This window comes from Hyla sarda, chromosome 7 (genome assembly GCF_029499605.1).
Source record: "Hyla sarda isolate aHylSar1 chromosome 7, aHylSar1.hap1, whole genome shotgun sequence".
NCBI classification, from domain to species: domain Eukaryota; kingdom Metazoa; phylum Chordata; class Amphibia; order Anura; family Hylidae; genus Hyla; species Hyla sarda.
In genome coordinates, this window is record NC_079195.1 from 167,070,168 (window position 1) to 167,214,346 (window position 144,179).

Genomic DNA, 144,179 nt, shown 5'->3' on the forward strand with positions numbered 1-144,179 from the left:
ACCTGATATAGGGGTACGATTTAACCAAGTTTCTCTATTGGTAGTAATCGGTGATAAATGGCTGTTGGTCAGCACATCCGAGAGGTTGCGCTGCGATAGGTAATTGAAGGGGCACTAGTAGGAATTTCATCCAAGTCTGGATCGAGTTTCAAAATATGCCATTGCTGTTCTATTATCTAGTACCACCTCCTTAGCGGTAGGGCAAATATGGAATATCAGGAGGTAGCCTGTCCACGCTCCCATCCTTTTAAGGATGTCACTGCTGCTTAGGTTATAGGGCCCCATATTAGGTGCACATTTAGGGCCAGATAGATCCAGAGGTCCCTGTTCAATACTCCTCCCCCTGTACCCAATAGGGATCCCACGATCACCTATTTTAAATGTGCGGGACTTACTTGGTGGTTTATTTCCCTACAACCATTTTCTCTTCTTTATATGTAGATTCCTATCATCAATGATTGTTTCACACCTCATATGTGTTCCTCCATAGCAATTAGGTCCCCTATCTAAATTACCCCAATAATTTTTATTATTGTGCCCTTTTGTATTTTGCAATTTCTGAGTGTTGCTGTGTAAGAGGGGGCTTGAAAGAGAAGTTTAAAAAAAATAAACAGTGAATATCTGTTGTGCGGAGTGAATCTGTGGAGTGGGTGTGACTGCCTATAGTCCACATTCATATTTTGGGTAAGTCTTTTTCTCTTGCACATAGTGAGATAACTGTAAGAGTTTAACCCCTTAAGGACCAGGCCATTTTACACCTTAAGGACCGGAGCGTTTTTTGCAATTCTGACCACTGTCACTTTAAACATTAATGACTCTGGAATGCTTTTAGTTATCATTCTGATTCCGAGATTGTTTTTTCGTGACATATTCTACTTTAACTTAGTGGTAAAATTTTGTGGTAACTTGCATCCTTTCTTGGTGAAAAATCCCAAAATTTGATGAAAAAAATGAAAATTTTGCATTTTTCTAACTTTGAAGCTCTCTGCTTGTAAGGAAAATGGATATTCAAAATATATTTTTTTTGGGTTCACATATACAATATGTCTACTTTATGTTTGCATCATAAAATGTATGAGTTTTTACTTTTGGAAGACATCAGAGGGCTTCAAAGTTCAGCAGCAATTTTGAAATTTTTCACAAAATTTTCAAACTCACTATTTTTCAGGGACCAGTTCAGTTTTGAAGTGGATTTGAAGGGTCTTCATATTAGAAATACCCCATAAAAGACCCCATTATAAAAACTACACCCCCCAAAGTATTCAAAATGACATTCAATAAGTGTATTAACCCTTTAGGTGTTTCACAGGAATAGCAGCAAAGTGAAGGAGAAAATTCAAAATCTTCATTTTTTACACTCCCATGTTCTTGTAGACCCAATTTTTGAATTTTTGCAAGGGATAAAAAGGAGAAAATTTTTACTTGTATTTGAAACCCAATTTCTCTCGAGTAAGGACATACCTCATATGTCTATGTTAATTGTTCGGCGGGCGCAGTAGAGGGCTCAGAAGGGAAGGAGCGACAAATGGTTTTTGGGGGGCATGCCGCATTTAGGAAGCCCCTATGGTGCCAGGACAGCAAAAAAAAAAAAACATGGCATAACATTTTGGAAACTAGAGCCCTTGGGGAACGTAACAAGGGGTAATTTGAACCTTAATACCCTACAGGTGTTTCACGACTTTTGCATATGTAAAAAAATATATATTTTTTTTTACCTAAAATGCTTGGTTTCCCCAAATTTTTACAATTTTAAAAAGGGTAATAGCAGAAAATACCCCCAAAAATTTGAAGCGCAATTTCTCCCGATTCAGAAAACACCCCATATGGGGGTGAAAAGTGTTCTGCTGGCGCACTACAGGTCTCAGAAGAGAAGGAGTCACATTTGGCTTTTTGAAAGCGAATTTTGCTCTGGGGGCATGCCGCATTTAGGAAGCCCCTATGGTGCCAGGACAGCAAAAAAAAAACCACATGGCATACCATTTTGGAAACTAGAGCCCTTGGGGAACGTAACAAGGGGTAATTTGAACCTTTATACCCTACAGGTGTTTCACGACTTTTGCATATGTAAAAAAATATATATTTTTTTAACCTAAAATGCTTGTTTTCCCAAAAATTTTACATTTTTAAAAAGGGTAATAGCAGAAAATCCCCCCCAAAATTTGTTAGGCAATTTCTCCCGAGTACGGCGATACCCCATATGTGGCCCTAAATTGTTGCCTTGAAATACGACAGGGCTCCAAAGTGAGAGCGCCATGTGCATTTGAGGCCTAAATTAGGGACTTGCATAGGGGTGGACATAGGGGTATTCTACGCCAGTGATTCCCAAATCAAACCAGGGTGCCTCCAGCTGTTGTAAAACTCCCAGCATGCCTAGACAGTCAACGGCTATCTGGCAATACTCGGAGTAGTTATTTTGCAACAGCTGGAGGCTCCGTTTTGGAAACAGTGGCGTACCAGACGTTTTTCATTTTTATTGGGGAGGGGAGGGGGGTTGCATAGGGGTATGTGTATATGTAGTGTTTTTTACTTTTTATTTTATTGTGTGTTAGTGTAGTGTTTTTAGGGTACAGTCGCACGGGCAGGGGTTCACAGTAGTTTCTCGCTGGCAGTTTGAGCTGCGGCAGAAATTTTGCCACACCTCAAACTTGCAGCCGGATACTTACTGTAATCCTCCGCCCATGTGAGTGTACCCTGTACATTCACATTGGGGGGGGGGGGGGGAACATCCAGCTGTTGCAAAACTACAACTCCCAGCATGTACGGTCTATCAGTGCATGCTGGGAGTTGTAGTTTTGCAACAGCTGGAGGCACACTGGTTGTGAAACACCGAGTTTGGTAACAAACTCAGTGTTTTGCAACCAGTGTGCCTTCAGCTGTTGCAAAAGCTACAACCCCCAGCATGTACGGACAGCGGAAGGGCATGCTGGGTCTTGTAGTTATGCAACAGCTGGAGGCATACTACTTTGGCTGGGGATGCTGGGGATTGTAGTTATGCAACAGCTGGAGACACACTGGTTTGCTACTTAACTCAGTGTGCCTTCAGCTGTTGCAAAACTACAACTCTCAGCAGTCACCGACAGCCAACGGGCATGCTGGGAGTTGTAGTTTTGCAACCACCAGATGCAGCACTACAACTCCCAGCATGCACTTTAGCTGATTGTGCAAGCTGGGAGTTGTAGTTATACAACAGCTGAAGGTACACTTTTCCATAGAAAGAATGTGCCTCCAGCTGTTGCAAAACTACAAATCCCAGCATGCCCATAAGGGAATGCTGGGAGTTGTGGTGGTCTGCCTCCTGCTGTTGCATAACTACAGCTCCCAGCATGCCCTTTTTGCATGCTGGGAGCTGTTGCTAAGCAACAGCAGGAGGCTGTCACTCACCTCCAACGATCCTCGCCGCACAGGTCAGTCCCTCGTCGTTGCCGCCGCCGCCGCTGCTCCTGGGGCCCCGATCCCAACAGGGACGCCGGGGATCGGGGTCGCCAGCACCAGGGGTGCACGTCCCGCACCCGCTCACGTCCTCCGGAAGAGGGGCGGAGCGGGTTGCGGGAGTGACACCCGCAGCAGGCGCCCTGATTGGTCGTCCGGTAATCCGGCCGACGAATCGGGGCGATCGTGAGGTGGCACCAGTGCCACCTCACCCCTGCTGGCTCTGGCTGTTCGGGGCCGTCTCTGACGGCCCCGATCAGCCAATAATTCCGGGTCACCGGGTCACTGGAGACCCGATTGATCCGGAATCCGCCGCAGATCGCCGCGATCTGCGGCCATCGCCGACATGGGGGGTCATAATGACCCCCCCTGGGCGATATGCCCCGATGCCTGCTGAACGATTTCAGCAGGCATCGGGCACCGGCTCTGCTCCAGTTGGTTGCGGGGGGCCGGTAAAACACATGACGTTCTCATACGTCATGTGTCCTTAAGGACTCGGAAATGGAGACGTATGAGAACGTCATGTGTCCTTAAGGGGTTAAACACCCTTTTTTTGCTTTTTTTTTCTTTTTCTCTTTTTCACTGTTCCACCTCTAGGGGGAGGAGTAGAGTGAGCACAGGTGTATAAATCTCAGCTTGGGACTCTTTACTGAGCTTGCTCTTTCTGAGTGTTGCTGTGTAAGAGGGGGCTTGAAAGATTAGTTTTAAAAACAGGAGTTTGAAAGCAGGAGGTTGAGATCTCTGTGAGTGTTAATTTCTGAACCCAAAAGGGCTACATAAAATTTGAAGTGTAATTTTGACTGTCTGTTTTTGCCTATACATTTGTGAAATCCCCATAACTAGATGGCCTCTATGTTGGAAAATGCAGTCCAGTGTACATCCTGCGCAATGTATGCAGTCCTTGAGCAGCAGTTCGAGGGTGCATACTGCTGTGTAAGATGTGAGAGAGTTGTTCATTTGGAAGCCCAGATCCTGGATCTAGAGGGGCAACTGGCAACACTGAGATGCATCGACATCCCGGAAAGGAGTCTCCTGCTCACTGAACAAGTACTCTCTGGGGTAGAGGTGGGGGAGGATAGTGGGACAGAGGTGCAGGACAGTCAGGCAGCTAGCTGGGTTACAGTTAGAAAGCGGGGTAGGGGAAAAAGTGTCAGGGAGGCTAGTCCTGAACTGGCACACCCCAACAAGTTTGCCCGCTTGGCAGATGAGGGGGATGCCATTACAGAGCTAGCAGAACTGCAGCAGGATACTGCCTCTGACCAGGGCAGGGCAGGCCAGACAGGTACTAGTGGTGGGGGACTCAATTATTAGGGGGACAGACAGGGTGATCTGTCACAAAGACCCGGATCGCCGAACAGTGTGTTTTCTGCCTAGCGCTCGAGTTCGGCACATCGCGGATCGGGTTGACAGGTTGCTGGGCGGGGCTGGAGAGGACCCAGCAGTCATGGTACATATTGGCACCAATGACAAAGTAAGAGGTAGGTCGAGTGTCCTTAAAAATTATTTCAGGGACTTAGGCCGCAAGCTTAAGGCAAGGACCTCCAAGAAGGACCACGCGCCACACCAGAGAGGAAGCGGGAGATTAGGGAGGTAAACAAGTGGTTCAGAAGCTGGTGTAGGAAGGAGGGGTTTGGGTTCATGGAGAACTGGGCTGATTTCACTGACGGCTACCGGCTCTACCGTAGGGACGGGCTGCACTTCAATGGGGAGGGTGCTGCTGTGCTTGGAGTGAAGATGGCTAGAAGGGTAGAGGAGTGTTTAAACTAGGGACTTGGGGGGAGGGAACCTACAGCAAAGAGGGGGAAGATAGTGTAGATAGAGAGGTGGGAATTATAAATGTACCTGGGGGTGGAGCGGAGGGAGGAGTTTGAATAGTTAATAGGAATAGGCTTCATAGGAAAATAAAACTTACACCCTTGAATCCCATTAACCCCAATAACGTAAAGGATGGAAATGTAAAGTGTATGTTCACAAATGCCAGAAGCCTAACAAATAAAATTGGGGAGCTTGAGGCCTTGATACTGGAGGAACATATTGATATAGTTGGGGTCACTGAGACATGGCTGGACTCCACGCATGACTGGGCTGTCAATCTGCAGGGGTTTACATTGTTTCGCAAAGATAGAATGAACAGAAAAGGTGGTGGAGTCTGTCTGTATGTAAGAAGTGGTATGAAAGTCAGTGTGAACGATGCCATAGTGTGTGATGATTCTGAGGAGGTGGAATCACTGTGGGTAGAATTACAAAAGGAGGGAAATACTGAAAAAATAATATTTGGTGTAATCTACAGACCCCCTAATATCACTGAAGAGATAGAAGATCGGCTGCATAAACAAATAGAGAGAGCCGCCCGGGCAGGTACAGTGGTAATAATGGGAGATTTTAACTATCCAGATATAGATTGGGGTTGGCTAAAACTACAAAGGGGCGACAATTCCTAAATTTATTCCAGGAACATTTTATGGGCCAGTTTGTGGAGGACCCAACAAGAAGTGATGCCTTATTGGATCTGATCATTTCCAACAACGCAGAGCTGGTTGGTAATGTAACTGTGCGGGAAAACCTTGGTAATAGCGACCACAATATAGTTACTTTTGACTGAAAATGTAGAAAACAAAGACAGGCGGGGAAGGCAAAAACATACAACTTTAAAAAGGTAAATTTCCCTGGGCTGATAGCTGCACTACAGGGCATAGACTGGGGGGAGGTGTTGTTAAATACTGATACAGAAGGTAAATGGGACATCTTTAAATCAACTATAAATAACTATACAGCTAAATATATACCAAAGGGGAACAAATATAAATGATTAAAACTAAATCCTACATGGCTGACAAATGATGTTAAAAGAGCAACAAACAACAAAAAAATAGCCTTCAAAAAATACAAATCTGATGGGTCAGCTATAACATTTAAACAGTACAAGGAGCTTAATAAAATCTGTAAAAATTTAAAAAAAAACAGCAAAAATTCAAAATGAGAGACAGGTGGCCAAAGAAAGCAAAACTAATCCTAAATATTTTTTTACATATATAAATGGAAAAAAAAAACAAGGACAGAGCATGTAGGACCCCTTAATAATGATAATGGGGAGGTTGTCACAGGCGATAAAGAGAAAGCAGAGCTACTGAATGGGTTCTTTAGTTCTGTATATACTAAGGAAGAAGGAGCTGACATTGGACAGGTCAGTGCTGGTAACACATCATGTAATGTACTGAACTGGCTTAATGTAGAGATGGTACAAGGTAAGTTAAGTGTTACGCCGAGCGCTCCGGGTCCCTGCTCCTCCCCGGAGTGCTCGCGGCGTTCTCCTCTCTGCAGCGCCCCGGTCAGACCCGCTGACCGGGAGCGCTGCACTGATACTGCCGACGGGGATGCGATTCGCATAGCGGGACGCGCCCGCTCGCGGATCGCATCGCAATCCACCTATCTGTCCCAGTCCCCGGCTGTCACGTCCTGGCGCGCGCTGCTCCGCTCCCTAGGGCGCGCGCGCGCCAGCTCTCTAAGATTTAAAGGGCCAGTGCACCACTAATTGGTGCCTTGCCCAATCAGTGTAATTACCTCCCACCTGCTCCACGCCTTTATAACCTCACTTCCCCTTCCCAGCATTGCTGGATCTTGTTGCCCTTGTGCCTAGTGAAAGCGTTTCCTGTGATTGCTTTACCAGTGTTTCCAGACCTTCTGCCGTTACCATTGACTACGAACCTTGCCACCTGCCCTGACCTTCTGCTACGTCTGACCTCGCCTCTGTCTAGTCCTTCTGTCCCACGTCTTCTCAGCAGTCAGCGAGGTTGAGCCGTTACCGGTGGGTACGACCTGGTTGCTACCGCCGCAGCAAGACCATCCCGCTTTGCAGCGGGCTCTGGTGAATACCAGTAGCAGCTTAGACCCGGTCCACCGGTACAGTCCACGCCAATCCCTCGCTGACACTGAGGATCCACATCCAGCCTGCCGAATCCTAACAGTAGATCCGGCCATGGATCCCGCTGAGGTGCCGCTGCCAAGTCTCGCTGACCTATCCAAGGTGGTCGCCCAGCAATCCCAACAGATCACTCAACAAGGACAGCAGCTGTCACAGTTGACCGCCATGCTACAGCAACTTCTGCCACAGCTACAGCAGCAACCATCTCCTCCGCCAGCTCCTGCACCTCCTCTGCAGCGAGTGGCCGCTCCTAACCTCCGCTTGTCCCTGCCGGAAAAATATGATGGGGACTCTAAACTCTGCCGTGGTTTCCTGTCTCAATATTCATTACATTTGGAGATGTTGTCGGACCAATTTCCCACAGAACGGTCAAAGGTGGCTATCATGGTTAGACTACGAACCTTGCCGCCTGCCCTGACCTTCTGCTACGTCTGACCTCGCCTCTGTCTAGTCCTTCTGTCCCACGTCTTCTCAGCAGTCAGCGAGGTTGAGCCGTTACCGGTGGATAAGACCATCCCGCTTTGCGGCGGGCTCTGGTGAATACCAGTAGCAGCTTAGACCTGGTCCACCGGTACAGTCCACGCCAATCCCTCGCTGACACAGAGGATCCACATCCAGCCTGCCGAATCCTAACATTAAGTAATATAAATGTCAGCAAATCTCCAGGGCCAGATGGATTGCACCCAAGAGTTCTTAGAGAACTAAGTTCAGTAATATCTGTACCCCTGTTCATGATATTTAGAGATTCACTGGTGTCTGGTATCGTGCCCAGGGACTAGCGCAAGGCGAATGTGGTGCCAATCTTCAAAAAGGGCTCTAGGTCTTCCCCAGGAAACTATAGACTGGTAAGTTTAACGTGCATTGTGGGTAAATTGTTTGAAGGACTTATAAGGGACTACATACAGGAATACATAGGGAATAATTTTATTATAAGTGATAGCCAGCATGGGTTTACTAAGGATAGAAGTTGTCAAACCAATCTAATTTGCTTTTATGAAGAGGTGAGTAGAAGCCTTGACAGAGGAATGGCTGTGGATATAGTGTTTCTGGATTTTGCTAAAGCGTTTGATACTGTCCCTCATAGACGTCTGACAGGTAAGTTAAGGTCTTTGGGTTTGGAAACTTTAGTTTGTAACTGGATTGAACACTGGCTAATGGATCGTACCCAGCGAGTGGTGGTCAATGATTTGTACTCTGATTGGTCCCCAGTTATTAGTGGTGTACCCCAAGGTTCAGTACTGGGACCGCTGTTGTTTAATTTTTTTTATCAATGATATAGAGGATGGCATTAACAGCTCTGTTTCTATCTTTGCAGATGACACCAAGCTTTGTAGCACGGTACACTCTATAGAGGATGTGTATAGGTTGCAAAATGACTTGGATAGACTAAGTGTCTGGGCATCCACTTGGCAAATGAGGTTCAATGTGGATAAATGTAAAGTTATGCATCTGGGTACTAATAACATACATGCGTCGTATGTCTTAGGGGGGATTAAACTGGCAGAGTCACTGGTAGAGAAGGATCTGGGTGCACTTGTAGATCACAGACTACAGAATAGCATGCAATATCAGGCTGCTGCTTCCAAGGCCGGCAGGATATTGTCATGTATAAAAAGAGGCATGGACTCGAGGGACAGGGACATAATACTCCCCCTTTATAAAGCATTGGTACGGCCTCACCTGGAATATGCTGTTCAGTTTTGGGCACCAGTCCATAAAAGGGACACTGTGGAGCTGGAAAGGGTGCAGAGATGCGCGACTAAACTAATATGGGGCATGGAACATCTTAGCTATGAGGAGCGATTAAAGGAGTTACAATTGTTTAGTCTTGAGAAGAGACGTTTAAGGGGGGATATGATAAATGTATATAAGTATATTAATGGCCCATACAAAAAATATGGAGAAAAACTGTTCCAGGTTAAACCCCCCCCAAAGGACGAGGGGGCACTCCCTCCGCCTGGAGAAGAAAAGGTTTAGTCTCAAGGGGCGACACGCCTTCTTTACCATCAGAACTGTGAACTTATGGAACAGTCTACCTCAGGAACTGGTCACAGCAGGAAAAATTAACAGCTTTAAAACAGGGTTAGATACATTCCTGGAACAAAATAACATTAATGCTTATGAAGAAATATAAAATCCCATCCCTTCCCCAATATCGCGCCACACCCCTACCCTTCAATTCCCTCGTTGAACTTGATCGACGTATGTCTTTTTTCAACCGTACTAACTATGTAACTATGTAATTATTATTGTATATACTTTATTAATATCATATTTGGATTCCTCCATTTGGCTATGCCTTGCCCAATGTCTCTGGAGTTAACTTGCTTGTTGCCATGCCATTATTTAGAGGCATTTTGAGGGTTAACCTGGTCTATTCTATGCTGTCATAGTTTCTTACTATCTTTGAATGCCACTAGGCAGCCTTGCTGTCTGAGTTCTACTTTGTACGAGTTTTACACATACAAAAACATTGAAAATAGTGATAGTTTTATCTTCTGCTTTATGCCCCCACCTTTGTTCTAAACCAAAATGGCCACGATGTTCATATGCACTACATGCATACTTCCGCACAGCATAATCCTAAATGTGAGCGCCGAGATGTGAGGGCTCTGTGACAGCGGCACTGCCCCCTCCTCTGACACCGGGAGGTGAGCGGCCCGGATGTTGTTATAATGCAGAAGTGAGGCTGCGTGCATTAGGCGACGGCTTCACCACAAGCCACACTAGCATGCCGGGAGATTCTCCCACTCCCCTGCCACTGCAGGAGTAATGGTTCAAACTTCAACACAGCGCAAGTTGTAAGTATGGATCTGAGAGACATTTTATTCTATTGTAGGTTACAATATAGAGCTGTTATGACTGTGCCCCCCCCCCTTTTTTTTATACAGTCTCTCCACACAAACACTGTATGAATGTCTTTGATACTGAGAGAAATGGCTACTGGAAGGGGTAAGGTAATTTACTATGCTTCCTATTGCTTTTTCTTGCAGGGGCTGACAGCTTATACCGGCCTGTGTGGAAGATTTACAACTGCAGAGGGCTATCTAGCCCTATTCTAAGAATTGTCTCTTTTTTTTTTCTATCCTTGAGCTAATAATTAAGGATAATAGGTTCCCCTGAGGATGTCCTTATGCATCTTATTTAGCATGAGGACAGAAACACATTGGGAACACTTTTTTATAATATAATAATTGTGTTATCCTGAGGAAATGCATGTTAAATTAATTGTTGTATCTTGATTGGTGCACAGTGACTACATTGACTACAGTGACTACATTGGAGTACATGTGATCATGCATCTCTGACTATACTGAGCTCACTTGGATGAAATAATACATTTGCCGCATATCTATCTTTCTCCATTGTTAGCACAGTATTCCTATGCTTAGTCTGTGGAGTTTCCATCATAGGTGGGTGTAGGCCTTTTACTAATTACTACACGCATATCTACGAACTTTACAGCCCCTGAAGCATAGTCAAAAAAAAAAAATCCTAGAATTTAAGTCTATTCAGCATATATATACACAAAGGGAAAATTGTGGATTTTACAGAAACTAAGCAGAAATTTTGGTTGGAGTATAAACATACATTTACACAGTTACAGTGGGTGGATCACTCAATAGTTTACATACAATATTTAGAGTTAGAGAATAGCGCACTTGATCAGATTATTGAACAACAAAGAGGGCGGAAATCAATGCTAGGAACATACCGAATGCTGAGGAAATCTGTGGAGAGCAAGAGAAGGGATGAGCAGCGAGGGACAGAGTGGTTCAAATAGAAGGCACACAGTGGGACAATATCCTAAAAATTTGGAGCTCATTTTTGATAAATGCAAACTTTAAATTGACACAGTTCAAGTTGCTGCGTGGGTTGTATTACGCCGTGCAACAGTTATATGGTTTTGGGTATAGGTCTGATTCTAGAGGCCTAAGATGTCATTTAGAGAGGTCGGACTTGAAACATTTGATGTGGGAATGTCAATAGATGCCCCTTTCTGGGATAGAATATTTGACTATTTGCAGGACATACGAGTGCTCCACAGAAATAAGCCTTTAACTTTTACTCTTGTGATACTTATTGTGGATATCAGAAAAACTCAGAAATCTCAAAGCGGGTTAAGGGAGTAGTTAATTTCAGGCTCTTGTAAAGCACTTGGAATAGAAGGGTTTTACTCATAGGTGGGTTAAAAAAAATGTTCAAATCAAAATTACATTAAAGAAAAAGTTATCAACTTGGGTAGCATAGCTCTAATATATATATATTTGTTTTTGTATATTAAGAAATCTATCCTTTAGAATGTATTGCTGAAAATGAAGGTTCGTTGGTATACTATATTTTTGACTGCAGAAAGGCTAAGGCTTATACTATGCATACAATTAAATAACTGTCTGCTGAAGGCTCTCGTTATCTCTTTATCCCCTTAGAGACATCTAGAGAGAGGGAAGAAGGCGCCTCATGTGCGGGATCAGCAGATCTTGGGAGTGGGGGGAAGGGAGGTAATCCCAAGCCGCTTACCAAGGTTGGTTGTGCGCCCACACACAACAAGGTTTAGCGTGAAGTGTACAGGTCGGTCCACTGCAGCCCTCCTTAGTAGAGTGAAAACGAGGATAAAATGACCATAAAAGTAGGAGTTTTGACCAGCGCAGAAAGGAACCGTCAGCAGGCAGGATAAAATCAAGGGATCTATTGAATGTAACGCGTTTCGCTGCGCATGCGCAGCGAAACGCGTTGCATTCAATAAATCCCTTGATTTTATCCTGCCTGCTGACGGTTCCTTTCTGCGCCGGTCAAAACTCCTACTTTTATGGTCATTTTATCCTCGTTTTCCCTTACAGACATGATCACTAAGCTTGGCTAAAAGTTAATATGTTATAAACATGTGTGTGTGTGTGCGTTTGGGGGTGGTGGGGGGTGCACTCCCAGACTCCTAAGGGAGTTAAACTGACATAATTATTAAGGCTGATGAAGGTACTGGAGAATGGTCTGTGTTGCCGTAGGTGACCTCCCAGCCAGAAAACAAATCAGTCTGCTTTCTCCAAAATGCTAATACATTGGAGAAGGAAGGTGGTAGAATGGACAAAATGGAACATCTAAAGCTTATTGATCTTAATATTTTTCTATTTATTTGTTAAATGTAGGGACCTTTATGTTTTCTTAAATCTTGAGACATTTCTCACTTTTGTATGTAACACACAGAAAAAGTATACCATGTTGATAGTAGAGGAGAATCTGAAACACACATTTTATAGAATAAATGTTTAAACACTTGCTTCTTTCTATTTGACATCTGGAAGCTATACATAGATGATAAATCTGTAAAACAATTTAGTTGATCATATTACAGGAATATAGTATAACTTGTAAATCTTGTAATTCTTTTGGAATAAGATCCAGATCTTAGAGCATTTTACTCCATTAGAACATTATATGTCATAATAAAATGATCTGATAACAAGTTTAATCATATGGTTTTTCACATAGCATTAATTCACAGTACTGCCAGACAATATCATACAATATATTTATGTAGCGTTTTTGGTGCATTCTGCATTGAAAATGGAAGTACAGGTGATAATTTTCACATTGTATCTTGGTACATATATTGGTAAGATTATTCAGTTCAAACAGTCAATAAGAGGTCAATGGAGATTCACAGTCCTTCTTAGAATCTCAACAGAATTTAAAGTGTAAATTTCTCTATACATTTTGTAATGCATCCTTAGAAGATGCCAGGAGTCATAGGTAACGTACTGTGTGCATGTTTGGGCTCAGTAACTATTATAGGAACCGTATCTGAGGTTGTATCCTCCACTTCACTGTCCTGATCATCTAGAATTCCTTCCTCCGCAGGGATGATTTTGATGACTTTCTCTTCAAAGTGTACCTGCTTTTTCTTCGGAGATATGTCCACAGAAACATCCTTATAACTTTTGTCAGGGCCTTGGCTCTTGGATAGAGGTTGATCCTTTTTTACTTTGAGAATGCTTCTCATCTGCGTAAGGAGTGATTCTCTTTTTTCTTTTAGATTCCCAGTGAATGTGTATGTTTGCTCTGTGTCTCCAGCCCTTGTTAGGGCAACATCTGTGGTGGATGGGTCTGTGTAATAATCTGTCTGGGAAATACATTCTTTATCTTTATTCTTCTTCCGCTTACTCAAGACAAGATAGGCTAAGCCAGTAACAACTAACATGGTTCCTGTAAAGGTGTACACAAAGTGGAAGATAATGATCAATATGAGACTCACAACTTGAGAAACCTGTTCTTTATACAAGATGTGATTGTGGTATCATTTATAATACTTTAATGCAGGAGAAATAGAACACAACTATTCCATTCCTAAATAGGCAATTTGATCTTTGACTTGTGTCATTTTGGCCACTTCCATCTTTGTAGCTAAACTACATATTTTTACCTGCCTTGTATGTGTCCTTCTAGGGTACCTTACTTGTACATAATTTTATGCCACCTCTGCAGCCAATGGGCAGCAGATCAGTTCATAATCTGTATTGAGATGATTCATTTAAAGGTGTTATCCAGCCCATTCCCAGGCTGTGTAATAAAATAAAAAATGCCTATGCTTACCTCTCGTGCTCCCCTGCAGCATCTGCTTTCAATCTCTGCAGAACCTCGCTGACACTTTGCTGCGTCCCATCACCAATCAATGACTGACTGCGGCACATCACTGCGGCCAGTGATTGGGGGATTGACAATGTGATGTAACATCTGCAGCCCTGGGAAGCAAAGCGTCAGCAGAGTTCAGTGAAGAACAGGTGTCCTGTTACCAGACACTACATGGGAGTGAGAGAGGTAAGTATCAGATTTTTTGTACACATTAATAGTATTACACATTAATTAGTTGCAAATAATAGATCTGAATGACTGACAAAAGGAATGAATGTATACTACAATTACTACATGGTTTTATTAATTACATATGCTCATTTGTAAAACCTTTAACTCATTTATTCTATCCACCAAAGGCGTCTTTGCAGATCAATCGCATTTTGCGCCAACGTTCTTTGATGGCTTGCCCTTGGCATATTACTAAACACTCACATTTGGCTCTTCAGGGAAACAACCGCAAAGGAAAAGCAATCCCAGATGTGCAGAAAGAAAGTGAAGAACTCAGAAGACTTATATTGGGAAAAAGTGTAACTAAAAGTGATATGTATCCCCTGTATCCTGTATTTTTTGTGAGATCAGTATTTTCATTGTCCCTTTGGAAGGTTTAATAGTTATGCTATTCCAAGTAAACTCTATACATTATAAACTCTATTAACTCTATACTCTGTAAGTATTTATTTTGGCATTAAGAACTGAAAGACTTTTCCTTATGACATCACTGCATTCAAAGTGCCATAATTTTTTAATTTTTTTGTGGAATTTTTCAGAGGGGGAACATTTAACTTTTTTTTGGTTTACATTGATTCCCTTTTTATAGTAAGGCTGGACAAATATTACAAATTCCAATATCTGTTTTTGTATTTTAAAATGATGACATTAACCATAAGGTGTACATAATGCATTACCTTTGTTATATGGGTTGGTTGCTTAAAAATTGTGAAGTTTTTATATACTTTATACATTACTTTTGCACAATAATAGAATTTAATTTTTTTTTATATTGCTGCATTGTGTCTTAACCCCTTAAGGACTCAGCCCATTTTGGCCTTAAGGACTCAGACAATTTAATTTTTACGTTTTCATTTTTTCCTCCTCGCCTTCTAAAAATCATAACTCTTTTATATTTTCATCCACAGACTAGTATGAGGGCTTGTTTTTTGCATGACCAGTTGTCCTTTGTAATGACATAACTCATTATATCATAAAATGTATGGCGCAACCAAAAAACACTATTTTTGTGGGGAAATTAAAAAGAAAAACGCAATTTTGCTAATTTTGGAAGGTTTCGTTTTCACGAACAATTTATGGTAAAAATGACGTGTGTTCTTTATTCTGAGGGTCAATACGATTAAAATGATACCCATTATTACATACTTTTCTATTCTTGTTGTGCTTAAAAAAAATCACAAACTTTTTAACCAAATTAGTACGTTTATAATCCCTTTATTTTGATGACCTATAACTTTTTTATTTTTCCGTATAAGTGGTGGTATGGGGGCTCATTTTTTGCGCCATGATCTGTACTTTTTTTTGATACCACATTTGCATATAAAAAACTTTTAATACATTTTTTATAATTTTTTTTAATAAAATGTATTAAAAAAGTTGAAATTTTGGACTTTTTTTTTCGTTCACGCCGTTCACCGTACGGGTTAATTAACATTTTATTGTAATAGTTCGGACATTTACGCACGCGGCGATACCAAATATGTCTATAAAATTAATTTTTTACATTTACGTACATTTACGTCCTGCGTCCTTAAGGGGTTAATCAATGAAGCCATCATATGTGGCCACTACTCCTTTCCCTAAATGCCTTTATTCTCCTTGTTGTTTTTGCAACAAGCCATACAATTAAAGTGAATGTGTCACCATGTTCAAGGACTCCATAGTGATAGGGTCTGTTCCCCAGGACAGGCAAATGTGGTGTCAATATTCAAAAAGGGCAAAAAAAGTGACCCCGGGAATTATAGGCCTGTTAATTAAAGGGGTACTCTGGTGCTTACACATCTTATCCCCTATCCAAAGGATAGGGGATAAGATGCCTGATCGTGGGAGTCCCGCAGCTGGGGACGCCCGGGATCATGCACGCGGCACCCCGTTTCAATCAGTCCCCGGACCGTGCTCGCTCCGGGTCTGATTGCGGTTGACCGCAGAGCCGATGGCGTGTGACGTCACGCCTCCGCCCCGTGTGACATCACGCTCCGCCCCTCAATACAAGCCTACTGGAGGGGGCGTGACAGCTATCACGCCCCCTCCCGTAGGCTTGCATTGAGGGTTGGAGCGTGACATCACACGGGGGCGGGGGCGTGACGTCACACGCCGCCGGCCCTGCGGTCGACCATAATCAGACCCGGAGCGAACACGCTCCGGGGACTGATTACAAACGGGGTGCCGCGTGCATAATCCCGGGCGTCCCCAGCTGCGGGACTCCCACGATCAGGCATCTTATCCCCTATCCTTTGGATAGGGGATAAGATGTATAAGCACCGAAGTACCCCTTTAAACATCTGTTGTACGTAAACTGTTTGAGGGTTTTATAAGAGATGCAATTTTGGAGTATCTGAATGAAAATAAATGTATGAGTCCATATCAACATGGATTTATGAGGGATCGGTCCTGTCAAACTAACCTGATCAGCTTTTATGAGGAGATGAGATGAAAACTGGACCAGTGTGTATCGCTGGATATTGTTATCTTGATCTTTCCAAAGCATTTGAAACTGTGTCATATAAAGTGTTGGTACATAAAATATGAATACTTGTACTGGGGGAAAATGTATGTAAGTGACTAAATAATTGGCTCAGTGATAGGAAAAAGAGGGTGGTTATTAATGTTACATACTATGAGTCAGTGACTGTTACTAGTGGAGTACCACAGGGGTCAGTTGTGGGTCCAATTCATTTTAACATATTTATTAATGACCTTGTAGAGGGGTTGAATAGTAAAGTATCAATCTTCACAGATGGTGCTAAGCTCTGTAAAGCGGTTAACACAATAGAGGACAGTGCACTGTCAAAAATAGATCTGGATAGGTTGGAGGTTTGGGCTGGGAAGTGGCAGATGAGGTTCAACACTGATAAATGTGAAAAATCCAGGCTGGGATTATGTAATAAATGGGAAAACACTGGGGACGACTTACATGGAAAAGGACTTAGGAGTTTTAGTTAACAGTAAATTTACCTGTAGTGACTAGTGTCAGGCAGTTGCTGCCAGGGCAAATAAAATCATTGGGTCCACCAAAAGGGGCATAGATACCCACTATACAAATCACAAGTCAGACCACACATGGAATACTGTTTACAGTACTGGGCATCAGTGTACCAGATAGAGTAGAGTTAGAGGGGGTTCAAAGACAGGCAACCATAGAAATATGGGGAATGGTAGGACCACAGTACCCAGAAAGATTATAAGAATTAGGGTTATTTAGTTTAGAAAAAAGAAGGCTTAGGGTTACCTAATAACTATGTATAAGTATATCAGGGGACCATACAGAGATTTCTCCCATGATCTACTTATACCCAGGACTGTATCTATTACAAGCGGACACCCTCTATGGCTGGAGGAAAGAAGGTTTCTACACCAGCACAGACGGGGGTTCTTTACTGTAAGAGCAGTGAGGCTATGACACTCTCTGTCAGAGGAAGTGGTCATGGTGAACACAATAAAAAAGTTCAAAAGAGGCCTGGATGTGTTTCTGGAGAGTAATAGCATTACAGGTTATGGATACTAGATCTATAGGGACAGGACGCTGATCCAGGGATTTATTCTGATTGCCATATTTGGGGTTGGGAAGGATTTATTTTCCCTTGGTATGGGGCAGTTGGAATCAACCTCATAAGGGTTTTTTGCCTTCTTCTGGATCAACACAGTATTAACAAAATAATCCTATAGGCTAAACTTGATGGACTCTTGATGGTCTTTTTTCAACCTTAAAAACTATGGCCCAGATTTATTAAGATGGCTTAAAAAAATACAGAAAATAGAAACAAATTAGGAAAAAGAAAATGCTTTAGTATCTGGAGTGATTTTCCAACAGCAACCAATCACAGCTCAGCTTTCACTTTATCACAGCTCGTTAGCTAAGCTGTGATTGGTTGCTGTTGCAAAATCACTCCCCTACCCCTTAATTCCCTGGTTGAACTTGATGGACATATGTCTTTTTTCGACCGTACTAACTATGTAACTATGTAACTCCAGATACTAAAGCATTTTCTTTTTCCTAATTTGTTTCTATTTTCTGTATTTTTTTTATTTCATTTTAGTACATTATCAAGAAGAGCTGTTTTTTAACAACATTTATAGATCTGCTTTACAGCAACTACATGGTCATAGGCAGTATTAGACTGGAGAGAGATGTTAGCACCCCTGTTATGATTGGCCTTATCCCATCTTATCTATATACTGGTGTCACCTTTCACTGTAATCCTGTATGTGATGATAATGATGAGACAGTTTTCTCTACATAACATAAAGTATCAGCTTATTATTATGCTTTGTGGTAAGTGTTTGAGAGCTGGAGCACACGTAGATACATATAAGACAGAATAAGCAATTTACAGAGCAGGTGTGAAGCTATTGTTCATGTTCTTTTTGTACTATACTGTTGAACTACCACTCCTATCAGTACATAGTTCATAGTATTATTTATAATGGAGTCTATGGGGGGATTCACTAAAGTATGCTAGTTTTCTGGTGTAAAAAAGTTGCTCATTTTTGTCCAAAGCTCATTTGAACAAAAATTGGTACTTTTTTTTCATTTACTCCTAACTTGCCCCTTTCCTACCACCAGTGGGTGGGGCTTAGTATTAAGGAGGACATGGACCCCATGGTCTTGCACATTTACAATATTTTACATGAGAAACTGGGATTAGTAACAGCAGAAATCAGGTCATAGCTGGTAAAGATTTGAAAGTGTTTTGTATGGACAGTCAGGGGTGTGGCATGCACCTCTTAATAAAATAACTGCATCTTGCATTTGCACATTTTCTTCTTGACACCGACATGTAAAATGTAAATTCCTCCTCCTTATGTATATTAAAATGACTCTTAATAATTACTGATATATTTAATATAAAGCTTGCAAAATGTATTTATTATAGCTTTCTAGTATTTATGACAGTAACATCAATAGGTAAGTCTACTGTACCTGGAATAGTAACATGCCACACTAGGACAGGGTGAAGGAAACATGCCACAGAGAGGAGTCCATATCCTACGAATTTTTGAAATCCTCCCATACGAGCTGTTTTCCCTAAGTAGACATATAGGCTGGGCTCCTTTTGACAACTTAAAGAAAGGAAACAGGATACCCAAACACAACATTACATAAAATGTCCATGTTATTAAGATTACAATGTCAATATAGTGGTTGTATTATCAATTCTTACATAGAGATTGAGACTTACATAGTGATTGAGACAAACTTTTTAATCCAAATGAAAAGAAAAAAAAAATCCCATCATTGCTAGACTTATCTACTATGGCTGGGAGAACATTAATAGATATTTTTGGAACACTCGCTTTTAACTGTAGTCCCAAAAGAGAATCAGGGGGAAAATAATCCAAAAATACACAGAATATTCCATTTTGGCACTAAGCTAAATGTAGAGTAAGGGATTTGTCCAGGTCCAGGATTAAAAAAGGTCACATTTTTCCCCAGGAACTTTACTATATCTGTTTACGAATACAGGCCATGAACATATGTGGTGCTGTTTGTGGAAGAAAAGGCATGTTCCTTCTTTGTTGTATCACAGTTGTGCGCTATGACCAATGGCAAAAGTTTAAAGCAGAGTTTTCAAACCAGCTTTGCAAAAGCTGGAGGCATCCTGGTTGAAAAACTTTTAAGGGGTACTCTAGAAGGGAAAAATTTTATCAATCAGCTGGCAATAGAAAGTTATTAACTCTTTGGGGACGGAGCACGTTATAACCCTAAGGACGGGACCATTTTTTGCAATTCTGACCACTGTCACTTTAAGCATTAATAACTCTGGGATGCTTTTAATTTTAATTCTGATTCCGAGATTGTTTTTTCGTGACATATTCTACTTTATGTTAGTGGTAAATTTTTGCCGATACTTGCATCATTTCTTGGTGAAAAATTCAAAAATTTGATGAAAAAATAGAAAATTTTGCATTTTTCTAAATTTGTAGCTCTCTGCTTGTAAGGAAAATGGATATTCCAAATAAATTATATACTGATTCACAAATACAATAGGTCTACTTTATGTTTGCATCATAAAGTTGACATGTTTTTACTTTTGGAAGACATCAGAGGGCTTCAAAGTTCAGAAGCAATTTTCCAATTTTTCACAAAATTTCCAAAATCAAAATTTTTCAGGGACCAGTTCAGTTTTGAAGTGGATTTGAAGGACCTTTATATTAGAAATACCCCATAAATTACCCCATTATAAAAACTGCACCCCTCAAAGTATTCAAAATGACATTCAAAAGTTTGTTAACCCTTTAGGTGTTTCACAGGAATAGCAGCAAAGTGAAGGAGAAAATTCAAAATCTTCATTTTTTACACTCGCATGTTCTTGCAGACCCAGTTTTTGAAACTTTACAAGGGTTAATAGGAGAAAAAGCCCCCCAAAATTTGTAACCCAATTTCTCTCGAGTAAGGAAATACCTCATATGTGTATGTCAAGTGTTCGGCGGACGCAGTAGAGGCCTCAGAAGGGAAGGAGCGACAACGGGATTTTGGAGAGTGAATTTTGCTGAAATGGTTTTTGGGGGCATGTCACATTTAGGAAGCCCCTATGGTGCCAGAACAGCAAAAAAAAAAAAAAAAAAAACGCCATGGCATACTATTTTAGAAAATACACCCCTCAAGGTACTTAACAAGGGGTCCAGTGAGCCTTAACACCCCACAGGTGTTTGACGACTTTTCGTTAAATTCGTGTAAATGAATGAAAAGAATGAGTGTAAATGTAAAGAAAATTTTTTCACTAAAGTGCAGTTTTTTCCCCAAAATTTACCATTTCTACAAAGGGTAATGGGAGAAAAAATCCCCCCAAAATTTGTAACGCAATTTCTCCCGAGTACGGAGATACCCCATATGTGGCCCTAAACTGTTGCCTTGATATACGACAGGGCTCTGAAGTGAGAGAGCTCCATGCACATTTGAGGCCTGAATAAGGAATTTGCAGTAGGGGTGGACCCGATTACAAGGATGGGGCTTGTCTCCTCCAAAACCCTACAGCAGTGTTTCCCAAACAGGGTGCCTCCAGCCTCCCAAGACAGTCTATGGCTACACTGGGAGTTGTGATTTTGCAACAGCTGGAGGCGCCGTTTAGGAAACACTGCCGTATGAGACGTTTTTCCTTTTTATTGGGGGGGGGGGGGCAACGTGTAAGGGGTTGTATGTGTAGTGTTTTACTTTTTATTATTTGTTAGTGTAGTGTTTTTAGGGTACATTCACACAGGCAGGGGTTCACAGTAAGTTTCCTTGAAGGAAACCCACTGTAAACCCGTCCGTGTGAATGTACCCTGTAAATGACAACTCCCAGAATGCACTGACAGACCGTACATGCTGGGAGCTGTAGTTTTACAACAGCTGTAGGCACACTGGTGGGGAACCACTGAGTTAGAAAACAGACTCTAGCTCAGTGATTCCAACCCATGTGCCTCCAGCTGTTGCAAGACTACAACTCCCAGCATGTACGGTCTGTCAGATCACTCTGGGAGTTGTAGTTTTGCAACAGCTGGAGGCACACGGGTTGGAATCACTGAGTTAGGAAACAGACTCTATCTAGCTCAGTGTTTCCCAACCAGTGTGCCTACAGCTGTTGCAAAACTACAATTCACAGCACGGCCAGACAGTCAGGGATGCTGGGCGTGTAGTTCTGCAATATCTGGCCCTTCAGATGTTGCAGAACTACAATTCCCAGCATGCCTGGACAGTCTGGGCATGCTAGGAGTTGTAGTTATGCAACAACTGGGGAACAACAGTTTGGAGACCGCTAAGTAGTGGCCTCCAAACTGTAACCCTCCAGATGTGGCAAAACTACAACTCCAAGCATGCCTAGACTGTCCAGGCATGCTGGGAGTTGTAGTTCTGCAACATCTGAAGGGCCAGATATTGCAGAACTACATGCCCAGCATCCCTGACTGTCTGGCCATGCTGGGAGTTGTAGTTTTGCAACATCTGGAGGGCTACAGTTTGGAGACCACCATAAAGTGGTCTCCAAACTGTGCCACTTCAGATGTTGCAAAACTACAACTCCCAGCATGCCCAGACAGTCAGTGCATGCTGAAAGTTGTAGTTTTGCAACATCTGGAGGACCACAGTTTAGAGACCACTACACAGTGGTCTCCAAACTATGACCCTCCAGATGTTGCAAAACTACAACTCCCAGCATGCCCACACAGCCTTTGGCTGTGTGGGCATGCTGGGAGTTGTAGTTTTTCAGCTTTTAGAAGGCCACAGTGAAGATCACTTATCGCGATCTTCACTGCAGCCTTCTCCGACGCACTTTTCTGCCGCCGCTCAGATGATGACGCCGCTGCTCCGGGATGCCGCCGCCTCCGCAGGTCCAGGTAAGCCGGGCCATGTTCCCCCCCCTCGCCGCCCGTGTTTCCCCCGCTCTGTACCGACTTCGATCGGTGGGCAGAGTGGGGGTAAATTAACTCTAACTCCCCGTCCCCCTCCTGCCATTGGTGGTCAGCCTGACCGACCAATGGCAGGGGATAGGAGGGAGTGGAAAAACTGTCACCTTGCTCCTATCCTTTAGGCTGGTTGGAGCTTTCTCTGACAGCTCCGAACACGCTTATTTTCCGGGAGATCGGGTCACCAGTGACCCGATTTACCCGGATCGCGGCAAATCGCAGGTCTGAATTGACCTGCGATTTGCTGCGATCGCCTACATGGGGGGGGGGGGGGTGTCTCAGGACCCCCCTAGGCATTGCCACGGGATGCCTGCTGATAGATATCGCCCTCCGTCCTTAAGTGAGGGCGTATGCATACTATCAACTGGTGACAGAAAGTTAAACAGATTTGTAAATTACTTCTATTTAAAAATCTTAATCCTTCCAATACTTATCAGCTGCTGTATGCTACAGAGGAAGTTCTTTTCTTTTAGAATTTTTTTCCAGTCTGACCACAGTGCTCTCTGCTTACACCTTTGTCCATGTCAGGAACTCTCCAGAGCAGGAGAGGTTTGCTGTGGGGATTTGCTCCTGCTCTGGACAGTTCCTGACATGGACAGAGATGTCAGCAGAGAGCATTGTGGTAAGACAGAAAATAAATTCAAAAAGAAAATAACTTTCTCTGGAACATACAGCAGCTGATAAGTATTGGAAGAATTAAAATTTTGAAACAGAAGTAATTTACAGATCTGTTTAACTTTCTGGCACCAGCTGGTTTAAAAAAAATTGGTTTCCCCTGGAGTACCCCTTTAAGGTGTAAAATAACTAATATTAAAAAATCTCAAGCCCTGTCACAGAATGTGATCAGACTGAAAAGAACTGCACAACTTCCTCTGTAGTAAACAGCAGTTGATAAGTACTGGAAGGATTAAGATTTTTAAATAGAAGTAATTTGCACATCTGTTTAACTTTCTGGCACCAGTTGATTCAACCCCTTAAGGACTCAGGGCGTACCTGTACGTCCTGAGTCCGCTCCCGTTCTGTAAGGTGGGGACACAGCGTGTTGCCCCGTCACAGCGTGTCGCCACATCTAAAGTGAAACTAAAGTTCTGCTGGTTAGCTCAGGCGGCTGTTCGGAACGCCGCTGTAAAATCGCGGCATCCTGAACAGCTGTAGGACACGAGTAGGCTCCCATTATGTGCCTCCTGATGTCCAATCGCCGAATGACTGCTCAGTGCCTGAGATCCAGGCATGAGCAGTCAAGTGGAAGAATCATTAATCAATGGTTTCCTATGAAAGATAAGTGTGTGCAGTGTTATAGCCCCCTATAGCAGCTATAACATTGCAAAAAAAAAAAAGTGAATAAAGATCATTTAACCCCTTCCCTAATAAAAAAATAAAACAGTGTAAATAAAAATTTAAAAACAGTGTAAATAAAAATAAACATATATGGTATCGCCACTTGCAGAAATGTCCAAATTATAAAAATGTATAATTAATTAACCGCACGATTAATGGCGTACGCGCAAAAAAATTCCAAAGTCCAAAATAGCGTATTTTTGGTCACTTTCTATATCATGAATGTCACGATTCGGCTTATGGGTTGTGGATCCGCTGTGTCAGCGAGGGATTGGCGTGGACCGTGCTAGTGGACCGGTTCTAAGAGGCTACTGGTTTTCACCAGAGCCCGCCGCAAAGCGGGATGGTCTTGCTGCGGCAGTAGCAACCAGGTCGTATCCACTAGCAACGGCTCTACCTCGCTGACTGCTGAGAAGGCGTGGGACAGAAGGACAAGGCAGAGGCAAGGTCAGACGTAGCAGAAGGTCGGGGGCAGGCGGCAAGGTTCGTAGTCAGGATGGATAGCAGAAGTTCAGGTACACAGGCTTTGGACACACTAAACGCTTTCACTGGCACAAGGCAACAAGATCCGGCAAGGGAGTGCATGGGAGGAGGTCAGATATAGTCAGGGAGCAGGTGGAAGCCAATTAAGCTAATTGGGCCAGGCACCAATCATTGGTGCACTGGCCCTTTAAGTCTCAGAGAGCTGGCGCGCGCGCGCCCTAGAGAGCGGAGCCGCGCGCGCCAGCACATGACAGCAGGGGACCGGGACGGGTAAGTGACCTGGGATGCGATTCGCGAGCGGGCGCGTCCCGCTGTGCGAATCGCATCCCCGACGGCCATGACAGTGCAGCGCTCCCGGTCAGCGGGACTGACCGGGGAGCTGCAGGGAGAAAGACGCCGTGAGCGCTCCGGGGAGGAGCGGGGACCCGGAGCGCTAGGCGTAACAGTACCCCCCCCCTTAGGTCTCCCCTTTTTTTTGTCCGGTGACTGCCTCCCCTGGGATGAGGACACCGGGAAAGAATGGATGGTTTCCTCAATGGCAGGCAGTACAGCAGGAGTAGGAATGGGGAGGGGGGGCAGAGGGTGAAGCTTGGCACGGGGCAGGGAGACACAAGGACGGGAGCCATGAGGAGGCACAGAGGCTTGCAAGACGGGACTGGGAGGGGGGGAGAGGCACTTCCTGTGGCAGGCAGAGTCCCAGTACTTGATCTCCCCGGTGGTCCAATCAAGGGTGGGCGAATGAAGCCGGAGCCATGGCAGACCGAGGAGGACCTCAGAGGTACAGCCGGGGAGAACGAATAGCTCAATCCTCTCGAGGTGGGGTCCAATAGACATGAGGAGGGGTTCTGTGCGGTAACGCACGGTGCAGTCCAATCTGGCTCCGTTGACCGCGGAAATGTAGAGCGGCTTGACGAGACGGGTCACCGGGATGCTGAATTTATTAACAAAGGACTCCAAAATAAAATTCCCGGAGGCACCAGAGTCCAAGCAGGCCACGGCTGAGAGGGAGGAGTTGGCTGTAGGAGAAATCCGCACGGGCACCGTGAGACGTGGAGAAGAAGACTTAGAACCAAAAGATGCCACACCCACGTGAGCTGGGTGCGTGCGTGCGTTTCCCAGGCGTGGAGGACGGATAGGACAATCCACCAAGAAATGCTCAGTACTGGCACAGTACAGACAGAGATTTTCTTCTCTACGGCGATTCCTCTCTTCCTGGGTCAGGCGAGACCGATCCACTTGCATGGCCTCCTCGGCGGGAGGCCCAGGCGAAGACTGCAAAGGATGCTGTGGGAGAGGTGCCCAGAGATCTAAGTCTTTTTCCTGGCGGAGCTCTTGGTGTCGCTCAGAAAAACGCATGTCAATGCGGGTAGCCAAATGGATGAGTTCTTGGAGGTTGGCAGGAATCTCTCGTGCGGCCAGCACATCCTTGATGCGACTGGATAGGCCTTTTTTAAAGGTCGCGCAGAGAGCCTCATTATTCCAGGATAGTTCAGAAGCAAAAGTACGGAATTGTATGGCGTACTCGCCAACGGAAGAATTACCCTGGACCAGGTTCAGCAAGGCAGTCTCAGCAGAAGAGGCTCGGGCAGGTTCCTCGAAGACACTTCGGACTTCAGCGAAGAAGGACTGGACTGTGGCTGTGGCAGGATCATTGCGGTCCCAGAGCGGTGTGGCCCAAGACAAGGCCTTTCCTGAAAGAAGGCTTACTACGAACGCCACCTTAGACCGTTCTGTAGGAAACAAGTCCGACAACATCTCCATATGCAGGGAACACTGAGACAAAAATCCACGGCAGAGTTTAGAGTCCCCATCAAATTTGTCCGGCAGGGACAAGCGTAGGTTAGGAGCGGCCACTCGCTGCGGAGGAGGTGCAGGAGCTGGCGGAGGAGATGGTTGCTGCTGTAGCAGAGGCAGAAGTTGCTGTAACATGGCGGTCAACTGCGACAGCTGCTGTCCTTGTTGGGCAATCTGCTGCGATTGCTGAGCGACCACCGTGGGAAGATCAGCGAGACTTGGCAGCGGCACCTCAGCGGGATCCATGGCCGGATCTACTGTCACGATTCGGCTTACGGGTTGTGGATCCGCTGTGTCAGCGAGGGATTGGCGTGGACCGTGCTAGTGGACCGGTTCTAAGAGGCTACTGGTTTTCACCAGAGCCCGCCGCAAAGCGGGATGGTCTTGCTGCGGCAGTAGCAACCAGGTCGTATCCACTAGCAACGGCTCTACCTCGCTGACTGCTGAGAAGGCGTGGGACAGAAGGACAAGGCAGAGGCAAGGTCAGACGTAGCAGAAGGTCGGGGGCAGGCGGCAAGGTTCGTAGTCAGGATGGATAGCAGAAGTTCAGGTACACAGGCTTTGGACACACTAAACGCTTTCACTGGCACAAGGCAACAAGATCCGGCCAGGGAGTGCATGGGAGGAGGTCAGATATAGTCAGGGAGCAGGTGGAAGCCAATTAAGCTAATTGGGCCAGGCACCAATCATTGGTGCACTGGCCCTTTAAGTCTCAGAGAGCTGGCGCGCGCGCGCCCTAGAGAGCGGAGCCGTGCGCGCCAGCACATGACAGCAGGGGACCGGGACGGGTAAGTGACCTGGGATGCGATTCGCGAGCGGGCGCGTCCCGCTGTGCGAATCGCATCCCCGACGGCCATGACAGTGCAGCGCTCCCGGTCAGCGGGACTGACCGGGGAGCTGCAGGGAGAAAGACGCCGTGAGCGCTCCGGGGAGGAGCGGGGACCCGGAGCGCTAGGCGTAACAATGAAAAAATGAATAAAAAGCGATCAATAAGTCCTATCAATACAAAAATTGTACCTCTAAAAACTTCAAATCACGGCGCAAAAAATAGCCCTTATACTGCCCCATACGCAGAAAAATAAGACAATTTTAAACGTATACATTTTCCTGAATGTTGTTATGATTTTTTTCAGAAGTACGACAAAATCAAACCTACATAAGTAGGGTATCATTTTAATCGTATGGACCTACAGAATAAAGATAAGGTGTTATTTTTACTGACAAATGTACTGTGTAGAAACAGAAGCCCCCAAATTTACAAAATGGCGTTTTATCATCAATTTTGTCGCACAATGATTTTTTTTTTCCGTTTTGCCGTAGATTTTGGGGTAAAATGACAGATGTCATTGCAAAGTAGAATTGGTGGCTCAAAAAATAAGCCATCATTTGGATTTTTAGGTGCCAAAAAAAGTGGAAAAAAAAGTGAATAAAGATCATTTAAGGAGGAAAAAATGAAAATGCAAAAGCGGAAAAACCCCGGGTACTTAAGGGGTTAAGGGGTCAAAAACATTGGAGTACCCCTAAAGCATTACTGACATTTGTACAAACTTTTGACATGTTGTCCAGAGCACATTAAGGCCTTGTACACATGGTGGAATTTCTGTGCGGAATGCTGCAGAAGAATTCCGCATAGACATTCCGCTGTTTCCAATGGGATTCTGCTGCACTGTTCACACAGCAGAATGTTTGTGCCTGATGTTTCTGCCATGGAAATTTCGATTCTGGGGTCCACAGAAAGAATAAACATGTCTATTCTTTCTGCGGATTACACAAAAAAATGCTTTGTCTATGAGACGGCGCATTTTCGAGCGGTTCTAGTGCCGGCATGTTCTGGGCGATTTTCCGTGCAGACATCCCCCCATGTGAACATAGCAGCAGGTCAGATGTTGTATAGCACTGAGCACCGAATTTCTTAGTAGATGTCTAAAATAGACTGTTTAAAAATGTTATGTACAGATATTCCACCGTCCATAGCCTTTGACTGGTCAGGATGCCACTGGAATGAAGAGTTGGTATTTTAACAGCTTGAGTGGAAAATATAATGGAAGATATTTTATGTGGACAGCAATAGGGAATTATTAACAATAACTTAATAATTCAGGAAAATTGCTGTACTTTTCTGCTTCTGTTTTATACCATGTGAACCAAGCCTAAGGTGGGGTTCCCACAGCGTAAAAATCATGGTTGTATTTTATATAACACATGGATTATCGTCCGTAATCAGTAAAAACAAATAATGCAGCTGTAATTTTTTGCTGATTTTGGACAAAAATGTGTTGCAATATTTTACAAGAAGGTCAATAAATAGTATTACTTCTAATGTAATATACTTTATTTCATGCCACGCTACCCTATGTAGCTGCTTTAGTCATGATCTTTCATTTTTGCTTTTATATATTTTATTATTTAGAGATAGGTACTGACATTAAACTAACTGTGACTTAGGCTGTGTTCACACATTGCAGTACCACAACGAAGTACTGCATGTGTTAATGCCGCAAATGGTGATAAAATAATCGCACATTTTGCTGACATTTACAACATTAGCATAATCACCGAAACCACACCATTTTTACAGCTTTTGTGGGCATTTGCGGCATAAACACATACTGTAGTTAAAAAAAAGTAATTTGTTGCAGTACCACAATGTGCAAACACAGCCTGAAAGAGGTACTCTGGAGGAAAACATTTGTCTTTTTAAAGCCTTTGGTACCAGAAAGGAAAAACAGATTTTTAATTATTTCTATTAAAAAATCTTAACCCTTCCAGGACTTGTTAGCTGCTGTGTTTTCCAGAGGAAGTGTTTTTCTTTTTGAATTTCTTTTCTGTCTGACCACAGTGCTCTCTGCCAACACCTCTGTCCATGTCAGGAACTGTCCAGAGCAGGAGAGGTTAGCTATGGAGATTTGCTTGTACTCTGGACAGTTCCTGATAGAGGTGTCAGCAGAGAGCACTGTGGTCAGACAGAAAAGAACTTCCAAAAGAAATACAGCTTCCTGTGGAGCATACAGCAGCTGATGAGTACTGGAAGGATAACTTTCTGTCACTAGTTGATTTGGCTTTTTTTTTCCCCACTGGAGTACCCCTTTAAGTTTACAGTAACCTAAAATGCTTAACCCCTTAACCACCACAGAAGTAAATGTATGTCCTGGTTTGGCGGTACTTCGCGCACCAGGACGTACATTTACATCCTGTGTATGACCGCGAGCATCGGACCAGTGCTCGTGTCATACACGGCAGGTTCCGGCTGCTTGCAGCAGCCAGGGACCTGCCGGTAATGGCCGACATCTGCGATCGCGCGGATGTCCACCATTAACCCCTCAGATGCTGTGATCAATACAGATCACGGCATCTGCGGCAGTGCGGTACTTTAAATGGATGATCGGTTTGCCTGCATCACTGCCGCGGCGATCCGATCATCCAGCATGGTGGTCGGAGGTGCCCTCACCTGGCTCTGGCCATCTCCCGGGGTCTTCTGCTCTGGTCTGAAATCAAGCAGACCAGAGCAGAAGATCACCTATAATACTGATCAGTGATGTGTCCTATGCATAGCACTGAACAGTATTAGCAATCAAATAATTGCTATAGATAGTGCTCTATGGAAACATAAAAAGTGTAAAAAAAAAAAAATAAAAAAAAAGTTGAAAAATGTAAAAATACAAAGTTAAAAAAAAGGGAAAAATCCCCTCCCCCAATAAAAATTTTAATTGTCAGTTTTCCCATTTTACCCCCAAAAAGCGTAATTTTTTAAATAAACATATTTGGTATCGCCACATGTGAAATGTCCGAACTATCAAAATATAATGTTAATTATCCTGTACGGTGAATGGCATAAACGTACAAAATAAAAAAGTCCAAAAATGCTGCTTTTTTGTCACATTTTATTTTTAAAAAAATTAATAAAAAATGATCTAAAAGTTATTTATAGGCAAATGTGGTATCAATAAAAAGTACAGATGACGGCTCAAAAAATGAGCCCTCATACCACCCTATATACGGAAAAATGTTTCACATGTAATTTTTACCATAAAGTGTACAGTGTGAAAACAAAACCATCCAAAATGTGCAAAATTGTGGTTTTCATTTAAATTTCCTCCCTAAAAAAAAGCTTTTTCTGGGTTCGCCATACATTTTATGGTAAAATGAGAGGTTTCATTACAAAGTACAATTGGTCACGCAAAAAAAAAGCCCTTATATGGGTCTGTAGATGGAAATATAAAAGAGCTATGGATTTTAGAAGGTGAGGAGGAAAAAACGAAAATGCCAAAATAAAATTGGCCTTGTCCTTAAGGTGAAAATGGGCTTGGTCCTTAACCCCTTAAAGACCCTTGACGTACGCGCATGTCATGGAGAATTCCGGCCCCTGCCGCGCGTCGGGCGGGGATCGGACCGGGATGCCTGCTGAAATCATTCAGAAGGCATTCTGTGCAAACGCCCAGGGGAGTCATCAGACCCCCCCATGTCGGCAATCGCGGCAAATCGCAAGTGTGAATCGCAAGTGCGATTCTGGGTCATTACGGGTCTATGGTGACCCGGTGACCCGGAATATAAGGGGGATTGCGGTTGTCTGAGACACCTACGATCCCCCTGAAGGGATAGAAGTGAGGTGGTAGGGGTGCCACCCCTCCTATCCCTGCTATTGGTCGCCAGAAGCGACGACCAATAGCAGATCAGGCGCTTAACTTTCGTTTTCCCCGTCTTCCCCACCCACAATAGGTGGCGGGGCAGTATGGGGAAACGACCAGCGCCGAAGATCCACTTACACATCCGGAGGCAGCGGGCGACGGAGATCGGCGGGGGAAGATGTCGTGCGGCTGGATCCTACGGAAGCCGGTGAGTTGCCTAGCAACATCTGGAGGGTACAGTTTGAGACCAATATACAGTGGTCTCTAAACTAAATACCCCATATGTGGGCGTAAAATGCTCTGCGGGTGCACAACAAGGCTCAGGAGTAAGAGTGCAAATGTACATTTGAGGCCAAAATTGGTGATTTGCACAGGGGTGGCTGATTTTACAGCGGTTCTGACATAAACACAAAAAAGAAATACCTACATGTGACCCCATTTTGGAAACTACACACCTCAAGGACCGTAACAAGGGGTATAGTGAGCCTGAATACCCCACAGGTGTTTAATTAAAATTATTCAATGTTGGATGGAAAAATGAAAAAAAAAAAACATTTTTCACTAAAATGCTGGTGTTACCCTAAATTTTTCATTTTCACAAAGGAAACTAGGAAAAAAGCCCATATGTGGATATAAAGTGCTCTGATGGCAAACTACAATGCTCAGAAGAGAAGGAGCTCCATTGGGCTTTTGAAGAGAAAATGAGTCCAGAATTGAAGGCCACGTGTGTTTACAAAGCCCCCATAGTGCCAGAACATGTGACCCCATTTTGGAAACTACACCCCTCATGTGATGTAATAAGGGGTACAGTGAGCACTTACACCCCACAGGTGTCTGTTAGATTTTTGGAACAGTGGTCCGTGAAAATGAAAAATTAAATTTTTTATTTGCACAGCCCACTGTTACAAAGATCTGTCAAACGCCAGTGGGGTGTAAATACTCACTGCACCCCTTATTAAATTCTGTGAGGGGTGTAGTTTACAAAATAGGGTCACATGTGGGGGGGGGGGGGTCCACTGTTCTGGCAGCATGGAGGACTTTGTAAACGCACATGGCCTCTGACTTCCATTCCAAACAACTGCTGAAAACCGCTCAGATCCACTGTAAAATCAGCCACCCCTGTGCAAATCACCAATTTAGGCCTCAAATGTACATAGTACGCTCTCACTCCTGAGCCTTGTTGTGCACCCGCAGAGCACTTGACGTCCACACATGGGGTATTTCCATACTCAGAAGAGATGGGGTTACAAATTTTGGAGGGCATTTTGTCCTATATCCCTTGTAAAAAAAAAGATTAATTTGAGGGAAAACTAGCATTTTAGTGAAAAAAAAAAATCATTTACACATCCAACTTTAACAAAAAGTCGTCAAACACCTGCGGGGTGCTAAGGCTCACTGTACCCCTTGTTACGTTCCTTGAGGGGTGTAGTTTCCAAAATAGTATGCCATGTGTTTTTTTTTTGCTGTCCTGGTACCATAGGGGCTTCCTAAATGGGACATGCCCCCCAAAAACCATTTCAGCTAAATTTGCTTTGCAAAAGCCAAATGTGACTCCTTCTCTTCTGAGCATTGTAGTTCGCCAGCAGTGCACTTGACCTCCACATATGTGGTGTTTCCATACTCAGAAGAGATGGGGTTACAAATTTTGGGGGGCATTTTCTCCTATTACCCTTTGTAAAAAAAATTAATTTGGCAGAAAACTAGCATTTTAGTGAAAAAAAAAATCATTTACACATCCAACTTTAACAAAAAGTCGTGAAACACCTGTGTGGTGTTAAGGCTCAGTGGACCACTTGTTACGTGCCTTGAGGGGTGTCGTTTCCAAAATAGTATGCCATGTGTTTTTTTTGCTGTTCTGGCACCATAGGGACTTCCTAAATGCGACATGTCCCCCAAAAACCATTTCAGAAAAACTCACTCTCCAAAATCCCACTGTCGCTCCTTCCCTTCTGAGCCCTCTACTGCACCCGCCGAAGACTTGACATACACATATGAGGTATTTCCTTACTTGAGAGAAATTGGAAATTTTAGAAAGATTCCTCTCCTTTTAACCATTGTAAAAATTCAAAAACTGGGTCTACAAGAACATGCCAGTGTAAAAAATGAAGATTTTTAATTTTCTCCTTCACTTTGCTGCTATTCCTGTGAAACACCTAAAGGGTTTGAATGTCATTTTGAATACTTTGAGGGGTGCAATTTTTATAATGGGGTAATTTGTGGGGTATTTCTAATATGAAGGCGCTTCAAATCCACTTCAAAACAGAACTGGTCCCTGAAAAATTTCGATTTTGAAAAGTTTGTGAAAAATTGGAAAATTGCTGCTATACTTTGAAGGTCTCTGATGTCTTCCAAAAGTAAAAACATGTCAACATTATGATGTATTCATAAAGTAGACATATTGTGTATGTGAATCAATATATAATTTATTTGGAATATTCATTTTCCTTATAAGCAGAGAGCTTCACAGTTAAAAAAATGCAAAATTTTCAATTTTTTCATCAAATTTTTGAATTTTTTTCCCAAGAAATTATGCAAGTATCGACAAAATTTTACCACTAACATAAAGTAGAATATGTCATGAAAAAACTGTCTCGGAATCAGAATGAAAGGTAAAAGCATCCCAGAGTTATTAATGCTTAAAGTGACAGTGGTCAGATGTGCAAAAAAATGGCCGGGTCCTACAGTGAAAATTGGCTGGGTCCTTAAGGGGTTAAAGGGTTAAAGGTGGTTTCTGTATCTCTGGGGTGTTTTCTGCAAAAAAAAATTCTGTTAAATTCTATTTGATTTTTTTTTTTTTTTTTTTTTTACATGTAATGCCTTTTCTCAAAGCCATTCCAACTTTGTTGTTAAGCAATAACCAAGCATTAGGATAATAAGATCCATGTGCAGCACTCCATCAATTTTCTCTGTTAACATCTTAATAAAAGCCAACACTAGACAGCCCGTACACTAAAGGTTACCTAAAACAACGTGTGAGGAATAAGTGCAAGAAGAAAGATCCTTCACAGATTGCTACTGCAGCTGATGCAAACCTGTAGATCACAAGAAGGAAAAGCATGAAAAAAAACACATACTTTTGTACTGGTAGTATTCTGTTTATTTAAGTATTCTATCTTGCAAAATAAAAAATTAAAAAATTATAAAATAAACAAACAAAGAGAACTTTTCTTTAATTGCGGTTATCATAGTGTCCTATTGGTTGTCCTTCCCCAGATGTTATGGCACATGTATATGTATCTAATGGCTACTGTGGAATAAGGCTAGGTTCAGGCCGGATTTTGGACAGAAATTCTGTAATGTGAACCTAGTTTAACAGTAGTATAGAAGTATAGAGCAGTTTTTTATATTTTTTTTTTATTAACCAGCATGCATCCAGCTGTTGCAAAACTACAACTTACAGCATTCCCGGACAGCCAAGAGGAAAACATAACCATATTTCCTGTTATTTAGGGGATATTTTAAGAGAAAATTAAACTACCTGGAAACTACCAGAAAAGTATAACATATTTTAGTTGTACTCTGGATTATATGTAACTGGAATATGCCCTGGAACTAATAAAAAAAAAATATTTTTTTATTTTAATTTTTTTACTGTATGGAATTGAATAGTCAACTAAGTTATTCCATACATGGACCTCCAGTAAAAAAAATAAAAAATAAAAATACTATATATTTAAGAATATTGATTTCTGTGTAAACCATTGCTAAGGCTAAGTTTACACTGCTGTTGTGCTCTAACCTGTTCAGGGTCCTTTGCGCCAAACAGAACCTGAACGAGTTGAAGCACAACTAACACTAAGTCCAGATGGATCCTATTGACTTGGTCTGTTGGGTGTCTGGTATTTCACAGGAGTTGGGCGGAGAAATAAAAATAGGTTATGCACTTGTACCCTATAACCACCATTTTTTCTTTTGGACTCTGTGACATATATCCCTTGTGTGTAAATACCTTTTTTAATAGTATCTTTTACATTGGCTCTCAGAGGCGCACATGCTGGGAATGGCATGCGCTCCATTGTGGCATGCGATCCAAGTGCCCAGGGACCGTTCAGGAGATCACAGGAGGTTCCAGCAATCGGACCCGCTGCCATCAGACACTTATCCTCTATTCTGTTCATAGGGGATAAGTTACTTTATGCTGCAGTACCCCTTTAAGTTGTAATACATTTTTTTGAGCCCTGATATATGTGATGGTGCCTAGGCTAAGGAACTTTAAAATTTCCTTTGGAAATGCAAACCAGAAGAACTTTTAACTTTATTATTTAACATATTCTTACAATAAAATAGGAGAAGTAATACTCACAATAAATAATAAGCCAGACTTGGAAATTGTCCTTGTTGCAAAGTTTCAATTCCAACTCCAATAAGTACTGAAAAAATATATATAATAAACAAGTCAATGACAGTGGCTTTGTGCCCTCATTTATTAGTAATAAATATTACATCAATTCACTATTTAATATTAAAATCCATGCAGTTATACACTGCAGACAGCAGGTGGCAGCATTGGATTGTATATTGTAGGTCATGATCGTCACAGAGTCCTTTCTGCCCTTGTCAGTTGTCCATAGCCTTTAACGTAGCCTAAACATATTTGACACAGAATGAACATGTTATACTATACACAGTCTAAAGTACTTTAAAACAGAGACAGGTAAAAGGTAACACGTATTGACATCCAGCAAAAGCCTAAAAATCTGACAGAGTCATAAAATCTGTTGCAATTGGGCTCTAAGGTGAAGTGCTTTGTGTCTGACTTTTTCACAGTTCTTGTCATGGCATATTCAATTAACCCTTTCAGTGTGGTTTCACATTTCAAAAGTATGAACAGGGTTTGGCTAGGATTCCACTGAGGTTTTTTCCCACCAGCTAAAACACCAGGAAAAACTGCCGTAAAAACTGCCATAGCTTTTTCCTGCGTTTTGGCAGTTTTTCTGGCATTTTTTCTGGTGTGTGGAAACAGCCAAATTTCCCCCCTGTGGCAAGTTTTTCACTGTCTTCAGGTACCACTCTGGGGGTCGGATGCTGAGCGCCCAGTCCAGAGAGTGTAAGGAGATGAGGAATGATGTACAGCGTCACTACTCACCTCCCCCGGCTGTATAGTATACAGGGGTGCATAGTGTACCGTGTATACTATACAGGAGCCGGGAATCCTGTCACCAGACTGACAGGACTCCCTGCTCCTATAACCCTTTGGGCGGTATACAGTATATACAGCTATCTATAGATCTGTTTATAGTGGATACAGAAGATGAGGCCCACTTACCTCCCTTGCTCCCTGTCCCTGCCATGATGCTGATTACATCATTAGGGGGTGGGAAAACAGACGGGAGCCAGGCTGGTAAGTGTGTAAGGCTCTGTTCACATTGTACGTTTTGTATAATGTGAACAGACCCTTTTGCTAGTGTCTTCCCAGACAGGGAGACTCCAGCTGTTGCTAAGCTACAAATCCCAGCATGCCCAGACAGCCAAAGGCTGTCTGGGCATGCTGGGGATTGTAGTTTTGCCACAATTGGAGGCTCTCTGTTTGGGAAGACATTGCATTATGGGCGCTCTCCCAAGCGGAGAGAGTAAAAAAAAGGCCTAACCCATTTTTTGTGTTTCTTTTTTTCTTCTCATTTCAGATCCGTGTATGCAGAGGATTACGGCTGATTTGGAGGACTACTGCAGATGAACTGGATTTTTTTTTTCTTTTAATAAAATGGCTAACAAGGGCTGTGGGGGAGTGTTTTTTAAAATAAATTTTTTTTTTCGATAGGTCATGTTTTTTTTTACTTAGAATTTTCAGGCTTAGTAGTGAAAGCTGTCTTATTGATGGAATTGATTACTAAGCCAGGTCTTAGAATTAGCCCCAAAAACAGCTAGTGCATACCCCCAATTATTACCCCAGTACCCACCGCCACAGGGGTGCCGGGAAGAGCTGGTACCAACAGGCCTGGAGTGTCAAAAATGGCGCTCCTGGGCCTAGGCGGTAACAGGCTAGCGTTATTTAGGCTGGGGAGGGACAGTAATAATGGTCCTTGCCCACCCTGTTAACGTCAGCCTGTTGCTGTTTGGTTGGTATCTGGCTGAGAATAAAAATATGGGGAACCCAATGCGTTTTTTATTTATTTATTTATTTATGGAAAAAAAATGCATAGGGTTCCCCGTATTTTTTATTTATTTATTTTTTTATGGTACCCTACAAAATTTTTGAAAAAAAAAGATGTCTCTATCACTTTTTTGGGGCAAAAACGCCAAAGTTAAAACCCACATGGTGTTTTTCTTGGTGTTTTTTCACTTCTATAGACTTCTACGGAAAATGCCAAGATTTTCCAGAAAACAACACCATACTCTGAATTTGAGGTTGTTGCTGAGGCCAATAGAGCTGAACAACGCCGAAAGGATAAAAACAAAAATGCCAGAATGAAAAACGCCAAGGGGATCTGGCATTTTGCAGTTCACTATTGACTTGCAGCTAACATCTGGCCACGGCATTTTTCACAGGAAAAACGCTGTGCGGCAAAATGGGCATTTTTATCTGTGTTTCTGCATGAAAAACCTCGCCTTTATGTAGGTATATAACCATATACATTACCACACATTATTATATCATATTATCATTATTGACTGTTGTGATTCATTCCCTTGCTAGAGGGCCAGGAACTTTCATTTTGTGAACCCCTTAACAAATAGATTGTTTTGGTCCTAAATGAACAGACACCAGGTGCTCCCTAGTAAAGCCCACAGATTAAAGGGGGACTCTGGTGGAACAATTTATTATTATAATTTTTTTTTTCAAATTAACTGGTTCCAGAAAGTTAACAGATTTGTACATTTCTTCTATTAAAAAATCTTAAAGGGGTACTCCGGAGGAAACCTTTTTTTTTTTTTTTTTTTTTTAATTAACGGATGCCAGAAAGTTAAACAGATTTGTAAGTTACTTCTATTAAAAAAAAATCTTTACCCTTCCAGTACTTTTTAGCAGCTGTATGCTACAGAGGAAATTCTTTTTTTTTTTTATTTCTTTTTTGTCTTGTCCACAATGCTCTCTGTTGACACCTCTGTCCATGTCAGGAACTGTCCAGAGCAGCATACGTTTGCTATGGGGATTTTCTCTGGCTCTGGACAGTTCCTGATATGGTCATGAGGTGTCAGCAGAGAGAGAGCAGCATATGTTTGCTATGGGGATTTTCTCAGGCCCTGGACAGTTCCTGATATGGGCATCAGGTGTCAGCAGAGAGCACTGTGGACAACACAAAAATGAAATTCAGGAAGAAAATAATTTCCTCTGTAGCATACAGCTGCTAAAAAGTACTGGAAGGGTAAAGATTTTTTAATAGAAGTAATTTACAAATCTGTTTATTTTTCTGGCACCAGTTGATAAAAAAAAATGTTTTCCCACTGGAGTACCCCTTTAATCCTTCCAGTACCAATCAGCTGCTGTATAGTACAGAGAACGTTGTGTAGTTATTTTCTGTCTCACCACAGTGCTCTCTGCTGACACCTCTGTTCATTTCAGGAACTGTCCAGAGCAGGAGAGGTTTGCTATGAGGATTTGCTCCTAACCTAGACAGTTCCTAACATGGACAGGTGTCAGCAGAGAGCACAGCGGTCAGACTATAAAGAACAACTCAACTTCCTGTGGAGCATACAGCAGCTGATAAGTACTGTAACAATTAAGATTTTTAAATACAATTTACAAATCTGTTTAACTTTCTGGAAGCAGTTGATTTGAAAAAATAAAATAAAAATAAAAAATTCCACCGTAGTACCCCCTTAAGAAGATCAGTGAAGGATCGCTTACCAGATATTGTTGTTCTCAGGGCACAGCATTTCAATAGGCATATATATAAACCATAAGGGTACAGCAAATATGTGGTCCACCCGAATGCACAATGCAAAATGGTAGAGTAATGAATCTTGAATAAGGGTATAGACAGTTGTCTAAAAAGAGGGCATCTTGGCAGCGTTTCTCCCCAACAGATTCATTTGCCTAATTTTGTAAAAAAAGTTGGTTCGATCCCAATTTATTTGCTCCGAATCGCTATTAAAAATGGCTATTTCCGGGCTACAGAGAGCCTCAATAGGGTTATAGAACGCTTTGCCTTGCCGTAACATGCATAGGGAGTGTGCTGGGTGAGTGAAATAATACTGTTATTCAGTATGACATGCAGATTACAGGCGTTGCTATTAGAATCACTGATACAGAGCGTCTGGATGAGGCGGCAGGGTTGGGAGACCATATGGAGTCACAATTGAAGTGATTAACAAGATTTCACAATTAAATTATTATTTAATTTAATGTCATTAAAATTTTTTAAAAGTTTTTTAAACCTTTTTTGAGGACCCATTCTGGTGAGCATTGCGGTGGCGGGCCGCCACAAGGCGAGCTACAACCTATTTCAGCCCCTGCCTCTCAGCGCCACCCCCCCCTCGACTGTGAAACTGTGAATGTTTCATCTAATCAGTTATGGTTCATTGTTATCACTCCAGCTTGTTTCATTGGATTCTTGTGGTAATTTTAGAGGTAATATATGATGACAACTAGAGAGGAGTGAATTTAAAAAAAAATTGATTCGTCCCATTTGATTTGCTCATCTCTATTGAGGACCCAGTGGAGGGCAAGTCTGGTGTCAGCAGTCGCAGTAATTCCTGCTCCAATAGTGTATAATTGCTGCAGTGTATAAGTAGCTGCAGTGAAAAAGCTTGTACTTGTATCTTAAAATCGAGCAGCTACTGCCTGTCCCAGCCCCTGCCTGGTCCACTGTGTCCACTTCAAAAGGGAGGGATTGCAGCACCAGCAACTTGGACAGGAGCACATTCAGCCTCTGCGCCATAATATGAGTGAACACATACTGCTGTCTCTTGGACATGGCTTCACTGATGGCTTGCTGACGGAATGACTGACTCGAAGTAGCAGCATCTGAAGCAATGGAAGTTGGGTATGACAGACAGCTCCCTTCGGCTGAGGTGGTGGAGCCTTGGCTGGCTGAAACAGGGAGCGGCTTGCCACTGGGTGATGCTGCAAGATGGACCACCGCATCGGAGCCACGGTTCTCCCAGGCAACATCATGATGACGCTGCATATGTTGACACAGGGCCGTGGTGCCAACATTGGGACCCTGGCTACGCTTCACCTTCTGCCGACACATCTGGCAATGTGACCATGTTAACCTCCTCCGGATGCTTGATGAAAAACTGCCACACCGCCAAGTAGTTGATTTTCCCCCCAACAGTCCGCACTGACTGACTGCTACTGCTGCCGACTCCAGAAACCCCTGTTCCACTACCTCCCGGGAAGGTAGGCTGCCGCAAAGCAGGTGGTTTTTCTCAGGCACGTTTGGCTCCAGACTTACCACTTCTGCCGCCACACTGACTGCCAACCATGCTACCACCTTGCTGGCTCAGCTGCTGCCTCACAGGCAACCTGCAACCCTCTTCTCATGATGATGATGATGAAGCCCCTTCTGCACCCGGCTCCCAATTGCGATCGGTTCATCATCATCGAGTTGTGTCTGCATGTCACTGATGTCCTCCTCAGGTTCCTCAACAGTGTCATCTGCAGGAGCCTGAACGCTCGCAACACCACTTCCCACGTCACTCTCCTCATCACTACTTGCCCGCCAAGCGGAGGAAGTGGTGGATGTCTCCTCCATTTCTTGGATGGGCAGTAGCTGCTGACTGTCCTCTAATAGATCATCCTGACTAAATAGTGGAGCTGAACCCACAGCATACGATACTTCTGTGGGGGAGGGCACAGCATAGGACAGGCAATTGGAGTACAGGGACTACTCCTGGGCCATGCCAACTGAGGATTGTGACTGAGGAACCCACCAACTGTTGACTGAGGGTGTCAGATGTCACTTGTGATGAAGTGGATGACCGAGTTAACCAATCAATGACAGCAGATAGGTTGCTGGTCGAGACACGACTGCTAGCTGATACCGGGAGCTCAGGTCTCTCGCCGTGACTCCTGCTGCCACTCGCCCGTAGTCTGCTGGGACCTCTGCCTGATGAATCTAGGCCTCTGCCACTCCTCTGTGCACGTCCTGGCACTTCTCTGCTTGACATACTTATATAGCAGCTGAGTGCGTATATGTTACACTTATGAGAGGAGGACTATATGCTCCACTACGCTTAAAACTGTATTTGGCTACAAAACTAGGTGTTTAGTTTTGGCTGGCCTTTCAGAGTAACTAGGTGCTTATGACTTTAAAAGGAACAAAAGCGTACACCCCATAGGTGTACGTACAGTTTACACTTATGAGAGAAGGACAATATGCTCCGCTTAAAACTGTATTAGGCTACAAAAACAAGTGTGTAGCTTTGGCTGGCCTTACCCAGTAACTAGATCATAATTAGTTTGTCAGGAAAAAAAACGCCCACCACCTATGTACGCACATGTTACACTTATGAGAGGACAATACGCTCCACTACGCAACCTGTATTAGGCACTAAAAGCAGGTGACTATGGCTTTTAGTGCACTGCTCACCCTAACTGGCCCCTATTAACTTTAGAGTTGTTGTACACCCCAGTGCAGCAATACAGAGTCGCTGTGTAATACACCCAAAAGTGTATTTTCTCTCTCTCCCTTCCAAGTCAGTGCTATTCTGTAGTAATTGGGGCTTGTGGTGAATTGCTGCTGTAAAGCTGTTTTTCTGTGCAACACACACACTGCTCTCTCTCTCTCTCTGCAATAAAATGCTCTGTCTGCAATAAAACGCTGAAATGGCTGGCTGTAGCGATGGCTGCCGATTATATAGGGCTATGACATCACAGGGCTGCTGATAGGCTGCATGCTGCATGTGATTCAGGGTGATCCCGCATACTCGCCTTCCCATCTTCGCAAAGTTCCCTGCCCTATGTCCTCACATGTGGAGCCGCCATTTTAGATGCCCTGCAGCCTGGACCGCACTAAATGTAGTTTAATGAAGCGATTCATTTCATTGAATCTTGGTGATATTCGGATTCGTTACTGATCAAATTTTTTTTATAAAATTTGTAACAAATTTGGATTCGTCAGATTCGATTCACTCATCCCTAATAGAGAGCTCTGTAGCTAGCAAAGGAGAAGACAAAATGGTTACAAAGAGGCATTACAGGCTGTGGCACTTGAGCAGTTTGGCTCTGTCTCCTTGATTCTTGCACCATCAGCTCCAGTAAAAGTACAGTTTGCTTTAATACTACAACAGCTATCCCGCAGAGTCTGCAGCTCATAGGAACAAACAGAGCTGACAGAGTGCCTTTAACCCCTTAAGGACCAAGGGCATACCTGTATGCCCTGAGTCCGCTCCCGTTCTGTAACGCGGGGCCACGCTGGGACCTGTGGCTAATAGCGTGCCCCATACGTGGAAAAATAAAAAAGTTATAGGGGTCAGAAGATGACAATTTTAAACGTATACATTTTCCTGCATATAGTTATGATTTTTTCCAGAAGTACGACAAAATCAAACCTACATCATTAGGGTATCATTTTAATCGTACGGACTTCCAGAATAAAGAGAAGGTGTAGTTTTTACCGAAAAATGTACTGCGTAGAAACGGAAGCCCCCTAAATTACAAAATTATGTTTTTTTTTTATTTTGTAGCACAATGATTTTTTTTCGTTTCGTCGTAGACTTTCTCAGTATCTTCCTCAGCAGCATTTATATAAGGGCTTATATAAATGCTGCTGAGGAAGATACTGAGAAAGTATTGAAACGCATCCAGCTACTCTTATTAACCGCTGAGACCACCATCATCCACATTTTAATAAGCATAGACTTTGTGACTTACAATCCTACATATCGCTAGTCCTGTGTGCGCGCTTATCAGCCACGAGGACGTGACCGGCATCTCTAGTGGAAGCGCTGGAGCAACCTTGCCCGGGACTCACCGATACCTGGCACCGCCAACCTAGGAGACGGCCGAGTCTTCGGCGGCGCTCTCTCCTGCCGTGAGAGACACCTGCATCATAGACACATCACCGGAGCTCACAAGGGACCGCAGGAGAGATCGCAGTATCTCGCAAAGACTACAGTTCCTGCGTCATACAGACTGATGGCCGAGCGGTGAGCGTGTCCTATCCTGTACTACAGAGCGGTGAGCATACAAGTATCTCCTGCTGCCTTCTTTTGTTACAAACTGCTTCCTTCACTAATCGCTAATAGTGATACAATTCTCACTTATGCCGGCTACATCTTTCATCATTGTTACAAAGCGACAGTCATTTTCCATTTGAAGCTAACAAGAATAGAGATCTCTATTACTGTACTTTATCCTATAGACTGTTGCCAGTGAATTCATCTAATTGTTGCCATAGGATACAACAGTCTGACTGTCATTCAGTGATATCAACCTATCAGTGGAGATTATGCAACCATTTTACAGGCTATAAACATTTTTGGATGGCTCTATTAACCCACTAATTGTCACGATTCGGCTGGCAGGTGGTGGATCCTCTGTGCCAGAGAGGGATTGGCGTGGACCGTGCTGGTGGACCGGTTCTAAGTTGCTACTGGTATTCACCAGAGCCCGCCGCAAAGCGGGATGGTCTTGCAGCGGCGGTAGCAACCAGGTCGTATCCACCAGCAACGGCTCAACCTCTCTGACTGCTGAAGATAGGCGCGGTACAAGGGAGTAGACAAGAGCAAGGTCGGACGTAGCAGAAGGTCGGGGCAGGCAGCAAGGATCGTAGTCAGGGGAAACGGCAGGAGGTCTGGAACACAGGCTAGGAACACACAAGGAAACGCTTTCACTGGCACAATGGCAACAAGATCCGGCGAGGGAGTGCAGGGGAAGTGAGGTATAAATAGGGAGTGCACAGGTGAACACACTAATTAAGCCAACTGCGCCAATCAGTGGCGCAGTGGCCCTTTAAATTGCAGAGACCCGGCGCGCGCGCGCCCTAAGGAGCGGGGCCGCGCGCGCCGGGACAAGACCGACGGAGAGCGAGTCAGGTACGGGAGCCGGGATGCGCATCGCGAGCGGGCGCCTCCCGCATCGCGAATCGCATACCGGCTGGGAGAGGTATCGCAGCGCACCCGGTCAGCAGGTCTGACCGGGGCGCTGCAATTGCGAGGATGTTGCGAGCGCTCCGGGGAGGAGCGGGGACCCGGAGCGCTCGGCGTAACAGTACCCCCCCCCCCTTGGGTCTCCCCCTCTTCTTGGAGCCTGAGAACCTGAGGACAAGACTTTTGTCTATGATGTTGTCCTCAGGTTCCCAGGATCTCTCTTCTGGACCACAGCCTTCCCAATCCACCAAGAATTTTTTTTTTCCTCTGACCGTCTTGGAGGCCAGAATCTCCTTCACGGAGAAGACGTCAGAGGAACCGGAAACAGGAGTGGGAGAAACAAGTTTGGGAGAGAAGCGGTTAATGATGAGTGGTTTAAGGAGAGAGACATGGAAGGCATTGGGAATACGAAGAGAAGGAGGAAGAAGGAGTTTGTAAGAGACAGGATTAATCTGGCACAAGACTTTGAAAGAACCAAGATAGCGTGGTCCCAGTTTGTAACTGGGGACACGAAAGCGGACATATTTAGCGGAGAGCCATACCTTGTCTCCGGGAGCAAAAATGGGGGGAGTTCTTCTTTTCTTATCGGCAAACCTTTTCATGCGGGATGAAGCCTGTAAAAGAGAATTTTGGGTCTCTTTCCATATGGTGGAAAGATCACGAGTCACTTCATCCACAGCGGGAAAACCAGAGGGCAAGGGAGTAGGGAGGGGGGGAAGAGGGTGACGGCCATACACCACGAAAAATGGGGACTTAGCAGAAGATTCTGAGACTCTGAAGTTGTATGAGAATTCGGCGCATGGTAGAAGATCTGCCCAGTCATCCTGGCGGGAGGAAACAAAATGCCGTAAATAGTCACCCAGGACCTGGTTAATTCTTTCTACTTGCCCATTGGATTGGGGATGATAAGAAGAAGAGAAGTTTAATTTAATCTTGAGCTGTTTACAGAGGGCCCTCCAGAATTTAGACACGAATTGGACGCCTCTATCCGAGACGATCTGCGTGGGCAAACCGTGAAGACGAAAAATGTGTACAAAAAATTGTTTTGCCAACTGAGGCGCTGAAGGAAGACCGGGAAGAGGAATAAAATGTGCCATCTTGGAAAATCGATCAACGACCACCCAAACAACAGTGTTGCCACGGGATGGGGGTAAGTCTGTAATAAAGTCCATACCAATCAGTGACCAAGGCTGTTCGGGGACAGGCAGAGGATGAAGGAGACCAGCAGGCTTCTGGCGAGGAGTCTTATCCCGGGCACAGACAGTACAGGCCCGCACAAAATCAACAACATCCGTCTCCAGAGTCGGCCACCAATAGAAACGAGAGATGAGTTGCAAGGATTTTTTGATGCCCGCGTGGCCTGCGAGGTGGGAGGAGTGTCCCCATTTGAGAATCCCAAGACGTTGGCGTGGAGAAACGAAGGTCTTCCCTGGAGGAGTTTGCCTGATGGAGGCTGGAGAAGTGGAGATCAGACAGTCAGGAGGAATGATGTGTTGCGGAGAGACCTCTACTTCCGAGGCATCCGAGGAACGAGAGAGAGCATCGGCCCTAATGTTCTTGTCGGCAGGGCGAAAGTGAATTTCAAAGTTAAAACGGGCAAAGAACAACGACCACCTGGCCTGGCGAGGGTTCAGCCGTTGGGCAGACTGGAGATAGGAGAGATTCTTGTGATCGGTGTATATGATAACTGGAAATTTTGATCCCTCCAGCAGATGCCTCCATTCCTCAAGCGCCAATTTAATGGCCAGTAATTCTCGATCCCCGATGGAGTAGTTTCTCTCCGCCGGAGAGAAGGTCCTAGAAAAAAAAACACAAGTAACAGCATGCCCGGAAGAATTTTTTTGTAGAAGGACAGCTCCAGCTCCCACTGAGGAGGCATCTACCTCCAATAGGAAGGGTTTAGATGGGTCAGGTCTGGAGAGCACGGGAGCAGAAGAAAAGGCAGACTTGAGACGTTTAAATGCGTCTTCCGCTTGGGGAGACCAGGACTTGGGATTGGCATTTTTCTTGGTTAAAGCCACGATAGGAGCCACAATAGTGGAAAAGTGTGGAATAAATTGTCTGTAATAATTGGCGAACCCCAAAAAACGTTGGATAGCACGGAGTCCGGAGGGGGATTTGCGGATAAACCCCTTTTTTAAATTTTCCTGGATGTATTCAGACATAGCAAGAGTCTCTGGAGCAGACAGAGGATAAATTCTGCCCCGGGGTGGAGTAGTACCCGGGAGGAGGTCAATAGGACAGTCATAAGGCCTGTGAGGAGGTAAAGTCTCAGCTTGCTTTTTGCAAAACACGTCAGCATAGTCCATATAAGCCTTAGGAAGACCGGTTACAGAGGGAACCACAGGGTCACGGCAGGGAGTACTGGGAACCGGTTTAAGACAGTCCTTGAAACAAGAAGTACCCCAGCTCTTGATTTCTCCTGTGGACCAATCAAGGGTTGGGGAATGGCGTTGAAGCCACGGTAATCCAAGAAGAATTTCGGAAGTGCAGTTGGAGAGGACCAAAAACTAAATTTTTTCGTGATGTGGTCCGATGCACATTAGGAGAGGTTCCGTGCGGTAACGCACGGTACAGTCCAATCTTTCATTGTTAACACAATTGATGTAGAGGGGTCTGGCGAGACTGGTCGCCGGGATGTTGAACCTGTTGATGAGAGAGGCCAAAATAAAATTTCCTGCAGATCCGGAATCCAAGAAGGCCATAGTAGAGAAGGAGAAGGTAGAGGAAGATATCCGCACAGGCACAGTAAGGCGTGGAGAAGCAGAGTTGACATCAAGAACTGTCTCACCTTTGTGCGGAGTCAGCGTACGTCTTTCCAGGCGGGGAGGACGGATAGGACAATCCTTCAGGAAGTGTTCGGTACCGGCACAGTACAGGCACAGATTCTCCATACGGCGTCGTGTCCTCTCTTGAGGTGTCAAGCGAGACCGGTCAACTTGCATAGCCTCCACGGCGGGAGGCACAGGAACGGATTGCAGAGGACCAGAGGAGAGAGGAGCCGGGGAGAAAAAACGCCTCGTGCGAACAAAGTCCATATCCTGGCGGAGCTCCTGACGCCTTTCGGAAAAACGCATGTCAATGCGGGTGGCCAGATGAATAAGTTCATGCAGGTTAGCAGGAATTTCTCGTGCGGCCAGAACATCTTTAATGTTGCTGGATAGGCCTTTTTTAAAGGTCGCGCAGAGGGCCTCATTATTCCAGGATAATTCGGAGGCAAGAGTACGGAATTGGATGGCGTACTCGCCAACAGAAGAATTACCCTGGACCAGGTTCAGCAGGGCAGTCTCAGCAGAAGAGGCTCGGGCAGGTTCCTCAAAGACACTTCGAATCTCCGTGAAGAAGGAGTGTACAGAGGCAGTGACGTCGTCATTGCGGTTCCAGAGCGGTGTGGCCCATGACAGAGCTTTCCCAGACAGAAGGCTGACTACGAAAGCCACCTTAGACCTTTCAGTAGGAAACTGGTCCGACATCATCTCCAAGTGCAGGGAACATTGCGAAAGAAAGCCACGGCAAAACTTAGAGTCCCCATCAAATTTATCCGGCAAGGATAATCGTAGGCCGGAAGCGGCCACTCGCTGCGGAGGAGGTGCAGGAGCTGGCGGAGGAGATGATTGCTGAAGCTGTGGTAGTAGCTGCTGTAGCATCACGGTCAGTTGAGACAGCTGGTGGCCTTGTTGCGCTATCTGTTGCGACTGCTGGGCGACCACCGTGGTGAGGTCGGCGACAACTGGCAGTGGGACTTCAGCGGGATCCATGGCCGGATCTACTGTCACGATTCGGCTGGCAGGTGGTGGATCCTCTGTGCCAGAGAGGGATTGGCGTGGACCGTGCTGGTGGACCGGTTCTAAGTTGCTACTGGTATTCACCAGAGCCCGCCGCAAAGCGGGATGGTCTTGCAGCGGCGGTAGCAACCAGGTCGTATCCACCAGCAACGGCTCAACCTCTCTGACTGCTGAAGATAGGCGCGGTACAAGGGAGTAGACAAGAGCAAGGTCGGACGTAGCAGAAGGTCGGGGCAGGCAGCAAGGATCGTAGTCAGGGGCAACGGCAGGAGGTCTGGAACACAGGCTAGGAACACAGAAGGAAACGCTTTCACTGGCACAATGGCAACAAGATCCGGCGAGGGAGTGCAGGGGAAGTGAGGTATAAATAGGGAGTGCACAGGTGAACACACTAATTAAGCCAACTGCGCCAATCAGTGGCGCAGTGGCCCTTTAAATTGCAGAGACCCGGCGCGCGCGCGCCCTAAGGAGCGGGGCCGCGCGCGCCGGGACAAGACCGACGGAGAGCGAGTCAGGTACGGGAGCCGGGATGCGCATCGCGAGCGGGCGCCTCCCGCATCGCGAATCGCATCCAGGCTGGGAGAGGTATCGCAGCGCACCCGGTCAGCAGGTCTGACCGGGGCGCTGCAATTGCGAGGATGTTGCGAGCGCTCCGGGGAGGAGCGGGGACCCGGAGCGCTCGGCGTAACACTAATGGTTTTTATGCAAACATTGCTATAGGATAATAATGGTTATATGGTGGTCTCAAGAGACTTTTTAATCTTGTATGATTAATATATATTACTTTAATCTAGTGAACATTATTTATTATACCTTATCCAGTGATTATCGTGACTTTACAAGGGCCCTGTGAGTTATTGGGATCACTGTTTACACATTTATTATTAATAAATGAAATTATTACCCTATGCGTGTCCACAAATCCTTGACCTTGAGCCCCAATCTTCTTTCTTTTTAATTTTATATTTACCTGATACACCGTGGGTATAGGTGTATCTTTTGGGCAGCCCAGGTCTATTTTGGTCGTGATTTGAACAAAAGCCACTCCATTTTTCTCTACTATAATATATGAGAGAGACTCATTACATGCAAAGCAAGATAGTTCAAGCTGTGATTTGTCATAATTGTGATGATTATGGCTTATAGCTCATTAAAACCCCAAATCCCCAATATATTATATGATTTGGGGAGCCATGTCATTTGCTGGTGTTGGTCCACTGTGCTTCATGAAGTCCAGGGTTAATGCATTTGTCCACCAGGAGATTTTGGAGCACTTTATGCTTCCTTTCCTTTTAAGTTGCATTATTGAAATACAATGAACTTTTGCACTATATTCTAATTTTTCAAGTTTTACCTGTATGGCTGTGTAAAAAGAAGTAGGGTAGGTGGAAATCTGGAGAAAAACTGAGCTGTGTAAAATACATCATTATCACTCACTAGTCTCCAGTGCTTTGCATTTGCCATAGATACATTTCTGCACAAATCACTAGTCAGACTACAAATGGAATATTGTGTACAATGTTGGGAAAAAAGACATCTTAGGGGTGGTCACAACATACAAATATATGAACGGACAGTAAAGAGACATTTTTAGTTATCTTTTTTTTATCTAGGCCTGTAACTGTGAAGGTGGCATCCTCTACATCTAGAGGAAAGAAGGTTTCACCATCATCACAGATGAGGATTCTTTTCTGTAAAAGCAGTGAGACTATGAAACTCTCTGACTCATTATGGTGTAATGGTTGACACATCAAACATGTTCAAGAGGGGCTTGGATGCCTTTCTTGTAAAATAAATTATAACAAGTTATGGGTTTCTGGTCAATAGGATGTTGATCCAGGGATTTATTTTTAGTCTGGAAGGTATTTTTTCCTTGGTATGGGGCAATTGGCATTTGCCTCAAGGATTTTGCCTTACACACAGTAGGGTTTTAGGCGATCTTCTGTTTGGAGCTTCTGCTCTGCTTCACAGTGCCACGTCATGACCCACGCCCGAAGCGGGGGCTGCCACGCCCCCTCAATTTAGCTCTATGGGAGATCCAAAGATTGCCAAATGGCTCACCCAGCTATATGGGGGGGGGGTGTACCCCACTTTGGGCGGGGGTCGTGATGCGACGCTGTGAAGGAGAGCCAGGGCTCCAAACAGGAGATCGCGGGGGGCCCATTGCTCGGACCCCCCGCAATCTAAAACTTAGGGGATACCTTTTTTTTACATGATACTTCTCCTTTAATGGACTCTTTTTTCAACTATATCAACTATCCAACTATATATGTAACTAGATCACATTCATAGGAACATCATACTCATACCTTACAAATGTGCCCCCCCCCCCTGTTCCTTTTTGCTCCTTAAATGTCCCTAATTGAGACCTGGGAAACAGATTTGAATTAATAAACTTCCTATATTGCCCCAGAAGCTATCTATCTGGTTCCAAACAGCTCACTGAGGAGCAAGGAAGGAAAGGCTAGCCAATCTGGTCTAATCCTACAGAAAACTTACTGTAGAACAAAATGGTGGTGTTATTAAAAAGTTGTCAGAAGAAATGCAGCTTAGTTTTCTGCATATGGGGCATATTAAAGCGTCCCTGTTGACTCTAGTCTGCTAATAGTGTCAAAACTGGACCATGAAGTAATGGAAGGCAGTGGCATAGTCTGACGTCTTGTTTTTTTTTTATATTGTGAAGACGTAATCGACACATAACTGGCGTGACAGGACCAGGGGAAAAGTGGAGGAAGGAGTATGCATTTTACACAGGTTCCTGTTTTACACATTCTAAAAGAAGCCTGAGACCCAGTAGCATGCATGGGAAGTGTACTTCCTTGCTCCACTTCTGGTACTTGATTTGATTCTGGCTAGTTCACCTGCAAAGCTTAGGGGGTATAAAAGAACAGACATCTTACAAGTGGAAAAAGCTGTAAACTGTTATGTTTGTTGGCTGTACAGAAGGCACAGTTACTGGCCACGTGTATAGTTATTGCCCAGGCAGCCTAGGTTTTGTTTTTGTATTGTTTGTTTTATTTCCTGCTTTGGGAAAAAAAAAAAAAAACTGGCTGCCGTCAGTTGTATCATACTTGCTGGATACAGTCTGTAACTTTTTGCCTTGCTGGCCCATCTCAGGCCTTATGTAGAATAATGGCTCTTTCATGGTCTGCACGTACTGCTATCCACCTGAGTATCAACACACTGGTGGTGGCCTCTCCCTGACCATCAGTCCAGCACTTTCACAAAGAACTGAGTATCCACCCAAGTATCAACACACTGGCCGTGGCCTCTTCCTGCCCATAAGTCGAGCACTATGGGGTCCCACTTATTCTAAGCTAATTCCTGGACATACCATATGTACAAACTGTGCAGTTGCATAGGGGTATAAAAGAAATGCCTAACAATTACTGGTGGGTTGAAAGGCAGATATAGTGCAATGTTCTGTGGCAGATATAGTGCAGTGTTCTGTCATTTTAAATGTTGAAAACAAAGAGATTGTTTTTGCATAGGGCCTTTGCTCTATGTATCCACAACTGGACTAAGAACCCTTCTTCATTACAATGGTATTCCTGTAGGTTTGCATTTACCCTAGATTGCCATGAATATTATCCCTGTCACAAAATGACCTGCTAACATCTTTTTCATGATCTTCTTGTCAGCTCAGAGGAAAGATAAGAGCAAATTGGTTGCTCTAAAATTAAGATGATGTTTAAAAATCACTGTTTTCAGTTAACCAAGACTACTTTAAAGGAAACATGTGCAGTCATCATTGCTTTGCATCAAAAAGGCCTTACAGGCAAGTACATGCTTGTAAGGTTGTCCCTAAATCAGATTAGTAATTCACTAAATCATCAGAAACTTCAAGGATAAACATTTACTTGCAGTGATGAAATCTTTAAAGCACCAGAGAAAGTCTAGCAAGTGCCAGGACCATCTCCTAAAGAGGATTTAGCTAAGGGATTGGTTTAACACCAGTGCAAAACTTGCTTAGTAATGGCAGCAGGCCTGTGTCAGTGTATCTGCAGGCACAGTGAGGCAAAGGTGTTTGGAGATGGGCATGGTGTCAAGAAGCCACATCTCTTCCAGAAAAACATCTACAATATACTGATATTCTGCAGGATGTGCAAGTATTGGTCTGCAGAGGACTGAGACATCAGATAGAATGATTGTCTGGAGAAGAGAAACACAACCATGAATTCTGTGTCATGCCAACAGTATAGCATTCTGAGACCTTTCATGTGTTGGGTTGCTTTCCATCCAAGGGATTGGACGCACTCACAATTTTGCTTAACAACACTGCCATGAGTAAATAATTCTCCTAAGGGTCCTGGAGCAATTTGTTGATGAACAATGCATTCTCCAGCATAATGGAGAACCGTGTCAAAAGGCAAACATGGTTTCGATGTCTAGGTGACTCCCCAATCCGTGGTGAATCCTCAAAAAGTGGGTGGACAAACAAAAACACAGAAATTATGATAAACTCCAAGCAGTGATTAGGCAAGAATGTGTTGTCATCAGTCAGGATTAGGCCAAGAAACTGATATCCAGCATGCCAGGAGCGAATTGTTGTATTTTTGAACAGGAAGGGTCAACAATGTAAATATTGAATCCTTATAATTGTACTTCAGTACAATTTTGTACATAGGTCTGAACTGTACATGACTTAAAGGTTGTGTTTGAAATATCCTGGTTCCAGTAACCATAGGATACCTCCAGAAATTATGCAAAGTCCATACATCAATAGGTAATAATCTTTATGGTATGATAAATAAAGTTAGATTCAGGTAAGTATGTTATTAGAGTCCAACATAAAGATTTAATGAAGAACCACTTTAAAAATTAAGAAGACATAATTGTTACTATGGCCACGTGATTTGACAAAATTGACTTAAAGGTAAAATTGTGTGTGATCGTGTATTATCTACACCAGTGAAATATGAGTGATCACTTTTAGTAAAGTTATACTGGGAGTTAAGAAAAACAATAACAGCGAACAGTCAACACAGGAAACAAAAGGTGTCATATGATATTAATCTACTTCCTGAGACAATTGATTAATACCCATGGTGAATGAATGGTTTCTTAAAATCCTCTATTTTAACAAAGTCAGAACACTGACAACTTTCATGACAGTAAACAGCAGCTGTGCACTTTCCTGCCACTTTAGCAGACAAAATGTCATTAAAATGATCTAACTGTGATCCAATGTTACCAAATCTATATCATACAACATTAGTTTATACTGGTCAAAATGTATTGATGACTTATAATCAGGATAGGTCATCAACATCAAAATAGGGGGGGGGGGGGGGTACAGCACTGTACATTATGTAGTGGCCATGCAGGGTTACTGCAGCTCGGCTCTCATTGAAGTAAATAGGAACTGAACTGGTGTAACCCAGGATGCCCAATAAACAAAGTATGGAGCCATTTGATTTTGGGAGCAGTGAATTCAAGGGATAGGGATCTGTCAGGACTGTGAGAGGTAGGCTGTGTGTGTGAGGTCAGGACAAGGGGTTAGTGTAGGCACCATTGACACCTTGAGGAAACATTGTGTACATGTATGCAGTGTTAGAATGCAGTCTGGATGTATGAAGTGCGCTTACAAGCTGAGCGCTCTTCATTTATTGCTAATGCCGAACATCAGTGATAATGTCCCTCCTCTAATAAAAGTGTAAACAAAAATAAACATATTTGGTATCGCCGCATGTGGAAATGACCCATTACAATATAACATTATAACATATTAAAATATAACATTAATGAAACTGCATGGTAAATGGTGTAAACATAAAAAAATACCTAAGTCCATAATTGCTGATTTCTGGTCTCTTCATATACCAGAGAAAAAGTTTATTAAAAGTGATCAAAAACTCCCATCAAAACAAAAATGATACTGATAAAAACTACAGACCACATTGTAAAAAATAAGTCCCATAAGTAAAAGTCTTATAGAAGAGGAAAATTTTAAGCATTAATACCAGTATACAAGGAGGAATACAATCACCATACATATTACCACCATACTATTACTGACCAAATCCTGAATACCAAGACCAATATTACCAATAATATCAGTATACAAGGAACAAATTATACCAGCACACAAAGACTGGATAATACCGCCATACTGAGTAAAAACCACTATGTACAGATTAACATTACCAATAATACCAGAATATAAACAATAACAGGACCAAATAATATTGCCTCATCAGGAACAGACTTTACATCACACAGTTACTGACTAATGCAACATACTGTTACTGAATAAAACCACTGTATACAGACCTGTATCTCCCTGAACAGTGACCATAAAGAAGTAGATACCAGCTGTACACAGAATTACAATGCAATTATGTGCTGAGTTACACCCCTCCCTCTTTCCCATAGGTATATGCAGAGTTACACTCCCCCCTCTTTCTCATAGGTATATGCAGAGTTACACCCCTCCCCCCTCTTCCCCATAGGTATATGCAGAGTTACACCCCCCTTTTCCCCATAGGTATATGCAGAGTTCCCCCCTCTCCCCCATAGGTATATGCAGAGTTACCCCCCTCCCCCTCTTCCCCATAGGTATATGCAGAGTTACCCCCCTCTTCCCCATAGGTATATGCAGAGTTACCCCCCTCCCCCCTCTTCCCCATAGGTATATGCAGAGTAACCCCCTTCCCCCCATAGTTATATGAAGTTACCCCCCTCTTCCCCATAGGTAAATGCAGAGTTCCCCCCCCCTCTTCCCCATAGGTATATGCTGAGTTACCCCCTCCCCCCTCTTCCCCATAGGTATATGCAGAGTTAAAAAAAAATGTTGCTCACCTGATGTCCCACGCAGCGATCTCCTCAGCAACGGGGGCCCACGTCTTCTCCCCTCCACAGTACAGGCACCAATGAGTGACGTTATCTGCGCCTGTACTGCATGCTGCGTGGGGGCGGAGGTCACATCTCCTCTGTGTAAGCTGCAGATGCGGCTCACACAGAGGGTACGCCTTCTCCTGTATGTGCGTGTATCGCACATACCAGAGAACGCAGCGCTGTCTGCTGGGGATCTGGTATGAGTGTCCTGGATCCTTAGTAGTGGCGGCGGCCTGCGCGGATGGGGGGGATCAAGCCATTATCGTTCCCCCACGCTGAATTCCTTGGGGGGATCCATCCCCCCTGGTTCCTACACCCCTGCTAGAGCCACAGCTCTTGCAAAAAGCAGGGGTGCCGAGGGTCAGCATCCCCCATTCTGATATTGCTGGTCTGTGCCAGATCTATACATTCAGTGATATCTCACATAACATAAACTTTTAACACTGAACATTACATAGTTCAAGCCTTAGAGCAATGTCAGAAAGTTTCAAACTCTACCAATTGTTATTCAGGTGACATTGCAGCTTTAAAAGGACTTTACGGGTCACTGTGAACTCAGATACAATATAGTAAGAACACATTCTCTTGCCCTTGAGGTTCAATTAAATTTATAGTCTGGAACAGTTTAATTCCTGATTTCATTGTAAGTATCAGACTAGGCCAACTCCACCTTTGTGTTATCTTTCAGTGTTTACACCAGCAGTATATCTCTTGCAGTATATCCAGTATCTACAAAGTCTATGAAATATCATTAGCCAGACTAAGACATAATAAAATTGGTGAACACAATGTACAATATACACCTGAATTCTAGGCTTAGTAAATTGGCATCCATTTCTGTATTTGTATACCCCTAACTGCATTGCTTTGTTGCTTAAAATGTGAGGCCCTTTTCCAACCTCCCTTTACCCAGAAGGCTGGACCCAAAAACCAGTCCCAGTTTGGCTAAGGCTAAAGCAACATCTGTTCTAGCTTTGCTCCTGATAGGCAGACAAGTAATCTAGAGTGTAACTCCTAGGTCCAGATATTTTCAGGCCTCTTGTTGTGTATCCTGTTCAAGTCAAAGCAAGTAACAAATTCTGTTCCAGTTGTGAGTTCCATCTAACCATAGACAAATCTAGATTATGTGTGCCGTTATCACGGCATTGTACAGTACGGTGTCCATTTTAGGACATCATCAGTTAGCACATGTTTCTGGTACGGAAATTCCATTTTCTGCGTCCGCACGGAATGACTAGCCGTCTATGAGACAGCGTATTCCTGTGTGGTCCTTGCAGTGTCTGGAATGTCCGCACGGAGATTCTCCGTGTGGACATTCCAGCTTGGGGACATAGCCTTAAAGAGACAGTGACCAATACTGATTGAAACTTGTAACTTACCACTCTGTGTAAAAAAAAAAGGCTGAATTTACTGTCATTGGGAGGTAGGGGGAGATTGGCATTTTATGCACTGGCCTTAAAGGGGTACTCCCGTGGAAAACTTTTTTTTTTTTAAATCAACTGGTGCCAGAAAATTAAACAGATTTGTAAATCACTTCTATTAAAAAATCTTAATCCTTTCAGTACTTTTTTAGGGCTGTATGCTAAAGAGAAATCCAAAAAATAAATGCTTTTCCTCTGATGTCATGACCACAGTGCTCTCTGCTGACCTCTGCTGTCCATTGTGGGAACTGTCCAGAGCAGCATATGTTTGCTATGGGGATTTTCTCCTACTCTTAACAGTTCCTATAATAGACAGCAGAGGTCAGCAGAGAGCACTGTGGTCATGACATCAGGGGAAATCTATTTCTTTTTTGGATTTCTCTTTAGTATACAGCCCCTACAAAGTACTGGAAGGATTAAGATTTTTTAATAGAAGTGATTTACAAATCTGTTTAACTTTCTGGCACCAGTTGATTTAAAAAAAAAAAAGTTTTCCACGGGAGCATCCCTTTAAGTAACCTCAAGCCAGTATAAGATCACACTGGGATTATCGAGGTGCGCACCCTCTAAGCTTTTCTATATTTCCACTACAATTAACACCTAAAATTGTATGAATTTTGGCGCTTGAGTTGGCCACAGTCCTTCATGTAAAAATCATGCCTCCTCTGGTGTAAGCCATGACCACTTGTTAATATTTTTTAATAGAAATCCTTAAATCACATGAAACAATCACATGACTTGCAATGAGAAAAACACAGGAAAAACACCTCAAAAAGGCCTATACCAATACACACTATTTTAGGAAAAACAGGCAAGTTTTTTTTGTGTGTTTTTATTTTTAGGCTAAAATGAAACAAACTAAATTTACGTATAAATGAAGCCTAAAGGTATGTTCACACAGTAAAATGTGCGGAATGTCCGCCTGGAAAACACAGGCGGACATTCTGCACACTTGATTAATCCAGTGGGAACTAGAATCACTCAGAAATGTGCCTTTACATAGATGGCAATGCATTCTAAGCAATTCTCCACAGAAAGAATAGACTTCTGGAAACACTGCAATCAGGAATTCTGCAGCAGAAACATCTGCCGTGGAAATTCCACTGTGTGCACATTGCAGTAGAATCCTATTGGAAATCAATGGGACTCTGCTGCAGAGGAATGTCCATACGGAATATTCTAGCACAATTCCGAAAGGACATTTGGCCGTTTGAACATACCCTCATGAGGAATGAAGATACATGTAGCCCAAATAGCCCAATGCACAAATAGCCCAAATCAATGTCTGAAAAGGACTTTTAAAGAAATGTCTATAAGAAATCATACTCAAAAACAAATAAAAATTAAAAAAACTAATAAATTAGGTGGATTTTAGCTTTTTGTGGCCATTTTTTTTTAATTAAAATTATTAAGCCAAATTTAGAAGTGGATTCAAAAGAAGCAGGAAATGCAAATAAATAATTGTGTAATTGATTCCTGAGTACTCTGTAAACCGAAGGAAAAACCTATACAACTCAGTTTTCAAACAATTGTAACTATATATGCCCAAAATGTTCCTTACTGATTAAGATTAGTCACTCTAATATAGAAAGATAATTGTAATGGTTTGTCATATTGTTAAATGTAAATGTTCTTCATCTGATTTTTTTTTTTATATACGAGCACAATATAACACTTAGCATTTAAACATGGCAGTGTATACAATATAATTGTGATGTGACAAGATCATTTGACAATTCAGAAAAGACATAGGGTCTAGTGTAACTTGTACCATTAAACGATATTTGCACATCTAAACTTCAGAGGCAAAACTAAATAAGCTTTTAATAGCTATACACAAATTGTTCCTGGAAGGCAAAAGGGCAAAGGTTGCGTTCAGCAATTCACACTTGAGATCCTAGGCAAATTTCTCTCATCGCCCTCCAATTAACACTGTAGCTCTAAAGCCTCCAATAAGAGACAATTAGGTAATCTGGAGCGGAGTGATGATGACATTACATTGTGTTACCTCTCAATGACACAAATGGCTCAGAATCCTGCAGAGATTAACACATTTCCTGGTGTTCTATAATGACCTGTCAATCTGTGTCTGTAATGTATTCTTTGCCATTCAGCCTTTACATTTTCTGTTCATGACTCAATGCCTAAATTGCACAGTGAAATGTACTGAAGCATAAGAGTAACGTTACACTTATCATTCCAACTATACATTCGCCACTGAAAATTGTTTTAAAAGACTATGTTCAGGAAACGAATATAGTTTAGCATAGAATTTAACTTAGTATTCAAAATAATGCTGAAAATCTGGATTGTATTCAGATGAAATTAAATCAACCAGAGAGAAGAATATTAAAGGCAAGATGGCACTGCTACAGCTGGGGATTTATACTGTAGTATTCACACTATTTTTTTACATCCTTTGTGGTACCTTTTCCGACACATACTAAATAATGGATGGCAACCAGGCATTGTTTTCATTATTTTCTCACAAAGCAAAGGTGGTAAAATCAGATACCATATACATAGAGTATACTGTAAGGGTGCAGAGACGCGCGACTAAACTAATATGGGGCATGGAACATCTTAGCTATGAGGAGCGATTAAAGGAGTTACAATTGTTTAGTAGTGTTGAGCGGAATAGGCCATATTCGAATTCGCGAATATTCGCGAATATATGGATGAATATTCGTCATATATTCGCGAATATTCGCATATTCGTTATATTCTCGGTTTATTTTCGCATATGCGGAAATTCGCGTATGCGAAAATTAACATATGTGAATATCAGCCCATTCAAAATTAGCATTCGCGAAAATTCGCATATGCGAAAATTAGCATATGCTAATTTTCGCATATGTGAATTTTCGCACACCAGTCTCTCACAGTAGTATTAGAGCCTTCTTTACACCACACAAGCTGGAAGCAGAGAGGGATGATCACTGTGATGTGTACTGTGAAGAGAGAGAAAAAAAAAATGAATATTCGTAATTATGAATATATAGCGCTATATTCGCGAAATTTGCGAATATGCGATATTTGCGAATAATATTCGAATTGCGAATATTCGTGAGCAACACTATTGTTTAGTCTTGAGAAGAGACGTTTAAGGGGGGATATGATAAACGTATATAAGTATATTAATGACCCATACAAAAAATATGGAGAAAAACTGTTCCAGGTTAACCCCCCCCAAAGGACGAGGGGGCACTCCCTCCGTCTGGAGAAGAAAAGGTTTAGTCTCAAGGGGCGACACGCCTTCTTTACCATGAGAACTGTGAACTTATGGCACAGTCTACCTTAGGAACTGGTCACAGCAGGAAAAATTAACAGCTTTAAAACAGGATTAGAAATAACATTAATGCTTATGAAGAAATATAAAATCCCATCCCTTCCCCAATATCGTGCCACACCCCTACCCTTCAATTCCCTGGTTGAACTTGATGGACATGTGTCTTTTTTCGACCGTACTAACTATTTAACTATGTATGTAAAGGAGACAAATATGCTTTTTAGGTAAAATTGTTGTACTGATCTCCTCCCCCATTGAACTGGTTACTTCCTTGTCTTCTCTCTGTTCTTTGATCCTAATGTTGCCCTCCACACATTTACCCACAGACATCCCTCCCATGCTTTCATACACAGTAGAGACTAACAAGCAATATGCAGTCGAATTGAGCATGCAGAACCGTCTTGGTGGATGTCCTAAGATGGTCATAACCACACCTTCAGAACTGCCTTCATTCTTCATGGCATACTTTTTACAAGGTGCTGTAAGCATTCCTCAGAGCATGAATGGGCCTTAACTCCTTAAGGACCCGGGGTTTTTCCGATTTTGCATTTTCGTTTTTTCCTCCTTACTTCTATTTAAAAATCTTAATCCTTCCAGTATTTATCAGCCACTGTATACTACAGAGAAAGCTCTTTCCAGTCTGACCACAGTGCTCTTTGCTGCCATCTGTGCCTGTATCTGGAAATGTACAGAGCAGGAGAGGTTTGCTATGGGGATTTTTCTTTTGTTCCAGACAGATAACTTTCTCTGTAGCATACAACAGCTGATAAATCCTGGATAAAGATTTTTAAATAGTAGAAATTTTCAAATCTGTTTAACTTTCTTGCACCAGTTGATCTGAAACCAAAGTACCCCTTTAATGTATTAAGTACTTGTTTGAAGGCCATTACAGTACATTTCTTTCTGATCCTACTGGAGTAAGCCATTGGGATCTCTTATATAATTCTTAGATTGTAATGCATACTTACTGCATTGGCAAGGGATGTGCTGTTTTTATTAGTACAAATTGTAAAACTAAGTAAACTCACCGAGTTACTAGGGAACCCACCAAACTAATTGTTATTAATTTGTGCTGGAAATATGTTGGTTGGTTCCCTAACAAGGATGTCACAAATTTAACTATATGTACTCTTGGTTTTAATGGCTTATAAACTTTAGAATTATAAACCTTGAGTGGTACAGAGTGAAGTAATTTCACATAAGTTATTTATTTAATTTTACACCCCTTGGTGTTTCCACTATTCATTTGCATTTACGAAAACTGGGAATTATACAGATAAACCTAGCAGACATAGAGACATAAAATGTAGTTAAAAAGTATGATCAACACTACATATGTCAAGTACTTTAAGAATTTATCCCTCTCATAAATGAGTAACACATGTACTTCTATGGCTCTTAAAAAAAAAAAAATCTGTGATCTTAGTTTCTCCAGAGCCCAAGCTAAACTGCACTGTAGCTATACAAAATGCCTTCACTGCCAAATGCTGGTGCTATGGTCTTACCCTTGGGCACAAAATTTAGGAGAAAATATCTGTTTTGCACATGTTTCATATCACTTGCGGTTATTTAATTTTTTTTATTCAACGTGTTACATAGGATATCAATTGCGGATATTGAATTGCATTTTATTCAATGTGTTACATAGATGTAAGAAAAATTTCCAGTACAAATTGAACCCGTTTAAAAAGCCTCAAGTTTACTTGTAAAATAAAATGGAGAAATGGCAATTAAAGAAAAAAATTACTGTTGGAATTGTATACAGTGGAGAAGATCCGTTTGGCATATAATATGCACTGTAAATACCCTGCCATGCTTCAGCGCCAATCATGGCTCCTTTTCTCCTTCGATACTAAAAGCATTGCCGTAGCTTTGTCTACCAGCCTCAAAGACAGAAGAACTGGTTAGCCTATTGGGGAGCTTGGATGCCTGACCATGCTTACTCGACACTGGCTTCCCACACTTTCTAAAGTGTGCTGATTTAAATGCGCCTCCTGTAAAGCACGGTGTCCCTGGACATCACCTTCTGGCTTTTGACCCAGGCTCTTATTTTGCTGCTGACTTTTATTCTGTATAAGTAAACAGTGACATGTGGCTAACCCTCAAACAGATGTTAAAATTGAGACATTAGCCAATATATCCTTATATGAAGGACATTGAGACCACGTGTTTTCTTCTTGTTGTTTAAATCCTATATTTGGAGGTGTGTAAACTCCACATTTAATGCGCCTTGATCACTTTCTAGGCAGCATTTAGGTTCACCTGTGAGGCCGACAACACATTAGCCAACTTGGGTGGGGTTATAGTCTGCCTCCCTCCTCCCATTGTATGTGTGGCTGGGCACTGGAAGTAACTGGAAGTAACTGGGAGCAGGCTGTGATTCGGACCCAATGCTGCTGGCCCACTGGCCCCTGGTATTGCCCATACAGCACAGGTAGGTTTAGTGTTAGGTCCCCTGCCACTTGAGAAACCTTGGCGTTGGTGTTCGGGCTCAGGTATGTCCTTCATATAAGGATATAATGGCTAATGTCTCAATTTTAACATCAGTTTGAGGGTTAGCCAATGTCATTGTTTACAACTACAACAGTAGTGCACCTAAATTTATAAATGTATGTATTACTCTATATGTTACACATCCACATCTTTCACCTGGTGTAGGATTCTATTGTGGCACTTGTAGTCTGCTGCAGGCATCCCGCATTGTATGCATTTTATGCTGGGGATCGCCCTTAGCAACAGACCACAAGTGCAGGATCTGCTCCCCCAGTATAAATGTACAACTGCATATGGGGTTGAGCACCTCCTGCTTTTTGAGACCACGTTTTTTCTTCTTGTGACTTTTATTCTGTCCCTGAGGTTCCTCTCCGTTACTTAACTAGCTAGCTGACCCTGCTGGTTTAAAGGCTAGCGGAGTAAGTACCAAAGCAGGTACTTTCATTGCAGTAGGCCATATCTCCACATAAAGAACTACTATGTATGACTTTTGATTATATGGTAACATTACAGATAAGACAAACACATTTCTTCTATACACATTCTAATGTAAACATTTCTAATTCCCTACATGCCCTCAAGGCTAACATTAAGTGGACACCTTTTCAATAGATCATCCTAAAGAACATTCAAAAGGTGTCTAATGTTGCAAAGTTTTTGGATACAACCTTTTTTTTTTTTACAATATGTCAAACTTTAACTGTACTTGGTCCATGGGTATAATATGACTGCTGGTTTGTAGTTGAAAGAGATTTTTGAAGTTTTGTTATGTTTGAAATTTGTTCATTTAACCTCTTAAGGACGTAGGGCGTACCTGTACGCCCTACACCCGGTCCCGATGTTAAAAACGGGGTCACACTGTGACCCCGCATCACACGCATTCATAGCCGGGACCCTGGGCTAACAGCGTGCGGCACGGATCGTTGTGCCGTGCGCTGTTAACCCTTCAGACGCGGCGATCAAAGTTGACCACCGCGTCTGAAAACTAAAGTAAACGCTTCCCGGCAGCTCAGTCGGGCTGATCGGGACATCGCGATAAAATCACGATGTTCCGATCAGCTGGGACGCAGGCGGAGGTCTCCTTATCTCTCTCCGCGGCGTCCGATCATCGATTGATTGCTCCAAGCCTGAGCTACAGGCTTGAGCAATTAAGCCCCTGTCTCGCTGATCCGTGCAAAGCTATGGCTTTGCAGGGATCAGCAAAAGAGATCAGTGTGTGCAGTGCTATAGGTCCCTATGGGAGCTATAGCACTTCAAAAAAAAGTGAAAAAAAAAGTTAACAAAGGTCCTTTAACCCCTTCCCTAATAAAAGTTCGAATCACCCCCCTTTTCCCATAAAAAAAAACTGTAAATAAAAATAAACATATGTGGTATCGCCACATGCGAAAATGTCTGAACTATAAAAATATATTGTTAATTAAATCGCACGGTCAATGGCGTGCGCGCAAAAAAATTCCAAAGTCCAAAATTGTGTATTTTTGGTCACTTTTTATATCATGAAAAAATGAATAAAAAAAAAAAGTCGGATCAATACAAAAATGGTACCAATAAAAATTTCAGAACACTCAGAAAAAATGAGTCCTCATACCGGCCCGTACGCGAAAATATAAAAAAGTTATAGGGGTTAGAAGATGAGAATTTTCCTGCAATTTCCTGCATGTAGTTATGATTTTTTTCCCAAGTACGACAATATCCAACCTATATAAATAGGGTGTCATTTTAGCCGTATGGACCTACAGAATAAAGATAAGGTGTTATTTTTACCGAAAAATGCACTGCGTAGAAACGGAAGCCCCCAAAACTTACAAAATGACATTTTTTCATCAATTTTGTTGCACAATTAATTTTTTTTCCATTTTGCCGTGGATTTTTGGGTAAAATGACTAATGTAACGGCAAAGTAGAATTGGTGACGTAAAAAATAAGCCATCATATGGAATTTTAGGTGCAAATTGAAAGCGGTATGATTTTTAGAAGGTGATGAGGAAAAATTAAAATGCAAAAACGGAAAAACCCTGCGTCCTTAAGGGGTTAAATGCAAGTTAAAGCATTTTCCAATGGCAATGTCAGAAACTAAACTGTAAAACTAAACAAATGCAGGATGGAGAAGGACATAGAGAGTCCAGCTATTCAGTACCAGTGTGTCCAGTACATACAGTAGTATAAAGTGTTTTGCTGATCTTTATCTTTTCACTTCTAGTGTGCAAACTACATCAATATAAGATTCCTCTCTAGCATTTCTGAGCACATTAGGCACACCTTGCTAGTACAGGGTTGGACCGCCTTTAGCCTTCAGAACTACCATCATTTTTTATGGCATACTTTCTACAATGTACTGGAAACTTTCCTCAGAGATGTTGGTCCATATGGACGTGATGGCCTCAAGCAGTTCCTGCAGATTTATCGGCTGCACATCCATGATGTACCTTTGGAGTACAGTGATCTCATTGTCATGTGCAAGAAACCAGTTTGAGAATATGTAAGCATTCTGACAAGGTGCATTATCCTGCTGAAAGTTGCCATCAGAAGATGAGTTCACTGTGGTTAAAAATGAATAGACATGACCAGCAACCATACTTAGGTAGGCTTTCACATTTAAATGATACTCAATTGGAACCAAGGTGGCCAAAAGTGGGGGCAGCATCCTTCAAGTTTTCCATTGTCCAATTTTGGTGAGCCTGTGCAAGTTGTAGCCTCTGTTTCCCATTCTAAGCTGACAGGGGTAACACCCAGTATTTAAAGTATTGTGTGTACAGAGATGGTATTCTGCAGACCTTGGTTGTAATGAGTGGTTGAGTTACTGTTGCCTTTTTGTAATCTCAAACCAGTCTGTTCATTTTTCTTAACAACAACAAGGCATTGGATAGTTTCTCGTTTTTGGACATTTCTCTGTAAATCCGAGAGATGGTTGCACATGAAAATCCCAGTTCATCAGCAGTTTCTGAAAAATCTCAGCCCATCTTGCACCAACATCAATACAAGTACTAACCCTTTTCTTCCCATTCTGAAGTTGAGTTTGAACTTTAGCAGGTTGTCTTGACCACCTTTACATGCCTAAAGGCATTGAGTTTCTATGTATTATGTGACTAGCTGACTAGCTATTTGTGTGTGTGTGTGTGGGGGGGGGGGGGGGTTTGGCTGCGCATTCCTATTTATCAGTGTATTAATGTATTCTACTATGTACATTGGGAACTATATGGGGCATTATTTTATTTAAGGGGTATTATATGTGGCATTATCCTATTTAGGAGCACTATGTGTGGCACTGTTATTTTCATGGAGCATTGTGTGTGGCGCTGTTATATTCAGGGGCAAATTGCGAGGTGGTATTTTCAGGGGCACAGTTTGTAATGTTATTCTTTTCAGGAGAACAGTTTATGGAGCAATTATATTCAGGTGGCATGTTGTGTAGTGGTGTCATAGTCAGGGGACACAGTGTGGCACAGTATTATAATCAGAGAGTGTAGTGTGTAGTAGTTTTAGATTCAGGGGCTGCTGTATTTAGTTGTATGGAGAATTTCCACATCAATGGAAGAAGAAAATACCAGGTCAAATTGGTGCCAACTGCTCCAATAAATTATAGGATGTACTCTAGTTAAAACAGATGTGAATTTTATTTAAATAGCCTGTTAAAACAGACGCGTTTCGGGACGCATGTCCCTTTTTCAATGTGAACATAGCTTGTTTAGTGTTTAGTTGTATTATATTCAGGGTGTCACAGTGTGTAGTAGTATTATATTCAGGGGGCACAGATATTTGGCAAAAGAGAGAGGTTGAGGACATCTGGAGGATAAACTCTACAGAGGAGTTTTCATGATGACCTGGACTGAGAAAGAAGGAAGCTGAATCATAAGAGACACAAAACTGCTGTCTGTGACTGAATGTTTATTCTGCCTCTGACTGTGTTTCATCAGTTTTGGATTCACTTGTTTTTGTGATGTTTTCAGCATCAGTATAGTAGCATTCTTTATGTGGTTTGTAAAACAACTCTCAGCATACTTCTAACTTCGTTCAAGCCAAGAGAGCTCTATTTTCACACATTGCAACTAATGTAGCAGGGACACTGGACATGGTATATTGATCTGGGTACTGCTGGATTTTTCTGGGTTCTGTTTTTTTGACATAAGCTTTGTAACTCTATCTATCTATAAATCTATCTAAGCAGAATAATTACTGCAGCACACTGCTAGCACAAAGCTATGAAATATGACATATTTTACTTAGCAATACTGCTATGGTGGAAAATAGAGTTTCTTAGCTTACTGTTTGGCCAAATAGTGTGTACCATCCCACCATGATAAGGTGACCTCATTGGGATGGACCCTGCACTATGAATATGCCTCTCCTAGGCTAGCTTCAGTTTCTGGGCATGTAGTGTCTGGCACATCCCTCACCTAATGAATCAGTCTATATCTATCTATCTATCAATCAATCATCCCATATCAATAATAATAATGATAATTTATTTATATGCTACAACATATTCTGCTGGCCACATAGTTTCCATCCCCACTGTCATCCTCAGTGCCATAATGGTGAATGGAGCTGCAGTTATGCATTAGTGCACCATTCACAAGTGATATTCAGGGACCACCATTATTTTGATCAGTAAGGGTTCCAGTAGTCATACGTCAGCAATCATACATGTATCACATCTATGGTTAGGTGACAAATACTGTTAGAGTGTCAACTTTTTTAACCCCTTAATGATACGGCCTTGATTTGGCCTTGAGGATGCAGCCAATTTACATTTTTACGTTTTGTATTTTACCTCCTCAAATTTAAAATGGCATGTACTTTTCCACCTACAGGGCCATTTATTGACTTGTGTTATGCAGTATTAATTGTACTTTGTAATGACAAATTTTGTTCATTCATTTCTTTTTACCACAACATCTACAGCGAGGCTAAAATAAATTATATGGGGGTCAAAAAAAATCAGGTTTGCAACATTTGGGGGGTTTCAGTTTGCAATTTTCAGAGTCAAATTGTACCTTTTGTAAAAGTAGGATTATACTTAAAATTGCCCTTTCTGACCCCTATAACCCTTATTTTTCCATATACATAGCTGTCTTGCACCATGATCTGAAGTTTTTATTGGTACTATTTTGTTTTGATGGAGCTTTTTGATTGGTATATGAAGTGACCAAAATCAGCAATTATAGAGTCTGGTACTTTTTTTACAGTTACGCCATTCACCGTGTGTTTTCATAAAAACAATTTAAGTGTTCAGATATTTATGCAGGCGGCAATACACCATATATTTATGTTTATTTACATAAAAGGGGGTGATTTAAACTTTTATTACAGGAGGGACTTATTCACATTTATAAAATTTTTTATAATTATTTTTCAGTCCCCTAAGGGGACTATTACATGCAATCTTTTGATTGCATACACTTGCATAGCATTGATCAGTGTTATTGGTGCTCTATTGAGGCTGCTGAGACGGCCTGTATTCCTGGAGTGCCCATTGGATGGCTTGGAGGCGATTGTCCCAGCTGATGTTTACCCCGCGGTGGTCCTGATCAGCCTTTCAACATCAGTATTTTAGACTTTTAGATCCTGCAATCGTCACTGCCCGACATTAGAGGCAAATACTGGCTGAGGATATCAGCCATTTGTCACTGTCTATGAAGCTCCAGCACTTGTTTAATAGACAGTTATACATATACGTCATTTCGCGTTAACGCATTTCCGTCATAATTATACATCATAGTACGAGAAAAGGTTAAATGGACCTGTCAGCAGGAAAACATGGATGTAAAAAAAAATGTAAAAAGTTATGATTGAATCATATTATTTAGCCCCTTCTAGCCATGGGCTTATTTACACCACTGTTTTCCCACTGATAGGTCCACTTTAACTGCTTAAGGACTCAACGTTTTTCCGTTTTTGCATTTAAATTTTTTCCTCATTGTTACGCCGAGCGCTCCGGGTCCCCGCTCCTCCCCGGAGCGCTCGCTACACTCTCGTTACTGCAGCGCCCCGGTCAGATCCACTGACCGGGTGCGCTGCGATACTGCCTCCAGTCGGGATGCGATTCGCGATGCGGGTGGCGCCCGCTCGCGATGCGCACTCCGGCACCCGTACCTGACTCGCTCTCCGTCGGTCCTGTCCTGGCGCGCGCGGCCCCGCTCCCTAGGGCGCGTGCGCGCCGGGTCTCTGCGATTTAAAGGGCCACTGCGCCGCTGATTGGCGCAGTGGTTCTAATTAGTGTGTTCACCTGTGCACTCCATATATATACCTCACTTCCCCTGCACTCCCTCGCCGGATCTTGTTGCCCTTGTGCCTAGTGAAAGCGTTCCCTTGTGTGTTCATAGCCTGTGTTCCAGACCTCCTGCCGTTGCCCCTGACTACGATCCTTGCTGCCTGCCCCGACCTTCTGCTACGTCCGACCTTGCTTCTGTCTACTCCCTTGTACCGCGCCTATCTTCAGCAGTCAGAGAGGTTGAGCCGTTGCTAGTGGATACGACCTGGTCACTACCGCCACAGCAAGACCATCCCGCTTTGCGGCGGGCTCTGGTGAATACCAGTAGTGACTTAGAACCGATCCACTAGCACGGTCCACGCCAATCCCTCTCTGGCACAGAGGATCCACCTCCTGCCAGCTGGCATCGTGACAGTAGATCCGGCCATGGATCCCGCTGAAGTACCTCTGCCAGATGTCGCTGACCTCACCACGGTGGTCGCCCAGCAGTCACAACAGATAGCGCAACAAGGCCACCAGCTGTCTCAACTGACCGTGATGCTACAGCAGCTACTACCACAGCTTCAGCAATCATCTCCTCCGCCAGCTCCTGCACCTCCTCCGCAGCGAGTGGCCGCTTCAGGCCTTCGACTATCCTTGCCGGATAAATTTGATGGGGACTCTAAGTTTTGCCGTGGCTTTCTTTCACAATGTTCCCTGCACTTGGAGATGATGTCGGACCAGTTTCCTACTGAAAGGTCTAAGGTGGCTTTCGTAGTCAGCCTTCTGTCTGGAAAAGCTCTGTCATGGGCCACACCGCTCTGGGACCGCAATGACCCCGTCACTGCCTCTGTACACTCCTTCTTCTCGGAAATTCGTAGTGTCTTTGAGGAACCTGCCCGAGCCTCCTCTGCTGAGACTGCCCTGCTGAACCTGGTCCAGGGTAATTCTTCCGTTGGCGTGTACGCCATACAATTCCGTACTCTTGCTTCTGAACTATCCTGGAATAATGAGGCCCTCTGCGCGACCTTTAAAAAAGGCCTATCCAGCAACATTAAAGATGTTCTGGCCGCACGAGAAATTCCTGCTAATCTACATGAACTCATTCATCTTGCCACTCGCATTGACATGCGTTTTTCCGAAAGGCATCAGGAGCTCCGCCAGGATATGGACTTTGTTCGCACGAGGCGTTTTTTCTCCCCGGCTCCTCTCTCCTCTGGTCCTCTGCAATCCGTTCCTGTGCCTCCCGCCGTGGAGGCTATGCAAGTTGACCGGTCTCGCCTGACACCTCAAGAGAGGACACGACGCCGCATGGAGAATCTCTGCCTGTACTGTGCCGGTACCGAACACTTCCTGAAGGATTGTCCTATCCGTCCTCCCCGCCTGGAAAGACGCACGCAGACTCCGCACAAAAGTGAGACAGTCCTTGATGTCAACTCTGCTTCTCCACGTCTTACTGTGCCTGTGCGGATATCTGCATCTACCTTCTCCTTCTCTACTATGGCCTTCTTGGATTCCGAATCTGCCGGAAACTTTATTTTGGCCTCTCTCATCAACAGGTTTAACATCCCGGTAACCAGTCTCGCCAGGCCCCTCTACATCAATTGTGTTAACAATGAAAGATTGGATTGTACCATACGTTACCGCACGGAGCCCCTTCTAATGTGCATCGGACCTCATCAAGAAAAAATTGAGTTCTTGGTCCTCCCCAATTGCACTTCCGAAATTCTCCTTGGACTACCGTGGCTCCAACGCCATTCCCCAACCCTGGATTGGTCCACGGGGGAGATCAAGAGCTGGGGTATCTCTTGTTTCAAGGACTGCCTTAAACCGGTTCCCAGTACTCCCTGCCGTGACCCTGTGGTTCCCCCTGTAACCGGTCTCCCTAAGGCCTATATGGACTTTGCTGATGTGTTTTGCAAAAAACAAGCTGAGACTCTACCTCCTCACAGGCCTTATGACTGTCCTATTGACCTCCTCCCGGGCACTACTCCACCCCGGGGCAGAATTTATCCTCTGTCCGCCCCAGAGACTCTTGCTATATCTGAATACATCCAGGAAAATTTAAAAAAGGGGTTTATCCGCAAATCCTCCTCTCCTGCCGGAGCTGGATTTTTCTTTGTGTCCAAAAAAGATGGCTCCCTACGTCCTTGCATTGACTACCGCGGTCTTAATAAAATCACGGTAAAGAACCGCTACCCTCTACCTCTTATCTCTGAACTCTTTGATCGCCTCCAAGGTGCCCACATCTTTACCAAACTGGACTTAAGAGGTGCTTATAATCTCATCCGCATCAGGGAGGGGGATGAATGGAAAACGGCATTTAACACTAGAGATGGACACTTTGAGTATCTGGTCATGCCCTTTGGCCTGTGCAACGCCCCTGCCGTCTTCCAAGACTTTGTTAATGAAATTTTTCGTGATCTCTTATATTCCTGTGTTGTTGTGTATCTGGACGATATTCTGATTTTTTCTGCCAACCTAGAAGAAAACCGCCAGCATGTCCGCATGGTTCTTCAGAGACTTTGTGACAATCAACTTTATGCCAAAATGGAGAAATGTCTGTTTGAATGTCAATCTCTTCCTTTCCTAGGATACTTGGTCTCTGGCCAGGGACTACAAATGGATCCAGACAAACTCTCTGCCGTCTTAGATTGGCCACGCCCCTCCGGACTCCGTGCTATCCAACGTTTTTTGGGGTTCGCCAATTATTACAGACAATTTATTCCACATTTTTCCACCATTGTGGCTCCTATCGTGGCTTTAACCAAGAAGAATGCCAATCCTAAGTCCTGGCCTCCTCAAGCGGAAGACGCCTTTAAACGGCTCAAGTCGGCCTTTTCTTCTGCTCCCGTGCTCTCCAGACCGGACCCATCTAGACCCTTCCTATTGGAGGTTGATGCCTCCTCAGTAGGAGCTGGAGCGGTTCTTCTACAAAAAAATTCTTCCGGGCATGCTGTTACCTGTGGTTTTTTTTCTAGGACCTTCTCTCCGGCGGAGAGGAACTACTCCATCGGGGATCGAGAGCTAATGGCCATTAAATTAGCACTTGAGGAATGGAGGCATCTGCTGAAGGGATCTAAATTTCCAGTTATTATTTACACCGATCACAAGAATCTCTCCTATCTCCAGTCTGCCCAACGGCTGAATCCTCGCCAGGCCAGGTGGTCTCTGTTCTTTGCCCGGTTTAATTTTGAAATTCACTTTCGCCCTGCCGATAAGAACATCAGGGCCGATGCTCTCTCTCGTTCCTCGGATGCCTCAGAAGTAGAGCTCTCTCCGCAACACATTCCTCCTGACTGCCTGATCTCCACTTCTCCAGCCTCCATCAGGCAAACTCCTCCAGGGAAGACCTTCGTCTCTCCATGCCAACGCCTCGGAATCCTCAAATGGGGTCACTCCTCCCATCTCGCAGGCCATGCGGGCATCAAGAAATCCGTGCAACTCATCTCTCGTTTCTATTGGTGGCCTACTCTGGAGACGGATGTTGTTGATTTTGTGCGGGCCTGCACTGTCTGTGCCCGGGACAAGACTCCTCGCCAGAAGCCTGCTGGTCTCCTTCACCCTCTGCCTGTCCCTGAACAGCCTTGGTCTCTGATTGGTATGGACTTTATTACTGACTTACCCCCATCCCGTGGCAACACTGTTGTTTGGGTGGTCGTTGATCGATTTTCCAAGATGGCACATTTTATTCCTCTTCCTGGTCTTCCTTCAGCGCCTCAGTTGGCAAAACAATTTTTTGTACACATTTTTCGTCTTCACGGGTTGCCCACGCAGATCGTCTCGGATAGAGGCGTCCAATTCGTGTCAAAATTCTGGAGGGCTCTCTGTAAACAACTCAAGATTAAATTAAACTTTTCTTCTGCTTATCATCCTCAATCCAATGGGCAAGTAGAAAGAATTAACCAGGTCCTGGGTGATTATTTACGGCATTTTGTTTCCTCCCGCCAGGATGACTGGGCAGATCTTCTACCATGGGCCGAATTCTCGTATAACTTCAGAGTCTCTGAATCTTCTTCCAAATCCCCATTTTTCGTGGTGTACGGCCGTCACCCTCTTCCCCCCTCCCTACTCCCTTGCCCTCTGGCTTGCCCGCTGTGGATGAAATAACTCGTGATCTTTCCACCATATGGAAAGAGACCCAAAATTCTCTCTTACAGGCTTCATCACGCATGAAGAAGTTTGCTGATAAGAAAAGAAGAGCTCCCCCCATTTTTTCTCCCGGAGACAAGGTATGGCTCTCCGCTAAATATGTCCGCTTCCGTGTTCCCAGCTACAAATTGGGACCACGCTATCTTGGTCCTTTCAAAGTTTTGTGCCAGATTAATCCTGTCTCTTACAAACTTCTTCTTCCTCCTTCTCTTCGTATTCCTAATGCCTTTCATGTCTCTCTTCTTAAACCACTCATCCTCAACCGTTTCTCTCCTAAACTTATTTCTCCCACTCCTGTCTCCGGTTCTTCGGACGTCTTTCCTGTAAAGGAGATACTGGCCTCCAAAAAGGTCAGAGGGAAAACCTTTTTTCTAGTTGACTGGGAGGGCTGTGGTCCTGAAGAGAGATCCTGGGAACCTGAGGACAATATCCTAGATAAAAGTCTGGTCCTCAGGTTCTCAGGCTCAAAGAAGAGGGGGAGACCCAAGGGGGGGGTACTGTTACGCCGAGCGCTCCGGGTCCCCGCTCCTCCCCGGAGCGCTCGCTACACTCTCGTTACTGCAGCGCCCCGGTCAGATCCACTGACCGGGTGCGCTGCGATACTGCCTCCAGCCGGGATGCGATTCGCGATGCGGGTGGCGCCCGCTCGCGATGCGCACCCCGGCTCCCGTACCTGACTCGCTCTCCGTCGGTCCTGTCCCGGCGCGCGCGGCCCCGCTCCCTAGGGCGCGCGCGCGCCGGGTCTCTGCGATTTAAAGGGCCACTGCGCCGCTGATTGGCGCAGTGGTTCTAATTAGTGTGTTCACCTGTGCACTCCATATATATACCTCACTTCCCCTGCACTCCCTCGCCGGATCTTGTTGCCCTTGTGCCTAGTGAAAGCGTTCCCTTGTGTGTTCATAGCCTGTGTTCCAGACCTCCTGCCGTTGCCCCTGACTACGATCCTTGCTGCCTGCCCCGACCTTCTGCTACGTCCGACCTTGCTTCTGTCTACTCCCTTGTACCGCGCCTATCTTCAGCAGTCAGAGAGGTTGAGCCGTTGCTAGTGGATACGACCTGGTCACTACCGCCGCAGCAAGACCATCCCGCTTTGCGGCGGGCTCTGGTGAATACCAGTAGTGACTTAGAACCGATCCACTAGCACGGTCCACGCCAATCCCTCTCTGGCACAGAGGATCCACCTCCTGCCAGCCGGCATCATGACACTCATCACCTTCTAAAAATCATAATGCTTTCAGTTTTGCACATAAGATTCCATATGATGGCTTATTTTTTGCGCCACCAATTCTACCTCGCAGTGACATTAGTCATTTTACCAAAAAATCCACTACAAAATGGAAAAAAATTCAATGTGCGACAAAATTGAAGAAAAAATTATACCAGGGCTGGGCACAGGGCGTACAGGTATGCCTTGCGTCCTTAAGAGGTTAAAGGATTACTGTAGTGCAAATTTTTTTTCTTACTCTGAGCCTGGACTGCAAAAAGTAAAAAGACAAACTTTGACTCCCTGACAACATTTCCCCATTGCGCTGATATCGCTGTCCCAGTGCCTGTCTTCTTCCACTTCCTGGGGGATGGGGAGTCATACAGCGCTCAGCTTATTGCTGGCTGCAGCGATGCCCCTCCTATGCAGGTGATAGGCTGAGCGCAGTGTCAGGTAAAAAGCTCGGTCAGCAGGGAGAAGGCGGGGCCCAGGCTCCTTACATGACACTGCACTCACTGGTCGAGGCAAGACATCACAGTTTTTTTTTTATTTTTGCAGCCCGGGCACAGGGGAAGAAGAAAACTTTGCACTACAGTACTCCTTTAAGCTTTATTCTAATAATGCATCTAGAGCCTAAACTATCATATTAGGGGTTTGGCAAAAAAGTGGGAGATTTTCTGCAGCCCTTAGCATGTGCTATATCCAGGGCCGGCCTTAGGGGTGTGCGAGCTGGGCGGCCGCACAGGGCGCCATAGTAACAGGGGCGCCGGGCGGCCGACACAGCTCGCGCCAAGTATATATAATTTGTATTGCCCGATGCCCGGGATTTAGCCCTGCTTCGTGCAAGCAGCGCTAAATGCCGGTGTAATGAAGAAAACTGTGCCCTGTAGCGGAATGTGACCCTCCGCACAGGGACACAGTTTTCTGCTTTGCAGGCCGATCCCTCTCATTACATTCCCACTAACCTCCCTCAACTGTTTTCCTATGCGGAGGGTCACATTCTGCTTCAGGGCACAGTTTTCTTCATTACACCGGAAGACTTCACTTACCCCGACCTCCTCCGTGTCTCCGGTTGGCTGGCGGCCCGAGTCTGAAGAGGGACGTCGCACATGTGACGTACCTCCGCAGACCCGCACAGGACGTCAGTGACGTCACTCGTCAGGGCGCTAACGGAGAGAAGAGAAGCACAGCGCAGGTCAGGTAAGGTTGTCTATGTGTATGTGTGGGTGTCTGTGTGTGTGCGTGTGTGGTTGTCTGTGTGTGTGTGTGTGTGCGCATGTGTGGTTGTCTGTGTGTGTGTGCGCATGTGTGGTTGTCTGTCTGTGTGCGTGTGCATGTGTGGTTGCCTGTGTGTGAGTCGGTGGGGGGAGGGGGGGGGGAATGGGGGAACGACAATGCTACCGAATTTGGGGAACCTGCTACTACCTAATGTGGGGAAACTGCTTCTTCCTAATGTGGGGCTATACTGCACCTAATGTGGGGAGCTATACTGCACCTAATGTGGGGAACCTGCTTCTTCCTAATGTGGGGCTTTACTGTACCTAATGTGGGGAGCTATACTGCACCTAATGTGGGTAACTGTACTGCACCTAATGTGGGGGAACTATACTGCATCTAATGTGGGGCGCTATACTGCACCTAATGTGGGTAAATGTACTGCACCTAATGTGGGGGAACTATACTGCACCTAATGTGGGGAGCTATACTGCACCTAATGTGGGGAACCTGCTTCTTCCTAATGTGGGGATATACTGTACCTAATGTGGGGAGCTATACTGCACCTAATGTGGGTAACTGTACTGCACCTAATGTGGGGGAACTATACTGCATCTAATGTGGGGAGCTATACTGCACCTAATGTGGGTAACTGTACTGCACCTAATGTGGGGGAACTATACTGCACCTAATGTGGGGAGCTATACTGCACCTAATGTGGGGAACTATATTGCACCTAATGTGGGGGGAACTATACTGCACCTAATGTGGGGAGCTATACTGCCAACCTAATGTGGGGAAGCTATACTGCACCTAATGTGGGTAACTGTACTGCACCTAATGTGGGGAACTATACTGCACCTAATGTGGGGTAACTATACTGCACCTAATGTGGGGAACTATACTGCACCTAATGTGGAGAACTATACTGCACCTAATGTGGGGAACTATACTGCACCCAATGCGGGGAACTATATGGCACCTAATGTGGGGGAACTATACGGCACCTAATGTGGGGGAACTATACTGCACCTAATGTGGGGGAACTATACGGCACCTAATGTGGGGAACTATACTGCACCTAATGTGGGGAACTATACTGCACCTAATGTGGGGAACTATACTGCACCTAATGTGGGGAACTATACTGCACCTAATGTGGGGAACTATACTGCACCTAATGTGGGGGCACTATACTGCACCTAATATGGGGAACTATACTGCAACTAATGTGGGGAACTATACTGCACCTAATGGGGAGAACTATACTGCACCTAATGTGGGCGAACTATACTGCACCTAATATGGGGAACTATACTGCACCTAATGTGGGGAACTGTACTGCACCTAATGTGGGGAACTATACTGCACCTAATGTGGGGAGCTATACTGCACCTAATGTGGGGAGCTATACTGCACTTAATGTGGGGAACTATACTGCACCTACTGTGGGGAGCTATACTGCACCTAATATGGGGGAACTATACTGCATCTGATTAAGGGGGACATGGGACTGATTAAGGGGGCTGGGGAATGATTAAATATTAAAAAAAATATTTGTTACAAAGATTTTTTTCCTCTTTGTGTATGTTCATGGGGTAATGGGGGGGGGGGCACAAGGTTAGCTCGCACAGGGCGGCTGAACACCTAAGGCCGGCCCTGGCTATATCGCTACATATTCTGTGCATACAAACTTGCTTAAATAATATAGAGATTTGGAAAAATCGAATTACCGTATTTATCGGGGTATACCACGCACCGGCCTATAACACGCACCCTCATTTTACCAAGGATATTTGGGTAAAAAAAGTTTTTTACCCAAATATCCTTGGTAAAATGAGGGTGCCTGTGTGCGCGTGTATACCCCGATACACCCCCAGGAAAGGCGGGGGGAGAGAGGCCTTCGCTGCCCACTTCTCTCCCCCTGCCTTTCCTGGGGTCTAGAGCGCTGCTGCCAGCCCTTCTCAAATAATTCTACCACTGTACAAATCACTAGTCAGACCACACAAAGAATATTCTGTACGGTACTGGGCACCAGTGTACAAGGAAGATATAGTGGAGCTGGAGAGGGTTCAAAGATGGACAACCAGGGTAATATGGGGAATGGAAGGACTAAAGTACCCAGACAGATTATCAGAATTAGGGTTATTTAGTTTAGAAAAAAGAAGGCTTAGGGGCGACCTAATAACTATGTATAAATATATCAGTGGACAGTACAGAGATCTTTACCATGATCTATTTATACCCAGGAATGTATCTATAACAAGGAGGCATCCTCTATGTCTAGAGGAAAGAAGGTTTCTACACCAGCACAGATGGGGGTTCTTTACTGTAAGAGCAGTGAGACTGTGGAATTCTCTCCCGGAGGAGGTGGTCATGGTGAACTCTGTAAATGAGTTCAAAAAGGGTCTGGATGCATTTTTGGAGAGTAATAACATTGCTGGTTATGTATACTAGATTTATAGGGACAGAACGTTGATCCAGGGATTTATTCTGACTGCCATATTTGGAGTCGGAAAGGAATTTTTATCTCTAGTATGAGGGTTTTTTGCCTTGCTCTGGATCAACTCAGTAGGGACTCATTAGGGATATAGGTTGAACTTGATGGACACTGGTCTTTTTTCAACCTTAAGAACTATGTAACTATGTGTTTGTCATAGCACAGTTTACATTCTCTTTAAGTCCCCCAACACATTATGATTAGAAATGTCACGAATTGTTCGCCAGCGAACAGTTCCCGGCGAACTTGTTGTTCGCATTCGCATCGCCGGGCGAACATATGTGAAGTTCGATCCGCCCCCTATACTTTAACATTGCAGTAACCTTTGACCCTGTGAGTCAGAGTCAGCAGACACATTACAGCCAATCAGCATCAGTCCCTCCCTTCCAGACCCTCCTACCTCTTGCACGGACGCCATTTTAGCCTCATCTAGCATGCTGCAGGCTTAGGAAGTGGAGGGTTAGAGAAGCTGTTCCTGCTGTATAGGGAAAGCAATAGCTAGGTTGCTGCTAGGTGGTGTATTCAGGGTCCAGTTTACTCCTAAAGCACTAGTGTAACATCTGCTTTAAGGACAGCACCCAAAAAAGCCCTTTTTTTTTTTAAAGATATCATTCCTGGTTGGGAGGGAACCGCTGGTTAACAGGGGTACTCCAGAATCAAACTTAAGTTCCTTCAAGCAACTATCTACTACAGTATTCAAAGGGCTGAAAGATATCAGTCCGTGTGTTTTGCAACAGCTGGAGGCACCCTGGTTGGGGACCACTGCATAAAATGGGAACTCCGCTGGCAAGTTTTTTCGCTCATTGTCACACTAGTGCAAATCACATTTGGTGTGACAGTTGTGCAAATAAAAAATAAAAAAACCTTTTTTGGCTGTTAAATAAAATCAGCCGTCACTGTTAGTTCCCGTCACAGTTGCCATTTTTCCTGCCTGCAGGGCAAATTGTGTCACCCTAGTGCAAATCACATTAGGTGTGGACAGTTGCGCAAATAAAAAAAAAAATACCTTTTTTGGCTGTTAAATAAAATCAGCAGTCACTGTTAGTTCACGTCACAGTTGCCATTTTTCCTGCCTGCAGGGCAAATTGTGTCACCCTAGTGCAAATCCCATTAGGTACGACAGTTGTGCAAATTAAAAAAAAAATACCTTTTTTGGCTGTTAAATAAAATTAGCCGTCACTGTTAGTTCACGTCACAGTTGCCATTTTTCTTGCCTGAAGGGCAAATTGTGTCACCCTAGTGCAAATCACATTAGGTGTGACAATTCTGTAAATTTAACCCAAAAAATTACAGGCAGAGGAAGGCCACCCCGCATGGGCCATCGTGGCACTGGGATTCCCTTTGGCCCTAGAATGACCAGTGTTCAGAGGCCACGTACCCTGAACCCCCAAAGTTCTGAGGACTTAGTTGACTGGCTATCACAAGACACCCAATCTACTACTAAAGCTTCCGCTCGGAACCTTGACGCACCCTCCTTTTCCTCCTCTAGCTTAGCTTCGGGCACTTCTCATGCTACCACTTGCCCGCCTGCCGCCACCACCAAAACTAGCACCACAGCAGCTTTACTTGATCCATCAGAGGAGTTATTTACACATCAGTTTGATGACATGAGTGATGCACAACCATTAATGCCAGAGGATGTAGTTAACAGGGATATGTCTCAGTCAGGCAGAATTACACACATGGACGTACGGTGTGATGATGATGTTGTACCCGCTGCTGCTTCCTTTCTTGAGGTGTCAGATAGCGGTGAAGGTGTTGATGATGAAGATGTGTCCGTGGATGCCACGTGGGTGCCCGCTAGAAGAGAAGAAGAGGGGGAAAGTTCAGATGGGGAGACAGAGAGGAGGAGGAGACGAGTTGGAAACAGGGGGAGGTCGTCGCAAGGAGCTAGTGGCACAGTCAGACAGCATGCATCGGCACCCGGGATCAGCCAGACGGGACACCAATCAACGCATGCTGTTGCCACCACTAGAATGCCATCATTGCAGAGCTCAGCATTTTTTTTGTGTGTCTGCCTCTGACAACAGCGAGGCCATTTGCAACCTGTGCCAGAAGAAACTGAGTCATTGGAAGTCCAACACCCACCTAGGCACAACTGCTTTGCGAAGGCACATGATGTCACATCACAAATGCCTATGGGATCAACACGTCAGTACAAGCAGCACACAAAGTCAAAGCCGCCATCCTCCTCCTGTTCCAGCATCTTCAGGCAGGTCAACCACTGCTGCCCTCCTTGCCCCCTCTCAACCATCCGCCTCTCCGTCTCTTGCCTTGAGCAGTTCCTGCTCATCTGCCCACAGTCAGGTGTCTGTCAAGGAGATGTTTCAGCGCAAGAAGACAATGTCTCAAAGTCACCCCCTAGCCCGGCGTCTGACAGCTGGCTTGTCGGAACTGCTAGCCCGCCAGCTTTTACCATACAAGCTGGTGGAATCTGAGGCCTTTAAAAGTTTGTAGCCATTGGGACACCGCAGTGGAAGGTAACCGGAGGAAATTGTTTTGCTCAAAAGTCAATCCCCAACCTTTACTCCATTGTGCAAAAGGAAATTATGGCATGTCTGGCACACAGTGTAGGGGCAAGGGTGCATCTGACCACTGATACCTGGTCTGCAAAGCATGGTCAGGGCAGGTATATCACCTACACTGCTCATTGGGTAAACCTGGTGACGGCTCCCAAGCATGGAATGCGTGGCTCTGCAGAGGAGTTGGTGACACCGCCACAACTTGCAGGCAGGCCTGCTGCCACCTCCTCTACTCCTCCTACTCCATCCTCTTCCATAACATCCTCGGCCGAGTCCTCTTCCACTGCTGCGTCTTGCTCCACATCACCGACACCCCCCCGAGCTCCCCAGGTGCTATTCCACATCCCGGATACGGCAGTGTCATGCCATCTTGGGGTTGACTTGCCTCAAAGCGGAGAGTCACACCGCACCAGCGCTCCTGTCGGCCCTGAACGCACAGGTGGACCAGTGGCTGACTCCGCACCAACTGGAGATCAGCAAGGTTGTTTGTGACAACGGAACAAATTTGTTTGCGGCATTGAGGTTGGGCAAGTTGACACATGTGCCGTGCATGGCACTTGTGTGTAATTTGATTGTACAACGCTTTGTGCTCAAGTACCCAGGCTTACAGGATGTCCTGAAGCAGTCCAGGAAGATGTGTGGCAATTTCAGGCTTTCCTGCATGGCCATGGCGCACTTGTCAGATATCCAGCAGCGAAACAACATGCCAGTGAGGCGCTTGATTTGGGACAGCCCGACAAGTTGGAATTCAACACTCCTAATGTTCGACCACCTGCTCCAACAGGAAAAGCCGTCAACGAATATTTGTATGACCGGGGTGCTAGGACATCATCTGCGGAGCTGGGAATTTTTTTGCCACATTACTGGAGGCTCATGCGCAATGCCTGTAGGCTCATGCGTCCTTTTGAGGAGGTAACAAACCTGATCAGTCGCACCGAAGGCACCATCAGCGACATCATACCATTTGTTTTCTTCCTGGAGCGTGCCCTATGAAGAGTGCTGGATCAGGCAGTAGATGAGCGTGAAGAGGAAGAGTTGTGGACACCATCACCACCAGAAACAGCCTTATCAGCATTGCTTGCTGGACCTGCGGCAATGCTGGAAGAGGATTGTGAGGAAGAGGAGTCAGAGGAGGAATGTGGCTTTGAAGAGGAGGAGGAAGACCAACCACAGCAGGCCTCCCAGGGTGCTCCTTGTCACCTATCTGGTTCCCGTGGTGTTATACGTGGTTGGGGGGAAGAAGATTATACCTTCCCTGATATTTATTTATTATTTCAACTATGTAAGTATTGTTACGCCGAGCGCTCCGGGTCCCCGCTCCTCCCCGGAGCGCTCGCTTCTCTCTCGCTACCGCAGCGCTCCGGGCAGCTCCACTGACCCGGTGCGCTGCGATACCGTCTCCAGCCGGGATGCGATTCGCGATGCGGGTAGCGCCCGCTCGCGATGCGCATCCCGGCTCCCGTACCTGACTCGCTCTCCGTCTGTCCTGTCCCGGCGCGCGCGGCCCCGCTCCCTAGGGCGCGCGCGCGCCGGGTCTCTGCGATTTAAAGGGCCACTGCGCCGCTGATTGGCGCAGTGGTTCCAATTAGTGTGTTCACCTGTGCACTCCCTATTTATACCTCACTTCCCCTTCACTCCCTCGCCGGATCTTGTTGCCATTGTGCCAGTGAAAGCGTTTCCTTGTGTGTTCCTAGCCTGTGTTCCAGACCTCCTGCCGTTGCCCCCGACTACGATCCTTGCTGCCTGCCCCGACCTTCTGCTACGTCCGACCTTGCTTCTGTCTACTCCCTTGTACCGCGCCTATCTTCAGCAGTCAGAGAGGTTGAGCCGTTGCTAGTGGATACGACCTGGTCACTACCGCCGCAGCAAGACCATCCCGCTTTGCGGCGGGCTCTGGTGAAAACCAGTAGTGACTTAGAACCGATCCACTAGCACGGTCCACGCCAATCCCTCTCTGGCACAGAGGATCCACTACCTGCCAGCCGGCATCGTGACAGTAGATCCGGCCATGGATCCCGCTGAAGTTCCTCTGCCAGTTGTCGCCGACCTCACCACGGTGGTCGCCCAGCAGTCACAACAGATAGCGCAACAAGGCCAACAGCTGTCTCAACTGACCGTGATGCTACAGCAGCTACTACCACAGCTTCAGCAATCATCTCCTCCGCCAGCTCCTGCACCTCCTCCGCAGCGAGTGGCCGCTTCTGGTCTACGACTATCCTTGCCGGGTAAATTTGATGGGGACTCTAAATTCTGCCGTGGCTTTCTTTCCCAATGTTCCTTGCACTTGGAGATGATGTCGGACCAGTTTCCTACTGAAAGGTCTAAGGTGGCTTTCGTAGTCAGCCTTCTGTCTGGAAAAGCTCTGTCATGGGCCACACCGCTCTGGGACCGCAATGACCCCGTCACTGCCTCTATACACTCCTTCTTCTCGGAAATTCGAAGTGTCTTTGAGGAACCTGCCCGAGCCTCTTCTGCTGAGACTGCCCTGTTGAACCTGGTCCAGGGTAATTCTTCCGTTGGCGAGTACGCCGTACAATTCCGTACTCTTGCTTCAGAATTATCCTGGAATAATGAGGCCCTCTGCGCGACCTTTAAAAAAGGCCTATCCAGCAACATTAAAGATGTTCTGGCCGCACGAGAAATCCCTGCTAACCTACATGAACTCATCCATCTTGCCACTCGCATTGACATGCGTTTTTCCGAAAGGCGTCAGGAGCTCCGCCAGGATATGGACTTTGTTCGCACAAGGCGTTTTTTCTCCCCGGCTCCTCTCTCCTCTGGTCCCCTGCAATCCGTTCCTGTGCCTCCCGCCGTGGAGGCTATGCAGGTCGACCGGTCTCGCCTGACACCTCAAGAGAGGACACGACGCCGCATGGAGAATCTCTGCCTGTACTGTGCCAGTACCGAACACTTCCTGAAGGATTGTCCTATCCGTCCTCCCCGCCTGGAAAGACGTACGCTGACTCCGCACAAAGGTGTGACAGTCCTTGATGTCTACTCTGCTTCTCCACGTCTTACTGTGCCTGTGCGGATATCTGCCTCTGCCTTCTCCTTCTCTACTATGGCCTTCTTGGATTCCGGATCTGCAGGAAATTTTATTTTGGCCTCTCTCGTCAACAGGTTCAACATCCCAGTGACCAGTCTCGCCAGACCCCTCTACATCAATTGTGTAAACAATGAAAGATTGGACTGTACCATACGTTTCCGCACGGAGCCCCTTCTAATGTGCATCGGACCTCATCACGAGAAGATTGAATTTTTGGTCCTCCCCAATTGCACTTCCGAAATCCTCCTTGGACTACCCTGGCTTCAACTCCATTCCCCAACCCTGGATTGGTCCACTGGGGAGATCAAGAGTTGGGGGCCCTCTTGTTTCAAGGACTGCCTAAAACCGGTTCCCAGTACCCCTTGCCGTGACTCTGTGGTTCCCCCTGTAACTGGTCTCCCTAAGGCCTATATGGACTTTGCGGATGTTTTTTGCAAAAAACAAGCTGAGACTCTACCTCCTCACAGGCCTTATGATTGTCCTATTGACCTCCTCCCGGGCACTACTCCACCCCGGGGCAGAATCTATCCTCTGTCCGCCCCAGAGACTCTTGCTATGTCGGAGTACATCCAGGAAAATTTAAAAAAAGGCTTTATCCGTAAATCCTCCTCTCCTGCCGGAGCCGGATTTTTCTTTGTGTCCAAAAAAGATGGCTCTCTACGTCCTTGCATTGACTACCGCGGTCTTAATAAAATCACGGTAAAGAACCGCTACCCCCTACCCCTCATCTCTGAACTCTTTGATCACCTCCAAGGTGCCCACATCTTTACCAAACTGGACTTAAGAGGTGCTTATAATCTCATCCGCATCAGAGAGGGGGATGAATGGAAAACGGCATTTAACACTAGAGATGGACACTTTGAGTATCTGGTCATGCCCTTTGGCCTGTGCAACGCCCCTGCCGTCTTCCAAGACTTTGTTAATGAAATTTTTCGTGATCTCTTATACTCCTGTGTTGTTGTATATCTGGACGATATCCTGATTTTTTCTGCCAATCTAGAAGAACACCGCCAGCATGTCCGTATGGTTCTTCAGAGACTTCGTGACAATCAACTTTATGCCAAGATAGAGAAATGTCTGTTTGAATGCCAATCTCTTCCTTTCCTAGGATACTTGGTCTCTGGCCAGGGACTACAAATGGATCCAGACAAACTCTCTGCCGTCTTAGATTGGCCACGCCCCTCCGGACTCCGTGCTATCCAACGTTTTTTGGGGTTCGCCAATTATTACAGGCAATTTATTCCACATTTTTCTACCGTTGTGGCCCCTATCGTGGCTTTAACCAAAAAAAATGCCAATCCCAAGTCTTGGCCTCCTCAAGCGGAAGACGCCTTTAAACGGCTCAAGTCTGCCTTTTCTTCGGCTCCCGTGCTCTCCAGACCTGACTCATCTAAACCCTTCCTATTGGAGGTTGATGCCTCCTCTGTAGGAGCTGGAGCGGTCCTTCTACAAAAAAATTCTTCCGGGCATGCTGTTACTTGTGGTTTTTTTTCTAGGACCTTCTCTCCGGCGGAGAGGAACTACTCCATCGGGGATCGAGAGCTTCTAGCCATTAAATTAGCACTTGAGGAATGGAGGCATCTGCTGGAGGGATCAAGATTTCCAGTTATTATTTACACCGATCACAAGAACCTCTCCTATCTCCAGTCTGCCCAACGGCTGAATCCTCGCCAGGCCAGGTGGTCTCTGTTCTTTGCCCGATTTAATTTTGAAATTCACTTTCGGCCTGCCGATAAGAACATTAGGGCCGATGCTCTCTCTCGTTCCTCGGATGCCTCGGAAGTAGAGCTCTCTCCGCAACACATCATTCCTCCTGACTGCCTGATTTCCACTTCTCCAGCCTCCATCAGGCAAACTCCTCCAGGAAAGACCTTCGTCTCTCCACGCCAACGCCTCGGAATCCTCAAATGGGGTCACTCCTCCCATCTCGCAGGTCATGCAGGCATCAAGAAATCTGTGCAACTCATCTCTCGCTTCTATTGGTGGCCGACTCTGGAGACGGATGTCGTGGACTTTGTGCGAGCCTGCACTGTCTGTGCCCGGGATAAGACTCCTCGCCTGAAGCCCGCTGGTTTTCTTCATCCTCTGCCTGTCCCCGAACAGCCTTGGTCTCTGATTGGTATGGATTTTATTACAGACCTACCCCCATCCCGTGGCAACACTGTTGTTTGGGTGGTCGTTGATCGATTCTCCAAGATGGCACATTTCATCCCTCTTCCTGGTCTTCCTTCAGCGCCTCAGTTGGCTAAACAATTTTTTGTACACATTTTTCGTCTTCACGGGTTGCCCACACAGATAGTCTCGGATAGAGGCGTCCAATTCGTGTCAAAATTCTGGAGGGCTCTCTGTAAACAACTCAAGATTAAATTAAACTTTTCTTCTGCATATCATCCTCAATCCAATGGACAAGTAGAAAGAATTAACCAGGTCTTGGGTGATTATTTACGACATTTTGTTTCCTCCCGCCAGGATGATTGGGCAGATCTTCTACCATGGGCCGAATTCTCGTATAACTTTAGAGTCTCTGAATCTTCCTCCAAATCCCCATTTTTCGTGGTCTACGGCCGTCACCCTCTTCCCCCCCTCCCTACTCCCTTGCCCTCTAGTTTGCCCGCTGTAGATGAAGTGACTCGTGATCTTTCCACCATATGGAAAGAGACCCAAGATTCTCTTTTACAGGCTTCATCTCGCATGAAAAAGTTTGCCGATAAGAAAAGAAGAGCTCCCCCCATTTTTGCTCCCGGAGACAAGGTATAGCTCTCCGCTAAATATGTCCGCTTTCGTGTCCCCAGTTACAAACTGGGTCCACGCTATCTTGGTCCTTTCAAAGTCTTGTGCCAAATTAATCCTGTCTCTTACAAACTTCTTCTTCCTCCTTCTCTCCGTATTCCTAATGCCTTTCATGTCTCTCTTCTTAAACCACTCATCATCAACCGTTTCTCTCCCAAATTAGTTTCTCCCACTCCTGTCTCCGGTTCTTCTGACGTCTTCTCAGTGAAAGAGATACTGGCCTCCAAGACGGTCAGAGGAAAAAGGTTCTTTTTGGTGGATTGGGAGGGCTGTGGACCTGAAGAGAGATCCTGGGAACCTGAGGACAACATCCTAGACAAAAGTCTGCTCCTCAGGTTCTCAGGCTCTAAGAAGAGGGGGAGACCCAAGGGGGGGGGGTACTGTTACGCCGAGCGCTCCGGGTCCCCGCTCCTCCCCGGAGCGCTCGCTTCTCTCTCGCTACCGCAGCGCTCCGGGCAGCTCCACTGACCCGGTGCGCTGCGATACCGTCTCCAGCCGGGATGCGATTCGCGATGCGGGTAGCGCCCGCTCGCGATGCGCATCCCGGCTCCCGTACCTGACTCGCTCTCCGTCTGTCCTGTCCCGGCGCGCGCGGCCCCGCTCCCTAGGGCGCGCGCGCGCCGGGTCTCTGCGATTTAAAGGGCCACTGCGCCGCTGATTGGCGCAGTGGTTCCAATTAGTGTGTTCACCTGTGCACTCCCTATTTATACCTCACTTCCCCTTCACTCCCTCGCCGGATCTTGTTGCCATTGTGCCAGTGAAAGCGTTTCCTTGTGTGTTCCTAGCCTGTGTTCCAGACCTCCTGCCGTTGCCCCCGACTACGATCCTTGCTGCCTGCCCCGACCTTCTGCTACGTCCGACCTTGCTTCTGTCTACTCCCTTGTACCGCGCCTATCTTCAGCAGTCAGAGAGGTTGAGCCGTTGCTAGTGGATACGACCTGGTCACTACCGCCGCAGCAAGACCATCCCGCTTTGCGGCGGGCTCTGGTGAAAACCAGTAGTGACTAAGAACCGATCCACTAGCACGGTCCACGCCAATCCCTCTCTGGCACAGAGGATCCACTACCTGCCAGCCGGCATCGTGACAAGTATCCATGGATCCCACTCCGGCACGCCACAGTCCAGGTGTTAGTCCCCTTGAAACAACTTTTAAATCACTGTTCTGGCCAGAAAGAGTCCCTGTGGGTTTTAAAATTCGCCTGCCCATTGAAGTCAATGGCGGTTCGCCCGGTTCGCGAACTTTTGCGGACGTTCGCGTTTGCGGTTCGCGAACCGAAAATTTTGTGTTCGCGACATCACTAATTATGATATATTGGTATGTCATTGCAGCATTGAGGTTGTATGAAGAGTACTCTGGAGTCCCCTCCTCCCCAAATAAATATTCAAAAAACATACAAGCATGTGTGGCATAACTATGTGCAGAATTGTCTAAAGTAATAAAATATAATGTTATTTATCTTGCATGGTGAGCGCCGTGAATGAAAAAAAAAACGTAACCCCTTAAGGACGCTGGGCATATCCATACACCCCCGTTTTAAAGTCCTTAAGGACTGAGGTCATATGGGTATGCCCGTTGGAATTCCGGTCCCCGCTGCTCGCCGGGCAGGGACCGGACCGGGGTGACTGCTGATATCTATCAGCAGGCATACCGTGCAAACCCCTGGGGGGGTCCTGATGTCAATTCAGACCAGCAATTAGCGGCTATTCCGGGTCAACCGGGTCTCTGGTGACCCTGTGACCAGGAAAAAAAGGGTGAATGGGGCTGTCCGAGAAAGCCCCATTCACCCTTACCCAGCAGGAGTGAGGTGGCATGGGTGCCGCCTCACGATCACGTGATTGATAGGTCGGAACAACCGACCAATCACGACCCTGCTGGGCGGCGATTGGCACGGTGATGATGGCGGCGATCGGGGCCGGCAAGGGTCTCCTACCTTGCCCTGGTCCCGCGGGGGTCCCGTCAAGATCGGTGGCGGCAACAGGAGCAGCAGGATCGGTGACAGCAGCGGTGGTGGTCCCGGCTGCAGGATACAGCAGGAGGTGAGGCCTGTTCACCTCCTGCTATTGCTTAGCAACAACTCGCCACATGCACAGCCAAAGGGCATGCTGGGAGTTGTAGTTTTGCAACAGCTGGAGTTCCAACTACAACTCCCAGCATGCCCTTTGGTAGTCTGTGCATGCTGGAGGTTGTAGTTATGCAACAGCTGGAGGCAAGTTTTTTCTATGAAAAACTGTGCATCCAGCTGTTGCATAACTACAACTCCCAACATGCACAGACTACCAAAGGGCATGCTGGGAGTTGTAGCAGTGTGCCTTCAGCTGTTGCAAAACTACAACTCTCAGCATGCCCTTTGACTGTCAATGCATGCTGATTGTTGCAGATTTTGCAACAGCTGGAGACACATTGGTTGTGAAACCGTGTTTGTTACCTAATTCAGTATTTTGCAACCAGTGTGCCTCCAGCTTTTGCAAAAATACAGCTCCCAGCATGCACTGAGAGACTGTACATGCTGGGAGTTCTAGTTTTGCAACAGCTGGAGGGAGGCACACTGGTTGCGAAACACTGAGTTAAGTAACATACTCTCAGTGTTTCGCAACCAATGTGCCTCCAGCTGTTGCATAACTACAACTCCCAGCATGTATGGTCTGTCAGTGCGTGCTGGGAGTTGTAGTTTTGCAACAGTCGGAGGTTTGCCCCCCCCCCATGTGAATGTACAGGGTACATTCACATGGGTGGGTTTACAGCGAGTTCTGCTGCAAGTTTGAGATGCAGCAAATTTTCCTCCGCAGCTCAAACTCCCAGCGAGAAACTCACTGTAAACCCGACCAAGTGAATGTACCCTAAAAACACTACACTACACCTACACAAAATAAAAAGTAAAACAATACATATACACATACCCCTACACAGTCCACCCCCCCCCCCCCAATAAAAATAAAAACGTCCTGTACAGCACTGTTTTCAAAACGGAGCCTCCAGCTGTTGAAAAACAACAACTCAGTATTGCCGAAAAGCCACTGACTGTCAAGGCATCCTGGGAGTTTTGCAACAGCTGGAGATACCCTGTCTGGAAAACACTGCCGTAGGGTATTTTTGTATTCAAATCCAAAATGTAGGCCTCAAATGCGCATGGTGCTCTCTCACTTTGGATCCCTGTTGTATTTCAAGGAAACAGTTTAGGGCCACATATGGGGTATGTCCGTACTCGGGGAAATTGCGTTACAGATTTTTGGGGCTTTTTCTCCTTTTACCCCTTATGAAAAGGTAAAGTTGGTGTCTACACTAGCATGTTAGTGGAAAAAAAAAAAATTTTACACTAACATGCTGGTGTTGCCCCATACTTTTAATTTTCACAAGCGGTAAAAGAAAAAGAATTTTTTTTTTTTGTAATGCAATAGAAGTAGTAGTACGGAGTACAGAACTACCCCATATGTGGACGTAAAATGGTCTGCGGGTGCACACCATGGCTTAGAAGTGAGAGCGTGCCATGGACATTTGAGGAGTAAATTGGCGATTTGCACAGGGGTGACTGATTTTACAGAGGTTCTGACATAAACGCAAAACAATAAATACCCAGATTTGACCACATTTTGGAAACTACACCCCTCACAGAATGTAACAAGGGGTATAGTGAGCCTTAAAACCCCACAGATGTTTGACAAATTTTCGTTAAAGTTGGATGTGAAAATGAAAAAATATTTTTTTTTCGATAAAATGCTGGTGTTACCCTACATTTTCCATTTTCACAAGGGAGAATAGGAAAAAAGCCCCCCAAAATTTATAGCCCCATTTCTTCTGAGTAAGAACATACCCCATATGTGGATGTAAAGTGCTCTGCGGGTGCACTACAATGCTCAGAAGAGAAGGAGCGCCATTGGGCTTCTGGAGAGAGAAAGGCCCTCATTTACTATTCTAAACCCGACTTGTTTTGGCAGGTTTTTTTGTCGCATCTCTGTCTGCGACATGTCGCAGACATCATGCGCCAGTCTGCCACACGATGCAACATTTTTTCCGATGTGGATTCTTCCAAACGCGAAAAAGAGGCGTAACCCGACATTTCTGAGCTTTCCCACGTATTTATAAAGCTTTCCAACCCGAATTTGTTCAATGGTTGTGGATTTTTTCCCGACAACTCAGAGGAGTTGGAAACCAAGCCAAAAAGACGCACATGCGACAAACAGGATGCGACATAATAATAAATACCAGGGGAAAAAAGCAATTGGGTAAGAAAGCAACATAGACTTACAACCCAATTTTCTAAGTAAATGAGGGCCAATGTGTCCGAAATTGAAGGCCATGTGTGTTTACAAAGCCCCCATAGTGCCAGAACAGTGGACCCCCCCCTACATGTGACCCCATTTTGGAAACTACACCCCTCACCCCCTTGTAATAAGGGGTACAGTGTGCATTTACACACCACATGTGACTGACAGATTTTTGGAACAGGGGTCCGTGAAAATGAAAAATAAAATTTTTCATTTGCACAGCCCACTGTTCCAAAGATCTGTCAAATGCCAGGTGGGTGTAAATGTTCACTGCACCCCTTATTAAATTCTGTGAGGGGTGTAGTTTCCAAAATGGAGTCACATGTGGGGGGGGGGGGCACTGTTCTGGCACCACGGGGGGCTTTGTAAACGCACATGGCCTCCCACTTCTATTCCAACCAAATTCTTTCACCAAAAGCTCAATGGCGCTCCTTCTCTTCTGAGCATTGTAGTTCGCCCGCAGAGCACTTTTCATCCACAAATGAGGTATTTCCATACTCATAAGAAATGGGGTTACAAATTTTGGGAGGCTTTTTCTCCAATTACACCTTGTGAAAATGAAAAATTTGGTGTAAAACCAGCATTTTAGTGAAAAAAATCTAATTTTTCATTTTCTCGTACAACTTTAGTGGAAATTTGTCAAGCCCCTGTGGGGTGTTAAGGCTCGCTGTACCACTTGTTACGTTCCTTGAGGGGTGTAGTTTCCAAAAACGATTTCAGCTAAATTTGCTTTCCAAAAGCCAAATGTGACTTCTTCTCTTCTGAGCATTGTAGTGCGCCCGCAGTGCACTTGACGTCAACACAAGTGGTATGAAAAAAAATTCATTTACACATCCAACTTTAACGAAAAGTCGTCAAATACCTGTGGGGTGTTAAGGCTCAGCGAACCCCTTGTTATGCTCCTTGAGGGGTGTAGTTTCCAAAATAGTATGCCATGTTTTTTTTGTTTTTTTTGCTGTTCTGGCACCATAGTGGGACATGCCCCCAAAAAAACCATTAAAAAAAAAATCACTCTCCAAAATCCCATTGTCGCTCCTTCCCTTCTGAGGCCTCTAGTGCACCCACAGAGCACTTGACATCCACATATATCGAGGTATTTCCTTATTCGAGAGAAATAGGGTTACAAATTTTCTGGGGATTTTTTTCCTTTTATCCCTTGTAAAATTTAAAAAACTGGGTCTACAAGAACATGCGAGTGTAAAAAATGAAGATTTATCTGAAACCTGTGCAGAGGAAAAGTTGCCCAGTTGCCCATAACTACCAATCAGCTCGCTTCTTTCATTTTTAACAAGTCCTCTGCAAAATAAAAGAAGTGAAGTGATCTGATTGGTTGCTATGGGCAGCTGGGCAACTTTTCCTTTGCACAGATTTTGATAAATCTCCCCCTTAGAATTTTCTCCTTTACTTTCCTGCTATTTCTGTGAAACACCTAAAGGGTTAACACACTTTCCGAATTTCATTTTGAATACTTTGGGGGGGGGGGGGGGGGTAGGGGGGTTGTGCAGTTTTTATAATGTGGTCATTTACGGGGTATTCCTAATATGAAGACCCCTCAAATCCACTTCAAAACTGAACTGGTCTTTGAAAAATTCCGATTGAATTTTTTTTTTAGCAAAATTGGAAAATTGATGCTGAACTTTGAAGGCCTTTGATGTCTTCCAAAAGTAAAAACATGTCAACTTTATGATGCAAATATAAAGTAGACATATTGTATATGTGAAAGTTAGAAAATGCTAAATTTTCAAAATTTTCATGACATTTTGGGATTTACCACTGTGTTAAAGTAGAATATGTCATGAAAAATCAGAATACCGTATATACTCGAGTATAAGCCGACCCGAATATAAGCCGAGGCCCTTAATTTCACCCCAAAAACCCAGGAAAAGTTATTGACTCGACTATAAGCCTAGGGTGGGAAATACATCATACCCCCTGTCATCATCCAGACCCCCGTCATTACCACCCTAATCATCATCATCACCTGTCATCATCCCCCCCTTCATCATTACCCTGTCATCATCCTCCCTTCATCATCCCCCCTTCATCATTACCCTGTCATCATCCCCCCTTCATCATTACCCTGTCATCATCCCCCCCTTCATCATTACCCTGTCATCATCCCCCCTTCATCATCCCCCCTTCATCATTACCCTGTCATCATCCCACACCACCCCCTTCATCATCACCGCTTGTCAATGTCTGATTTAACAGTGGTCTTCAACCTGCGGACCTCCAGATGTTCCAATACTACAACTCCCAGCATGCCCGGACAGCCACCGGCTGTCCGGCATGCTGGGAGTTGTAGTTTTGAAACATCTGGAGGTCCGCAGGTTGAAGACCACTGCCCGGGCCTTCGTCATCATCCAGCCCCCCTCCCCCTTTAGTTTTGTACTCAACTCCGCTCGGCGGGACGTTCGAGTGAGCTGGTCCGGGCCATCTGTGCTGCAGGACCGTCCGGTGGGAAGGGATAGTCGTTCCGGGCTGTCCGTCTTCATCGAGTGGGCCTCTTCTCCGCGCTTCGCGCCAGGCCCCGGAATAATGACGACGACGCACAGGGACGTTCATGAGCAACGTCCCTGTGCGTCGTCATCAAGGCAACGTCATCATTCCAGGGCCGGGCGCCAAGCGCAGAGAAGAGGCCCACCCAGTGAAGATGGACAGCCCGGAACGACTATCCCTCCCCACCGGACGGTCCTGCAGCACAGATGGCCCGGACCAGCTCACCCGAACGTCCCACTGAGCGGAGGTGAGTACAAAACTAAAGGGGGGGGGCGATGGCTGTCCGGGCTTGCTGGGAGTTGTAGTTTTGAAACATCTGGAGGTCCGCAGGTTGAAGACCACTGAGGGTGGAGAGTTCACTCAAGTATAAGCCGAGGGGGGTGTTTTCAGAATGAAAAATCGTGCTGAAAAACTCGGCTTATACTCGAGTATATACGGTAATCGGTAAAAGCATCCCAGAGTTATTAATGCATAAATTGACAGTGGTCAGAATTGCAAAAAAGGACTCAGTCCTTAAGGTGAAAAAGGGCTCAGTCCTTAAGGGGTTAATACCAGAATTGCTGTTTTTTGTCACTTCGCATCCCAGAAAACAAATCTTAAGTCAAATCTACCCTACAATGGTACCAATGAAAAATATAGAGACTATTAAAAAGTAGAATTGATCCCACAAAAAACTATTTGATCCCTCAGACAGTTCATGTTAGAATAAAAAAGTAAAGGCAAGGAAGAAAAATTTTAAATGTGAAAATGTAAATTGGCCCATTGCTAAAGGGGTTCATCTCTAATATGTATTGGACAAAGTTTGACTGCAGGATAAAATGCTATTAAAATGCTTTTTGTTATGAAAGAAAGGTGGCCCCATAGCAATGATTGAAATGCCGCCTCAGACAGCAGGACCTGTTTTCCATTTCATGCCCTTTCTATCACCTTTTTGGACAATTCTTCTAGATGGAAAAGCCCTGCACTGGTTCTCATCATTTACTAGGGTTCTTTAGTTCTGCATATACTAGGGAAGAAGGAGCTGACATTGGACAGGTCAGTGCTGGTAACACATCATGTAATGTACTGAACTGGCTTAATGTAGAGACGGTACAAGGTAAGTTAAGTAATATAAATGTAAGCAAATCTCCCGGGGCCAGATGGATTGCACCCAAGAGTTCTTAGAGAGGTAAGTTCAGTAATATCTGTACCCCTGTTAATGATATTTAGAGATTCACTGGTGTCTGGTATTGTGCCAAGGGACTGGCGCAAGGCGAATGTGGTGCCAATCTTCAAGAAGGGCTCTAGGTCTTCCCCAGGAAACTATAGACCGGTAAGTTTAACGTGCATTGTGGGTAAATTGTTTGAAGGATTTATAAGGGATTACATACAGGAATACATAGGGGATAATAGTATTATAAGTGATAGCCAGCATGGGTTTACTAAGGATAGAAGTTGTCAAACCAATCTAATTTGCTTTTTATGAAGAGGTGAGTAGAAGCCTTGACAGAGGAATGGCTGTGGATATAGTGTTTCTGGATTTTGCAAAAGCATTTGATATTGTCCCTTATAGACATCTGACAGGTAAGTTAAGGTCTTTGGGTTTGGAAATTTTTGTTTGTAACTGGATTTAACACTGGCTCATGGATCGTACCCAGAGAGTGGTGGTCAATGATTCGTACTCTGATTGGTCCTCGGTAATTAGTGGTGTACCCCAAGGTTCTGTACTTGGACCGCTGTTGTTTAATTTATTTATCAATGATATAGAGGATGGCATTAACAGCTCTGTTTCTATCTTTTCAGATGACACCAAGCTTTGTAGCACGGTACAGTCTATAGAGGAGGTGTATAGGTTACAAGATGACTTGGATAGACTAAGTGTCAGGGCATCCACTTGGCAAATGAGGTTCAATGTGGATAAATGTAAAGTTCTGCATCTGGGTACTAATAACCTGCATGCGTCGTATGTCTTAGGGAGGATTAAACTGGCAGAGTCACTGGTAGAGAAGGATCTGGGTGTACTTGTAGATCACAGACTACAGAATAGCATGCAATGTCAGGCTGCTGCTTCCAAAGCCAACAGGATATTGTCACGATGCCGGCTGGCAGGTAGTGGATCCTCTGTGCCAGAGAGGGATTGGCGTGGACCGTGCTAGTGGATCGGTTCTAAGTCACTACTGGTTTTCACCAGAGCCCGCCGCAAAGCGGGATGGTCTTGCTGCGGCGGTAGTGACCAGGTCGTATCCACTAGCAACGGCTCAACCTCTCTGACTGCTGAAGATAGACGCGGTACAAGGGATTAGACAGAAGCAAGGTCGGACGTAGCAGAAGGTCGGGGCAGGCAGCAAGGTTCGTAGTCAGGGTGGATAGCAGAAGTTCTGGTACACAGGCTTTGGACACACAAAACGCTTTCACTAGGCACAAGGGCAACAAGATCCGGCAAGGGAGTGCCTGGGAGGAGGTCAGATATAGTCAGGGACCAGGTGGAAGCCAATTAAGGTAATTGGACCAGGCACCAATCATTGGTGCACTGGCCCTTTAAGTCTCAGGGAGCTGGCGCGCGCGCGCCCTAGAGAGCGGAGCCGCGCGCGCCAGCACATGACAGCAGGGGACGGGAACGGGTAAGTGACCTGGGATGCGATTCGCGAGCGGGCGCGTCCCGCTGTGCGAATCGCATCCCCGACGGCCATGACAGTGCAGCGCTCCCGGTCAGCGGGACCGACCGGGGCGCTGCGGAGAGAGAGACGCCGTACGCGCTCCGGGGAGGAGCGGGGACCCGGAGCGCTAGGCGTAATAGTACCCCCCCCCTTTGGTCTCCCCTTCTCTTTGTCCGGTAACTGCCCCCCCTGGGATGAGGACACCGGGAAAGGATGGAGGGATTCCTCAACGGCAGGCAGTACAGCAGGAGTGGGAATGGGGAGGGAGGGCAGAGGGCGAGGCCTGGCACGGGGCAGTGTGACACCAGGACGAGGGCCATGAGGAGGCACCGAGGCTTGCCTGACTGGACTGGGAGGGGGGGAGAGGCACTTCTTAAGGCGGGCAGAGTCCATAACGACCTTAGGGAGACCGGATACAGGGGGAACCACAGGGTCACGGCAGGGAGTACTGGGAACCGGTTTAAGGCAGTCCTTGAAGCAAGAGGTACCCCAGCTCTTGATCTCCCCTGTGGACCAATCCAGGGTTGGGGAATGGTGTTGAAGCCAGGGTAGTCCAAGGAGAATTTCAGAAGTGCAATTGGAGAGGACCAAAAACTCAATTTTTTCATGATGAGGTCCGATGCACATTAGGAGGGGCTTCGTGCGGAAATGCACGGTGCAATCCAACCTGGCTCCGTTGACCGCGGAAATGTGGAGTGGCTTGACAAGACGGGTCACCGGGATGCGGAATTTATTCACCAAGGACTCCCGAATAAAATTCCCAGAGGCACCAGAGTCCAGGCAGGCCACGGCTGAGAGGGAAGAGCTGGCTGAAGGCGAAATCCGTACAGGCACCGTGAGACGTGGAGAAGCCGACTTAGCATCAAGAGACGCCACACCCACGAGAGCTGGGTGCGAGCGTGCGTTTCCCAGACGTGGAGGACGGATGGGACAATCCACCAAAAAATGTTCGGTACTGGCACAGTACAGACAAAGATTCTCTACCTTACGGCGATTCCTCTCTTCCAGGGTCAGGCGAGACCGGTCCACTTGCATGGCCTCCTCGGCGGGAGGCCTAGGCGCAGATTGCAATGGAGACTGTGGGAGAGGTGTCCAGAGATCTAAGTCTTTTTCCTGGCGGAGCTCTTGATGCCTCTCAGAAAAACGCATGTCAATGCGAGTGGCTAGATGAATGAGTTCATGCAGGTCAGCAGGAGTATCCCGTGCGGCCAGAACATCTTTAATGTTGCTGGATAGGCCTTTTTTAAAGGTCGCGCAGAGGGCCTCATTATTCCAGGAAAGTTCAGAAGCAAGAGTACGGAATTGTATGGCGTACTCGCCAACGGAAGAATTACCCTGGACCAGGTTCAGCAGGGCAGTCTCAGCAGAAGAGGCTCGGGCAGGTTCCTCAAAGACACTTCGAATTTCCGAGAAGAAGGAGTGTACAGAGGCAGTGACGGGGTCATCGCGGTCCCAGAGCGGTGTGGCCCATGACAGGGCTTTTCCAGACAGAAGGCTGACTACGAAAGCCACCTTAGACCTTTCAGTAGGAAACTGATCCGACATCATCTCCAAGTGCAGGGAACATTGCGAAAGAAAGCCACGGCAAAACTTAGAGTCCCCATTAAATTTGTCCGGCAAGGACAGGCGGAGGCTAGGAGTGGCCACTCGCTGCGGAAGAGGTGCAGGAGCTGGCGGAGGAGATGGTTGCTGCTGCTGTAGCTGAGACTGAATCTGCTGTTGCTGCGACTGGAGTTGCTGAGTCATGGTGGTCAAGTACGACAGCTGGTGGTCTTGTTGGGCAATCTGTTGGGCTTGCTGGGCAATCTGTTGGGCTTGCTGGGTGATCTGTCGGGCTTGCTGGGCGACCACCGTGGTGAGGTCGGCGACAACTGGCAGAGGAACTTCAGCGGGATCCATGGCCGGATCTACTGTCACGATGCCGGCTGGCAGGTAGTGGATCCTCTGTGCCAGAGAGGGATTGGCGTGGACCGTGCTAGTGGATCGGTTCTAAGTCACTACTGGTTTTCACCAGAGCCCGCCGCAAAGCGGGATGGTCTTGCTGCGGCGGTAGTGACCAGGTCGTATCCACTAGCAACGGCTCAACCTCTCTGACTGCTGAAGATAGACGCGGTACAAGGGATTAGACAGAAGCAAGGTCGGACGTAGCAGAAGGTCGGGGCAGGCAGCAAGGTTCGTAGTCAGGGTGGATAGCAGAAGTTCTGGTACACAGGCTTTGGACACACAAAACGCTTTCACTAGGCACAAGGGCAACAAGATCCGGCAAGGGAGTGCCTGGGAGGAGGTCAGATATAGTCAGGGACCAGGTGGAAGCCAATTAAGGTAATTGGACCAGGCACCAATCATTGGTGCACTGGCCCTTTAAGTCTCAGGGAGCTGGCGCGCGCGCGCCCTAGAGAGCGGAGCCGCGCGCGCCAGCACATGACAGCAGGGGACGGGAACGGGTAAGTGACCTGGGATGCGATTCGCGAGCGGGCGCGTCCCGCTGTGCGAATCGCATCCCCGATGGCCATGACAGTGCAGCGCTCCCGGTCAGCGGGACCGACCGGGGCGCTGCGGAGAGAGAGACGCCGTACGCGCTCCGGGGAGGAGCGGGGACCCGGAGCGCTAGGCGTAATAGATATTGTCATGTATCAAAAGAGGCATGGACTCAAGGGACAGGGACATAATACTCCCCCTTTATAAAGCATTGGTACGGCCTCACCTGGAATATGCTGTTCAGTTTTGGTCACCTGTCCATAAAAGGGACACTGTGGAGCTGGAAAGGGTGCAGAGACGCGCGACTAAACTAATATGGGGCATGGAACATCTTAGCTATGAGGAGCGATTAAAGGAGTTACAATTGTTTAGTCTTGAGAAGAGACGTTTAAGGGGGGATATGATAAACGTATATAAGTATATTAATGGCCCATACAAAGAATATGAAGAAAAACTGTTCCAGGTTAAACCCCCCCCCCCCCCAAATGACGAAGGGGCACTCCCTCCGTCTGGAGAAGAAAAAGTTTAGTCTCAAGGGGCGACACGCCTTCTTTACCATGAGAACTGTGAACTTATGGAACAGTCTACCTCAGGAACTGGTCACAGCAGGAAAAATGTACAGCTTTAAAACAGGATTAGATACATTCCTGGAACAAAATAACATTAATGCTTATGAAGAAATATAAAATCCAATCCCTTCCTCAATATCGCGCCACACCCCTACCCTTCAATTCCCTGGTTGAACTTGATGGACATATGTCTTTTTTCGACCGTACTAACTATGTAACTAGCACAGCCATGACTGGGCTCCCTCTCCTGAAGGACCCTATGCCTATGTCTGTGGAATGTTCATCCCTCAGTTCAAAATTATTATGGGATTCATGCATACATTTCATGTTATTTTTTAGTTGATTTTTTAGTTTAAAATGAGTTTACATTTCTGCTGTGTCCTATGTTCCTGTCCTGTATTACAAAGAGAGTTAATAATTTAAATCTGAGAGCTATTCGGCGAACCTCAAATAATCTGCGCAAAGCCCCTTTACAAATGTGTCACCTTCTAAATCTGGGCTCCCAGTTATGCTGAGTATGTGCATTTCCGAACGCAGTCTGGAAAAACCACCTTCTAAGCCAACATACAAGGGTGAATGATCTAAACTCAAAGCTTTGTCCTGCTCTGGGTATAGAGTCTAAGAGTTCAAAATAAAGGATTATGGGATAAACGCATTGCTTTCTACTTCTACTTAAATGCTCATATATAGTCTTCAAACCCTCCTGTTGTTAAATAAACATTGTTCACATTATTTTCATTATTATTCCTACTTGTAGCTATAGAAAAGCTTCCAATAAAATCATGGCAAATTACTCTGACACCGGGAGTTACATTTCACAGCATGTATGGGGCATTTAAAGGGTATTCCGAAACCAGGGACTAATACTAATGTACTGTGTTTGCTTTAGCTTGATAAATTAAATCAGAAAACCTTCAAAAAGTTTCTGAATAGCCTAGGCCTAACAGCTGTTGTGTGTGGGTGTGTGTTTGTGTGGGTTTGGGGTAGTTGTTTGATGTTGGGATCCCTCACTGATGTAAGAATGGAGGGGGTGCAGCAATCTTGTGGCTATCTGTGGAGCTGTGAGGGCCCATTTTTAGTACATTGAATTGATACCACTTATGCAACATATTATTGTGGGGGTGGTTAAGAATACCGGGTGTCTGCACAGAGATTGCAGGGGTCCCAGTGGCAGGACCCCCATGATCAGACATCTTATGGATAGGGGATAAGATGTCTAGCAGCAGAGTACCCCTTTAATATTCACCAGTCTCCCTGAAGTAGAACCTTCTAATTTTACAATATTTCACAATATTAGAAAAATTCCACAGGTCCAGTTATAGGTAAACTGGTGAAATGTTACCACCCCTTCAAAGCCAGTTCTTCAACTGATGCTGTTCATAACAATCCTTTTTCAAATATAACTTCAACTGGCAACATAGCGAGAAGAGTTTTTTAGGACAAATACAAGACATTAGGAGTAAACTAGAACTGCATTACAGGTCCATGTCTTAACCCTTCCCGCAAATGGAGGTATATGTACGTCCACTGCGGGCTCCCGCTGTATGAGGCGTGCTCATCAGGTGCTATCGGCAAGCGGGACCCACGGCTAATGCTGGACATCGCCGATCGGGCTAATGGTCGGCATTAACCTGGCGTCTAAGTTGATCGCAGTGTCTAATAGCAGTTAATCCCGCTCCTGGCTAGCTCAGTGGGATGATTGGGACTGCATCCCGATCAGCTGAGAGGACAAGGGGAAATGTCTTACCTTTCTCTCTGCTGTCCGATGGGTGCTCCAGGCTTTCAGTCAGCTATTCTAGGCTGAAGCAATTGAGCACCGATAACACTGATCAATTCTCTCCTATGGAGAAGCATTGATCAGTGTATGCAATCAAAAGATTGCATGTTATAGTCCCCTATGGGGACTAAAAAAAAAGGATAAAAAATAAATGAAACAAATGAAATAAATATGCATTAACTCCTTCCCTAATACAAGTTAAATCACCCCCCTTTTCCCATTTTTCAAAAAAAAAAAATGTAAAAAAAAAAAAAATGTCCGAACTATTAAAATATAATGTTAATAAAACTGCACGGTCAAAGGCACAAGCGTAAAAAAATTCCAAAGTCCATAAATGTGTATTTTGTATCATTTCATATACTAGAACAAAATATATTAAACGCGATCAAAAGGTGCCATCAAAATAAAAATGGTACCAATAAAAACATCAGTTGATGGCACAAGAAAATTAGCCCTCATACATTCCTATATACGGAGAAATAAAAAAAGTTATAGGGGTCAGAAGTGGACAATTTTAAACATAATAATTTTGGCGCATGTTAATTATAATTTTTTAAATAAAATATAAGTAGTTAAATAAAATAAAACCTATATAAATTAGGTATCCTTGTAACTGTATGGACTTACAGAATAAATATACGCCCTCATATGGGTCTGTAGGTGGAGAAATTGAAAGTGTTATGATTTTTAGAAGGTTAAGAGGAAAAAACAAAAGTGCCAAAATGAAAAATGGCCTGAGAGGGTAGGGGTTAAAGATGGCACAGAAAAAAAGATGTCTTTGCTCAGCGACATTACAATGAAGAAGGGGATAAGGCATGACATGTATGGGGAACCATTTCAAAGGCAGAGACTGGTACTCCATATATTACCTCCATATGGACTCCAGAGGGATGAAAGTTACACTCGACTTATAACCATGTTTTGTATTTCTATTTCCACCTTTACTTGGCCAGACAGCAAATGACAACTCTGTTGGTCTTGCATAAAGACATGCTGGATGCTCTGTTACAGCCTGAGGAGTTGCAGGATGTGGTGACTTCTTAGGCAAACATCAAATCCCCTGGGATAGATGGACTACAGATGAAGGTTTACAAAAAGTATGGCAATGTTTTGCTACTGTATCTGCATAAAAGTGTTTTAAAGTGCATAAAATAGGAGGAACACTCGTGATATCTATGAACGAGGCATGTAGGGAGGGATTCGCCAGCTAAGGCCATGAACAATGTGGAGTGGGGTTATCTCTGGGCAAAACTATTGTGTGTTGCACCTTCCTGGTCTATGGTACAGTCTCTGGGACATTTGCATCTGGTAGGGACACATGGCATTGTTACTTTGTGCCTCCCCTGCTCTTGGTGATGGCCATAGAACTGCTTTAGGCTTGGATCAAGCTATGTAATGTAGTGAAGTGTTTCTGCTATGGTGGAAGGATATTCCTGGCAGATATATATGCTTTCTGTAAAATGTCATAGCAAACATTAAATCATTTGGCCAGTATGTTGGCATTTCTATCAATTGAAATACATTTAAGATTTTATCATTAATTTGTATACAAGTATTTTCCCCCTGAGAGTAAATATGTCCATGGTGCTTACAGATTAAGAACAACTTAAAGGGGTTATCCCCCATAAGGTGATATTAGTACATACCTGCCAGGCTATCCTTTTGTTAACTGGGTATTTCCTGTTGGAGTTCGTTCTCTTAAACTACACATCCCATAGTTCCATGCTTGTAAGTGTGAAGTTACATTCGTCCCTCCCACACATCAGCCACCCCACCCATTGCAGCACAAATGAGCTGCATCCATTCAAAAGACCCAGGTCCAGATTTATCAAACTGTATGAGAGAAAAAATTGGGTGTGATTTTCCCACAGCAACCAATCACAGCTCAGCTAACGAGTTCTGGTAAAGTGAAACCTGAGCTGCCATTGGTTCTTTTGGGAAAATCTCTCCACTTTTTCTTTCACACAGTTTGATAAATCTGTGTCCCAGTGTTTTCTTATCAGGGGGCCTACAGCTCCCATCCAGCGATTGCTCCACCCATTGAAGCAAGACCGCACAACTGACTAGTGATGTCAAGTCTCGACGCACTGCAATCTGGGAAATCCCAAGACATGAGTAATTTTGTATGCTGTTAAAAATAAATATTGTGGCGAGAAAAAAAATTGCGATACCACTGTCACACACAGGTACAGACACTATATTATGAACTACACTAACTTTACAGCCACTGCAGCACAGTCAAATAAAAAAAAATTCCTGGAATACCCCTTTAACTTAAACCTTATCATGCAGAAGTTTTGAAGGGAATGTGTGATCAGAAAATGATCTGTTGTTTAAATCAAGTAGCAGTTAAAGGGGTACTCCGGGCGCTAAGACATCTTATCCCCTATCCGGGGACTGATTCTAACAGGGGTGCTGCGTGCAAAATCATGGGGGTCCCCAGTTTGGATAGGGGATAAGATGTCTTAGCGCCGGAGTACCCCTTTAAGGTGCAGAAGGAGAGGAAGTCTACCTTCTGTGTTTGCCAGACATTGGTTGACAGCTGGGGACTAAAGGTGATTGTGGAGGCAGTAAATTTGGTGGTGCTTTAAAAGTGTGGGAGAACAGTCGCATTCCCATTGATGAGAGACTAAGAGAAGCACCAGTGAGGAAGATGGATACAGATATGATGACTGCAGCATAGACTGCCAAAAAACCCTGAGCATGTGGAAAGAGTCTTCTCCACCAGAGTGACCAGAGGAAATTTGCCTGAAAGACTGCTGTGGGGACAGGTGCTGAGATCTACTCAGGGATCCAACTATGCTATTATGCTTGGAGCTACAGGAGAAATGTTGCAGTTTCTATGGGAATAAGCAGTCCTTGCAGTCTTTGGCAGTGTCCATGGTACATGTGTGTGAACAGGGTTGTCCACTGGATACTAAGTGACATGCACATGAAGGTCAGCAGAGACAGTATGTCATTGTGTGGAAACTCTACATGTCTATCTGCCATCATTCTATGTCATTCCAAACCTGGCACATCCCTAATAATTCCATAGCACTAAGGAGAAGATCGTAGATGTACTCCTGGAGTGGCCTAAGAGTTCCCTGCTCTCTCATATATTGATTGTCAGCTGGTTTTGTTGGATACTAGGAAGATGGTAAAAACGGTCAACATATGGCTTGTTATTATTATAAGGCATACCACCAGTGATAACAGTACTTACTGGTCATACAACATCTGAAGTATATGGGGGCCTTTCAACTCTTCTTTGATGGTGGATGTTAAAAAGAAGGAGCAGGCATGTAGGATTTCAACATAACCAATCATTTTGTTCTTGGGGAGATATATCCCTGCAGGGCCTTTTTACCCTCTCTTCTTTTAGAATTCATGTATGTGGGGAAAAAAGGAATGAGACAACATATATCTGAAATATATGTCCAAATGAAAGGAAATCTGTTTGGCAAAACGTTCATGTGTTCTCTATGGGGAGGGGTAAGCTGCATCTATAACAAGGAAGATAGCCAATCACATTTTCTACTTGGTATTCACTGGTTTTGGTGAAGGTTTTGTACATTCATTTATGCTGACCTCACGGATAATAATTCACAATATAAATTTTACCTATTTTACATGCAGGGGTCCCAATATTGATAGCAACAATATTTCATAATGGGTACATTGTGTATTTTATAGGTCTTAAAAAGAAAGTATGAAATTAATAAATTATAGAATATGTTTGCCTGCAAAATCCTCAGAGATGAAGAATCATTATGAATGCATTATTTGTCATGAAACTAGTAGTATCCTGATCCATCCAGATGTTCTCATTTCAATTTAATGAGATACTGAAATCATTGCTTCTTACTTTCATTCAAACAAAAGCATAAAAAAAGGAAGATAATGCAGAATTCTGTAATCTAACCTATAAAAGCATTATTTTGTACTCTATTGCTAATTTTATATAGTACTAGCAGAACACCCAGCAATGCCCGGTCGGCCTACCTAAGTCTTGTGGGAGGAAAAGCAAGAATGACGCTCTCTTTGAAGGGGATTCTGCTGCACTGTGCCAGATGTTTCTGCTGCGGAAATTCCGATTCCGTAGTCCGCAGAAAGAATAGACATGTCTATTCTTTCTGCCGAGTCCACACAGAAATGCATTGCCATCTATGAGATGGCACTTTACCAAGCATTCCTAGAGCTGGCATGTTTCCTTATGCCAATATACTGTCATACGAACAGCTTCTCCTTCCCCTGTAGTCTATAAAGTCAATTTTTTTTTGTTTACTTTTGTGCAGCCATAAGTGCCCATGAAACCTTATCTGAGAGCCCTTTTTTCCTGTCCCAGCCACTGTTAAAATGCAATATGAGCTGGGGCCTCCCGCTTGGTCTCCTTGGTAACCGTAACAGTGCGAGACCCAGCGCTGTAGAAATGTAATGGCGCTGGTCACTGGTATGGTTACTGAGGAGATCTCGCGGGAGGCTTTGTTTATTGTGTAAAAACCTGTCACGTTAAAAAATGTCGTGAGGTTATGGAGCAGGAGGAGCTGAGCAGACTAATATAAAGCTGTGTGGGAAATGTTCTAGGATAACCTGTCATTCGTTTTTGTAAATCTATGCTTATTCTGGGCTAAGTAGTCACATGAATTACTCAGTAACTGACAGCTCTCTCTTTAAACATACTTAGCTGTCAATCACTGAGTATGACTGCCTACATGACTACTTAGCCCAGAATGAGCAGAGATTTACATGTACAAAAAACAAGTTACCCTGGACGTTTCCTACAGAACTATATCAATCTTCTCAGTTCCTCCTGCTCTATTACATAATGCCTACAGATTAGACTGCATTTTCAATGTGACAGGTTACCTTTAATCAAATTTTTAATCTGGTTTTCACATGTTAATTTTGTGCACTTTAGGCCCCAATTTTCCTAAGGATGTGTTTCCACTTGGCAGTTTTTTGGAAAACTGCCACTGGAGTTTTTGAGCCACAGTCAGAAGTGTATATAAAAGGAATAGAAAATATAAAGAAAGGACTCCTTGCTGCTTGATCCACTTCTGGCTTTGGCACACAAACTACAGGGGTGACATTCCAAAAAACTGCTAAGTGGAAACCCAGCCTAACTGCGAATGGAGGAAGAAGTTTATAGACTTTAAAGTGGCTATGAATAAATTGTATTTGGTCAAATGTCACCTTCGTGTTCTTTCTCCCTCGTTTTATGTCTGCTTCAGGGTGCGTTCACACGCTATTACTAGCAGCGGGTTTTCAACTGCAGGAATCCTACTGTGAGTAACACTACCATTGATTTAAATGGGTCCACAGACAGTCCGTAATAGTGTCAGATTTGCGGACTGTCTGTGGACCCATTTAAATGAATGGTAGCGTAACTTGCAACGCGTTTCCCGTAGCAGGAAATCCACTGCTAGTTACTATCATGTGAACTCACCCTCAAGTAGTAAATTAGAAAGAAGAAAACCTATATGAACACTCATGAATTCTGTAGAATCTTGGAATTCAACCTTATCCCATAAGGTGTCATCTTATTTCCATTAGGCAAAACTCATGGAAATGTGCTTCAAATAAATGGAAACTCCATGCTCAAATACACTTGCTGTTGACCTGTGGGCCCTGAATGCTGATTTTGGGCAATACAGGAAAGTAGAGAGGGGTGCCTGTGTTTGTTTACTTGAAGAAACATTTTAAATAGGTTATGTGAGACTCTGCAGACAATTTATTCATCAGAGCATAGGGCGTGCTCTTATAATATGTGCTTCAATTAGTTTGCTGAATGATACTCTTGGAGGCCTAAACAATGGTGGATACATACATGCATGCAGAGTGCAGGAACAGGCACCTAAGAGGCTATTTACATAGCCCTGGAGTATGTTTTTTTTTTTTTTTTTTTTTTTTTTTTTTTGCACATATGCAGCAAACTTTTTAATTCCAAGCTTTTTGGGGAAAATAATAATAAACTAGCCAATTCTTAGAAAAAGTAAGTTTCTTTTTTTTGGTGCAAACTGCATCAAATTTTTGCAGCAAGCAGTTTTCATTATCTCCCTTATTTGTTTTTACACTTTTGAATGGAATAACATGAATTGATACCCATGATACCCATTATACTGCAAGCAAATTCTATCAATTCTACTGCTACTTAGATATGAATCCTCCAACCCAAACTATTCTTTAGGAAATGCTTTACAACCACAAGTCACCCGACTTGACAAATCCTTTATGTACCAGTGATATTTTTTACACCACACCAGTATGTCACTTCTTTGCGTTGTGTTTTATTTTATAATCCCTGAAGAAACACTTTATTAATCTTCTGTTATGCAATTTTCAGATTATTTTTAGGCCTAATAACTTATACTAACATGGATTAAAGGGGTTCTCTGCCCCAAGACATCTTAATCTCTATCAAAAGGATAAGGGATACGATGTCTAATCGTGGGGGTCCCTGCTGCACCCAGCATTCATTTAGAGCTTTGGATGCAGCGCCAGAGGCTTGCGACGCCACGGCCACCCCCTCCCCCCGCTTGTGACGTCACAGCCACGCCCCCTCAATACAAGTCTATGTGAGGAGGTGGGATGTCATGACCATGCCCCTCCCATAAACTTGCATTGTGGGGGCGTGGCTGTGATGTCACAAGCAGGGCGTGACTGTGATGTCACAAACCTCCGCCCCGCATCGCCAGTCATCCGGCATGGAGCAAAGTTCGCTCCGTGCACCAGATGCTTCTCGGCTGCTGCACACCAGATGTCTGGGGTGCAGCAGCCGAGAAGCTTTGGATAGGGGATAAGATGTCTACGGACAAAACTTCTGGAACACATCTCGCAGTTTTTAAATTCAAAGATTTAATTCTGTACCATTGAAAAAAATGAGAAAAATACCACCGTTATACTTTTATAGAAGGTCACCACTTCAACTAGTCACATGATGAAATTTCTTCCCTGTCTTCAATGATCAGCTGAGATATTATTGAAAAGTGGAAACATTTAGGAACCACAGCAACTCAGCCCTGAAGTGGAAGACCACATAAAATTACAGAGCAGGGCCACCAAGTGCATGTAGAGCAGCTGCAACCAAGCACAATGCCAAGTGGCAGGTGATGTGGTGTAAAGCTCACTGTTACTGGAGCAATGGAAATGTGGTCAGTGAAGTCTGGGTTTGGTACATGCATGAAGAACATTACCTACCCAACTGTATTGGTCTAACTATAACGTCCGGTGGGGAAGGATAATGCTGGGTGGTAATTTTTCAGGGGTGGGTCTGGGCCCCTTCAAGGGAATGGAAACCTTCATGTTGTTTCAGCATTATGATTGGACACTTCAGTGCTTCTAAGTTTGTTGGAATAGTTTGGGGAAGACCCTTTTTTGTTTCAGCTTAACTTTGTCCCAGCGCACAAAGCAGGTCTACAAAGGTACGGTTGGGTGAGTTTAGTGAATAAGTTGACTGTACCACACAGACACTTGACCTCTACCCAAATCACCTTTGGGATGAACAAGAACAGAGACTAGAAGCCTGGCCCTCTCATTGAACATCAGTGCCTGACCTCAGAAATACTCTCCTGGATGAATGGGCAAAAAATCCTACAGACACACTCCAAAATCTTGTAGAAATTGTTTGCAAAAGAGTGTGAGCTTATATTATTAAGGGGGGACATAATCCATAATAATGCATATGGATGTGGAAATATATGCCCTATACCATGCTTTAGGTGTATTGTGCAGGTGTCTAAACACTTTGGTCCAAAGTATGGTTACAGGTGCTCACAAATTCGAATTACAGGTCTGATATAATTGCATGGGTACATGCTTGTGCAGTATATAACTATTTTTTAAAATATTTATGCCTCATTGTACATTAAACATCTGTTTACTCTGTTTCATGCACTGTCCTATACACATTAAGCTTGTCACATCTACAGTATATTCTAACTGCTTTATCATATAGTTTCATTTATAAATGCATCTTGCAAATACAATCATTAGTTAAACATATTCTCACCTGCAGTTGTAGATATCCCCAGGAACCTACAGATAACTTCAATCACCACCCAGCCTGCTTGGCACTGCATTGTATCCACAGGTTAGAAACACAGCACTGCCATGAACTTAGGCATCACAGGCAGCACAGCTCCGTGCTGAGGAAAGTTGTACTTGGGATGTTTTGAAAACAAGATTTCCAGAGGGTATATGACTTTGGAACAACAAGCTCCGTCCACACACATCCAGTCTCTGCTGCTACTTTCACCTCCTCAATAAATTCCATGACTCCAGCCCCCCTGTGTGTGCTGGCTGGTGGCATTGTTCTGTTTAATAATTACCTGCACCAGACTGCAGGGAGGGTGCCCTCATTCAATGCGCTAGGCTAGAAATCTGATTAAGGAATCTAAACCCCTTGAGGCTGGAACGCTTAATCTCTCCATGTTTAACTCCTTAATTATTTTTATTTTGAGTCTTTGTTTTCTGTTAACATGTTGCGTAATACAATCTGTGCTTTACAATCAATGGACTCCAACTGAAGTCACCAAATATTTGCCCACTGATAATAAATTCTACTGTCGTCCCTGCTTAGCAAGAACCAACATGGAACATGAACAACGGTGTCCTGCAGAACCCACCTAGGGGAAAAATTCCCTCCTGACTCCAATATGGCAATATCAGAATAGATCCCTCAGTCAACGTTCCACCTCCAGAAATGTATTACTACCATAAATTGTAATATGACCTTTTTCATGAAAGGCATCCAGGCCCCTCTTGAACTTGTTCAATGAAGCAACCATCAAAACATCATGTAGCAGAGAGTTCCATAGCCTCAATGCTTTTACAGCGATGAATCCCCATCTTTAAAGATGGTGAAACTTTCTTTTAACTAGACGTCATGGTTATAGGCCTAGGTATAAAAAGATCACTGCAAAGATCTATGTACTGTCTATTCATCTATTTGTACATTGTGATCATTCACATCAGGTTTGAGGGTATGTAGTGTCCCAGCACCAAAAGCTGTCCTGTAGGCTGTCGATCTCCTTGGGCATGAGTGCTGCTCTGCTCTTGTGTTGGGCCCACTGTTACATTGTTTATCATGTTCTTGCACTTTGTTATGTTTACTGTATTTATTATATTTATGAACAGTACCTTTAAGGAGAAGATGCAGTAGTAACCAGGTGACCCCTGCTGCCGTATGGGAAGCCCCAAATTTTCCTGTATATAGTGGGGAGAGGGAGGGAGAAGTTGCCCCAGTCTAGTCTAGTCTAGATTCTAGTTGTGTGCTGAGCTGCAGTGTGGAGAGGGGATGGAAGACTTGTGTGGTGAATCCAGAGAGAATATGTCCTCAAGTCAGCCCGCCATTCTGCAAGAGTTCCCCGTACAGTGGTGAGTTAAACCCTGGCGATGTTAGTAATTGGACCTTGTGAAAACCCGTCAGCATGGGATATCTTCAAGTCTCAAATCTCAAGTGTATATCATTTAAGTGGGTGAAAAGCACCATAAGTCCCAGCAAGGCAACAGGGCTCCCAAGGGTTACACTACACCCCTTCTCCTCTACTCCATACTGTGTGTTGTACCAACGACACCTGCTCAGTAAAAGACAGTTATCCGTAACCCGTCATTGGTGTGTTTATTACCCCCTGTGTCTGGCCTAGGAGGAGAGGCTAACAGTGCCCTGGCATCATGAATTGACAAGAATTCCTTGCACCCCTGTATCATCTCAGGTATACGGCAGCCAGATCCATGACTCATATCAGATAATTTTTGACAGTTTCTGTTTTTATTGCCGAACTGAAAACTGTAGTAGACAGCGTTTTTTTAGACCAGAAAAAAAAAATTATACGGTCTGAAAATTACCAACCTGAAGTTACTAGCTGACTCTTGGCTCTTTAAAAGAAATGGGGTACGGCAGATCTTTTTCATTTCAATTTAACAATTGTAGGAGCAAACAAAGGAAACCAGCTCATCCCTAAGTCCACCAGGTGCATGGATAAGTGTGGACTCACCTCTTAGGAAATATCAAAGAGAGAAAAGAATCCAGCATGCCGGTATTCTTGAGAACATAGCTTCTTTATTAATAATCTTTAAGGCACATAGGACATGGTACACAGTGACGTGTTTCGGCTTGTTAGCCAAGCCTTATTCATACAAGTTGTCCAAAAACGCAGAAATCCTATATGGGGGATTTTATCAGGACCCACCCAGGTGAAAAAAATCACATAATAACAAACAAACTAAAATATGTATAAAACATGAAATCTTGAGTCCATAGTAAGTAAGAAAAATAAATATATCCTTAGAACAATATCATTATCACATTAATAATTGCATATAAAACTAGATAATACTTCATTCAATGGACACAGGAGCAATAAAAAAAAAAAGAGGTGGGAAAGTATAACCAGGGATTAGGTAGGGCCAACCCACTGGAGCCCTTTTCCCACCGCAATGTCTTCATTCCAATCCTAGGTAGCCCCCTTCCCCCATGCAAGCTGTCTAAAAAGATGCTGTATACACCAAAAGTACACCATCACAATCCACAGTGTAAAATATATCAGAATATACAACAATTAGGGCATCAGCACCATCTTTGCCAGGTTAGCACAAGGCAATTTACGCCAGACTGATACATTTTGAGAACTTTTATCCAGGAGAGCCATCAAATTGGGGATATGTTGTCTATGGGACTCTGAAATCTGAGGGATGGAAGGTAATGGGTTCAAGGGCATTAAGACTTACTTATATTAATTAATCAGTAGGCTAGAAAAGGAGCCAAAGTCATAAATTAAGCACATAATCAGGGCCAAGGATCTTGCAGTATCATCCAGGAACAAGAGCATACAATCTACATATAATTCTACATGCTCTTCCATACCACTATACTTGAACCCCACAATATCCAGGGACAACCTCACTAAGCATGCCAAGTGTTTAATGGCTAGTGCAAAGAGTAGCGGTGACAGGAGACATCAGTGCTCTGTGCCACTCTAAAACTGAAATGGGCCTGAGAGCTGACAGGTTACTCTAATCTGGGCTGTTGGATCCCGATATAACAATTGAACATAGGACATGTACTTACCCGGCGTGAAGCTGGTCTGATACCTGTAGCCTAAGGATAGGAAGACCTTCGCCGATCTATTGGAGAGCACCTGAGCCAGCAGTTTAACATCAGAAAACAACAGACAGATTGGTCTATAGGACGCTGCATGCAGTGAATTCTTAGCAGAATTGGGAAGGAGAACCACTGTGGCCTTCAACATAGAGCAAGGGAGAGAACCCTCCAACTCACTGACTCGAGCACCCGCAAAAGCTCTGGCAGCAGGACACCCTGAAAGTATAGACCTTATTAGCACCCAGTTTTTATCATTCAAGAGGTTTATTGAAAGAAAAACATAACAAACAAAGTATAAAAGACAAAATGCTGTGAATGCCTTAAACGATGCTGGTCTGCAAGTCAAGGTTATACAGGTCTGAGAAAAATGAATGGAAAGTGAACATAATGTCCTCTGAGGTGTGGACCAGGGGAACCGAGTGTGAGCGAATTCTGAGGACATACATTTGAACCCGTCAAGACCGCAACACTCTCGCAAGCATGCGCCCACTCTTATTCCCATATTTGTAAAATTTGCTATGGCCTTTTTGCAACCAACGGCCTCAGGAAGCCTCTAAGAGGCATTTCACTTTGAGTCTGGCCAATTGTAAATCGATCAACACCGGTGGTGAAAGTGAGTGTTTATGAGCCAATTCTAGGACACTTTCAACACGACTAAGGGCTTGAGCTTTTTCCCGTTCCAACCTTGAACTCGACGAAGCACACACTTGAGTGCCTCCCATTGGGAAAAGGGGAATGAGGTGTCCGAGGCATGATCAGTCGCAAAATCCGAAACAGTTCTGGTCAGGTCAGCAAGACAAACTGTTCATTCAGCCAAAGATTCATTCAGCCTACAGGACCAAGCAGATTTCGTCAAGAATGGAAGCTGGAGGGAGCAGAAAACTGGTGCATGATCAGACCAGAGAATGTTACCAATTGAGGAAGAAGACAGCCAGGGCAGGGCACTATGTTGAAGCAGTATGTAGTCCAGATGACTATGGGAACCATGCAGGGAGGAGAAAAAGCTATAATCCTTGTCAGTGGGATGCTGCATGCGCCAGGAGTCACATAGCTGCAGGAGAGCGAGAGAGCAGTAAACACGCTTTATGGCGGCATAGGAAAGACTGGACCGACCAGTGGAATTGTCCCGGGTAGGATCCAGAGTTAGATTCAGGTCCCCGCACAGAACCACAGTCCTCCTGAACTAACGGCAAAACAATATCTACCAGGCTCACCAGAAACTCAGATTGACCATGATAGGGGCCATAGACATTGAGGATAGTGAAAATCTGACCATGTATCGACAGGGAAAGCAAGATATAATGGGCATTAGTATCAAGGTGGAGATGAAGGACCTCGTGGGCTAGGGAATTATGTATAGCTACAGCGACCCCCATTGACCTGGACTCCAGGTCAAATAATGTCGGTTCCGAAGAACCGGAACGTGCCCTTCTTTAAAATGAGTCTCCTGGAAACAGGTTATGTGTACCTTTCGTTTGTGCAGATGGTGGAGAATTTGGGTCCACTTCACAGGAGTGTTGAGCCCATTCGCATTGAAGGAGGCTTTGTTGAGATCCGCCATGTCACTGAATCAGTAGGCTAATGCATCTGTCTGGTGCGCCCCCACAAATGGGAGAGAAAACACAAAAGAGAAACAAAGAGAAAAGGTAATAGGAAAGCACACAAAAAAAACAAAAAAAAGAAAAAAGGGAAGAAAAAAAAGGGAGGCAGAGGGAAGAGAATAAGTAGCAGCAGAGATTCTACTGCGGCACTTACTAAACTTGACTATGTAAAAAACCAGAGAGCCCTACCAAGCGACAGACTCGATGGAGCCCCAACCTACTAGAGGAAAGTGGCAAGCACGGAGCCATGAGAGGGGCTGCGATCCACACACCCCGCAAAAAGAGTAAAAATGACAAAACATATGGAAAGCATCTGGGAAATGGAGCAAACAAAGTGAAGGGTGGAGGATAAAAGGGGAAAAGGGGACCGAAGAGAGAGGAGGCAGAAGGAGGAGTGACAAAAATCTAGGCCGAACAGAATGTTAAAGCGTCACTAGGAGGCATAACATGGTGACCAGCTGGTACTGCACTGTAATAAAAAAGAAAACAGAAAAAAACACATCAGTAAATACAACAGGTCAATCCAGGGGCAAATGAGGATGGCCTCTGCAACTGGGAGGGAACAGATTCCCAACATGGGACCAGCTGTTGACGGTGGCCACTCCTGGGAGGTAGCCCGGCTATAGCCTGTTCAGGGTCCTTCTGAAGAGATCGCTGCAGGGGCTGCTTGGAGGTTCCAGAGGATAGCATGGGCCAGTCAGTGCATCAGGCATCACAACTAGTGTTCTCTGTATGGGACATCATTAAATAATGACCTGTTGGTGGTACTTGAGGACTGTGTTTGGGAAACTTTGCTCTAATCCACTCATTCCCTTGATTTCCTTTGTTGCCCTCCTCTGCACCTGCTCCAGTTTAGCAATGTCCTTCTTATACACAGGTGCTTACAACTGAGCTCAATATTTCAAGTGTGGTCTTACTAGTGATTTGTATAGAGCCCTTTTCAGTTGTAGTTAGCACATAGTCAAAAGCTTTTCAAAATTTTATCTCTGCCTGTTGGCCAAACTCTGGCAAAAAATTCTGGTCCTGAAGGAACTAGTTCTGTTTGAGCCTATACTTCACCAGTAGCCCAAAACCATGCATATGACACTGTCTAAGAGCCCCAAAAGCCCCATAGAACACTATTAGGTCACCCAGGAATGTATCTTTGTACTTCTGATCTGATTTGAAAGCAAAGTTATTTTTAACCCCTACAGACCCATATGAGGGCTAGTTTTTCGCACCACCAATTTTACTTTGTAATGACATCAATCATTTCATCACAACATAGAAAGTAGCATCTTTATTATTAAAGGGGTACTCTGGTGCTTAGACATTTTATTCACTATCCAAAGGATAGGGGATAAGATGCCTAACTGCGGGAGTCCCACCACTGGGGACCCCCGTGATCTTGCACGCGGCACCCCTTTTGTAATCAGTCCCCGGAGCGTATTCGCTCCGGGACTGATTACCGGCGACTACAGGGCGGGCAGCGTGTGACGTCATGCCCCCGCCCCCCATGTGATGTCACGCTCCGCCCCTCAATGCAAGCCTACGGGAGGGGGTGTGACAGCTATCACGTGACAGATAATATGTATGGCACTTTATTATGTACATGTAGATTATGATTAGGTTTTTTATGGCAGTAGAGTAACACCCTGTATTTCTTCCCCCTCTTGGGTGGAATGCTTTTTATTGATATCATTGTGTAAACCGCAATATCTGAAATACGTTTTTTTTATTTACATTGTCCCTATCCTGAGCGCAAGTGTACTATTTTTTATCTTTTTTCTCTGCATGCCCCATAAAAAAAAAAAGCTGCAACTTCGGTAACTGCTCAAAATTTGGGATTGAATAATCACAAGAAAAATTGTTTACAACCATTAATAAATGTGTGCCATAGTGTATGATTTATTCATATATGTGGGAATTATAAATAATTTATATATGGTGAAACAGCATGTAAGTAATTCATATATGGGGGAATTGTGTATATTTACTCCATATATGGTGCAAAGCATATAAGTAATTCATATGTGAGGGCACATTATATTAATTAAATTATGGAGGCACAATATTTTAATAAATTCATGAAAGGAGGAATTGTATATAATAGTATTCACATATGGAGCACAATATATACCGTAACTCACTCACAGGGATTGTTACACCACAAATTGCTATCCAAACACAGCAATGCCGTTTTTAGCTGGTTTTAACTAGCTTTATTCCTAGCAAACAAATATCAGCAACACTGTGCATATTACACAAAACAAAACCTGCTTGGTTGAACGCTACCTAAACAATACATTATCAGCATCCCTAGCTGTGTAAATGAGCCTAGTGCTTAAAGGGGTGCTTTTAATGCCTAATTCAGGAGTAACCATACTGGGGCATATTTTGCTATCATAAGTGTAATATGTATGCACTCAGTGCTTTTTACGTTATTTCCTGTTAAACTCATAGGGGCCAGTTATTGTTAAAGGACATGAATACCTACACACCTGCTTTTAACGCCTAATTCAGGTGTAACCGCACTGGGGCATATTTTGCTATCATAAGTGTAATATATACGCACTCAGCTATTGTACAAGTATGTCAGGCAGAGAAGTGCCAGGACATGCACAGAGTAGTGGTGGATGCCTACATTTATCAGATGCAGGCAGAGGTCGCAGTAGAGTAGGGGCGTGTGACAGCAGGCGTGGCAGCGACAGGTCTGAGCTCCCGGTGTCAGCTAGCGGTCGTGTCTCGACCAGCAACCCTGCAGCCTTCATTGATTGGTAAACTCGGTCATCCACTTCATCCCAAGTGATATCTGACACCCCCAGTCAACAGTTGGTGGGTTCCTCAGACTCAACCCTCAGTTGGCATTGCCTGGGAGCAGTCCCTGTCCTCTGCATGTCCCTCATGCAGAGAAGTATGGCATGCTGTGGGCTCAAATCCACTATACAGCAAGGACGATCAACTAGAGGACAGTCAGCAGCTACTGCCCATCTAAGAATTGGAGGCGACATCTGCCGCTTCCTCTGCTAGGCAGGCAAGTAGAGATGAGGAGAGGGGGGTGGGAGGTGGTGTTGCAAGCTTTCAGGCTCCTGAAACAGACACCATTCAGGAACTTGAGGACATCAGTGACATGTAGACACAACTTGATGATGATGAAGCCGATCGCACTTGGAAGCCAGGTGCAGAAGGGGCACGTGAGGAAGTGAGGCAGCAGCTGAGCCAGCAAGGTGGTAGCATGGTGGGGAGTCAGCATGGTGGCAGCAGTTGGAAGTCTGGAGCCAAACATGCCCAGGGTAGACCACCTGCTTTGCAGCAGCCTACCTGCCCGGGAGGTAGTGGAGCAGGGGTTCCTGGAGACGGCGGCAGTAGCAGTCAGTCAGTGAAAACTGTTGTGGAGAAAATCAGCTACTCGGCAGTGTGGCTGTTTTTATCAAGCAAGGATCTTAACACGGCCACATGCAAGATGTGTCGGCAGATAAATACGCACACACACATCATACACACCATACACGCATTAACTTACAAACTAGACCAAATAAACTAAAGCCTCATCTGGGACTGACAAAAGTATAACAGATAATCATAAAAATAACACTGCACACACACACACACACACACACACATATCAACATAACATCTGGCTCGACTGCCTTATCTACTATAATAATGTATGACATACAAAACATAATATACTTATAAAACACAATATAAATGCTAAATAACAAATATAATATAATAATATGTACTGCAGAAACACCTACAAAAACAATAAAACACCATAGAAAAACCCTACACTAAAACTGTCCACTCACCTACACCTCCCCTCCTGTACATGGGTTTAAGTCCATACAGCTCACAAAGTCCAGTCCTTAACTGACCCATGTCAGGTCCCCCAAAGAAGCAAAACACCACCACCCAGAAATACACCCTCCCCAACTAGCACTCCTCCCAACCAACTTATACTCAAACTTATACACACAAAAATACAACCCACTTTAGGCCCAAGTTTGGTCGCCTGTAAGCCCTTCATACCATGTCAAACTAAAACAAAACAAAAAGCTAGTGTGTGCATGCACTAGCCCACCATCAGGAAGAAGGATGGCAGACTTGATAAATCAAATTTAAACTCTTCCCCTAACTCTTTCCCCTACAATTCTCCCTAATTCTATCCCTCTATCCCATTAAAACTGACCCTGCTCTCTCCCTATCTCTATCCCTATAACACTGCCCATAACCAAAATAAAGGTACTCTACCCAAAAGGTCTAGTACCTAGGGCACATGAAAAGAAAATCCTCTCCATAGGAGAGATGCCCTACTGGTACCAAGACTGCCATACTCCAAAGACCTGATCTTCCCAAGGTCCCCAGTGATGTTCCTACTCACCTTCACCTCGGAGAGGACCTTCTGCTGAGTAGACACTAGACACCATGCATTCCAAGTGTAGTACCTAACCACTAAACTGACTAGAAACAAAGTGCCCCAATCTCGGCCACCCAGGTTTTTGAATGCCCCATAAGCCCACTCGGAATAAGCAAGGCCGGCAAGTTAACTCCATCCGATGGAAGCAGCCACCTGTTTGTAAACCCATATATTAAAGGAACAATGAAGCAGGAAGTGGTCCATGCTCTCCAGCATGTCCCCATACTCTTCTTGGGGACAATCCCGGTCATCAGAGTTCCTGTACTTCAAGTTGTCCCTTACATACAGTTTCCCCTGAAAGCAGCGCCAGGTCAAGTCCCAAAACTTCTGGGGATCCTTTTCATGTTTAAAAGATACAACCCCACCTCTAGATACCGACCTGGGCAGTCCCTGAGCGCCAGAGTCTTCTGGAAGTGTGTCAACAGAACTTGTTTGTCAAGGAACTGCCTTGACTGAGTCCTGATCTCCCACACTCCCAGACCCCAGCATAAGCCGGAAGATGCCCATGGGGCATATGGAGGTCCTTCACGCGCCCTCCTGTCTCCCCTTCCTGGAAAAAAGGGCAAAACCATTGCCTGCAGGAGAGTACCCACGGAGAAGCCCTCTCAGACCAGAGGTTAAAGATGTTAGCTTTCAGAAAGGTGACCGTTAAGAATACCACAAGATTCACCATAGATAAACCCCCTAGTCTCCTCGTGCGGTACATAATCTCCCTCTTGATTAGGTTCAACCTGTTTCCCCATAACAGTTGGAAAAACAGGATGTAGATCCTAGTGTAGTAAGCCTCTGTCAAGATACCTACGCTGCCCAGATAGATAAACAAGGGGAGCAGGTACGATGTGATTAGGTGTGCCCTTTCCTTGAGGGTCAAATACCAACCCTTACACTGGTCCACCCTCTGATTGGCATCCTTAAGCTTACCATCCCAGTTTTTGGTAGGATAATCATCCTGGCCGAATGTGATGCCCAGAATTTTTGCCAAGTCCTGGAGCTCTGGAAGGGTGTCACGAAGATCAAACGTGGGATCTCTCCCTCCCAGCCAGAAACTTTCACACTTATCCCAGTTAATCTTAGACCCGGAAGCCTCCAAGTAGCGCTCCATCTCAGACATCACCACATCAACATCCTTTCTCGAGGACACAAAAATGATGACATCATCAGCATACGCCACTACTCTCTGGGCGATACCCGGCTTCGCCAAACTCATCCCTACTCCCGCCAACGGACTGCAATCTACCCTCTGGATGTAGGGATCAATCGCAAACACGTATAAAAGAGGGCTCAAAGGACAACCCTAACGGACTCCGGATGCCACCTCAAAAGAGTGGCCAGACCAACCGTCCACAAGCGGGAAACTCTCTGCCCCTGCATATAAAGTCACAAACCAATTTGCAAAGGTACCCGGGAAGCCATATCTCAGAAGGAAGGACCAAATGTACTCATGGTTCACCTGATCAAATGCTTTGGCCTGATCCAAGGACAGCATGTACCCATTCCAAAGGCCTGCCCTACCCCGCTCCACTGCCTCCCAGACAGCACTTAAGGTGCTACAGCATGGAACGGAGCAGTGCTGAGCCCCCGAAAGGATCCGGGGTGCAAACTTGACTAACTGATTAAACAGTATTTTGGCCAGAAGCTTCCTATCTGTATTCAGAAGAGCTATGGGCCTCCAGTTCTCAATACGGCTCGGATCTTTACCCTTTCACAGAAGAATCAGGGCTGACCTCTGGCAGAGTGCCCGAGGAAAGACACTCATTAAAGACCTCGGTCAAGAGGGTAGCTAAAGACTCCTTAAAGGGGTACTCCGCCCCTGGCATCTTATCCCCTATCCAAAGGATAGGGGATAAGATGTTAGATCGCCGCGGTCCCGCTGCTGGGGACCCCGGGGATCACTGCTGCGCGTAATGACGGGCGATACAGGGGCCGGAGCAGCGTGACGTCATGGCTCCGCCCCTCATGACATCACGGCCCTTCCCCTTAATGCAAGTCTATGTCAGGCGGCATGGCGACCACCACGCCCCCTCCCATAGACTTGAATTGACGGGGCGGGCCGTGACATCACGAGGCGTGGAGTCGTGACGTAACGATGCTCCGGCCCCTGTATTGCCCATCATTACGTGCAGAGCGATCTCGCTCTGCGCAGTAATGATAGCGGGGTGCTGCAGCAGCGATCCCCGGGGTCCCCAGCAGCGGGACCCCGGCGATCTGACATCTTATCCCCTATCCTTTGGAATACTGTCAACCAGTCCCGGAAAGAACTTACTACTCACTGACATCTTGCAGTTTCTGTAAGGGTCGGGCGAGCGGTACCTCCCGAAATCCCTCTCAAAAAACAAAGATGTGTGCCTATAGTACTGACACTTCCTCAGCAAGGAATCCTCCTCCTGGCTACCTCCAGTAGCCTCCATATCCTCCTGGCTACCTCCAGTCGAGACAAGGAGCTCGAGTTTCCTTCTCAGACCCCGAAACAGGTGGTACCTGTTCAGGGACCTGAGGCTCGAGAGCTGGTGGAAGAACCCCGCAACCCCCTTCTTGAACATCTTCCACCACTCCAGCTTATTACTAAAAAGGCCAAGCAAAGGTACCTGACTCTGAAGAAAATCCTCAAAGGACTGTCTTATCTCCGCTTCCTCCAGGAGAGACGAATTAAGCTTCCCGTAACCTTTGCCAATCCAAGGAGTTTCTGAAAGATTCAAAGAAAAGTAAATCAAACAGTGGTCAGAAAACCTGTCTAGTCTAGACCTACAGCTACCTCGATGATAGGTGAAACCCATGTGGCCTGAGGGGCTCTGGATGTGGGCATCCTCTAGGCGAGCTTCCCTGACTATGCTATTGAGGGCTATGCTATCATAAGCCATCAGATCATTGGAGCCTCTCCTATCTTGGGATCTCCTGACATTATTGAAATCCACCCCAAAGATCACCTGTTGGCTCATAAAAAGGAAGGGCTTAAACCTCATAAAGAGATCCTTTCGACCCCACTTTGTCTGCAGGGCATAGATATTAATGAGCCAAAGCTCCTGTCCCTTCATGAGGACATCCAAGATCAGGCACCCCGCCATTTCTAACTCAATAACCCATCAGCATTAAACCGCTGCGGAAAAAAGGACCACCACCCCACTATACGGCTCAGCCGCAAGAGACCAGTGGGAGGGTCCGCGCCTCCATTCTCTCTCTTCCGGTCAGGACCTGGTCCGCAGCACGGGGCTTTACAGAGAGCATTGACCTCTTCTTCCCCTTCTTCCCCTTTTTATTGCCCTTCACTTTTGGCCTCTCTTCCTTCTCCTCATTCACACTTTCATATTGGGAGGAATCAGAAAGAACAGCCCCATCGCCTTCCTCTTTAGACATTCTCCTCATCCAGAACTTCATCCTCAAGGGCCTCAGCGATTACGGGAGGAGGAACAGAAGCCGCCTCCAGTTCCCAACCCCTTCTACGGTCATCCTCCCACCTTGACTTAGAGGGATCTTTCCTCCTCTCTGACCCTGTTGCCCCCTCCCCAGCCATCGTGCCCTCCCCAGCCGGGACAACATTAATGTTCTCCTCGGCTGAAGCGACCGTCGCACGGGCAAAGGCACTAGGACAACGACTGAATGCGTGCCCTAAGACACCACTCAGGTGACACCTGGTGACAGATGACCTACCCCACCACAAATAGCACAGACCTGTACAGTACAGGCCACACTAAAGTGGGCAAAGGGATATGGGAAACAGTGCTCCCCGAACTTTTTGATTTAATGGAAAACGTCCAGGCCCCAGACCAGATCCCATACTCATCAAAATTATTTTTAGGCATATCCATCACATCGCCGTACCTCCCAAGCCAGATCATGATATCATAACAAGAAAGCGACTTGTTACGAGTCAAAATGGTCACTTTCTTGACCATGTTCTGGTGTGACACCGCCTTTATGGCAAAATCACGCCAGCTTGGCTCACTCTTCACCACCTCATAGTTCGACCAAAAGAGCTCCAGCCCCTCCGGCCGAACAAAGCTGATGTCGATTTCAGAGGTACTGTAGGGGTGAATCAGGGCAAATATGTCACTTGTCCTGAATTCCATCTTGAGGTGGAGCTCAACCACCTTACCCCAAGGTGCACAAGCATCACCGCCGCTCCAAACCAAGCGGACCACATTCCTATAGCCACTCTCTGGCCCGGATGTTGGGAGGGACCAGACCACCTCCCCATTCTGCTCTCGGAAAGGCCCCCAACCCCTGTCTCTCTATCCAGAAAGACAGGTCAACTGGACCTCTCCCCTCTACCTGGATCGACCTCCCCTACGCAGAGCCTCCAGGTGGCACTGTTGCAAGAGACCATTCCCAGAGCCAGACTGAGATGGGGACCCCCCAGATTCCCCAGCAGCGACGCTGCATAGCTTCTTGGGGAAGCAGCCACCACAGTGAGGGGGGGGGGGGGGGAGTGGGAACAGACCCCAAACCTGCACACACATCAGAAGCCTCGCTAACCATTTTTTTTCTTGCTGGTGGCATCACAAACACCCCTTTCATTCACTCCACTAGCACTCCTCTCGTTTTCTCCACTAGCACCCCTCTCATTCACTCCACTAGCACCCCTCTCATTCACTCCACTAGCACCCCTCTCATTCACCCCACCAGCACCCCTCTCCTAAATTCCACTAACACCCCTCACATTCACTCCATTAGCACCCCTCTCATTCATACTGCTGGCACCCATCACTTGCACACTGCAATCACTCCTTCTACTCCCTACACATTCACCTTTGCTAGCTGGGCCGGCCTCTATCTTCTTCTGTTTCTTTGCAGCAGGCTTGTTGGATTCCTCCAAAAACATGGGCTCAGGGATATCTTCTGGCGTGGGCGCAGGTGGTCCGCCTCCTTCCTTGACACCGCCGCAGGTGTCACCGACCTGGGTGGGAACTGCCCCTCTGAGTGCACTTCCGCCCCAACTCCTACTGCTGACGCCCTCTGTTCCCCCACATCTCCCCATCAACCACAACCTTCTTACTTGGCTTTTTCTTTGCCATTGCCTGGGAAGCAGAGCCTGCATTGCTGCAGACTCTGCTTGATTTTCATACGGGATGCTGGCTGTAGCAGGCTTCTCTCCACCCCACGCCAGCCTAGAATGGGAAATGGAGGCCTGGGACTCCTGGGAGGTTGTGTTTCTGGAGCTGAAAAGACAAACAACCTCCCTCTAGCTATTAGAGCTGGAATTACCGCGGCTGCTGGCACCAGACTTGCCCTCCAATGGGTCCTCAAAAAAGGATTTAAAGTTTGCTCATTCCAATTACCAGGCTCTGTCATTGTGCTGCCATGGATCTCCTCATGCTGCTGGTGACAAATTAAACCTGTTAATCTCTCTTCAATTGACATCTGAAAAATATCCTATATCTCTTCAATTGTGACGCCATATGGTCTCCCGACCCTGCTGCTACATCCAGACTCAATCATTGTGCCGCTCTGTGGTAGTGGTTCTAATAGTGACGCCTGTAATCTGCATGTCATACTGAATAATTGTATAATATCAATACCCCAGGACACTCCCTATGCGTCTTACGACAAGGCAAAGTGTTCTACACCCCTATTGAGGCTCTATGTAGCCCGGAAATAGCCATTTTTAATAGTGATTCGATGTAAATAAATTCGGAATGAACCACATTTTTTCAAAAAATTCAGCAAATTGGACGAATCAACAAGAATCCAGGGAAACAGGCTGGAGTGATTAAAATTAAACCATAACTGATTAAATGACACATTCACAGTTTCATACGCAGAGAGGCAGCAGCTGGAACAGGTGGTAGCTTGCCTCGCGGTGCTAACCAGACTTGCGCTCCAATGGGTCCTCAAAAAAGAATTAAAAAAACTATTTAAAATGTTTTAAGAATTAAATTAAGTTAAAATTATATAAAATAAAAATGAAATAAAAAACATCTCTTTAATCTCTTCAATTGTGAAGCCATATGGTCTCCCGACCCTGCTGCCACATCCAGATGCTCTGCGCCAGTGATTTTAATAGCGACGCCTGTAATCTGCATGTCATACTGAATAACAGTATTATTTCACTAACCCAGCACACTCTATATGCATGATACGGCAAGGCAAATTGTTCTACACTCATATTGAGGCTCTCTGCAGCCCAGAAATAGCCGTTTTTAATAGCGATTCGCCAAGAATAAATTCGGATGTAAACCCAGATGAGTCGTCCTCCACTCTCAATTCAGGAATTACTAGCGCTATTCGGATGGACATCAAGAACACTCCGTGTGTTAATTTACATTTTTTTTTATTATATAATATACAACATTTTATTATATAGCATACAACATGTTTTAAGGTTGGTCCAACCTCTTTGTCAGATAATACAAAGGGAATAACTGCATTCGGTTCCTTTGTTTCATGCCTTTATCACAGTTATGCCTGCACTTGCACAACTCTCTCGGGTAAGGGTGTATCATTGTTTTTGGTTACCTTTATATCAGGAGACCTGCACCATGGAGCGCATTGTTTGTATTTTATGTAAACAAAGACAGACCATGTCATCACCTTCAGAGTTCTCGTTTTCCTGCAGATACCTTTTTTGATACTGTATAACTCCTTTAATGACATTGGCTAATGTCTAGGATTAATATCCAGATAAAAAATAAATGTAAAGTCTCCTTGATGGTATTGCATGATAGATTTGCCTACATTTCTCAGCATTGAGGGGGATATTTATCCTGACCATGTCGATTTGCTAATATGCAGCCCCCTTCACAATACTTCACTGTTACCTACAAATAGACTCATTATAATATCATTCTCCATTGCCTTGGTGAACAAACTGTCATCTGTTACAGCCAAACATTTTACATTTTGATTCATCAGTCAGAGCACCTGTTACCAGGTAGGCCCCAATCTCTGTTTTCATAAATAGTTGAGTCACTTGGCCTTGTTTCCATATTAAAGGCATGGCTTTATTGTCACAATTCTTCCATGAAGAACACTTCTGGCCAGACTTCTCAGAACATTAGATGGTTGTTGTTACGCCGAGCGCTCCGGGTCCCCGTTCCTCCCCGGAGCGCTCGCCTCATCCTCGTTGCTGCAGCGCCCCGGTCAGATCCACTGACCGGGTGCGCTGCGGTACCGCCTCCAGCCGGGATGCGATTCGCGATGCGGGTGGCGCCCGCTCGCGATGCGCACCCCGGTCCCCGTACCTGACTCGCTCTCCGTCGGTCCTGTCCCGGCGCGCGCGGCCCCGCTCCCTAGGGCGCGCGCGCGCCGGGTCTCTGCAATTTAAAGGGCCAGTGCACCAATGTTGGTGCCTGGCCCAATCTTCCCAATTACCAATTAGTGTGATCACCTGTGTACTTCCCTATATTACCTCACTTCCCCTGCACTCCCTCGCCGGATCTTGTTGCCTTAGTGCCTAGTGAAAGCGTTCCCTTGTCTGTTCCTAGCCCGTGTTCCTGACCTCCTGCCGTTGCCCCTGACTACGATCCTTGCTGCCTGCCTCGACCTTCTGCTACGTCCGACCTTGCTTCTGCCTACTCCCTTGTACCTCGCCTATCTTCAGTATCTTCAGCAGCCAGAGAGGTGAGCCGTTGCTAGTGGATACGACCTGGTCACTACCGCCGCAGCAAGACCATCCCGCTTTGCGGCGGGCTCTGGTGAAAACCAGTAGTGTCTTAGAACCGGTCCACTAGCACGGTCCTCGCTATCCCTCTCTGGCACAGAGGATCCACTACCTGCCAGCCGGCATCGTGACAGTAGATCCGGCCATGGATCCCGCTGAAGTTCCTCTGCCAGTTGTCGCTGACCTCCCTACGCTGGTCGCCCAGCAAGCTCGTCAGATCGCCCAGCAGTCGCAACAGATAGCGCAACGAGATCAACAGCTGGCATACTTGACCTCCGAGGCACTGCGTATTCAGTCACAGATACAGCAGCTGCAGCCGCAGATACAGCAACAGCTACAGCTGCAACTACCATCTCCTCCGCCGGCTCCTGCAACTCCTCCGCAGCAACCGGTCCTTCCTAACCCCTGCTTGTCCCTGCCGGACAAATTTGGCGTAAAGATCGCCCAACGAGATCAACAGCTGGCATACTTGATCTCCGAGACACAGCGTCTTCAGTCACAGTTACAGCAGCTGCTGCCGCAGATACAGCAACTTCAGTCACAGCAGCTGCTGCCGCAGATACAGCAACTTCAGTCACAGCTACAGCTGCAACAACCATCTCCTCCGCCGGCTCCTGCAACTCCTCCGCAGCAACCGGCCGTTCTTAACCCCTGCTTGTCCCTGCCGGACAAGTTTGATGGGGACCGCAATGATTCTGCCACAGCCACAGTCCAGTCCTTCTTCGCTGAGGTCCGTGGTGTCTTCGAGGAGCCTGCCCGAGCTTCTTCTGCCGAGATTGCCCTGCTGAACCTGGAACAGGGTGTTTCTTCCGTTGGCGAGTACGCCATTCAGTTCCGTGCTCTTGCTTACGAGTTGTCCTGGAATAGTGAGGTTCTCTGCGCGACCTTTAAAAAAGGCCTATCCAGCAACATTAAAGATGTTCTGGCCGCACGAGAGACTCCTGCTGACCTACATGAACTCATTCATCTTGCCACTCGCATTGACATGCGTTCTTCCGGATGGCGTCTGGAGCTCCGCCTGGATATGGACTTTGTTCGCACGAAGCGTTTTTTCTCCCCGGCTCCTCTCTCCTCTGGTCCTCTGCAATCCGTTCCTGTGCTTCCCGCCGCGGAGGCTATGCAAGTTGACCGGTCTCGCTTGACACCTCTAGAGAGGACACGACGCCGCATGGAGAATCTTTGCCTGTACTATGCCGGTACCGAACATTTCCTGAAGGATTGTCCTATCCGTCCTCCCCGCCTGGAAAGACGTACGCTGACTCCGCACAAAGGTGACACAGTTCTTGATGTCAACTCTGCTTCTCCACGCCTTACTGTGCCTGTGCGGATATCTGCCTCTACCTTCTCCTTCTCTACTTTGGTCTCCTTGGATTCCGGATCTGCAGGAAAATTTTTTTTGGCCTCTCCTATCAACAGGTTCTACGTCCCTGTGACCAGTCTCGCCAGACCCCTCTACATCTATTGTATTAACAATAAAAGATTGGACTGTCTCATGCGTTTCCGCACAGAACCCCTCCTAATGTGCATCGGACCTCATCACGGAAAAATTTACTTTTTTTTCCTCAGGTTCTTTGGCCCCAAGAAGAGGGGGAGACCCAAGGGGGGGGGGGTACTGTTACGCCGAGCGCTCCGGGTCCCCGTTCCTCCCCGGAGCGCTCGCCTCATCCTCGTTGCTGCAGCGCCCCGGTCAGATCCACTGACCGGGTGCGCTGCGGTACCGCCTCCAGCCGGGATGCGATTCGCGATGCGGGTGGCGCCCGCTCGCGATGCGCACCCCGGTCCCCGTACCTGACTCGCTCTCCGTCGGTCCTGTCCCGGCGCGCGCGGCCCCGCTCCCTAGGGCGCGCGCGCGCCGGGTCTCTGCAATTTAAAGGGCCAGTGCACCAATGTTGGTGCCTGGCCCAATCTTCCCAATTACCAATTAGTGTGATCACCTGTGTACTTCCCTATATTACCTCACTTCCCCTGCACTCCCTCGCCGGATCTTGTTGCCTTAGTGCCTAGTGAAAGCGTTCCCTTGTCTGTTCCTAGCCCGTGTTCCTGACCTCCTGCCGTTGCCCCTGACTACGATCCTTGCTGCCTGCCTCGACCTTCTGCTACGTCCGACCTTGCTTCTGCCTACTCCCTTGTACCTCGCCTATCTTCAGTATCTTCAGCAGCCAGAGAGGTGAGCCGTTGCTAGTGGATACGACCTGGTCACTACCGCCGCAGCAAGACCATCCCGCTTTGCGGCGGGCTCTGGTGAAAATCAGTAGTGTCTTAGAACCGGTCCACTAGCACGGTCCTCGCTATCCCTCTCTGGCACAGAGGATCCACTACCTGCCAGCCGGCATCGTGACAGTTGTACCTGGGTCCTGCTGGTTTTTGCCAGTTCTTGGCTGATGGTACTGCTGGACATCTTCAGCTTTAAATTCAATGTAAAGTAAGCATAATGGGGGGCATTTATCAATGTTAGTGTGAGGTAGTATAGATTTTACCCATGTTTGCTTGGTGTATTTTTTGCACAGTTGCTCTAAATTCACCAAAATGGTGCACGGGTCTTGATAAATTTTGTGCAATTATTGAAACCAGTGAGCTGCAGAGCTTGATTTAAGCTTTGTGCTCCGGCATCTGATACATTTGTACATGTCCAGTTAGGTAGTGCAAATTTGCGCCAAAAAAAATGAAAATATGAAAAGACGAGTTGTGCTCCTAGTGCAGTATTATTAAGGTGAGGTATGGGTGTGCACGAGTTGATGCACCTTACTGTGAATAGTTGTGCCAAGGGTAAAACACCTCTGCTCGCCTGTAGACTCGCTGGGGTCTGTAGTCTAAAAACACGGGAGGCAGCCTCGACGTCCTTCACCGTGACTTTCAGGTAACGGTGCAGTGGCACAGTAGTTGAAGGAAAAAACGGGACGTTTGACATGGCGCCTAATCTCAGAAAACCAACATGCCAAGAATATTTGTTTATAACAAATTGGCTTGTATTGGTACCAATAAAAGCCAATTTGTTTTAACCCCTTAAGGACCCAGCCATTTTACACCTTAGGACCCAGTCATTTTTTGAACATCTGACCACTGTCGCTTTAAACATTAATAACTCTGGAATGTTTTTAGTTATCATTCTGATTCCGAGACAATTTTTCATGACATATTCTATTTTAACATAGTGGTAAAATTTTATGGTAACTTGCATCCTTTCTTGGTGAAAAATCCCCAAATTTGATGAAAAATTTGAAAATTTTGCATTTTTCTAACTTTGAAGCTCTCTGCTTCTAAGGAAAATGGATATTCCAAATAATTTTTTTTTTATTCACATTTCCAATATGTCTACTTTATGTTTGCATCATAAAATTGACGAGTTTTTACTTTTGGAAGACACCAGAGGGCTTCAAAGTTCAGCAGCAATTTTTCACAAAATTTTCAAACTCACTATTTTTCAGGGACCAGTTCAGGTTTGAAGAGGATGTGAAGAGTCTTCATATTAGAAATACCCCACAAATGACCCCATTATAAAAACTGCACCCCCAAAGTATTCAAAATGACATTCAGTCAGCATTTTAACCCTTTAGGTGTTTCACAGGAATAGCAGCAAAGTGAAGGAGAAAATTCACAATCTTCATTTTCTACACTTACATGTTCTTGTAGACCCAATGTTTGAATTTTTACAAGGGGTAAAAGGAGAAAATTTATACTTATATTTGTAGCCCAATTTCTCTCGAGTAAGCACATACCTCATATGTCTATGTAAATTGTTCGGCGGACGCAGTGGAGGGCTCAGAAGCGAAGGAGCGACAAGGGGATTCTGGAGAGTACGTTTTTCTGAAATGGTTTTTGGGGTGCATGGTGCATTTAGGAAGCCTCTATGGTGCCAGAACAGCAAAAAAACAAAAACATGGCATACATTTTGGAAACTAGACCCCTTGAGGAACGTAACAAGGAATAAAGTGAGCCTTAATACCCCACAGGGGTTTCACGACTTTTGCATATGTAAAAAAAAAAATTATTTTTTCACTAAAATGTGTGTTTCCCCCCCAAATGTCACATTTTTGCAAGGGTTAATAGCAAAAAATACCCCTTAAAATTTGTAACCCCATCTCTTCTGAGTATGGGGGTACCCCATAAGTTGACCTGAAGTGCACTACGGGCAAATTACAATGCTCAGAAGAGAAGGAGTCATATTTGGCTTTTTGAGAGCAAATTTAGCTCGGGGGGCATGTCGCATTTAGGAAGCCTCTATGGTGCCAGAACAGCTAAAAAAAAACACATGGCATACCATTTTGGAAACTAGACCCCTTGAGGAACGTAACAAGGAATAAAGTGGGCCTTAATACCCCACAGGGGTTTCACGACTTTTGCATATGTAAAAAAATATATATTTTTTTTCACTAAAATGTGTGTTTTCCCCCAAATGTCACATTTTTGCAAGGGATAATAGCAGAAAATACCCCCCAAAATTTGTAACCCCATCTCTTCTGAGTATGGAGGTACCCCATAGGTTGACCTGAAGTGCACTACGGGCGAACTACATTGCTCAGAATAGAAGGAGTCATATTTAGCTTTTTGAGAGCAAATTTTGCTCGGGGGGCATGTCGCATTTAGGAAGCCCCTATGGTGCCAGGACAACAACAAAAAAAAAACCCACATGGCATACCATTTTGGAAACTAGACCCCTTGGGGAACATAACAAGGAATTAAGTGAGCCTTAATACCCCACAGGGGTTTCACGACTTTTGCGTATGTAAAAAAATTATTATTTTTTCACTAAAATGTGTGTTTCCCCCCAAATTTCACATTTTTGTAAGGGTTAATAGCAGAAAATACCCCCCAAAAATTTGTAACCCCATCTCTTCTGAGTATGGAGGTACACCACATGTTGACCTGAATTGCACTACGGGCGAACTACAATGCTCAGAAGAGATGGAGTCATATTTGGCTTTTTGAGAGCAAATTTTGCTCGGGGGGCATGTCGCATTTAGGAAGCCCCTATGGTGCCAGGACAGCAAAAAAAAAACCACATGCCATACCATTTTGGAAACTAGACCCCTTGAGGAATGTAACAAGGAATAAAGTGAGCCTAAATACCCCACAGGGGTTTCACGACTTTTGCATTTGTAAAAAAAAAAATGTGGGTTTCCCCCCAAATTTCACATTTTTGCAAGGGTTAATAGCAGAAAAGACCCCACAAAATTTGTAACCCCATCTCTTCTGAGTATGGAAGTACCCCATAAGTGGACCTGAAGTGTACTGCAGGGGCGCTACAATGCTAAGAAGAGAAGGTGTTACATTTGCAAACTTTGCTGAAATGGGGGGGACATGTCGCATTTAGGAAGCCCCTATGGTGCCAGGAAAGCAAAAAAAAATTATGCATTAACATTTTATCTAGTGACTAGTCTGCGACAAGGGCCCTGCCGAAGACCTCACATCATTTTCTAAATAAATGTTAATATTTTATTCTATTTTAGACACGGTTTCTTCTTTTTTTATTCTAGAAAAATGTATCTCTTACCCTCTCCTAGCCTAGTAGGACTGCTCTCCTTTTTATATTATTAGTATTTGTTTTTGGCACACGGGTATGTGCAACACAGTATCCTCGGTTTAGGTCTCCCCCCTCCCCCCTTTTTTTACGTTGAGCTCCCACATTTATTTTTCATATATCTTTATTCCCAAAATGTGTTTATTTTTTTATTAAGAATATGTCTGTACTTTGCCTCATTCAGTTTTCCCTCAACCCTGACCATTCTCATCTTTAGGGATGTATTGGGCAGGTGATGAGCAGTGCTTAGTTTCCTCCAGACATGACGCTTAGAATTGAGGCAAATAGTTAAAGAGGTTGTCAGGATTAGAAAAATGCTGCTTCTTTCTTGCAAAAACACCATTCTCCTGTCTACAGGTTATGCAACCTATCATAATAGAACTCCCAATAAACCCCGTCACAAGAAAATTAGCACACAAAAAAAGGCAGAATCTGCCTCCCTATATTAAAGATTCAGAGGAGGTGCTATAGAGGTTGGACATTTTGACATTGGAGGAAGACATGTTTATTGTATCTTGCAATGTGAAATTGTTCTACACGTGTATCAATCGTAAACATGGGCTGGTAGCCAGTCAACATTTTCAAGAGGTCTTGACCCCCAACTATTGCAGTTGTTGTTGAACTTATTGGGCTTCAACATAATTTTTTTTACTTTCAAGGACAAACAAGAGTTGTGATGGGGGCTACCTGTGTACCATCATATGCAAATGTATTTCTTGGATATTGGGAGCAGGAAAACATATTTATCTATGAGACTCCCGGATGTAGGCAATTAACATCATGAATGGGGTACATCGATGATGTACATTTTATTTGGCAAGGTATAGAATTTTCCTTACATCAATGATAGCTCAATGATAAGGATTTGAATATAAAACTGACACATTCCATCAGTAGGGATCATATGGACTTTCTTGATCTTAGGATTTTTTGTGATCAGAAGGGAAAAATTCATACTACTGTTTGTAGAAAAGAGACGAGTGTGAACACTTTCCTCTATGCGAGATCATCTCATCCTACTCATACCATCAAAGTCATTCCATATGGACAGTTTATACAAGCACGATGCATCTATAATAAAGATGATGAATTTGAAACTCAGGCATTTGACTTACAGCAGAGATTTTTACAAAGAGGGTACTCACCGAGAGATATATCAAGAGGGTAAGTACGAGCCAAAAGTCAGCAGCACTCTTAGTTATTTACTTCAGAACCTAAAAGGAAGGAATCTAATGATATTTGGATGATTACAGACTTCCATACAAGATAGCAGGACATGATGGGAGCTATGAGAAAGTTCTGCTCTTTATTAAGACAAGATCAAGAATTGAGGAAAATATTGCCAGTCCAACCACAGGTAACTGCAAGGAGTATATGGATATATTTTTTTGTCCTCAGGACCATAGTGGGGGTCAGTACCATGTGGAAACTGCTCGGTAGATCATCAGATGATATGTACTAACACATTTACGGACTCAAGTGGAGAGAGAGAATACAATATAGTCCACCATATCAATTGTAGAACATCTGGAGTCATATATTATGTCATGTAGGTCCAGTTCTGCCTATAGGCAAAATAGGCAGCCGCCTAAAGTGCCCTCTTGATGGGGGCACCTCTCTGCCCACTGCAAGAATGTTAATAGCCAGCATCCAAAGGACCCTCAACTCATCTAGAGCCCCCTCCCAGCCAGCCCCACCATCGCGCATACCCCCCCCCCCCCCGGTTACCATAATAATCTGCATTCTTCAGCATGCTGGAGGAGCGCAGTGCCACCTCTGAGGCCAGACAGGCAGGTAAGGTAAGTCCAGCATCCTGACAACGCGTTCACCTCCATACATCTGCCCTATGAGGAGGAGGTTTGTTACAGTGTGTCACCCCAGTAGTAAGATGTGGCATGTCAAAGGGCAGGGCCAGGTCAAAATTAGCCATGTGTCCCTGTGGCCTTATTTATGTGGGCATGAATGACTTCCAGAGAGCTCAGGATTAGAGCTCAAGAACACATTCGTGATAAAAGAGCAGTCATGTGTATTGATTTTACGGACAATGAAGTTATACAAAAATAGAAACCCATTCCTAGTTGGGCAATGACGACAACTTACCTTTAGCGGGATTGACCACTTTAGCATACACCTTAGCATCATAAAACAGCTAGGACGAAAGAGTGTAAACAGATTTTTCAACTTAAGACTTCACCACCTTTGAGACTTCATGAAAACACTAGCCACCCACAGGTAACCCCTAATATATAAAGCCCCAATATTCCCCCAACCCACTACTCTTAGAGGAAGCTAGGCGAAATGTGTCAGAGTGTGAGGTAGGGGAACACCTTTGATGCCACAGCATTCAGATTTTGGTTGATTTGTTGAGATTTCATTTGGGCTATCTTATTACTGTGCACCATTATATTAGTACAAGAACGATGTCCTCCAACACCAGCAGAGTAAAATAGGCACTGAGATCAGGATAAAAGCAAGGGATATTTATTTCCCACAATGCAACATGTTTTGCAGAAATTCCGCTTCTTGCGGCCTGAAGAAGCGGAATTTCCGTGAAACGCATTGCATTGTGGGAAATAAATATCTCTTGCTTTTATCCTGGTCTCAGCACCTGTTTTACTCTGCTGGTGTTGGAGGACATTGTTCTTGTATTGTTATCTTGTTGGCATGGAGTGGCTGCAGAGACCCACCTATGTTATGTGATCATCCATGGTTGTACTTGGAAGGAGTACAACCCAATCTGGTAAACGCAGTTCACACTTTGCATTTTTCTGTCTCACCTGAAGATATCACACTACAGAGCGCATCCTGTTGTTTTTTATCTCTACCATTATATTGGTGACTGGGATTATACTTTTTTTTTTATTAACTAACATGTATGATTTGAGCACCAGTCACTTTATTTAGGCCTTTATAGAACTAATTTGCTATATTTTGTATGGTGTACTGTAATGTATTATCTATTATATATTTGCACTAGTCACTTTACTTTTGCCTATATTTCCATAATATCAGATTTTTTGTACTATAAATTCTATCTACCATCCATATAAACATATTTTTGCACATGCAGTAGGCATCTTGGATATATATTAATACATGTTAAGCGATAATGTGGTGTTCCCCAACCATTTTGTTTTTAATTTGTCCCATGTTTGTATGTTTTTTAGGGTAGGATTTCTATTGTTGTAATTGATCACCTATTTCTAATAAAATTGAGGTATTTACCATTATCATGCTTATAGTTTATTTATTTGATGAGTTAGTTTTTGTAGGTTATATACTGTCTACAGGGTATGTCTGGTATTGCAGCTCTGCTCCATTAAAATGAATCAAACTGGAAACCGAAATGATAGAAAAAAAAGGTCAACAAACTCAATAGGCATAGAGCAGATTATACTAGGGGTGACCCATGGAACTGGAGAGAGCAGAAGGGGACGAATCAACCACATCCCACTATTGAGAGAGAAAAAGTGCACAATACCAGCCTACCAGAGGGACCGGCACACCAACAACCCCGCCCCCTAATGGAATGTCATTGTCCAACCCCTGTCCAGCCGGGTCCTAGGCACTCTTACCACCTTCTGTCCAAGAAGCAACAACACCACTATGGCCCCTACAACTTGAACCCTGCAGGTGCCAGAAACAAGGAAACGGAGGCATTCCGAAAACATAACGTAGGACCTATATAAATTCGGAATATAAGAAAAAAGAAAAAAAAGCAAAAGACCCAGATCCACTTGGCTCAGATAAAAATACTCATCACAAGTAACAAGTACCACACCCCATAACTGACCCTATTCAAAAAGGGGTAAAAACAACTAACAAAACCTCCTGAGGACCCCGCAGTAACAGTTGAAATCTTCAATTTATCAATCTACTCATTCAATCCATACAAACTGTCCCTTTAAAAAAAAAAAAAAAAAAGGGTTATCATTTTGCCCTACATACCAAGCCAATCCATTTAAACTTTTTTGGTACCTCCACAAGTTGACTAGAAACATCAGCCTCAAAAGATTTTTCAGTATGAGAAATGAAAATAGCCATTTGGACCAAGAGGTGGTGACACCCACCACCACTCCTGATCTGTTCATACACCAAGAAGTCAAGGCCCCTTCCAAATTCTTTCCTGTCCATGTACAGGGACAATATGTCTCCACCTTCCATGAATTAGTATTGAAAGACTTTCAAGAACTACCTATTAAAAAACAGAATAAAAATAGAAATTTGACCAGCTCAGAAACCCTTGCTCTTAAAAAATTACAGAAAAATCATAATATTGTCTTTAGACCAGCTGATAAGGGCAGGTTGGCTGGTGATCATGGATTATAAAAACTACCATGTGGAGGCGCTCAGGATATTGACAGACTCCGAATATTATGTAAAGACCTCAGAAGACCCATTTCCTTCCATTCAAAAAACCTTATTTGATTTCTTCCATACTGCACATATCAACAATGTCTTAAACAAAGAGGAGTACAAATTTCTTTCAGTCACTAATACCAACAAACCATATTTTTATTTTCTGCCAAAAATACACAAGTCCTTCACCTCCCCCCCCCCCCCCCCCCCAAGGGAGACCCATCATCGCATGCACCAATGTATGCAGTAGTAACCTGGTATATTACATTTTTTTTAACAGAAATACATTTTTCAGTTACCCAGTTTTCGACGAGACTCCACCACTCTCATTCATCTTCTTTCCACCATACCATGGGACTGCCAGTATATTCTAGTCTCCTGTGATGTTGTCTCATTATACACAAATAGAGATCACACCCTTGGATTGCAAGCAGTGGAACCTTTTCTAAAAAAGCATCTGGACATTCAGGAGCCCCGGCGCAAGTTTTTCCTGGTATGGCTCAAATGTATTCTATATAATAATTTCTTTATCTATAAAGTGGTCTACCACTAAGAAAAGGCAACAGCCATGGGGGCAAAGGTGGTGCCCTCCTACGCCAACCTATTCATGGGGGCATTCGAGGATCAATACATTTGGGGTAATGGCCCCCTTATGGAAAACATAGCCTTCTATCGACGTTACATAGATGATTTGATATTCTTATGGAAGGGCCCCCCATCAACTTTAATTAAACTTCTAGAACACCTAAACAATAACAACTGGGAGATCCATTTCACCATGCACTCCAGTCAACAATCTATTGAATTTCTGGATCTCGTCATTACTCATGATAAAAAACACTTCCTCACGTCAACCTTTTTCAAAAGTGTTGACACTAATAGCTATATTGAATTCAGTAGTGGCCACTATAAGAAGTGGATTGGAAATGTACCTTTCTCACAATACCAGAGAATCAGAAAAAATTGCTCCAGAGATGAAGATTTCAAGATCCAAGCTAGAATTTTGGAAAAACGTTTTGAAGCCAAAAAAAATACCGAACCTTTGATCACCCAAGCTTATCGGAAAACAAAAAAATCTAACTCAAGCACAGTGCCTTATATCAAAAGAAAAATGCCCAACCACCTTTAATACATCTGTCCGTGAACTAAGAAATATTTTAAATAAACATTTGCATATTTTAAAAATGGACACATTTTTTAAAGATTTGCTCCCGGAATACCCACAGGCTACTTTTCGTAGAGCACCGTCTCTAAAGAACATTTTAGCACCAAGTCAACTACAACAACACAAAAAAAGGAAAAACAAAACCAGGTAGTTTTCAATGCGGGAAACCCAGATGTCTCTGTTGCTAAACTTTTCAGATAAACTCTCACCTCACTTGCGACACTGAATATGTCATCTATCTTATTGAATGCTGTAGCCATTTACAATATGTGGGTTATACCATACAAAAACTAAGAAGTAGGGTAAACAAACATCGTCACAACGTAAAAATACAATTTCAGATGCACATCCTATCTCGACACTGTGCCGCAGCCCATGGTGAAACCCGTATTTCATTATACCAATAGATTCTGGTCCACCACATTGTTCTAATAGATTTGAACCCCTAAAACGCTTAGAAGTATTCTGGATTTATAAAATTAAGTCCCTGGCCCCTTCAGAGCTTAATGAAATCTCTGAGATCATTCTGGTTTAAAGTCCCACTCTGTTTTATTTTCAATCATATGCCATTTTATACTCCAATTGTATGCTATTTAACATACCTACTTCATTTTATGTCTAATTAAATGCAATTTTATTCCATATGATATGTGAAATATGTTATCTTACTTTATGCAATTTATGTTATTTATGCATTTTATGCCAATAATGCTATTTTATCCTGTATAATGAAACACCATGTCGAGCTTCATGTCAAATTACCCATACACGTCACAAAACACAATACCATTAATCCGACGCCTCTCCACTTTTTATAACAACTGCTTATATTATGCCCCATTCACATCCCCTTCGGTATAATGTGTCCCTTATTATTCTGAGTACCCTATGTGACACAAATTTACACTTATAAAGTCATTCCCCCTTTATTCCCTTAGCCATTCCCCCCCGCCCGTTTTTTCCCAATCATCTAGTTTATCCTACCATTCAGTTGTTTCCATCATCCAGTTCATCCCATCACCTTCCATCCTACTATACCAAAACTGTCCATTATAGTTTTCCCACCTTCTATATTTATGCAGCTCCTCCCACCTTCAACACCGCCACACACATATAGCGCTCCTATACAAGGAGAGCGCTCCGGCCCTGATATCAGTGCTGACAACAGCACATGCATGGCCAATAACCAATAACAGCGCCTACAGTACGGAGATTCATCTTAACTCAGCCCCTTCTTGCCCTCCGTCACTGCAGCATACTGCTGATGTCGGCGCTGACAACACAAAGCCCCTGTCAGTGCTGACATCAGCACACATCGGACGAAGTCATGAGCGCCAATCAGCAGCGCAAACCATGTTTAATTTCTTCTGTAACCCCGCCCCTTTTGTCCTCCACCACAATATAGCGTCCCTCCATAATAAAACTAAAAATAAACTCCGGCCTTGGCGCTTGTCAATATTATCTAGACAAGGGCTTTTAACACATCATAGCCATAGTTCAGTGAACATCTGACTTACAGTTCTGTTTTATAACATCTACTGCACCGGAACCTGTCGGCACCTACGTTAACTTACTTAACACATGAGGAGGCATGTCCATCCAGTAATGAAACCTTTCATTTAAAAAAAAAATAAAATTGTACTATATCTTGCCTATGGTTATTATATAGGTGTGCAAATCCCTGTCATACATTAATATATGTTTTTAACATGCACAATGACCATTTTTTGTAATGTCAACTTAGCATAGCTACGTCAATTACTTAACAGTTGTCTGTGAATACTCTATCCTTTTTAAATGAAATCCGGTGTGCACTTTATCTCTGTGTGTATATAATGTCTGTGCTTCACAACCAATGTACCAGCACCTTGTCCTGAGGAAGGGCCCATTACGGGCCAGAAACGCATTGTATGTGCTATTAATAAATGCTAACCTATTTTACTAATAAGAGCTGAGTCTCTTTTAACCGACTTGGTCCAGCGCCACATAAAATATTCCTTTTTTATTCTTTGCACCCATTAAAGTGAATGGGATTGAGCCGCAGTACTACACACCACCTGTGGCTGGGGGTGGTGCTGTTTTTGCACAATAAAGCAGCATTTTTTCCTATCCTGGACAACCCCTTTAAATCTTGGTTTCAGCAGATCAGAGAATATTTTTTCTCACAAGCCCTTAAGGTATTTTTGGTAAACTCCAGGTGGGTTAATTTTTGAACCATATCCGGTTTTGTTGCCGGTCTGAAACAGTGGCAGACCACCGTTTTCAGTCTGGCAGCAAAACCAGATACAGTCCAAAAATAAGAATATTAGAGTCACTAGCCAACTCTGTCTGGCTCATTAAAAGGAATTGGGTGCAACACGGTATCCCCAAAAAAGTGATGTGAATGAGCCCTTACTTTCCTTCACCTGCCTTAGATGTTTGCACAGAACTGTATATTGACATTGGGCTAGTGGTGCAGTGGTATGAGAGGCAACTCCCAGTTCAGCTACTCAGTCCTAGAGCTAACTCTGGATTAGCTTTTTATTAAAAATGTCTCTGTACTTTGCCTCATTTAGCTTTCCCCCAACCCTGACCAGTTTTCCTGTCCTAGCTGCTGAAAAACAGAGTTTACATCATGATTTTTCCACTATTCTTCACCGTAGGGCAGGTATTGGGAAGATGATGAGCAGTGCTTAGGTTCCTCCAGACATGATGCTTAGCCCCTTAAGGACTCAGCCCATTTAGGCCTTAAAGGGGTACTCCGGTGCTTACTCATCTTATCCCCTATCCAAAGGATAGGGGATAAAATGCTTGATCGCGGGAGTCCCGCAGCTGGGGACCCCCGCGATCATACACACGGCACCCCGATAGTAATCAGTCCCCGGAGCGTGTAAGCGGAGATGTGTAAGCACCGGAGTACCCCTTTAAGGACAATTTTATTTTTACGTTTTTGTTTTTTCCTCCTTGCCTTCTAAACATCATAACTCTCTAATATTTTCATCCACAGACTAGTATGAGGGCTTGTTTTTTGCGCGATCAGTTGTCCTTTGTAATGACATCACTCATTTTACCATTAAATGCATGGCACAATAAAAAAAAACTATTTGTGTGGGAAAATTTATAAGAAAAAACTTTTACAAGTTTTGGAAGGTTTCATTTTCATGCTGTACACTTTACAGGAAAATAGACCTGTTTTCTTTATTCTGTGGGTCAATACGATTAAAATGATTCCTATGATTAAATACTTTTCTATTATTATACAGCTTAAAAAAATCAAACTTTTTAACCAAATGAGTGCGTTTAAAATCCTTCTATTTTGCTGACCCATAACTTTTTCATTTTTCCATATAAGCGGCGACATGAGGGCTAATTTTTTGCTCTGTGATCTGTACTTTTTTTGATACCACATCTGCATATATAAAACTTTTAATAAATTTTTTATCAATTTTATTTGGAATAAAATGTAAAAAAAAAAGCAGCAATTTTGGATTTCTTTTTTTTTTTACGTTCACGACGTTCACCGTACGGGATAGATAACATTCTATTTTAATAGTTCGGATATTTACGCACGCGGCGATACCAAATGTGTATATAAAAATGTTTACACTTTTTGGGGGTAAAATGGGGAAAAACTGACAATAAAAATTTTTATTGGGGGAGGGGATTTTTCTTTCATTTTTTACTTTTTTTACTTTTATTTTTACACTTTCATAGTCCCTATAGGGCATAGCACTGATCAGTGTTATGCATAGGGTATAGCACTGATCAGAGTTATCGGTCATCTTCTGCCAGCTAGGACCTGCCGCGCATGACCCGAGCATCGCACAGATGCTCGCGGTTATGTATAGGACGTAAATGTACGTCCTGGTGCGTTAAATACCACCGCACCAGGATGTACATTTACGTCCTGCGTCGTTAAGGGGTTAGAATTGAGACAAAAAGTTCAATCTTGATTTCAACAGATCAGAAAATCTTGTTTGTGGTCGAGCCTACATCATGACTGGAATGCATTGACAATGATAACGGTTATAACGAGAACCGCAGTAACGATAACCATAATAAAATGACCGTGATAGCAATATCATAATAACACTAACCATGATAATAATAACGGTAATGATGATAATAATACTCATACTAATGACCCTACCAATGGCCCCCAATAATCGTGATACCAACACCCTTGAATAAGATAACAAGAATAACCGATAACATACTTGCAGCGGTCAGATTTGTGCCAAAAACCGCGACCGTGTGCATGCCTATAGAGGGCAAAAAAAAACCTGTCAGTAATCACACTAATTATCACTTACCTCATCCAAAACTCGACCTTGAAGAATAGTATTGAATACCCGGAACCACCTAATGTACCCTCTGCGTAGAGGTGCCAGGGACATATAGATGCCTGTGTAACATCTGTTCGACTGGCTGTAAATGTTGTATCTGTACCTGTATGATTGATAATACTTAACATGATAGTTAGTAGTGAACTATACCTCTTGCAGGCCCCCGGCAATAATGGGCCAAAAAACCCAAACCATGTCCTATGACTCCCTACCATCACCTACCCCTGGTCTTATAGCTCTGCAAACATGTCAGTAACAATCATTACACTGTGCTTGACCCTGCAGACAAGGCAGGCATGACAGGTATAGTACCTCCTATGAGTCATGATATCATTACTCTAAAGATGTGTCAGTAACAATAATTACCCTGTACATCCCCCTGCAGACGTGGCAGGTACACCCGGAATACTACCTCCTAACAGCGTTGATATTATTGCTCTAAAAACGTGTTAGTAGCAAACACGTAGTGCATGTCCCTGCAGATGTGGCAGGCGTAGTATCGTATACAGGACTTTATATTATTGCTCTGAAAACATGTCAGTAACAACAATGCGCAGTGCATCCCCCTGCAGGCCGGGCAGGCATAATGGGTATACTACCGCCTATGGATCATAACGTTATAGTTCTAAATGTGTAATTAACAATAATTACGCAGTGCATACCCCCTGCAGATGTGGCAGGTACAACAGGCATCCTACCACCTAAACTTCGTAATATTATTGTTATGAAGAGGTGTCAGTAACAACAATGCACGGTGCATCCCCCTGTGGGCGTGGCAGGCATAGTGTGTATACTACCACCTATGGATCGAGATGTTATAGTTCTGGATGTGTCATTAACAACGATTACTCCGAGCATCCCCCTGCAGACGTGGCAGGCACCACAGGTATACCACCGCCTCTGTGTCATGCTATTACTGTTCTGAAGCCATGTCAGCAACAACACCTACACAGTGCCTCACCCTGCTAACGTGGTAGGCACACGGGCATACTACCACCTGTGAGTTGTGACATTATTGCTCTGACAATGTCAGAAGCAATAAGTGCATGGAGCCTCCGCACGCAGGTATCGTAGGCCTGACATGTATGCTGTCGTCTATGACAAACCTCCAAACTTTGCTTAACGCTAGTAAGGCATTGAACATCAATTACCAACGAGAAGCAGCCACTCATCTATGATACTGTAACCAGAATATCGTCTAAACACCGAAATCGTCTATGCCCAACAGTCTACATTATGAACCTACACACATCCTATGCTATAACGTAAAACACGGTATGTATTATGAACATGAACCTGCTATGTATGCTAATGCAGTATATGTATACTATAGCTGTACTGAAGAAATTTACGCTATAAACACTAAGAAGGTATGAACGTGTAATTCTATGAGTGTTGTCCCTCGTACCTGTTACCAAGAAACATTTCATACTGACCATGTTATGAACGTGAATTTATTTTTTTTATGCCAGGTATCTTGCAAACATTTGTGGTCAGATTCTTACAGTATGGTGCGTGCCTAATAACTAATAACCAAACATATGCCTGATGTGTGCCCGGCCGGCCATATAGGGTAGCCTATCGTAAGAAGGGGGCTACCCAAGTAGAGCTAAAATTATGATAACAAAGGAGGGTGGGTGGGGAAATGCTGACTCGATCAGGACTTACTGAACTGCAGGGCCGTGTTAAGAAGGCCTCCAGACTCCTCCCACAAATTAAGTTAACCCATGGTTAACGATCACTTCTGGTCAGATTCTTGCAGTATGGTGCATGCCTAATAACTAATAACCAAACATACGCCTGATTTGTGCCCGGCCGGCCGAATAGGGTAGCCTATCGTAAGAAGGGGGCAAAACAACCACTTGTAGGAACAAATATATTTATTTAAAGAGTGATATTTACACATTAGCTAACAGATAAAATGCATTAGCTATTTCGACCTGAGGGTTAGGGATATATAAATGATAGCAAGGGGAATTCCAGCGGCCCAATTTTTTTATGATATGTGGCGGGACCACGTGCCTGGATGCAGAAGAGGCGGCCCCCATCCTGAACAAATGGACGGAAATAGTAGAGGGATCGATCCCTGTATGACGGGCCAGGATTCTAACATGCTTGTTGAAGTCTCTTGACGTGAGAGCAAGTACCGGGAAATGGAGTAGTGGAGAATCTGGGGAATTACTCTTGAGCTTATCTAATAGCAGACAGAAAATTCTCACCGGGCACCATGGATTACTGGTAGGATAATATTCTACCTGAGTTTGGTTCACTTGTTGCGTTTTTGTGCGCTTAAGAAGCAGCTTGAACCCGAACCCAGTAGTAATTAAATGTTTTATCCATAGTATATTGGAATTGTAATTGGTTTTGGTGAACTCACCTGGCCTGAGAAAGCCATAGAACCCCAAATAAACTGCCACTTTGATGACCAAGCTCCCTTGGACCCCAAAAGGATGATTATCCAAGTTAATGCTGATCTGTTGGAAAATGGCTGCTGACAACGGCACTCTAGATAGAGGTTTGGGTTTCTCCGTTTTCTGGATGCCCTTAAGTGCTGCTTTCACCGGGTGAGAACTAATAATGGAGGGTGAAGTAGGATGACAAAGAGAATGAAAGTGTTGGATACTTGCTAGGTATAACCGTATGATGTTATGTGACAGCTTGAGTGAAGAGTGGCAAAAATAAATGAATACTAGGACGTACTGTATGTCAAAAGGATAGGGTGACGGGTGTAGGTGTTGAAAGTTGAGGAAAGCCTTCCAAGCCACTCTACATGATGTAGCCGTTGTACCAGCGAGAGATTGATTGATTAGCTTAATAGCCCCAGAATGAAGATTGCCTAGTCCAACATCAAGGTATTGAAAGGAGGAGCTGGAGTGGCTGTCCTGTCTGTTTCTGGCATAACTTGGTGGAATACCTGAAGATTGAAGCTTGAAAGAGCGTCAGCTGCTACGTTCTTTTTACCCTCAACATGGACGCATTCCCCATGAAACTTGCAAAGTAAGGCTGTATGGGTCAGTCTCCTTAGAAAAGACATAATGCTCAACAACTTTGACCTACCCTTACAAATAATGTCTCTTGTGGCAGTGTTGTCGGTAAAGAAGATCACTGTCTGGCCCTGCCACAAATGACCCCATGTTTGTGCAACTGCTACAATTGGGATAATCTCAAAAAGGGCTGAAGTCGTGGAAAATTCTGGCCATTCTAAAACCTCAGTGGGCCAGATACCTGTAAACCAATGGGTCCCAAAGATGGCCGCATAATCAGCTGATGCTGCTGCATCTGAAAAAACAACTGGGGGAAATTGGTCGGCCTTGGGGATGAACAAAGCGACCCCATTCCAGTCGGAAAAATACTGGTCACACATGGCCAGATCTGCCCGGGCTGCTTGGTCAAGCAACACCGGGGAATCTGGATCTGGGGCTGATGGTAATAATGCCAGTAATCTGGAGACGAACACCAGTCCTTGCGGAATTATTCTCATCGCAAAGTTGAGCATCCCCAGCAAGCTCTGAAGCTGCTGTCTGTTAGTTACCATCAAGTTTATCCTGGGGCACGCTGGCCTCAAACTTAACAGAATCTAGAATTCTCCACAAAAAGGTAATAGAGGACGCTGGACCTTCAACTTTCTTATCTGCTACCGGCACATTGAGACTCTTGAAAACCGAAAGTAGCGTTACCAAGTCCTTAGGCTCACAGGAAGGATCCTCGAGCAGAAGGAAGTCATCCAGGTAATGTAGAACATTAGAACAAGATCAGTGATTGAACAGGATCCATTCTAATGCCGTGGCGAAAGAGTCGAACAGCCACGGGCTACTTTTAAACCCGAAAGTAAGCTGGGTCGCGAAGTAGTACTTGCCACACCACTTGATACCGTGCCATTGCCAGAGCTCTGGCTGTATCGGCAATAGCGTGAAGGCATCTGAGATGTCAGCTTTGGATAACCATGTTCCTGGACCTAGTTTTAAAATGCATTGAATGGCTATATTCACTGATGTATACTTTAGTGTTACTTTTTCAGACGGTATTAAGGAATTAATGCTTGGTACGTTACAAGAATGAGGTGCTGACAAATCATAAATTAATCAAAATTTATTGGAGAATTTCCCACAAGCAACCTCAATTGGACTAACCCTCCACTGGTTAAAGGGAACCCTTTCAAACGGCCCAATCACGAACCCCTTGGATACTTCTTTGTGAAGTAATTCCAAAACAACATCAGGATTGTTTGCCGTCGACTGCGTTCCTGCACTCGAAAGTATCATGCGGCAAACAGACTAGTCCCGTGTTGAATCCTTTTATGAACCCTTCGCATAAAAAATCTACAAAATCTGGGGTGACCACTCAAAAAAGACCTCAAGACCTCTGGGTTGACCCCGACTAGTCACGTTTCCGGTCCAGACCTTTTCGGACACTGGCTCTTAAGGTGCACTCTGTAGCATATACAGCAAATGTGCAAAAGCCTGCACTGATTAAAACGACAGGCAGACAGGTTAAAATGATTACATATTTGGGCATTGCCCAGGTAGTGCACTGGTCTGCCCAACTTATCCACCACAGGGCCTGACTGTGTCTTGGGGGTTGTTCCCTCTGCGGTTGATGATCCCTCAGCTGTGCTGAAACACCAATTTGTGGCGTGAGTAGATGATTGGCAAACCCCGCAGACA

General features: G+C 44.6%; 1 protein-coding gene across 2 annotated transcripts; it reads right to left on the reverse strand.

Annotated features, from left to right (window-relative positions):
* Window positions 1–12,183: 12,183 nt before the first annotated feature.
* TMEM72 (transmembrane protein 72) lies at window positions 12,184–107,718 on the reverse strand. Of its 2 annotated transcripts, XM_056529873.1 has the most exons (5): window positions 107,462–107,718; window positions 35,135–35,201; window positions 33,792–33,863; window positions 19,131–19,270; window positions 12,184–13,552 (listed from the first exon to the last, which is right to left on the reverse strand). In XM_056529873.1, exons 1-5 carry the CDS (start codon window positions 107,529–107,531, stop codon window positions 13,077–13,079), a joined length of 825 nt encoding a protein of 274 aa, XP_056385848.1. In that variant the 5' UTR covers window positions 107,532–107,718; the 3' UTR covers window positions 12,184–13,076. The 2 variants fall into 2 exon arrangements, with proteins under 2 accessions (XP_056385848.1, XP_056385849.1); XM_056529874.1 differs by lacking the exon at window positions 33,792–33,863.
* Window positions 107,719–144,179: the final 36,461 nt, after the last annotated feature.

Coding starts and splice junctions, on each gene's coding strand:
- TMEM72 (XM_056529873.1), bottom strand. CDS start 107,531: ATGCAGTGCCAAGCAGGCTGGGTGGTGATTGAAGTTATCTGTAGGTTC. Junction 33,864..35,134: donor AGTCTGGCTTATTATTTATT/GTGAGTATTACT, acceptor TGTGATCTACAG/GTTTGCATCAGCTGCAGTAG. Junction 19,271..33,791: donor TTCCTCACACGTTGTTTTAG/GTAACCTTTAGT, acceptor CCTTTCTTTAAG/TTGTCAAAAGGAGCCCAGCC.